Source organism: Lactuca saligna, chromosome 1, assembly GCF_052625555.1.
Source record: "Lactuca saligna cultivar CGN05327 chromosome 1, ASM5262555v1, whole genome shotgun sequence".
Lineage (NCBI taxonomy): Eukaryota > Viridiplantae > Streptophyta > Magnoliopsida > Asterales > Asteraceae > Lactuca > Lactuca saligna.
In genome coordinates, this window is record NC_136417.1 from 33,913,654 (window position 1) to 34,057,832 (window position 144,179).

Consider the following 144,179-nt stretch of genomic DNA (forward strand, 5'->3'; position numbering starts at 1 on the left):
ATTAGTTCATTTAATTCATACTTAATCATATCTAACACAACGAAAACGACAAACACGAAAAACACGACAAACACATGCTCAATCGTGTCGATTTATGAACACGAACATGACACGACACGGCATCGTGTTTTTTAAACTTGACACGAAAACGACACGAACACGAGTTCGAATTTGGATTTCATCCCGATTTCATTTCGTGTCGTGTATATTTGTCGTGTCTTGTCATAAATTAATACCCCTACCTAGATTAAAAGAGAAAATGATTATGTCCTATATGCCTAGATTATGTTGTATCATAATGTTTGAAAACTTCGAATTTATAAGTAAATAAGAAAAATAATAAATTACTGCTATAATGGAAATGTTTTTTTTCTTTTAAATCTAAAGAAATAATTTATATAAAGAAAAGAAACTAATGAGATTAATATCCATTTATTGATACATTTAAAAAATAATGAATTATTATAATGTAAAATTTTAAACAGATAAATTTAAAAAAATAATGAATTGTTTTAATGGAAATTTTTTAAAAGGTAAGTTTATTAATGAAATTTATATTCATTTATTGCTACATTTATTGTGATTATTACATTATAATATTACGTAAATTTTAATAAAATAGAAAGCCTCATAAAATGAAAAAAAAAATTCAAAATAACCATAAATGATATTTGACAAATTGAATGAGAGTGTGACAAGTGGCAAAAATACCTTCATTTTTTAAAGATGATAACCATTTAAATACATTGTTCATTTATTGTACTTTGTCCTTATAATCTTACCAAATATTTATATAATATATCATATTAATTGCAAATGTTATATTCTTATGTTTCCACTATCTCAAAGTTCTCAAACCGTTACAAATCGTATACAGTATATAATCAAATGAACATTCACAAGACATATTATAGAATCATGGCAAAACTAACATTCTCATTGTGCTCTCTTGGTTTCTTCTTCTGCTTCATCATGTGCTCCGGTTACGTACATGTAAGATATCTTGAAAAGCTCTATCATTTGTACATTTGTAGATTCCAAACATTACATCAAATTGTTGATCTTAGTGGAAGATTAATTGTTATGATAATTGGATAGGGAAAAACATGGTGTGTGGCTCAAACCCAAGCTCAAGAACCAAAGTTGCAAGAAGTTCTTGACTACCTTTGTGGACGAATCAACTGTGCGGATATCCAACCAGGGGGTTCATGCTTTGACCCTGATACTGTGCGAAATCATGCATCCTATGCTATTGATATGAACTTTCGAACTAATGGTGAATGTGATGAAAGTTATGCTGCTATCGCTGTGACAGATCCTTGTAAGTTCCTTTGTCATCATAATTTTTTTTACGTACATCAAACAATATCATAAATATTAGACTTGTGATTGAACATGTATACACATATTTGATTGAAACTAATATTGTTTTTTATTGCAGCTTACGGGACATGTGTCTATCCATGAAAGATAAAAGACAGTGAATACTTTTAGTGGTCAATAAATGAAATGTTAAAATGAAGAATATGTTTTTAATTTTGAGTGGAAAGAATGTATTAAGATAATTTAATCCATAAAAGTGAAATTTTCCTTCGGTTTCAATTTGATGTTTGACTCGTCACGTTGCCTTTAATTTGAGAACTAGGTTATAACTCGTATACTACACGGCACCAACGTATAACAACTTTAAAAGTTAATAGACGTTTTAATTAATGATACATTTGCTAATAGTTATTCTTTTAGAAACTTATATGTTTTATACATAGAATTATCAACTTTAATTAATTTTGCATTGTGTTTTGAAGATATGAGCAATGTCCTATATGCCTAGATTAAAAGAGAAAATGATTATGTTGTATAATATAATAAAAGTTAACAAAAAAATAAACAATCAATCATGGACAAATTGTTTTATGAGTCATAAACAATATAAAATATCTGTATTACAATTAAGAGATATCATGACAATTAATATATATATATATATATATATATATATATATATATATATATATATATATATATATATATATATATATATATATATTGAGTTAACAAACTACTAATTTTTAGAACTTTAGAAGCAAGTAACCATTGATAACAAACAAATCCCTTATTAACAAATATTAACTTAAAATTGCATTCTTCTGATTAAGAAAGGTTAGCATTTAATATTGGATTTCAACAAAGAATAAAAGAAAATAACCGATAGATGCAACTATTAAGTATAACCGATTAAATAGTACACACAAGATAAAAACTCAAAATTACAAAAGGGTAAAAACTCAAAATTAGAAGTATAACCGATTAAATAATAAATAGTACACACAAAAGATAAAAACTCAAAATTACCAAATGGTAAAAACTCAAAATTAAAAATATAGTAAACATTACAAACCATATTTATTAATTACTTATTAACCAAATAAACCCCAAAATAACATCTAAAATCAACTATAAAAAAATGGAAGAGAAGTTGTATAGGAAGAGATTTTGATGTAAGTCAACATAGGGGCAATATGATCTTTTTTTGGAGTAAATAAAGTGGAGGCAGGAAAAGCAGTTGGGGAACTCTATTCGAGCTTTTTGGCTGAATTGAAGTTTGTTAAGGAGTAGAAGTAGGCTTATTTTCCTAGTATATCTCTCTTTACATATAATCATTCCTTAAAAAAGGGAGCTGAATCAAATTCCTTCAATTTCTATTATTTTTGGTCCAATCTGCATCAAAATGTTTAAGCAATGGGTAAATGTCACTGTAGTGCAACCAACTTTTCGGTTTTGTTTTAAAAGGTCCCTTACATATTTTTTTGGTAGTATAGGTCCTTAAACTTAGAATTGACTTATTAAAAAATGTATTGAATTTCATTTTTCCCCGTTTTACCGGTTAAATTTGGATTAAATGTCTTTTTTTACTTTTGGAGTAATAAAAAAAGGAATTAAAACTCTCTCTCTCTCTCTCTCTCGTATCATCAATACGAAGAAGACAGATCGACAACCACATCCAAATTCCTCTTGTTTCAGTGAATCCGTATCGTGAAGCCAAAATCTAAAACATGTATTCATCGTTATCGACTCACCTAAATTGGAGGCTTCATCTGAATCTCTGAATCAGAGGTCCACCGACCCCAATTGAAACCCTTCCCTTTGTTGACCGCTCACCGCTTGCTAAGTTTCATCTTCATCGCCTTCTTTGTTTCAGTTCAGATCTATGTAAGTACAAAAGTAAAAGAAGTCGGTGGATCGTTTAGAACCAGACCATTGTTCTAAAGGCAATGTCTCTCCATCATCTCTTTCTCACTTTCTCCTTCACTACTAGCTCACATGAACCCTACCAATTTCAAATAGGATTCAAGTTCATTAGGACACATCCCTATAAATATCCTTACCTTACCAAAAGACTATGTTGCCATAGTGACCAGAAATCACTTCATCGATTTCAACCGCCCTTACCAAACTTCAACATTCGTCTCCCCATCTGCACCTTCACCACCTAATCAATCAAGAAACTTACATCCTCAGAAGACAATCTAGCCACTAACAAACATGATCTTCATTATCAAAATTTCTATACTAACCACACACCCTCAGCAGACGTTGCTGTCAATGATGAGGATCCACATGACGATACAGTGATAATGAAGGAAAGTACATCGACTAATGCATCAGGTTCCATTGGAGAAGAAACCATAGTCGTCAGAATGGTTGTAATCTCCAGAATGGAAGGACTCGTTGAGCTCGCTTGAGAGTCAGTCCCATTTCATTGATTTAATGTAAGAGGTTAAGAAGTTGATACTCGTTGAATCGATTCTCTAGTTTTATCCCCAAAGACTCTATCTTCGTAGCCACCACTGAGATTTGTTTTTTAGAAATATGATCAGACCCTGAACAATCACCGAACAATCACTTGCAATGGCAGAGTCGATGAGATGGAAAGCCGACAAAACCCAAAAAAATCAAAGCTTATAGCCATAGAGTGCACCTGTAGAGTCCCGATGAGGTTCCAATCTTAAGTTGTTTGAGGAAGATGGGTGGTTGGATTCCATGAATGGGGAGCAACAAAAAACTATGTTGAAGAAGAACAAGATGAATGATTTTAGTTTTATTTCCTTTTTTAGTGAAAAAATCATAGTCATTAAGGAAACTTGAAATTACAATGTTGATGTGGGTGACACATCAGTTTCAAACATAGAGGTGACATAAGCAACCGGTTTTTAATGGTGAAATGGACCAATTTAACCCGTCAGCACACACTTTGTGACCCTAAAAAGCAAAAAATTAAGTTTATGGATCATTTAAACCAAAATCAATAAGTTGGTTGGGCTACAGTGACATTTACCCTTGAGCAATCATAAATGGATAATTTACCATTTACAAGTAGTCTTGAAATAAAAAAAAAATATTGTATCTTAAAATCAGGTTTTCCAATAAGAAGAAAAAATTTAAATCGAAAATTCGATAAAATTAGGGATCACATAAATTAATAATATGTTGCCTAAAATAATTCAAAAAAATTAGGAATTAGTTTTGAAATTATAGTTCCTGATTTAGAGGATTGTTATTAGTATATCGTTGGTTTCAATTTGGGCGGCAAAAAGAATTGTTGATTGCTTTTGGAAATGACACCTAGCAAATTCTAGGGTTACAAGAATGACATCTGCCATTAAAGACACTCTTTTATTAGAATGAGTATATGGTATACGAATCTAGTAAAAATCAATTTACACATTTGAACCAGATTTTAAATTTTATTACAAATTTGGTCCAAAATTTGAACTTTAGGTCCAGAAAAAAAAAATTGTAACAAATTCATCCTAAATTTAGTTTTTTTATATATTTTTAAAAATTTTCTTTAAAATATGTTATTTTTGCTTTATAAAATCATATTTATATAAAGAAAACATACTTTTTTTTACATAAAACCCTTTCTTTTTTTATATAAAAATCTTTTATCACAAAACACTTTTTGTAAATATCTTGGTTTTGTATACTTAAAATGTCCATAATTTGTTTTCGAATACAATAAGAATTTTTTTTTTTTTTTTTGTATAATTTTGGTCCAAAAGGTTTTATTTGTGCACCGATATATTTCGAAAACAAATAACATGTCAAAAAACTACTTTTTTGTAAATATTTTGGTTTTTTATGTCAAAATATGTTTTTTATTTTAGTAATTATCTTGGTTTAGTATTTGAAAATATTTTTTTTAGTTTTTAAGAAAAATCTAGTAAACATAATCAACTTCAAAGTTTTTTTTTCTTATTGTTCAACCAATGATGAAAAAATTTATCTTCACATATTTTCACATCGGAAGAAAAAATTGTTTTTGTTTGTGCACCTATATAATTTGAAAACAAATAACACGTCAAAAAATATTTTTATAAATACCTTGGTTTTTTAAGTGAAAATATGTTTTTTATTTTAGTAAATATCTTGGTTTTTTATTCAAAAAAATATGTTTTTTAGTTTTTAAGCAAAATCTTGTAAGCATAACCACTTCAACCTTTTTTACTTTAATATAAGCTAACAAATTATAACACCCATTTCACTTAAAAGAGTTAGGTGTTGTTTGTTTTTTGGAAAAAAAAACTTCTTCAGACCACTTATTGTTGTGCAACGCAGCACACGCGCACCACTTTTCATCTCACAGTTGTTTGTTTTTTTAGAAGTCATCGGGGTAAAAAACCTATGCGCGTGTTCTGTTTGACGCAACACTTGTATTGCCTCTTCCAAACTCTTCTTCTTCATTTTCATTTTGCTGAAATCTTATTTAACCTTTTTTCGTTTTTTTATTTTTGTTGATTTTTTTTTCATTTTTTTATATTAAATAATGATAATTTATTGATGAAATATCATTATTTTTTGCTAAAATATCTTTATTTTTTGCTAACTTATCATTATTGTTTGCTAAAATATCATAAATTCTTACCAAAATGTCATATATTATTAAATTTTTGGTATTAAAAAATTATTTTCAGTTTATAAAATCAGTTTATTTTAATTTTTTTAATATCTGCAGCAGCATGCAAATGTTAAAAAAACACGCTTCTTATTACAGTCTGCAACTGTTTGGTTCACCTCTTTTACTGTAGAGGGCTATAGAGGTGGTCCGCAGACTTCATGAATTTTTGCTTCAGAAAAACAAACAACACCTTAATATATATATATATATATATATATATATATATATATATATATATATATATATATATATATATATATATATATATATATATATATAAACATAATGTTTATAAAAATGAAAGTGAATATTTTTTTAATTAATACAATCAACATGAAAGTATGTATGGATAGATTATGATTTTTATAAGTTTTGAGGAAAATAATAACAAATATAATGATGTTAATAAAATAATATGTGACCACTCTTTCTTTCTTATATTTTTTCTTAATGTTTTAACATATTTTATACATACATTAATTATTTTTACAAAAATCTTTTAAAAAAAGATTTATATATAGAGAAAAGAAGGTTTTTTTACTTGAATATATATATATATATATATATATATATATATATATATATATATATATATATATATATATATGATTTTATAAAGCAAAAAAAGATATTCTAAACTAAAATTTGAAAAAAAGTATATGTAAAATATAAAATTTCGTTTGAAATCTAGACCAAAAGTGTAAATTTTAGATCAAATTTATAATAAAATTTAAAATTTAGTCCAAACATGTAAATTTTGAAAGTGGATGACATGTTGAACAGGTAAAAAGGGTCAAAGTGAATAAAATTTTCGGTATTTGAAACTTAATTAAATGCAATTCTCAGTATTCAGGGCTTATATATATATATATATATATATATATATATATATATATATATATATATATATATATATATATATATATATATATATATATATATATATATATATATATAATCTTGTTTTAAGATTTAGCAGTAGCCACCATTTTCGGAAGGACCCTTAAAACATACCAAAATCTATGTGAAAACACAAAATGACGTACTTTTGTCATTTTTTGCAAAAAAAATTTATTTTATATTTTCACATGGTTTCTACACAAATTAAAAGGGAGCCCGTATCTGTTCTAGTGTTTTCTCATGTCTTTTCGAAAAATCACCATATTTTGGTAGAAAGGTGTGAAAAATATTATTTTTCACATGAAAATATGTTATTTTCTCATGAAAGTTTGAGAAAACATCAGAAAAATATAAATCTCTTCATCTTTAATGTCTCAAAAAAAATACAAAAAAAACCTTGTAAAATGGCCAAAAAAGACGTGGTTTTGTGTTTTTTTCCTTAAGGATTTTGGAATTTTTGCATGATCATGGATTTGAGATTTTTTCTTAATTTTTGGCTTGAAATAAGCTTATAAGATTTGTTTAATTATTGGAATAATTTTATTTTGTTACATGTTTTATTTTCGGTTACATCTTACTACAAACTTAAACTACTCTCCTTTACACAAAAGGTTTTGTATAGACCCCAAAAACCATTCCAGTTAAATGTGTATATCATTAATGTTTATAAAAAGAGAATGAAAATAATATATACAACATAATACACGTAATCGACTGAGAATAACTTTGGGGTATACAAATTTTAACTAAGTTAAATTATAAATGCTTACACAAATCATATAATATAATATATCAGGATTAACATGGGTCGTTTTGGATTAGTCTTTAAATAAAACCGAATCCAAACCACATAAGTTAGTTTTTTCGGTTGTCAAAGCCATATGGGTTTGGTTTTTCAATTTGAGCTTACAAGTTTTCGAATGACACCATGATTGTGTGGGTTTAGGGTTTTTTGGTTTATTAGGTTTTCGGGCTCGAACCCACAAACCTTGGATTTGTAGGTTCATGATTTTTCAGTTTAAATTCACATATTGTAGCTTACTTAAATTAGGATTGACAAACTAGTAACACACCAAATATAACAGCCCGGATTCCCAGGTATTATTCATTCTTATATTTTTGGTATTTTGTGAGGAGACCCGGCGAGTTGGAGCTCAAACTCGCCGAGTAGGATCGCGATTTTGGACGCAGGTTCGCGTCTGGACTCGGCGAGTCCAAGGAGGGGACTCAGCGAGTCCACGCTGTTTAATGAAACCCTAATTCTCCGGGTTTGGAGCCTATTTAAGGGCACTTATAGCCTCCCATTGCGGCTACCAGTTCCTTGAGAGAACCCTAAGAGAGATAATTCATTTTGGGAGAGAGGAAGTCACTTTTGGGCCTTTGTATTCCATGTTTATCAAGATGAAGGTGGCAAGAGCAAGGAGGAGGTGAGATTCCAGCATATCCATAGTCCAGAGGCTTCATTTTGAGGTAATGGTTCGAATCTCCTTCAGTTTTAGGGTTGATCTTTAGAGTTAGGGTTTTATAACCCCTTTGGAGAGTGATTATGTGAAGCAAATGGTCCCTCTTCGAGTTTGTGCCTTGGATCTGGACTCAAAAAGGTCCAGAGACCTTAACCATTGGAGCTTTTTGGGTTATTATGGAGTCATTGGACCTAGGTGGTTATTTTTGGGACCAAATCTCCTTTTGATGCCTTGTGGGGGTTATACAAGCATCAAGTTTCTAACTTTACATGACATTCATGATTGGGAAGGCCAGATCTATGGTTTGGGAAAGCAGATCTGACCTCAGAAGGTCAATACAGTTTGTGCATGGCATGAACTCGCCGAGTTGTTCTTGAGACTCGGCGAGTAGGGTTGGGGTTTCACGTAAAGTGTTCAGCGAGTAGACTCGCCAGGTTGGGGGATGACCCAATGAGTCAGGGAGAGTCAATATGGGGCTAAGTCAAGCCGGAACTCGCCGAGTTGTTCTTGAGACTCGGCGAGTTAAGTCGTGGTTGCCCCGAGATTTATGCCAGGTGGAACTCGTCGAGTTAGGGAAGTACTCGACATGCCAAGAGAGGATCCGAGGGAGTCAGTGAACGCGTATAGACTCGCCGAGTCGCTTTGGTGCACTCGCCGAGTCCGGTAAAAGTTGACCGTTGACCAGAGTTGACCCGTGTTAACTTGATAGGGTTAGTCAACCTTAGTTGTAAAAGTGTTAATTAGAGATATATTGTATTATAGGACGATTATAGCTCGGGGGATCGAGCTCGAGTGATTTCAAGGATTTGCGAGTTATCGAGATACACGAGGTAAGTCTTCTCACTATACTTTACCTTGAGTAGGTAACTAGAGTATGCGATACAGTGTTTGTATGCTATATATGTGTTATGTGTTGCACTGCATTATTTTATGTGATTTATGATGTGCATGTTTACAGAGTTAGAACCCGAGGGTTCACAGAATTTGGGTGCATGGACCCACAGAGTTATAGTCTCGAGTGGCTAATATGTGTTATATGTGGTATTTTGGGGAACTCACTAAGCTTTGTGCTTACAGTGTTTGGTGTTATTTGTTTCAGGTACTAGTGACGACCGTGGGAAGGCGCCGACTTGATCAGTACACACACACGGGATTTTATGTTATGAGATCTTGGGATTTTTGTATGACATGGATTGAATTTCAAACATGGGTGTTTTTACGAATATTAAATGAATTATGTTCTTATAAAATGCGAAAAATTGTTTTGAAATTTACGGTGTTACACCAAACATACACAAAGTTGAGACTTAACTAGGAGTAACACCAACCATGTACCACTAGTACCTGAGTTGATCATATATCACTAAGAGTGACACCAAACACATCAAACTTAATAATTAAAGAAAATGGAAGAATCAATCAATTAATGAAAAAAAAAGAATTAACCAATTATATATATATATATATATATATATATATATATATATATATATATATATATATATATATATATATATATGGGTCGGTTTTGTGGGGTTGTTTTTGTCGGTTTTTATATAAACGGTGTAGTTCGGTTTCTATTGGCTGTGTTTTCTTATAAACCTAACCAATATTTATAGTTTTTATAAAAATTCAAATGGGGTAGTTCGGTTTTTATATAAACGGGGTAGTTCTTATAAACCAAATGTCACACCCCAAAACCGGAACTGCGGAAACGTTCTGGGGTGGATGACGTCATGTCAAGTATCACAACATATGCAGTATAATAATCAAAGTACAACAACCATTGCATTAATAGTAATAGTTTTACATAAGTTACATTTTATAGAGACATCAAAGTAATGCAGAAACTAGTATAGATGCAGCTCGGTTCTAGGCTGACTTCACAAAAGCTCCCAGGATGTACCTGTCTATCGCTGACATGAGAATACAAGTTATTTTGAAAGCGAGTATCAGCATTTTATAATGCTGGTGAGTTCATGGGTATTTAGTGTCATTTGCGTATGTAAGCATTTTTATTCAAAATAACTTTATGAAAAGTAGTAGTTTAGAATCTACAGTGTATTAGCGTCCTTTCCAGAAAATCCAATTATTTCTAAATAAAAGCAGTCTTCTACCAAGACCCGACAGAGTTATGTTTTAAAGAGTAATTTTCCCCAAAATACTATCATTATCAGAAAACAATATTTACTTTAAAGGAATAATGAGAAAATCACAAGTAAAAATACCAGGGGAAAAATAACATATGCCTCAGCAGTAATAATGTTGACTAAGGCAAAAGAAATCATAGACTCCAGTAGAGTATTGAATGAATGATACACCTGGCTCAGTCTAACAAAAGGAATAACGGACTCCAGGCAGTATTGAATTAACGATAGAGCTAGCAAAGTCTAAAACAAGATAATATAGACTCCAGACAGTATCGAATGAACGACACAGCTAGCAAAGTCTAAAACAAGAGAATACAGACTCCAGGCAGTATCAAATGAACGACACAGCTAGCAAAGTCTAAAACAAGATAATACAGACCCCATACAGTATCGAATGAACGACACAGCTAGCAAAGTCTAAAACAAGAGAATACAGATTCCAGACAGTATCGAATGAACGACGCATCTAGCAAAGTCCAAAACAAGGAAATACAGTGATAAATCTTGTTACCTTAAGGCCATGAATTATAAGGTAAACATGGAGATACTCGTAACCATATTGATTGATAGTAGAGAACTTGACGCCCTGCAAGCGTCGGAATGAATGTAACATTTGTCACCCATTGGATTGGTAGGCCGGGGACTGTAGCTAGCAGCTAGGGTGTGGGAGTGTCAGTCCCATATAGATCTATACACACAATGCCCGCTCTCCCTACAGGAGACTCTAGTTACCAACTTGACAACAGGGAGATCCGTGTCTTGAAGATGCATCTCGTATTCTGAATTCTATTGTAAGTACTGGAATAATGATATAGACTCGCGAATGAACTGACTCATTTGGAATTCTCGTACTAGAAAGAGTAAATAGGGTCTCATAACTATTCCTATAATAGTTACTAGTGTCTCTGGTCTATGAACGGTGACCGGAAGGATGCCCTTGCTACCCAAGGGAAATGAATTGGTCGATAGAAACCTTTATGTCTATACATGTATACATAATATATAACTAATATTTGAATGACATTCGGACGGATAATCGATACCCACCAGACCACATCCCAACGAGGAAAAGGAAATAGGGCGAACTAGCCTTCCTAAGTCTTTCAAACATTATTTATATAACTATACAAATACATGCATGCATTTAACGAAATAAAAGTACAGAAGCAAACTCTGAAGAAAACTTTGGAAAAACTTTACACATAAGAAATTTACGACTTGTTGTCAGTTTGTAAAACAAATTTGAAAATCTTTGGAATCCTTTGAAAAACCTTTCATAACAACTTTGAAAATGATTTTTATAAAACATATTAAGTGAAGAAAACCTTTGGAAAACCTTTAGCCTGAGTTGAAAGCAGATTGGAACATCTTAAGCTGGATAAAACAGTTATCATAAGCAAAATCTATTTTGCTATACAGTTATTAATCACACGGGATTTATCTAATAATTGTACAGTTCAACTTGTATTCCCCCCATAAAAGCAGTTAAAATCATTTAAAAGGTTAATTCAGGGGTATGAACTCACCTGCTGTAAGTGGATCGGATGGAGGTGCCGGTTGGGTGCTCGGTGTCAAGTAAAGACTTGAACACACTTAGTGACCTATTAACATATGATGACATATCTTTACATAAAATTAGTAATTATAATACTAATTAAACACGTGTAAGCATCATAGTGTGCGGAAAACACTTTGGTCAAGTGCTAGGAGGCTAGTGGGTTGAAATAAAGGGGTGTATGGCCTAGTTAGGGAGTTTACTCTTCAAGAGTAAAATCTTTATGGAGTTTTCGGCCCTAAGACCATATCCCCATGAGTTTACGACCGTAAACTCATGGGTGGTGTGCTCTTGGATGCTAAAAGGTCGTATATCACTTGTAGAATTTGGCTAGGTTCACCTTTAGGAAATAAGAAGGGTTTAAGGCTCCAAATGGGCCATTTAAGGGAGTTCACGGCTGTAAACCTAGAGTTTAAGGCCGTAAACTCTCACTTGGTCATTCCCTTCATGAATTAAGGTCTTAAATGCAAGAATATAAGGTTCTATGCATTATTCCAAGCCATATGGGGAAGTTAGGGCATCATTTGGCTTCAATATGGGAGTTTACGGCCCATGGACCAATCCTTGGGGGGTTTACAGTCGTAAACTCCTAGATCCTTGGTTCCTTTGATGTTTAAAGCCCCTACTTCATTTGTGGTTGGTTCTAGACATTTACCCAAGCCTTAGGAGGTGTTTAAGGGCATATTTAACACCTTAAAAGGTGTTCACGGCTCATGAAGAGGGGTTTATGGTTCAAGAGTGTTCTTGGGCTATAAACTCATGTTTACTCTTCATATGATAAGGTTTTGGTGTTCTAAGCTCATAGATGCAAGTCCACAAGTCATATCTAAGCCCTAGGAGTGATTTAGAAGGGTTTTGGGGCTTCAAAACCCCACTTATGGGTGTTTGCGGTCCAAGAGTGTTCTTGGGTCGTAAACACATGAATTTACCCCTTTTGAGAAGTGTGTATACTCTCATAAGTTCTTCCAAGAGCATTTGGTGTTGTGTGAAGCATTTGAGGCATCACACTTGGGGTGCTAGGCTCACAAGGTTTCAAGGAACACAAACAACAACAAGGTAAGTTATTCTATCTATACTTTATGATAAAATTGTTCCCCATGTATGCTAGATAGGAATATAACCTTGGAATTCAACTTTGCATGATAATTAGACAAACATAGATCCAAGGTTATTAGGGTTGCATGTACACTTAGGAAGTGTTAGAATGCTCAAAACCCATCAATTTTCTGGTCTAGAAATGGTGAAGAAGACTAGGTGGGGAAGAAGACGGAATAGGGCCGTTTGAAGATCATATTGAGTTCAATTCATGTAGGTATAACACATCTAAAAACCGATGGTGGCGATCTCCGAACAAATCTTACATTGTAGAAGAAAATTAGGCATTGTTATTATCTTCTTTCTCATCTGTAAAGATCGTTCTTGTTGCATCCTTTTATACCCTTAAACCATTCATGGAAATGGTTTAGATCTAAAGTTGAAAGAATGGGGAATTGAATGATATAAGAAGAAAATTATGTGAAAGATTACTCAGTAAAGCTGCAACCCATGAACATAAAGTATGGTGGATGCCCACGAAGTGTTTGATCTTTTGTCTAAATGATCTTTCCTTATTGCAACTTGTAGTTCTTAGTTATGTTCATTGATTTTCAGTAATTTTGCTTCACAAATTTCTGTTTAAGCCACAATTGGGTATTTAAATTTCTTGAAGCACTTGTTAAAGTACTTAAATAAAAAACGGGTGGTGGTGCCGTGAGAATGGCTTGAGAGAGAGAGAGAGAGAGAAAGAGGGGGGGGGGGGAGAGAGAGAGAGGGTGGGTCGTACTCCGAATTTTCTTTTCTTTTGCTTTTTTTTTTTAAATTACAAAACAATGAAAACAAATAAAGAAAATGTGAAAAATAAATAATAAGGGCAAAATAGTCTTTTCAAAATTTCAAGGACCAAACCCAAATAAAATTCTTGATTTTGGACCTTCCATACAAGTTTAAAACTTTTTGGACCCCATCCAAATTTTTTTGCAAACCACAAGGACCAATTTGACAGTTTTGTCGACATTCTACTATTTTGGAAACAAGTTTTATAATAATCGTTGGTTTTGAAAATGTTTTAAAAAGATTAAATTTGACATGGTTTTATGGATATTACACTCACTAACATTTGTGTGCTTACGGTTTGTGGTTTAAATGTTTTCAGGTTTTCTTATTTTACATACTTATAAAGCTTGCATTTTTCCTTGATTGTCATACATTTGAAACCTCCACAATAATTTGCTAAAACCTCATGCATTTGAAACCTCCAAACCTTTTCACCTTCTTAATTATTAATCACACATAATCAATGGTAATTCATATGATATAATAATTTGTTAAAACCTCATGCATTCGTATGATATTAGAACATGTTTGAGTTTTTGGGTTTTAGACTTTAGTAAATGGGTAATCCGTTTGATACGTTGGATTTGAAGCTTATTCGAATTTCCCAAAACAATAGATAAATTAATAATATATGCTCATGCATGTTTTGTACAAGCCCCAATCAAAATACAGTATATCATGATCATACAATTAAGTGTCTTTTATTCCATTTCTGGCTTTATAACAAAAGTTTGTTTACGTGGCGAAGAAAGAAAACTTGAAGATGAATATTTAGGTTGGATATTTATATAAGATTTGTTTTAACTATATGATATAGATATAAATACACAAATGTGTGTCAAATACAACCCATCACAAATTTAATGTTATAAACTACAATATAGCTCAAAGTGGTTTTCCAAATATAATGTTTATACCATAATATAATATATTAGAAGAATAATATATAGTAGACGAATCCCACATAATTAGGATCATACAGTAGACGAATCCCACATATTAGAAGAATACCATATTAGTTGCATATATAATATATTATAATTATATTTCATTTAAAATATGTTACGGTCATTTGGTTATTACATTGTTGTATTAGGCACTATAGTCTCATATATTTTGAATGACTCTTACAAAAATGATGTCTGTAATTTGAATATAACGTAATATTTTATGATGTTTATTGAATGATATTATTTTCGATTGAGCACTTTTTAATTGGAATCAACTTTATTATAGTTAAAATTTTTGGCTCCGTTTTTTCTTTTCATTAGTTCTAGAATATGATTTTTTATATTAACTTAAAATATATCACTATCTTAAATTAGATTGAGAATGAGATTTTTTATAATTACTTAAAATACGACACCATTTTCTATTCAATAGTAAAACTAACAAAAGTCATTAGATATGTATTTTTATGAGGTTCAACATAAATAGACGACCACAAATGAGAATCCATATCTAATCAATCATCAACTAATTACATTAGATACTAATGTGTATATAAAAATTACATTTAAAATTTTAAACTAATAGTAAAAAAAATTCATTATTTATTATGATAAAAAATCTGTAAATCACAAAATATACATGCTATTTAATCGCATACAAGTTTTATGTATGACTTATTCACAATACATTAAACCATATATAACCATATTAAACTACATAATTATCCCACTGCGCAACGCGCGAGCATTCGCCTAGTATTAAATGAAGGGCACGGCTCGATTGCATCGCATCCAAGGGAGATTTGTGAACATGTTAAAATTTGATGATACTCTTATAAATGTTCTAAGTTAAATGGTTTATCTAAGTTCTTCGTAAATTGTGAAATTTGAATAATTACTTATTTTTTTAAAATGAAAATTTTGGGTTGAATTTAGGGTAGTTACACTTTATGTTGTTCCGAATTAGATTGTTCATGCATATTCTAGACCGCTATTTGTATTAAGAACTTGTTCTTCATATTTTAGAATATGAAAGTTCTATGTATGCAATTCTTATAATAAAAAGAACTAGTTATTTGATGTAGTGAGGGGTTACCAAGACTAAGCATCTATCTAAGCCATTGAACATGAATTAACACTAAAATTCAGATATATTCGCATTTCAAACTCTACTAATATAGTTGATAAAAATATACAAATACAACTAAAGGAACCAATAACTTACCCGTAAAACCTCAAATCTACCTAAATCGGATGATATTTTTTTTCTTAGCAAAAGTCAGCCGAAAATACAAACTATTTCAATATAGATTCCAAAATACCTTAAACAATGGTTATTCCATCCGTAACACGATGCAAGCAAAATAGATTGGGCTAAGGGATAATGACTTAGGAGGGTAATAAGATTTTCAATTTTTCCGTATTAGGTCACTAAGTTTTTTTTTTTTTTTTTTTTGCGTATTAGACCAATATGATTGTTATTACCGTTTAGAAATAGTCTTTTTATTGGTTTTAACCGGTAAAAAGATTATTTCTAAACGGTAATAACAATCATATTGGTCTAATACGCACAAAAAAAACCTTAGTGACCTAATACTGACAAACTGGAAACCTTATTACCCTCTTAAGTCATTAACCCTAATTATTTAGAAAACATGTTTACTAATCAATGTGACTGATTTGTTTGACTGAAAATAGTTGCTTCCATTTAAACTTATCTCACAACCCTTCCAGAACTTCTAAGTCCAAAAACTCATATGATTGATGATCTTCATTACATAAATATGCAACATTTTATCAATAACTTCTTTTTTGTCATTTAAATGTTTACATGAACACATCCATATGTATAAAAACAATCTCACTTTGATACCTCCCATCAATGTCTACATTTGATAACGAATGGAAATGTAAAATCAACAGGGACTTGCAGAGGATGTCTATTATCAATTATTTTATAAAAAGCAAAACCACAACAAGAACTAAGAAACTGAAGTTGCAAAATGAATAAAAAAATTAAAACATAAACAAATACATACATACTATATACAACACATAAACGGAAATTTATAAAACATGAAACTTAATGACAGGAAAAGTAAAAAACTTAAAGGAGACTTTATAGAAAGAAAGATCACCCTTACTTGCCACAAATGGTTGAAGACATCAACAAGAAGATCAATCTGACCATCGAATCCACATGTTGTCTGATCACGACTTCAGTAGGTGAACTACTGAAACGTAAGAATTGCAATTGAACTCTATTAGCATTTGAAAAGGGAATTAGGGTTTCAGAGAAGACGACGAAGGGTTAAAATAAATTTGGACCATTTCTCAATTTGTGTGTGTCATCCTTGCGCAGGGGTCATGCTAATCTTCTCTGTATCGTTCCAATTTTATTGGATGTCCCCAAAGGGACGACTATAGATGAAGAGATTCACCATATAAAGGAGTAGCAGGTTATATGGGACGACGCAAGTTCTAAACGAAGTAGTTTACTGTTTATGGTCATATATTCTCAATGTCTATAAAATTAGGGTTAATGACTTATGAGGATAATAAGGTTTCTAGTTTGTCCGTATTATGTCACTAAGGTTTTTTTTGTGCATATTAGACCAATATGGTTGTTATTACCGTTTAGAAATAGTCCTTTTTACCCGTTAAAACCGGTAAAAGGACTATATCAAAATACTAATAACAACCATATTGGTCTAATACGCACAAAAAAAAACCTTAGTAACCTAATACGGACAAACTGAAAACTTTATTACCCTCTTAAGTCATTATCTCTTGGACTAATGTACCAAGTCTAGAATATCATATTGGACCTATTGATTATTTTGCAAAAAAAAAATGGTTATCTTTTTTTTTTTTTTTTTAAAACTAGCATAAACATAAACATTTGGTTATTTTTTTATTATTTTTTTTAGAACTAGCCGAATTTGGTTTGTTTTATATTAATTTGTTAATATTAATATACGTTTTAAACGAAACTGTACCCTCAAATTCAGTTGGTAATTACGCACAATGCCCTTTCCAATAGAAACCCTATTTTCATCGTCCTCCTCTGTAACGCCGCACCAGAAAACGCAGGTGGTGAAGTGTCCTCGCAGTCTCTCGTTATCCTCTGTAGTATTCCGGCGATATCAGACATACTGAAAGACAGAAAGATTGCTGAACATACATTCTTTAGTAAGAAGGAAAAAAACAAAGAACGGAGATAATTTTCAGGTTTCTCCTTTTCTTTATCGGGGGTTTTCATTGCTATCAGATTTCGATATGTGCTGATGCATCCCACTGTAAATGGACGTGCATTGCTAGTAAATTTTCTGTTTTATTCTTTTCATCAATTTCACATATAAGTCGTCGTTGTTCGTGAATTTTTCGTTATGATATTGAGCTTGATTTCCTGAAAACTTCCCCAAATCAATGGATAATTTTGATCGCCGGTTTCTTGCATCGAATTTGCATTATGATCTATTATTTTGTACGATTCCTTTGAAATTATTAATGGAATTGCAGATTGTTTTTCTTGATCTAGATTTTGAATGATGTGCAACCTTAGGGGGTATAATGACAAATACTATGCTATAGAATCAAGAAACTGGGGTTTGCTTTGGGAGTTAGTAATGGTGACTGAAGCCAATTTTCTGTAAAGTAATGGTGGAAAACCATCTAACAAGTTGTTTCAAATGTTTGCAACGAAAAGTGCTTAATTTTTTTGTATTTTTAATATTCTCTTCCCCATCTAAACCAATACGATTCTTACTTTTAGCAGAAATTAGTGAAATGGAAGCTCAGTTCTTTCGGTTTCTAAAGATAGTGGGAGTTGGTTTCAAAGCAAGAGCTGAATCTGAAGGGCGACTTTTGTTTCTGAAATTGGGTTACAGTCATGAGGTGGAGTTGACAGTTCCTCCTGCAGTTCGAGTATTTTGTTTCAAGCCCAATATTGTGTGTTGCACTGGAATCGACAAGCAAAGGGGTGCACCAGTTTGCTGCTGCTGTTCGCAGTTGTAAGCCCCCTGAAGTTTACAAAGGGAAAGGTATTATGTATGTTGATGAAGTTATAAAGAAGAAACAGGGAAAGAAAACAAAATAGTTTTGATGATGAAAGTGAAACCCTGGAGATCGGCAGTGTTAGTTTTTGTGATTGGAACATTATACTTTGTCCTTAAATTGTTGAATAATTTATGATTTGATACATAAATTCGTAGTGCAGTGAGAGTTATAGCCTACATTTTGTTTTTGACCATTGAATCCTGCGAAATATTGATACCCATGGATATGGGTGGAACTTATTGTCACCATAATCGTTGCTTAGATAAAAAAAAATGGATTTTGGTCCATTTAAAAAAAAAGATTTTGTTTATGGCCCCTATTTGCTTCCCCTGAATCTTCGGTGACCCCTTTTTACCTAAAATCAAATCCTCCGTTTATCATATTTTTCACTCGTTTATTACATTTAACCTTACATAACATATATTACGTTATGGTTACTCTAAGTTTAATATTTCCTTTTATAAATAAAAAATAGTTCAATATAAGGTGATCATTTCGTAATGGTGGTTTGATGATACGATGTGTGATGAATATTGTGAGGGGATAACTAATCACAAAATGATCAAATTTGAGGTGTTTTGTGCTGTTTCACCACATTTTCAATATTCATTATGTGATTTGTGAATAGCGAACACGGATTTTATGATTTATGAAATGCAAAACGAACGGTCCATTGTATAATCCAACTTCTTGGTTTCTTTCTCTTTTATATGTATCGTGTACCATTAACAAAACTATACCAAAGTTCTCTCTGATTCAACCAAATGATTTGTATATCTTTTTTGTAACCAATGTCGTTACTTCGTAGGAAACTTCCCACAAATCTCGAGATAAGTACTAGTGTAATCTATAAATCCTTACTGATCTTGAAGCTTTAACAAATCATTGGTTTTAATTTTTCACATTTTCTTTTTCAAGTTGTAAGATTATTTGTGTAGAATTTCAAATATGTTTTATATAAACATTAAAATATCATATTTGTCTCGCCTAATTTCTATATAAATTTCAAAAAATCATATTGCATATATATATATATATATATATATATATATATATATATATATATATATATATATATATATATATATATATATATATATATATATATATATATATATAGAGAGAGAGAGAGAGAGAGAAAAGTGAATATAATCTTAAGAGTATATAAGTTGAGATACCCAAACGCACCATACTACGTCATTTTGTATCATATATATAAATTGTAATTGTCCAATATTCTTATAATTCAACTTTTAACTTGATTTACTTCTAAGATTTTTATAAATTTCACATTTATCTTCCTCTTACATAATTTTCATTTTCAACTACAATATATATATATATATATATATATATATATATATATATATATATATATATATATATATATATCTTTACTATCTTATAAAACAAATCTCACTATTTTTAAAAATAGATTGAATAAAATAATAATATTTTTTTAAGACGTCCAAATCATTAAGCTAATTGTACAACTAATCACTAATAAAATAATATTAAAATTTAAACAAACTCCTATAAATCTTCTCTTCCAAGGTTTTGACCATATATTTTTTCATCCAAATAAATACTCAACACCCTATAATTTGGTCATTTCATGAGTTTTCTTTATTTTTAATATGACACGTTTCCTAAAACAAACTAATGATTGAATTGAAAATAATCATTTTCCATCGAAAAGAAATTAATTGTCGAAACAAATTATTTGTCGTCCACCGCTTTGCGCGGGCAAACGACTAGTATATATATATATATATATATATATATATATATATATATATATATATATATATATATATATATATATATATATATATATATAGCCTAATATGTATTCGGTAAAAATATGTGATATAAGAAGATAATAATAATGAAAATTTGAATATCTTGAAAATAAATCTAGTTAGGGATTGAAGTTTAAGAACATTATAATAAATATATCAAACAAAACGACGTATTATGATGGGTTTAGGTACATAAGCTTATATACCCTTAAGGGTATATTCACTTTTCCAAATATATATATATATATATATATATATATATATATATATATATATATATAGTAATTTAAAATCATTATAATATATTTTTTGGAATGCCCATAATAACCCCCCTTTTATTTTCTAGGAATTCATGACGTTCAAATTCTGAAACTCTAATTAGAAAAACAAACGACACGAAAGAGCGACCGGTAATAGTGATTTCATACATTATATGACAGTTGTGGTGACTACGACGATTTAAATCATTACTATCGGTCGTTTTGTTCAAGTTGTTCTCTACTTCGTTATTTCCCGTGTCATTTGTGTTTTTGATTAGTGTTTCATAATTTTTAAATATAAAAAATATGATTTGGACAAATACGATAGTTTGAAAACTTATTTATGGTATATATAATATTTGGTACTAGATCGGATAAATATATTAATTTACTGGTTATTATGGCATGGATGAATTTCTTGTGATTATTTAATCTATGCCACCTGTATGTATGCCTACACAACTCAAGGACTATATTATTATATTTTTTACAATATATTGCATCAAGGAACCCTTAGAAAAACTATAAACTCGTTTCACAATATATTGTTCTCATGCTTTGTTTAGGTTATTCGTATATTATACAAAATGTTAGTATGTCTACATAAATGTACTTTAGATAGTTGTTCTTTTACTCATATTTTGCATCATATATTTTACACGACGCTTAATGGTATGTTAATTTTTATATATATATTTTTTCAAATTATTTGTAGTTTATTTGTGTTAGGTCTTTTTGGTAGGATCGTTTTTGGGTTTGCAAGATCGGGATCGCGATCCTGATCGTAAGATCGTACGATCCTAGGTATGACAAACGATCCGGATCGTAAACAGATCGTATTTGGGGTGAGATCGCAAGTAGGATCGAGATCCAATTCGATCCTACCTTCCCTTGATTTATTTATTTATTTATTTGCAAATGAGTTTTTTTTACCACTTTATGTCTTTTACCATTTACCAATTTACTATTTATCATTTTGTGTTGGAACTTATGACTAATATTTTGAAGTTTTTATACCTTTTGAAAGAATAATTGAATGTTTGAAATATTTTCATAATTAATTATTATAAATTAAAATTATATTTTATTTTGTGGGATCTTAGGAACTTGATCCCGATCTTGCAAACCAAAAAACTCCCGATCTTAACAATCTTGCTCCTATCGATATCGTGTCAAGAAACCCTAACAACTCCTGAAATTCTAAGCACATTCTCAAAATTTTAGGCTAAAATGGTAATGTGTTTACATTACTAATATGCTAGTTTATCACATGATTGCACTTGTAATTTCTTTTTAGTTTTTTATGTGCTATATAGTGTGTTGTGTTTTTGGCATGGTGTATATTATAAAAACTACCATGAAAAGTTGCAACTCTACACTTGTGATCATGAGCGAGTTTAAGGTTGTGTTTTTTTTTTTTTTTTTTTTTAAATAACATCTTTTAACCATTTATTGTTGTGTCGCATAGCACACGAACAACACTTGGTCTTTTGCAGCTGTTTGTTTTTCAGAAGACTTCCGACTTAAAAATTGTTGCTCGTGTGCTGCGTGACGCAACACTTGACTCTACGGAGGTTAAAAACAAACAAATTTTATATTACATGCTGCAGCCGTTTGGTCCCACTCTTTTGCTATAGAGGGTTGTAGAAATGGTCCGCAGATTTCAGACATTTTCGCTTCGAAAAAACAAACGACACCTAAGTAGATGTTAGGTCGTTCGCAAGACGAATCTCATTTTATAAACTTTTTAGGACCAATCTTATAGTGTTGTAAAAGAAAAAAAAAGTATTAACTATAGACAAAAAGACATATCATATTAAGTGGCAAAAAGAAGTTTAAGAAGGATGTTTCATTATAAATAGATGGTTCTTTCACACTTCCGAAAAAAAATAATATGACGTTTCGTTATAGATAGATGTTTTCTTTCACACTTATATACTATTAAATTTTTTTGATGTATGGTTTAAATCAACTTGCTCCAAATTTAACATTGTTTGGTAAAAAAATGATTTGAGCTCCACCTTTTCACAGTCAATTTTTTATACATGTTGAATCGATTATTTTTTCGGTTTAGTTGTTCGATTAAACTCGGTTTATGCCTTTAAGTTGTAATATATATATATATATATATATATATATATATATATATATATATATATATATATATATATATATATATATATATATATATATATAAACTTAGTCGCATTATAAATTATATTTGTCTAATATATACGAACAAATTTTATACAACACGCCTGTAATTTTCCGCAAAATAGAATATAGGAAAAATGAATACTAATTTAATTAAGAGAAGATAACATTCTCTTATTATATACAAGATGAATGTCTGCGCGTTACGCATAAACACCTATATATACTTGAAGTCCTTACAAATATATGTTTTTTTTAATATAACACTAACGTTGTTGTTAAATTTGATATAATAATACGTATACTAAATTGATATAATATATTGATTATTTTGAATTATATGATAATATATATACATCTATTATAACTGCATAATCTCAATCGTTTTAATGACTTCTACTCGTGAGTTACACATGCATAAAATTAAATATAATATATGGTCTGATGTTATTTATAGTTGTTATTGTTAATTAATTTGTTCAAATTTATTTGCTTAATGTTTTAATTTCTATCATTATAATTATTAAAAACATCAAACATTGTTTTTTTATTTTAGAGGTAACAATATAATCATTTATATAAAGTTATTTATAACTATTCTTATTGTAAGTTATTTTAAACTACTTATTTGAAAACTTTTAACGATTATAAAAATATATTTAAGAAATATTTTAGTTAAATTGATATTACAATTTAGTTTTTGCATTTATCACTACAATTTATCACTTTTAACTATTTACAAAAATAATTTTTGATTTTTTAAGTGGAACTGAAATTTGTATTTAAGTTAACACTGTAATTAGGGGTGTGCGCGGTGAGGTTTGGTGCGGTTTAGAGTCAAAACCGCAAACCGTACTGCATATGCAATTTGAGTTATTTAGAAACCGCAAACTGTACCACGAACCTGCTAAACCGCATTATGCGGTGCGGTTTTGTGCGGACAGTTTATGCGGTTTACATGCGGTTTGACTAATTATTTACTTTAAATTTAATGACAATATTATCATTGTCGTCACTAACGGCTCACTAAATGGTAATTAAATATTTTGGTGGTCATATAATTATGGTCTTTAACTACTTATCATATATATAAGTTACGAAAACATAATGTCGATTAAAATAATGGTCGTTAAATGTCAGTTGAAAATGGATTTGTGACAAATACAAAAAATGGTAACTGCATTAAATTTTAGATTAATTAAATTTAAATAAATATTATTACATTTCAAAAACTTAAGATAATGCCACTAATTTATGATGAATTGAATTAATAAATGTTATACCTGTCAAAATATTTCCGTGTATATATATATATATATATATATATATATATATATATATATATATATATATATATATATATATATATATATATATATATTAGGGGTGAGCAAACCCAAACAAAGAAACCGATGAAACCGAAACTGAAAAAACCGAAACCGAAGCAAAACCGACAGTTAGGGTTTGAATTTTTGAAAACCCGAAAAATCGGGTTCGGTTTCGGTTTTTACCCAAAAACCGACCCATCCAACCCAAGAAACTGACCTATAGTTAAAACCGACAAACGGTCCCAAGAAACCAACTCATCTAACCCGAGAAACCGTCTTATAGTTGATTATTTTTAGGTTGTAATAAACTATTTCGGACTTTGGTTGTAACTTAAAATAGACTATTTGTTGTAAGACTCATGCTTTTTGAAGTATTTAACTTAAATTTGGTGTTTTTTGAATTATTTAACTTGTTTCTTCATTTATGGAAAATTGGTTAAAACCCAAAACCCATGGGTTAAAAGCCAGAACCAATGAATGTATGGGTTGAACCCAAGAAACCGAAAACCCGCCCAAACCGACCTTAGAACCCAAGAAACCGAACCGACCAGAAACCGATCATATTGGGTTTTGAAAACAAGAAACCAACCATTTATGGGTTGGGTTGGGTTTGGGTCTAAAACCGACCCAAACCGACCCATGCACAACCCTAATATATATAACTGGTTTTATCAATGCGGTGTGGTTTAAACCGTAATTTTGTAATCGTAAACCACAAACCGCACCACATAATGCGGTTTAACAAAATACAAACCGCAAACCGCACCGCGAGTGTTTTAAACTACGTTATGTTGTGCGGTTTGGTGCGGTGCGGGCGGTTTATGCGTTTTATTACACACCCTAACTGTAATGTTATATTTAAATTAACAATTTAAGTATTTTGTTGAATATGTTCAAAAGTTGTAGCTTTAAACTGATAGTTTACATACAACAACATTTCATATCAAATAAATTAAGTATAATATGCTAAAAGTTAAAGACAAAACTTCATAAATAGAAGTAAATATATTATTTTAAAATTAAAATTTAGTTTATTTATGATTACACTGTAAATTTGGTATTTATTTAACCTTATTAACCAACTTATAATCATTATTAAAAAGACACTATAATTTATCACTTTTAACTATTTACAAAATATTATTTAGGTTGTTTAAGTTAAACTAAAATTTATATTTAAGTATTTTATATACATTGTTCCAAAATTGTATCTTTAAAATAATATGATTTACATCTAACAATATAATAAAACTAATAAATTAAGTATAATATGTTAAAAGTTAAAAAACATAACTTTATAAGTATATGTAAATATATTATTTAAAATTGAAATTTAGTTTTTTATAATTACACTTTAGGTTTGATATTTATTTAACCTTATTAACCGATGTGTATGAGCGCGAGATCATCGCTCGACATGGTGTTCCAGTCTCCATTGTATCTAATCGAGATGTTCGATTCACTTCACGATTTTTGGCAAAGGTTCTACAAGGAACTGGATACGAGATTACATTTTAGCACTACTTATCATCCGTAGATGGATGACTAGAACGAGTGGACCGTCCAAACGCTTGATGATATGTTGAGAGCCCATGTCATAGATTTCAGTGGGAGTTGGGACTCCTACCTTTACATGACCGAGTTTTCTTACAATAATAACTATCACTCTAGTATTGGTGTGCCACCTTTTGAACTTCTTTACGAGAGGAAGTTCCGTACACCAGTTTGTTAGGAGAGGTTGGTCACTGGGTTATGGGGAAGATTGAGGTAGTCATTCAGACGACCGAACTTATTCAACAGACCAGACATATGTTATAGACACGTTAGAGTCAACAAAATAGTTATATCGACAGGCGTCGATTTGAGTTGGAATTTCAGGTTGGCGATATGGTTTTACTGAAGGTATCACCATGGAAGGTTGTAATACTCTTTCGGAAGATGGGTAACCTGGTGCTCCGATTTATCGGGTCGTTTTGAGTGGTGAATGCAGGGTAGACATGGTAGCTTATCAACTGGATCTGTACTTGTGGGTTAAAAGTACCAATGCCGACCCACTAGGTTATGTATCCTAGTATATATGATGTTGATATGCCGTAGTGATCTGTGAGATATGCATGATTATTTGTCGTTGTTATATGATTTATCTGTTGCATATGTCAACATAATGCGATTTGGGTTGAGGTTTTACTGTTATGTGCGTAAGCCAACAGACCAAGGTATTCCAGTTCGATGATTGATTGGGGTGAGACAATCCAGTCCGATAATTGTGGACCTAACATGCATGATTATATATGTTCTGTTGTGTGGGGTATTTTGAGGGAACTCACTACGTATTGACTTACAGTTTGAATTTATGGTTTCAGGTACTTCAGAAGACAGAGAAAAGATGAAAGCTTGATCGTGCACATCATCCTGGATTTTATGTGTTTTTATGATTTTGGGATACCCTGATTCATGACAATGACTTTTGAGAACTTGTTTTGTAAAACTTATGGATATTTGGAATGATTTTAAAAATAAAAATTTTGCTTTGATTTTTAGGATGTTATAAGTTAATATCCTCTTATTAAGTGGGTGTTTGAGATTTAATTTAAAAACAACTTATTGATTTATTGACTTTTTGAAAAGTGAATAAGTTAAAAAAAATGTTTGGTAATATGAAAATGACTTTTAAAATAACTTTTCATCACCTTAAAAAAATTAGATTTCAATAAGTTAGAGTTTATAAATTTTCAAAACATCTTATGACTTATTAGGTTGTAAAAGACAAATACCTTTATAACATATATAAGTTAAGACAAATATTTTTTTTAAATAACAATTTATTGACTTATTGATTTTTCCAACCACAAAAACTAATCTAAACACTTTTTAAAAAACTATATTTTTTCATCACTATAAATCAATAAATCATAATAAATCATTTTACTTTTTGTGTTTCTCATATTCAAAATGAAATCCTAAACGTCCCTAAATAATGATAAATGTCAAAATGGGATGAAAAAAAAGAATTCATTACAAATGTCAATTATTAAGTATGTAGAAGGATCTTTTAGTTAACAATCAATAACTCAATAGCAACTATAATCGTGTGGAGTTTGGTAAATTCCGCTTGGGTTTGGTCTCTACAAGTACCCATTCAACCCCAAGGCTATTCTAGTAATTTCCCCACTAGAAGGAACTAGGTTCCGCTGCCTTTTAAGTCTAGGTTTTCACTCTCATCACTCTCACTCATCGTTTTGTGGTTTCCTGTGGAGAAGAGCAGCAGATACTCAACAGCTTGCAGGCTCCATTTTCTCATCGCCATCAGGTATCTGTAGGTGTCCTGAAATCTACGGTTAGGGTTTTGTTAGCACAGTAATTCATGGAAAATGTTGAAATCTCACTTGTTACCGTCGATTCAATCTTTATTTTTTAGGAAAAAACATCGGTTCACCATATCCTTATAATTGTTATGATGATTTTGATATCATCGATGAAGTTTTGTGTGTTATGTTTTCGTTGTAAGCTGGATGTTTCAGGATGCTTGATGATGTGTGCGAGAATTTCATTTTAGGGTTTAGGGTATATGTTTGCTTTCTTAAATAGCGTCTACATGTTAGCTCAGATAAAGAGTTACCTTGATGTTTATATGTTGGTTGCCACTCCGCTTCTTCATATCTGAAAACATTGCGATTAGACCCCCCTTAGGTTTGGATCTATGATTAGATGTAGATTGTGTAATTTTTCCCGTGAAAATTATTGGTAAGCTGTTGGATAAACATGTTTTTTTTTTTTTTTTTTTTGCACCATGAAAGGCTTATTTATGATGTAACCCTGGTTCCAACTTGTTTGTGGGGTTAATTTGCTACTTTCGATGTCTATATGTAAAATATCAGTTGCCCTCTTTTAGGGTTTATGTTTAGGTGTCTTATTACCCCAACAACAAGCAATGGTGATGGGACTAGATCATTAGAGCGAGGCTAGATGTTCAGTTACTATATATATATATATATATATATATATATATATATATATATAATATAATATAATGCCTTGTGTTGGTATATTGGTTTTTAATCTGTATTTTGTCTCCAACGTGTTAGCATCATACCAAGCAACATAAGAATGGCCACTTTGGCATAAAAAGATAGTGTCTTTATATACACTATATAAAATACTAAAATGAATTTGCAAAATCATATGTGAAGTTCTTTTGGGGTGCATGGGTTATTGCATGCGATGCCCTTTAATAGTTTTAATCTATCAATGGCTGTAAATTATTTGTCCATATTATGCTATAGTTGTCTTGTCTATTAAACCATTTTCTTTTTGAACATGTAATGCACAGAAAGAGTGGTTTTGTGGAATGCTGGGTTGATTGGTCCCAAATACAAAGAAGATGAGCAAGAAGAACCCATTTGTCTACTTGGATGTGTCTATAGATGGAGATCCTGTTGAAAGGATGGTTTTTGAGGTGTTTATTATAGCTTTAACTATCGAAGATCTTTCTTTTCTTTCTTTTATTCTGCCAGATGGCAGTGCCACATCACTTATTATAAAACTGAAAAACTAATTCCTTTTATATGGTTTTACAGCTATTCTCAGACACTGTTCCCAAGACTGCTGAGAACTTCCGGGCACTTTGTACTGGTAAAATGTTCATCATAATTGGCATTCTTTTTATCATAAGTTTATAAAACTGGATGCTTTTTTTTAACTTTCAGGAGAAAAAGGAAATAGTCAGAAAACCGGGAAACCCCTACACTACAAAGGATCTTTCTTTCATCGCATAATCAAAGGATCCATGGCTCAGGTATGTTTTCTATCAATTACTTCATGAATTATATTGCTTTTTTATTTTATTTTTTTATTTTCCACTTAGTTTTTTCTAGTTCTGGATGTCTTGGTGGTGGTCTGTCTTTTTAGTCGGCTATCCTTGTTTAATCTGTAGGATACAGGGTTGATGGTTCCAACTGCTTTTCTTGTGATGTAGTTTTTAAGGTTGTAATTATTTGGTTGTATTTGTAATATCCTCACATTCATTCTGAAACATATCATGCAGAATTTACAAATCCATCTTTCTGTAACGACTTCTGAATATAATTTCTATAAGTGAGTTAATTCTTGGTATTTTTTTTGCAGGGTGGAGATTTTTATAAACGTGACGGTATGTACATTTTGCCACCAGATTGTAATTTTTATTTATTTTTGAACATAAAATTCATATCTCATTGGTTTACTTTTGCAGGAAGTTATGGAGAAAGCATATATGGAGGGAAGTTTCCAGGTGAGAAAAGTCACTATGTTCATTACTTGTGTTTTCTGTTTGAATGTTGATGATCATAAATTCATAGTATGTCTTTAGGTAGTTGAGGATTTCATTTAATTTGTTTAAAAAGTGTATGCAAAAGAAATTGAAATAAACCTTTTAGCTTCTATCTCCCCAAAATTTCTATATATATTTATATTTTGAGAGAATGGGTTTCCTTTTTGAATTGCCTGTGAAGGTGGGGGCTGACATTGGTCTTATTCTCGGTGCATGGGAGCTCAACCCACAATGAAATGGGCAAATTGTAATTGTCTTGAAAAAATGGTGGGTGTATGAATATTTTGTGTGCCTTTCTTTCTAGGTTTGAAATCTTTGGTAAAATACAAATTACAAAGTATTTGGTTTGGATGATTTATGCAGCTAGTTAAGTCTAATGTATTATGTATGCTTTAAATTTAGGCCCAATACATTGTCATGAGTTTTTTATCTGGCTTTTTTTTCCATGTTAAGTTCCTGGCTACCTTATTATTATTATTATTATTATTTTGAATTGGTTATAATCAAAATTTGTTATATTTCAGATGAATCCTCCAAACTGAAACATGATGCTCCTGGCCTTCTAACAATGGCAATTGCTGATCGTGATTCACGTGGCTCTTTATTTAATGTGACATTTGGCGCTAATCGCCACCTGGATAGGTTTGCTTATCTCTTTAGTTACAATTTTATGTTGGACAAATTGATAGAAATAGCAACATGCTTTACTTTTGTTATGGTTACATTTTGCTATTATTGATAAAAAAAGTGTAAGTATGTTGCTATTATGGGTAAAAAATAAGTACACTGCATGTAGTGGTATTTCCTATACATTGTCGTTTTATATTCATCTGAAAAGTTATAGTTTTAGCAAAACATTAACTTTCTCACTTTTGATGGAAAAGGAAATTTAAGTGTTGGAAATGGAATTTCTTGAACAGGAAGTATGTTATTTTTGGAAAGCTTGTTCAAGGACTTGATGTATTGAGGAAGATGGAAAATGCGGGTGATGAAGATGGAACACCAACTGTGACAGTGAAGATCATTTATTGTGGGGAAGTAAACGAGAGTGAGAATCAAAGCTCTGGTATGGTGGATAATTATTGCATTTTTAATGACATAATTGTTTATTTATTTATTTTTTAATAAAGTCTCTGTTTTTGGTGTTTCAATAGATAAGAAGGTAGCGAGCAAGTTGAAAAGTGGGAAAGATGTTTCTTCAGAGGTTCACAGCCATGAAGTGAAGCGGAAGGGAAAGCACAAGAAATCTTCGAAAGATAAAAGGAAAAAAAGAAAAATATATTCTTCATCTGATTCAGACAGTTCATCTGACATGGAATCTGATTCATCTGATTCGGATAGTGATTCTGACTCTGATGATTCATCCTCATCATCATCTGATGTCAGCTCTTCAAGTGATGACAGGCGTAAGAGAAAAAAGAGATCCAGAAAGGATCGACACAAACGTGGCAAAAGAAAGGACAAAAAACGCGAGAAGAAGCGCAGGAGACGCGATAAGAAATCCAAACGTAAATCAAAGAGGTGGGTATGGTATTTTAATTTTAATTTAATTAAACCTTAAATAAAATAATGTTTTTTTATTTACAAAAATTCATCGTATCATTTTGTAGGGTGTCTGGTAGCGGAAGTGAGAGCTCAAGTGAAAGCGAACATGCATCTGAGGACAATAATGGTGATGTCAAAAAGCGAAACCGGAAACATAATAATAATAGTAATAATAATAATAATAATAATAAATCTCCTACAGCTGAATTTGAAGATGGTAAAACAGGAGATGCACTTGCATTTGATGGACATGTAAAGGAGGAAGAAGGTGAATACCCGAAAGAAAATGGTGGGGACCGCCCAAGCAACGGTGTTGACCTGGCAAAGGCTGATATAGTCGATGACCATCTCGGAAACTCTAGGTCCGAAGTTTAATCAAATTTAATAACACTTTATTATTATTATTAAATTCTTTCTAATCTTATTTTTTTTTTTTACTAAACAGAAGTAGAAGCAAAAGTCCTCCTCGAAGGGAATTGAGCAAGAGTATGAGTATTAGCCCAAGGAGGAGTCAAAGTGTTAGTGGGACCCCTCCTCCTAGACGGGCCCCATCACGTAGCCCGGTGAGAAGTGAAAGCAGCAGCAAGAGTCCTGTAAGAAGCATAAGCAGAAGTCCAGTGAGGGGCAAAAACGTCAGAAGCATAACTCCCTCACCATCACCTCCACGAAGGAGTGTTTCTAGAAGCCCACTGCGAACATCATCTAGAAAATCCTCACGAAAATCGGTAAGCAGAAGTCCTGTTAGATCTTCCAGAAGAAGCTACAGCAGAAGCCCAGTGAGATCTTCTAAAAGAAGCTTGAGCAGAAGCTCTGGTAGACCGCCTTTAAGAAGAAGCCCTAGCAGGAGTCCGGTCAGACCGCCTATGAGGGGTGGTCGCCGGAGCTATTCCAGGAGTCCGGTAGGTGGACGTAGGGCGGCCAGGTCACCGGAGAGAAGCTTGTCTAGAAGCGCTTCACCTGATGGCTCTCCCAAACGTATCAGAAGAGGACGCGGTTTCAGTAACCGATTTTCTTACGCGCGCCGATACCATTCTCCCGATCGCTCCCCGGTCAGATCTTATCGCCATAGCAGAAGCGACCGCGACCGTGACCGTGACCGGTAACAAACTAACAACTAACAATTTTAAATTCAATTTTTTAATATATTTAATATAAAAAACAATTAAACCAATATTTTGGTTTGTAGTTATTCAAGCTATAGAAGGCGCAGCCCACTGAGAGACAGAAGTCCACCAAGGTATTTTGGAGTAATAATGGAATCTTTTTTTTTTTTTGGTGAGAAAGTGATTATTTGATTGTTAAATTCAATTATTTACACAGGTACAGAGGGAGAAGAAGCAGGACACGGAGTCCGAGTGTGTCCCGGAGTCCTGTCCCTGTGCGGTACCGGCGGCGCTACAGTCGGAGCCGGTCGCCGGTGGAGACATCGCGGTACAGGCCATCACCGCCAGTGGAGAGGAGGAGGGCGCCACGAAGCAGGACCCCACATTCTCAAAGTAGGAGCCCGTATGAACGTAGGTCCTCACCATCACCATCTCCGAGAAGGAGCGTGAAGTCAAAGTCAAAGTCAAAATCGGCATCGAGATCAAGGTCAATGTCAAGGTCAAGATCTAGGTCGTCTTCTGGAAGCCCACCTGGGAAGAAAGGACTAGTGTCGTATGGAGATGGTTCTCCAGACAGTCAGAAGTGAGAAGAGAAGATTTACTTTTGAGAGAGGGGAGTTTGAGGTTATGTGGAGAAATGATTTATAGACTTGGTAATTGGTACACTATGTAGGGTGGGTGTGTTTTGAATAATTCGACTATTTCTCTTGTATTTCTTGTTCTGTGGAGTGACTGTTGAGGTGCTGCTAGACTAGTAACGATGATTGGATATGTGTTTGTTTTTAAGAGGTTGGTTAGACCGAGGGGAATGGGATTATCAATTATGTTTGTTTTAAAAAGCCTCTTCTGTTTTTATCTTTATTGTTATGGTTTGCTCTTTGATCAATGCGACTTGAAGGTAGTTTGTGCTTAATATATATTAACATAATCTTGTGTGCTTGAACTGATACATTATATAATCTTTTCAAACAAATTAAAAGGAGGGTCAGCAAGAAGTATTGAATTATTGAATAATTTTTTTTCTTTCATTTGAAACGGCAAACGAGAAATATATATATATATATATATATATATATATATATATATATATATATATATATATATATATATATATATAAAGAAAACAACAAAGCACACCAAACAAGGAGCTAGGAGTAAAAGTACAAAACAGGAGACAGGAGCAAAAACTAAATGAAAGTTGCAATGACTTGAACGGGAGGATATTTCAATCCGTTCAATTTAGATCTTTTTTACCACCTCTATGTTTAACCCAAAGAAATGTTGTTGATTTGACAATGTCCGCTACTTTTGTAGCACATAACCGTTTATTAGCAAATATTCGTTCGTTTCTTGTCTTCCATATACTCCATAAGGTCGCGTAATAAATGCTCATTAGCCTTTTCTTCTTCTTGGGACAGGTTCCCCAATTGGAAGCATAAACGAGAACGTTGTGCACCGTTTGGAAGCTTATTAATGGAATATTACACCAATTGAAAATCCATTCTGTGACAGTTTTAGCAAAAACACATTGCACTAGGATGTGATCAGCTGCTTCTTCCATTGAGTTACATTGACAGCAGGTGGTGGTTGGTAAGTTTATGCCCCTACTCAATAGTGCTATCGCTATGGATATATGACCCCGTTCGCCCTCCAGATAAAGCATGAGACCTTTAGAGGTATCTCTTTTATCCAAATGAAGTTGTCAGTATCTACATGTGCATTATCTTCTAGGATGTGGTGAAGAGCACTAACCTTGTATTTTCCATCCCCAGTAATTTCTCACTTCCATGAAATGCTGTTTCTTCCCTGATGCTTTTTGATAATATTATCGTGTGGAATGCCCCTCTTTTCTAGTTCACGTTTGATTCCTGCTATATTGCTCCATACCCCGGTCATTGACTTCATAGAGTAATAATCATCCCCTTTATTATGCAGTTTGTGAACCCCTGTAATGACTTTTGCCCATAATATGAATGATTCCGACCTTTGACGCCACAACCATTTCACCAGAAGTGAGATGTTTATGGATTTTAAGGAACCAACTCCTAGTCCTCCCTTATCTTTGTCCACAATAACCTTCTCCCATGATATCCAATGTATCGTCTTTTTGTCCTTTGACCTGCCCAGAGAAATCTCCTTCTGATTTTTTCCAATTTAATCCAAAACGCCATTGGGTGCAGCAAATACAGACATATAGTAGTTCGGTAAGTTACCTAGTACTGATTTGACTAGTGTCAGTCGTCCACCAAACGACGATGTCTTCGATTTCCAAGCTGAGAGTTTTTTCTTGAATCTTTCAATTATGGGAGTCCAATGTTTTGTGAGCTTCATGTTGGCTCCCACTAGGACACCAAGATATGTGAAAGGTAACATGGCGGGTTTGTGTCAAACCCCCAAACCTGAACGGCGGAAACGTTCGGGGGCGGATGACTTCATGTGGTAACGTAACAATTGAATACATAGTAAAGAAAGCTACATAACCATCATATATATAATTGAAAGTTTACATTGTTTAAAAGGTACACGTTCAAAACCAATTACAATATGATGCCAAAATATGAATTTAAACTAGCGCAGTAGCGTCCCTTCTTCAAAAGCTGTTTGTTATCTGCAATTACTGAATTCCTGGGACATACAAGTAGTTTTGAAAGAGTAGATCAGCATATAAGCTGGTGAGTTTCATAAGTATTAAATGCCAATATTTGCATGAACTAAAACGAAATGGTTTGTTTTTGTTTGTTGATTCCTAGAAAATCCCATATTCTCTATTGGTATAAATGTAGCCTTCTATCAAGACCAATGTTTGTTTCTAGAAAATTTATGTTTTTCCGTATGTGGGTAGTGGTTTAGAAGTTCCAAAATTGTATCACGATAAGGTTTTTCATGCCTTAAGTAGTTAATTAATGTACGTATAAAATTGCCAATACGTCTGAAAACCCCCGTAAATCAATGTGTTTTTGATACTCCATGTGAGTTATATAACCATGCTATTTGACTAGAAATGCCTATATACAACGTTCTTCAGGCGTTGAAATGTTATGATATTTGTCACCCCAAATGGTGTACTGTAGCTAACAGTCAGGGTGCGGGGTTGTCAATCCCGTATAGATCTATACACAAACACCATTTTCCCCCTCCAAGGGATTCTGGTATATAATACAGGACTTGAAATGTGTACTCGAGCGTACGTGAAGTTTAATGTCTCACAAAATTTAGTATAAAACAGATTTACGTGTGAAAATGTTCGTTCGTTCTTGTATATGAAAGTAACTTCTTGAAATAGTATTTCTAGTATGTAAAAGTTCGTAATGTTCTCGTAAAACTATACCTATTATAGTTTTCTAAAAGTGTATTTCGTTTGTATAGTAATCCCTAATGAAATGCTCACTTGTTATGAAAAGTATAATTTTTGTAGTGCCAAAGATGGACACATATACATATAGTATAAGCAGAGCGTTTGATTTACATATATACATAAATCATTTCTTATTTCAAAGATAAGATGTTATCGTGGTATATTTTGCATACGAAAGATTTCCCTATAATAGTTATAAATCACATATGATTCCATTGATAAAAATATGTATAATGAAACTTTATATAACACACGGTAATAATCGTGTGCTTTACTTGTATTCCCCCCCTTAAAAGCATATAAAAGCATTTATAAAACATTTAAAGTGTGGATAGGGGTATGAACTCACTTGAAAGATCGAAGAAGGCGAGATGAAAACCGAGCATAATTTTGACTCGAGAAAGTGGATTTTCTCGGGATTCTCGGGAATCTCGGGAGCACAAATGACCTTCGGGACATGAGCAAGGAAACCGGGGCTTCAGGATAGCACGTGCACAGAAAACGAGGCAAAAACGCAAGAAAGTTGAGAGAAATTGAGCCCTTTCTTCGGAACCCTCACATCCCTTTTATAGGGGGTGGGAACCGCCTCGGTACGCTGGGCGTATGCGTGCGTCATGCGTGACCGCTTCCTCGACTGCCTCAGACCTTCGGATGGGACGAGGCATAGCCTCGCATAGGGGCGACGTGGACGATCTGAGGCCTAGGCCTCGAGTACGCTGGGCGTACGAGTGTACGCTGGGCGTAACTCGGATCGGCCTGGTGACTCACCCTTCGGATAATACTGAAATTAAATATAAAATATATATTTTTATTATTTAATAACTTCAAAAATTCATATATTCTTCATACGAACTCCGTTTTCGACGTTCTTTATATCCAGGCGTAGGTGAGACTACGCTCTACAACTTTTGTTTAGATTCCGTCGGTAAATTTTGAAATTATTTTTATTATTTATTTTTAAAAGGTTGCGAAAAGAAAATTTCGTTAGAAATTCATAACTTCATTATCTGACGTCTGTTTTTGCCAGATTTTTTACCGTTGAAAAACCATTATCGAGACCTTCGATTCTCATTTAGGTCATTCCGACCAAAAGTCGCTCGATCTCCGTTTCGAGTTTTTAGTTGTCCGTTGCTAAGCCGAATTTGGAAAATTCATAACTTTCTTATACGAAATCAGATTTGAGCGTTCTTTTTACGTACGATCACAGTTTAATGACATCTAACATCGTAGGTAATTAATTAGAGACTTTTGGACAATTTACTTTCGAAGTTAATTTCATTATAACAAAAGTGGTTAGAATAGTTGACTTTTTAGGTCGTTACATAGAGTTGAAATATCGGGTTGTCACAGTTTGCACCCAAGGAGGCGGGAGCAACGGGTAACTTCTTGTATATCTGAACCAACTCCATAGACTTTGGACTTGTTAAATTTGACTTTAAGTCCCAAAGCCACTTGAAAGCAACGAAGGATTCGTGATAAATTTTTGATGTTATTTTTTTGACCATTCCCCCACAAATAAAGCGTCATCAACATATAGAAGATGTGAAATTAAAGGTTCTCCATGTGGTAATTGCAGGCCTTGAAAGACCCCCACTTCACATGCGGCCTCTATTGCAACACTAAGTCCTTCCATGACAACGATAAAAAGGAAAGGGGAGAGGGGATCCCCCTGTCGGACACCTTTCGAGGTATTGAATTTATCAGTTGGATTCCTGTTGATTAAAATTGATGCATGAGTCGATTGTAGACAACCCATCATCCATAAACACCATTTTTCACCAAAGCCCATTTGCGATAGATTGCTGTCCAAATATTCCCAATTAATGGAATCAAATGCCTTGTCAAAGTCCATCTTGAAGAGTAGAATTTTCTTTTTTCTTTTTTTTGCCCAAGAGCACAACTCATTAACAACTAATGGTCCATCCGGTATACTTCTGCCCTCCACATATGTTGATTGCACTTCATTGATACAATGCCCCATTACTTTCTTGATACGTAAAGAAAGAATTTTGGCTATAATTTTATAAATGGACCTAATGAGACTGATTGGGCGATAATTGTTTAGCTTGAGTGGATCTTTTATTTTGGGAATTAAGGAAATGAATGATGTAGAGCACGACTTATCAAGTCGTACATGCCGTTCAAAGTGTTTTACCACCGCTACAATTTTGCCTAGTAACACTACCCAGTAAATCTTAATGAACTTGAAAGTCATTCCATCTGAGCCTGACGATTTTTCATTGCCGCAAGCCCATACTGTGGCTTTTATTTCTTCTAGAGAGAATGAAACTTCTAAATTTAATCTATTAGATTCAGATAATCTTTTGAACACGGGGCTTCTGAATTTCGGTCTTTGTGGCTATTGTTCCTTGAACTTTTCTTGAAAGAAAAGTAAAGTTTCAACTTTTATTTTTTGGGGTCCGTGCACCACTCCTCATTTATCAGAAGACTATTTATGCGATTCCTTCGAGTATTACTGTTAGCGTAGCCATAAAAGAATCTCGTGTTTTCGTCTCCATCTATCACCCATTTGATTTTTGTTTAGCATCCATAACCGCTAGTTTTTCTTTTTCCGCAATTTCCTTGTATCCATTTCTTCTAGTTTCAATCTCCATTTCAGTTAACAATCTAGTTTCCGCCTCCTTATCTAGTCCGTTCACCAGCTTCTGAATTCTCAAAGTTTCATCTTCTCCTTTTTTAAGAGTCTAATGTGTATCAGCATTTCAACTCTTTTTTGGCGTGTTTGAATTTCGCAGCTAAGTATTGGTACGGGTTACCATAGTCTTTGAAGTTATTCCATGCCTTAATAAATGCATTCTCAAAGCCATCTCTTTAAGACCGGTAATAATTGCGACATATGTTGTATTGTATTTAGTTATTTACTATTTATTAACCGATAAATTTAGAATAAGTTGCCTAAAATTTAGGGAAAAATATGATTAATTACGTAAGTTCAGGGGGTATTTTGGTAATGCTTTGAAGTTGAGACTCACCGGATTACGGCAACAGCAGGCGACGTGTAGAAGAAGAATCTCGGAACCCTAGCAGAGATTTGTTTCCCAATCCTACGCCGCTACGGCCATTGCCGCTTTCTCCACGATGATAACAAAGAAACATCCGTCGCCGTTTCTCAATCCAACGGTAATATGATCTACTTGTTCGTTATTATTTGAAAATCTATTAAACACAAGATATAAGCTGAAACATTTTGATCGAAATAAGACAGTAACAAATAAATACTAAAAGCCAATCTCTTTTCTGTAGCTTGGTAACATTTGTATTACCAATAAATGAAGAATGTATTATTGATTGTACTAGGTTTTTTGATTGACAGGGTAACATTCATGATATTGATCGTAATGTTCTATGCAATGTGTTACTGTTACACATCAAACAATGCTCCAAAGCCTCCCAATATATGGCGAAGTTTACAAAGCAAAGGCATTGGAATCATCAAACAAGTATGTCTCTACCTTTTATAAGCTTCTTCATTTTCAGTAACATTATAGGAATTAGAGACACTCTTTGTCACTGCATTTGTGATGGCATTGGCAGCTGGTAAGCTTTGGGACACCATTTCTGAATGCATCTCCCAAATTCAATCTGATTATGATGATGAAGCTAAAGAGAGGGCACTTCAAACCCTAGTTTCCATCACAAAAGCAAGTCCTCCACACAGAAATTTAGTCATGCAGAATCAGGAAGCCATCCCTGCTCTCCTCACCCTGCTCAAATCTTCCTCCCGTACTCTTGAAAGACTCTCACTTTCCATCCTCTTCAACCTCTCATTAAACCCTAATCTCAAATCCACCCTTGCTGACATGGCAACCATTCAGCACCTCAATACTGTGATCCTGTCTCGTGGGTCGCTCGAGTCTAGCAAACTAGCAGCTTCTTTGATATGCAGCCTGGCAATGCTAGACAAGAATAAAGCAGTGTTTGGGGTAGCGAATACTATTCAAGCATTGTTGAAGGGAGTTTCAAGGCCTAATAGTCCTGTGACACATCACCTTCTCAGCTCACTTGCTGAATTGGTGCACTTCCATGGGAATTGCACATTGGCTGTTAGATCAGGTGCAGTTAGTGTTCTCCTGAGAATAGTTGAGAACAAAGACAGTGAAGATCTTAGTGGGACTGCTCTTAGTATTCTTGGGCTTCTTGCTAAGTTTGATGAAGGGCTAAAAGCTTTGACAAATACACCTAGTATTGTGAGTAGAATGCTCGATGTGTTGAAAGGTAGGTCCATGTTGAATAATGAAGGTGCAGCCGAGGTACTTCTTCGTGTTTTTGATGAGAGTGAAGAATGCTTGAGAGATGCTATGGGCTTGCCAGATTTCATGTATACATTAGCTGAGCTCTCGGTGAGAGGATCAACGAGAGCTCGGGAGAAAGCTTCTCTACTATTGAGAAAACTTGAGGCTAATGAATCATATGTAGATGATGATCTCGTGTTCTTGAAATGGTAAGGTAGGATGTGTGTCTTAAGAAAAGTAATATAATAAGAGCTTTTGCTTGTTTTGTAGCACATAGTACATACGTGTGCACATTATTAGGTCCTGTTTGAAGGTGTAGGCAATGAATAGGTGGGTTTGTTGTTAAAAAGGGAATGAAGTTTATAGGATTGAAGTTATGGCTTACAAAACTACCAACTACATAACAAATGAATTTAAGAATTACATGAAGCAATAAAGTTAAATATATAAAGAAAGCATAACTATCTTGCATCCAAATACAACAACAAATAAAACCAAATCCCATAATGTCTTGTGAGGTAAGGGGAGGTTAGATGTAGCTGGTCTTAGCAAATAAAAGCAATATACAATTAAATATACGAATATTAGAAATAGTACTAATTGTAAAAAATGAATTAAAATAAGACAGTAGATACTTAAATGCATAAAAGATTACACAAGTAACAAAACTTATGCTACCCCGCTACCCTAATTCTCTGTCTCCACTTCCACCTATATGAGGTCTGCTGAAAGTGCCAACTCCTTCATGTCTATCCTCACACTATCATCATGTTTCCTCCTCGGTCTACCTCTCCTCCACGCCTCATCGGCCATAACATAACAATCTCCACCCTTCTTATCGTAGATGTGACTCCCTGATCCTGCGAGTATCTTCATCTATCCTTGGTACACTTTTTTTTCAAATACATCTAGGATAATACCTTAGATTTCATCATGGTTTAACAAAATTACATAAGTGTAAGTGCATAAAATTACCGCTTATAATTCGTCCAAAATTTATGTTAAAACAATAACTACTTCATTTGGTCCCTACTTCTTTCCTGAGATACATACATGAATACATAAGCTTTAAGCTTAATGAGTATTATGGTTTTAATATTTAGTATAAACATTTAATGGAAAGATAACAATTAATATATTCTTTCATACTTGAAAATATTAATTTGAGATCTCATAGCTACATGTAAGTAGACCTAACTTCTAGGAGGTTTGCTAACCTTAGGATCCATATAAGGCTGTCTTATAAGGTCCGTTTGTAAGACAACCCTTCATACCATACCCCAGGTTACTTAGGAATTTAAATGGCCCCACTTAACATGAATCAAACTTTCATGCTAACTTCATAATATGTTGTTAAATTTCTTTGAAATATCATTTGAGCAAGTGAACATGGCAAGTAATTTAAATGCATAGAACATATACATAGCACGTATATATCCCATTAAATCACATAAATATATTCACCTCTCTTTGAGCTTTTAGACTTCTTAATCTTTTAAGTCACCGCTAAGCTTGATAGTATTTCTAACCTTAGTTACTTTGGGATGAAAAGAATGCTTAACTTCACTTGCTATGTATAGGCAAATTGTGTGCATTGTTTGCTTTTTCTTTAGGCTTAAAACATGGTACATTCATGAAAAGGTTACAACTAGTGTACTTGTACCCCAAGCCTCTAGCTCTTCCATGTCATCTTCTAACTTTGCTTAATCACTCAAAATCTAGGCAACACTTATCTCTACTTGTATAGGTTTGCTTGGTTACTACTTTTAGCCTTGATTTGTCATGCTAAGCTTTGGTTTACTTGTAGCTTGTGTTGTGGTACTTGTAAGCACTTTTGTAAGCATTTTGTAAGCATATGGTAAGCTATTTGTATGCTTGCTTGCTTACTTTCAACTTTTCTTTTTATATAAAATTTGTAACATTCTTCTGTAACAACTATTCTTAAAGTGTCTCTTTCAACAAAAAAAAGAGCTATTGTTAATGTGTCCTTTATGTCCTTTTACATTACAAGGGTGTTATGGTAGATGATTGCCGCCTCTTGATATGTCTAAACCGCCGCAATCTTTCTTCCTTCAAATTTTCGGTGGTTGACACAACTCCTAACTTATTTATGATTATAGCATTCAGTGTTTTCTCCAACATTGTTGTACAACATAACCACCGGAGGATCCTCATTTTAGAAATTTCCATCTTCCTCTCATGCTCTTTCTTTATCTGCTAGCATTTGAAGCAACTACCCCCCTGCATCCAAATGATGTCAATGGTTGTTTTAAAACAATTTTGGCTAAGGGTGCAGACTAGACAAAGCAAAGCAGGAGGAGAAATGAGATTAGGCAGGGTTTAACATGGACTAGGCTTACATAGACCACACTTTTATAATGTTAGATAGTACGTAGTTATTTATTTATGTATTATTTATTTATTTATTTATTTTTTATAATGAGTTCTTACGCATCTTTAGCGTGATAGTGCAATTATGAATATTTATAGTAGCTGAATAAATTTAGAAAACATGAAAGTGTTGTGGCAAAATCTAGAGATTTGAAAAATATGAACCTACATGTTTTAAACATGACACTTTAGTGTCTTGTTTAGGGACCTATTCCGTGTAAATGCATGTAATTATCACATGAAGTTTGCAAATTGAACTTATTTTACTAAATATTAGGTGTAGAATACCTAGGAAAGAAATTTAAAGCCCAAATTTGCTTGCTTTTTCTTTCGTTTCCTTTATCGTGACCTTTCCCTTTTATTGTGCCCTCGCCAATCGACATAGCCACATAGGACATCACCGAGTGCTGCGTCTGCTATCGTATCTTTCGATTGCACCTTAGCTACACCCAAAACAACAAGAATTTGTTTATCGCATTGATATTAAGGTATCTTTTTGGAGTACTTAACCTTTAGATCTAGGTTGATTCCACATCGATTATTCCAAAATTTTACTTGTAATGCTTTAGTTAGGTAAATTATTTTGCAATTGGAAAGATCAAAGAACCGACTAGGGTTGTTTGGATTAAATGTTTATGTGCTTCCGATTACGCTATCAAGATTTCTTTAGATTTTTGTTAATAGAATTAATGTCAATGAACTTAACTTATATATGGGAACATCATAATTATGATTTCCATTTCATGTTAAACAATGCTAGGGCCTTATTAATGGGTTAATTCTTTAATTAAGGTAGTTATAAAATTACTTAGAAGTAGTGATGATAGTTTGTTAAGCTTTAGTGTCATGGATGGTGTCACTTAGATAATGAGAGACAGAGAAAGAGAAGAGAGAGAGAAGGGGGGGGGGGTGATCTTATGTGCCATCACTTGTACCCATCTAGTAGAATGACGAGGGAATCGAGTTCCATAAGTATTGACTAGTTCTTTTGTTTCATAGTGGATGATAGTGGATATTTTCCTATGATTTCCTTCTTTGTATCTTCAAATTAGCAAAGGGTTTGAAGGCATTTAGTTAGAACTCATTGCCTTATTGTGGTCTTAAACAATATGTCCATCTTTTTGCACATGTTAGGCTTTTTCCATAATCTAGTGGGAAATTGTGCTAGATATTTTGATATCCTCGTTTATATAAGGGACACATTTGAGAATATGAGCCATAAATTTTGGATATAATGATATTAACCACGTTGAGACATCTTTTTGGTTTTAAGATGAATTGTGGTTTTAGTCCCACCGTTATCCCTTTTTCTTTGGTTTTTCCTCTCATTTTTGAACCACTAGCTATAGTCGTAGTCAAATCTCATCTTTACCATTTTATATGGATCTTGTTGTTCAAACCTCACCTTTAATATCGCTATTTGGGGGTGTTTGGGTTTGCTTTTCAAACACCTATTGACTTATTGAAAAGCCAATCCAAAAACACTTTTTTATAAACTCCATTTGCCACCACCATAAATCAATAAGCACTTTTGCCCAACAACACTTTTGGAATTCAAAAAGCAATCCCAAACACCCCTTTGTTCGAACCATGTGTTTTCTTTTCACATTGGATCTTTAGTGTGATCATCCGCTCTTGGTTGAATTTTATGCAAAGAAATATTTTATAATGCTCATTTAAAAAAAAGAAAAAAAACTAATGTAATGTAATGTTTAGAAGAAGAAGAGGAAGAATGAGCATGGTGGGTGATTGGATTTGCGGGCCATGCAGTCACTTAAACTTTTACTGGAGAGAATCATGCAGGAGATGCAAAGAGCCACGACCCCAAGACATGAATGCAGCTGTTTTTAGTGCGGGCCCGAGGGTGTTTGCCTTTAGGCCCGGTGATTGGTTCTGTGATGTTGGGATTTGTCAGGCTCACAACTTTGCAAGCCGAAGGTTCTGTTTCAAATGTGGTGTCATTAAAAGCATACCATCTTTTGGTCCTACTCTAGGACTAGGATACTACCCTCCCCCTCCTCCTCCTTTCTTGAGTTTCAGTTTCATAAATCCCAGAATCAGTCAACGAGGCTGGAAGCCTGGCGACTGGTTTTGTGGCAGGTATCTATTTTCATAATTCTTTTTAATTAAGCTCATAATCATTATTCATTAATACTAGTTGATTCTCATTCATATGATATGATATAGGCCTCACTGTAATGCACACAACTATGCTTCCCGAATGATATGTTTCAAGTGCAAGTCTTCTAGGGAATTGGTTACCAATGCTTTTAACTGATTCCTTCCTTGCATTCTGGATTCTGGTAAAGATTTTTGTTTTTTTTTCTTATGAATGTGTGTCTGTGTGTGTGTGTAATTTATGTCATGTTTTTCAGGTCTTATGGTAGTGCTATCACCTCTGGTAGGAGAGAGGGAGAGTCAGAGTAGTTGTTTTTTCGTTCAGATCTTGTTTTATCTTATGTGTTTCTTTTTATTTCTTTTGGTTGCATTGCAATGGAGTTTGAATCTCGTATGAAGTTTAGATGAATTAATGAAGGATGTAACTGTAAGTGGTTTCTTCAGTTTGAATGTGATGATTATAGATGGATGGATGGATGGAGTTATAAGATTTTTGTGGCAATTTTGTTGATCATATATGTAGTTGTAAGAAAAGTTCATTCAACTGGGTTGTTGAGTTTCATACACACATTCATTTGCAAATGGTAATTTAACAATGATTTTTTTAATATAGCTGATTTTGGAAATTTTGGTTTTCAAAATGATTTATTTATTTATTTAATTTTATTAATGATTATTATTATTATTATTATTATTATTATTATTTTGTAATGGTCCATGTTCCAAATAAAATGACTTTTTTTTTTGTTTCCTAAGTTATACCTGATTTTTGCAGTTTTATCACAAAAAATAGTCATTTTCTTCGTACGAGAACCAAAATCATTAAAAAGAGGATCAAAATTGCCAAAAAAGAAAAACAAAAAAAAACACTCACCTCAAAATTGCAAAAGAAAACTTAGACCAAAATTACAAAAAGAGGACATACTACCTAATTCATTGATGATTAAAGTGGGACATTGTTGAGTCGCATTCAATGATATATGATATATAGAAGTTGGATTGGATGATGACTCGAAAAATAGTGAGAAGTGTGATGATAAATATTGAAGGTTTGTTGGTTTAAATGGGTAGTTGAGATAAATCAAAATTAATAAATAAACAAAAACAAAAAAAAAATCATCCAATTACATTTTTGTAAATAAAATCAAGTTAAGATCACTTTCCAATTAAAAGGCAATGTCTGGGGTCATAACTATCAAAGGAAATAATAAAGTTTTGTTGCTGAAATGAACTCCACACACAAAAGGTGCGTCACCAACTCCATGGATCTTACACTTGAACACGTGTCGCCACCAGGTTTACTTGGGTTTCTTTCAGAATCTGGTATTGTGAGGTTTCTTTCAGAATCTAGTTTGGATGGGTTCTAAGGGGAAAAAACAGGTCTTGAACAAGCTGTTGTTTCTAGTTAAAATCTGAAATTTTAACCTAGTTGTTTAATTGTATGTTTAAGGTGAATAGCCATTTTTAATCTTGATTGTTATTCTTAGGAGTGTTGAAAGGTGACTGGGTGCAATTGGGTTCTGGTTCAGTTGGAGGCTTACTCTACTACTTGAGGTGAGTTTCTCACTACACTGTGTAATGTTGTGCATTCTTTGCTTTAGCTCATGTGTGTTATAGTATATTTATGCGAGTAACACTAGATTGGGTTAGTATCTAGTGGGAATATGTTATTCGTTCATGTATTGAAGAATATGTATAAGAGGGATCGACGTATCCAAGCGGTGGATCGAGCATAGCCAATGTGTCCCAAGGGGTCGATGAATTGAACAAGGGGGATCGGGCATGACCAATGTGCCCCAATGGGTTCGAGTTTGGGTGATCGGGCTTATCTAATGTGCCCCAATGGCTCGATGTACCGAGCAAGGGGGATCAAACATAACTAATGTGTACTAGTAGGTGTATGTTGTTATTGATTCGTTCTTTAACATGCATACGTGTTTGTGTGGTTGATATTGTTGTTATATGTTATTAATTTTAGTGTCACCATGTCATTTTAAGTAACTGGAACTAACATGTGAGTTAAGGGACTTCATAATTTGTACTTTAATATATGTATGAGGTTGTGCGGAGTGCACACATGTATAAAATTGAATTAGAAGCTGGTTCGATGACTAGTCGGGGGTTTGGGGGCAGCGCCCCTGGATCCGGGGTTTCCAAAGGGGCAGCGCCCCTAGCGGGGTCCAAGGGGCAGAGTGGAACATAGTGGAAAATTCAATTTCTTGAGGGTGATTATGATAAAACTAACAAAACTCGTTAGTTTTGGTAACCCTAAATCCTCATTAAATTCGGATTATCATGACTTACTTCCAAAGCAACTAATGACGGCCCAACCCTAATGAAACTCTAATTTCGTTTAATATATATAAACAGTTCTTCCTCTTCAGAAGGGGGTTACGATCTTAAGCTCTCGTTTTCATCATACTTTCACAGAATCCTCTAGCATATTGGCTTACGATTTTTGTGGCTAGAATCGTAAGTGTCCACTTGGATTATCCTAGGCTAAATTTCTTGTAACCCAGACATAGGGTAAAAATATTAGTTCGGAAAGTGATATCACGATCCAAGTTGGTATCCAGATCTCCACCACAAACCCTAAAAATCCCTCCATTATATGTGTATTAAGGGTAGAGCTTGTATGATATATAATTGTGTATGTGTGAAATCCACTAAGCTTTGTGCTATCCCCTTTTCCCTTAAAAATTACCATTTCAGGATTAGCGTGTACTTAGGATGGCAGGGTGTGATAGTACACACTGGCTCAGTACGGATTGATGAAGTTTTCATATTACCTTGGATTATGTTTCTTTGATTTAGGAATTTGTAATTAACAAATGGTTTTTGAAATTTATTGATCTTGGGATTATGGTTTTAAAACTTATTTTGAAAAAAAAGTCATGGTTTTGAATATACTTATATTGTTTTTAAAAGTTAAAATTTATTGTAAATTTTAGGATGTTACACAATTGTATTGGATTGGGTGTAAAATTTGAAAACCCAATTGGATTGGATCGGTTATTGGATTATCCTAAAAAACTAATGGATAAATGAACCAAACTGATCCAATTGGATATCCAATTTTAATCCGATACATATCCAATATTAATATCCAAATGCAATTAATATTATTAATTATTCAATAAAAATAAGTTGAATACTTGAAGGTAATGTTACTTTGTTAGTCTTATTTAGCGTAATTGTGTGCGATTTTATTTTTAGTTATCATAGTTATATTTGGTTATTCGATAGAAAGAGATTAGAATTGGTTGGATAATGAATAACTACCGAATTAAACCAATAAAAAAAAATCTAATAGATAGAACCGATCTAATCCAACATCCAATTGGATTGATTTGGTTTGATTTTTTATGATGAAATTGGATTGGACCGGTTGACAAATCCAACATCTAATGGATGATTAGATTGGATTGGTTCTATCGAAATCCATTGGATTTGAACCGATGATCATCAATAATTTGGTTATTACGTTTTTTTCAGTCAGCTGTTGGAACATGATGGTTCAAAAAACATTTTGCAATGAAGCTTAAAAGATAAGAATCAACCATAAAGTCACAATACCTTTCATTGTTGATGGTCGTGGAATGTGAACTTACTTTTTATTAGATTATGAATTATCTAAGGATGAAACTGCATTTCCTTTCTTCATATCACTATAACACATTACATTATTTTTGTATGTTTTGATAACATCAAATCTTTGTTGTGAAACAGGATTTATTATTAACATGAGTTGGTTTGAGCTTTAACAAAATTTTAAGATAATAACTATTTCATACAAATGATTGTTCCATGGATTATATCATCATTATTATCACTATAAATCTTATAATAGAAGTCACTTGTGACGTATATCCTTATTATTATCATTATCATCATTATAAATCTTATAATAAAAGTCACTTATGACGTGATTCAAGATAACTCCCTATATTGAAGTGCAAACAACAAAGATACGAATGATGGATGTTACGTAATAAGATTATAATTCGAAATAGTATGCTAGAGAGTAACATGACAAACAAAACCTGAAACCGTAAACAACAAACATAAAAAACCCAATTTGGTATCAAGAACAAGGTTGGACCGAAACCGTAAACAACAATATTAAAGTCTAATTCGATCAAAAACCCGAAACCCGATTTAGTACCCAGAACTAGACCGGACTGAACCCGAACCCGCTACACCCAAGAACGGTCCGATTTTCAGGTAAGGTAATTCATGGTTTTCGGTCTTCGGGCCGATCCGATCCGAGTTTAGCCCGTTGCTCTATATTAAACCATATTAATTTGAAACTACGAAAACTCTTCGGCTTATATTTTAAGTTTCTCATTTGGTGTGTTAGTTGAAAAAACTAGTTTTTAACTTATAAGCTAGTTTATCGATAAACTATCTCAGATAACTTAGGCACAACTGCAAAATTGGTCCTTGTGGTATCCATTTTTTCTGAGGTTTAATCCAAACCTCGACTTTTTGAATTGGTGGTCCTTTTGACCATGTTTGTTTGTGATTTTGGTCTGTCGAAAAATTAAAAAGACTAAAATGCTCTTCTGATACACTTTTTATGTTATTTTCTATTTAATTTAAAATTATATTAATTAAAAATATGGGGCCCAACCCTTTCTTTCTTTCTTTCTTTCTCTCTTTATCTTTCTCTCTCTCTCTCTCTCTCTCTCTCTATATATATATATATATATATATATATATATATATATATATATATATATATATATATATATATATATATATATATATATATATATATATATATATATATCCATTTGGGTTTGTCTTTGACAAACATCTAATAACATCTTCATAAATTCAAGAAGACTTAAGAACATCTTTGGCCACCACCACGGTTCGACCACCATCCTCCACCACCACCGTTCGACCACCATCCTCCACCACCACAGTTCGCCACCACCACCGTCTGCCACCTCTATCTCCACCTGAACTTTTTCTACCACTTTATATCCGCCTAAAATCATCCCAAAAACAAAAAGCATACACAAAATATGGGTTTGTTCTTGAGTTTCCCCCTAAAAATCATCACTAGATCTAACGCCTCATCAAGAGCTCATGAACACACATACCCATATTCAAGAACACATTCATGAACCCTATATCTGATGAACAAACAAACACAAACACACATGATATCAGATCTGATGAAGGGTTTTTGGATGAACACATTCAAGAACAAATTTATGAACCCTATATATGAGGCACACACAAACAAAATCAGATCGAGTTCATGGGTTCTCGGGTTCTTCATCCAATAAACAAAGATCTAAAACCAAACGAACATTTGACCCTTCAGTGGCTGATTTCTTCGTCCCCATCTTCCAAAAAATCATATTATATGTGTGTGTTTTGTGACATCTCCGATTTCACGGCCAAAGAAGACCGATTTGAGTATGATTATTTAAATCAGAATATTCTTTTCAAAAGAGTAATAATATGGAATTTGTTCCAAAAAATATGGCAATATCATTTTCAAAGCATTTTTGAGGAAATGTATTTCATTTATATTTAAAAACTTTGGGATGTCATGGTCAATACAACAACATAAGCATAAACGTAATATTACAGAGTTTATTATTTTATTCGCCTATTCTCCCTTGAATCTCACTCCATATTTAAACTCATCATACCTGTACTCTTACGCTGCTACCTGTGAAACAAAGAAACTAAGTGGGTCAGACTTTGTAAAACTTGGTGAGCACATAGGGTTATCAACCCACAATAATTAAATTTATTAATTTAATCAATCAATCAACCCGGTTACCCGTTCCCGTTATCCTCACTTTTTGTTCCTAAAAGCATCTAAATTAAGGGACATAACTCAAGGATTTTTCATCGGGGTGACATTGACAACACTGCGTAGGGGATTCCTCAGCAGTATATGTCAAAAGGCAACCATAGGGGAGGTGTAGTACATCTGGTGAACACTTAGTTAAAAAACACTTACATGTTGCGAGCCTGCCACCGTTCCACTAGACTGTCTAGAATAGTTCCTGGTCGTCATCTATACTCCGTTGGATGACTGGATCATCTTAAACATCGAGACCTCTCATCATTTATTTCATCATCTATATCATCTACCCATCTTTACCAATCATATTTATTGGTACAAAATACATATACAATTTAAATTGAATAAAACCTGTATATTTTGTTCATCCTGCACACATATCAAGAACACAAATAACATACACACATAACACACAATTTTTATGAAATACTTTATATCTATGTATAAGATGAAAGTAACTATGCAATCACTTAACTAGTTAGTGGTTACTAACTATTTTCTTAATAATCGTTATATCACACTTTCTTTATTTATGACTCCTTGCTTGAAAGTTCTGAACTCTAATTTCAAAATTTCTAGCCCTTCTTTATATTGTTTATATCTTTGGCTATTATTGTTTTCTATCATAAGAATTGCTCAAAGGATACCTCTATTTATATCAAAGATTTTTGAATCGCTCGTACAATGTCAAAAGATTAGTCACCCACAAAAATTACACGTATAACTACAATTAATTAGATGTGTATGGACATACTTGAAAGGTTAACACATATTCTCCTTATCTTGACTCTAAATTAGAATGTGTATTATTACTTCTTTTTTATCAACACGTATCATTTTAATTAATAAAATATGTATGACATTTATTATATTTCTTATAGGTATGTTGATTTGCAATTTACAAATCAATTATAATTACATTTATGGTCCCTCAGTTATTTTTGTATTAATACAATATATCCTTTAAGTTACACTATAATCCCTTAGCTGCATGGAACCCTCCAACAAGAATAAAAAGAACAAGTAAGAGACAATCACCCATTTGTTTGTTTGGATCAGTCCGATCCAATCAAATTAAGTAAATTCAACTTAATTCCAGTTTACAAAACATCGATTCAAATAGTTCAAACTAAATTCAAATTCGATATATGAATTAATCAAATTACAATTAGATTTTCAAGAGTCGGAATGTTTTAAAATAGTTATAATTTGAATATTAGCTGACTTTATAAAAGAAATATAATCAAATGGTTTAGTTGTAAATTAAAATTTATAAACAACTATTGAGGAAAATATATTATGATTCATTAGATAAAAATATCTTGAAAAAAATACATATTAAGGTTTTTATAGGGGAGTGCTTAACCTATTTAAAAAACAATTCAGTAAATTAATAAATAATTTAAAGTGTATATTAAAATTAAAATATGTATTTATCAAATAAAGATGAGACTTGCATGATGTAAGATAATTTCTTTTACTAATTTGTTACCCCGGCCTTTCTAACAATAATTTGTGTTATATTATATAAAAGACAATGTTTTCTAAATAAATAAAAGATATTAGTTTATTTTATACATAGACAATCACATATCATTTCCATATATAATATGATGGTTGTTCAGATCCGTGATTATTTAATTTAAACTATTAAATATGTATTTTATGAGTCGGTGATTTCTAACACTATTAAAAAAGGGACATTGTAACGAAACTAAAAGGCCGAGTTTCCTGTAAGCAGCTGACTGAAGCCAGACAGTCAAGCCAAGCTGATTCTCACCCCTCTCGACCAAAATCTATTATCTTTTTACATCATCACCGACACCCTCCCCCTCCCCCTCCCTTTTCTTAACAAATCAATACAAATGATTAATAGGCAGTAATCATCGAAAGTGAGATCAAGAATGGGCCCTTTTCTTCTCACGCCAATGCCCATCAACCTTCATTGATTATCAAGTTCCTTCAAAATTCAAATCAAGAACGAAAAAAATCAATTTCTATCATCTGGGGTTCTTCTTTAGTCCCCTGTTTCTACTTTAATTGGAATACATGGAGGCAAATGCAGGATTAGTTGCCGGATCTCATAAGAGGAACGAGTTGGTGAGAATAAGACATGATTCCGATGGAGGGGTATGTGTTCTTTCGGTTTTCTTGAATACCCTTTTGGATTTTTAGTGTTCAGAAATCAATTTTAGTGACTTTTGTGTAGATCTAAGTGATTTAACAGTAGGTTTTTTTTTTTTTTTTTTTTAATCCATATTTATTGATTTTCTTTGGATCCGAGTGATTAGTGTGACCAGTAAGCTCAGTAACGAGTGATGATACGGCTTTTGACATATTAACCCTACCTTTTTGTTAAATCTTCAAAGAGGGTTTTTGTTAAATTTGTGGATTTAGATCTGAATCATCGAGACGAAAGTTTCTGTTTTCAGCGCCCATCTTGATTAATTTGACAAAATTTTCAGCTTTAGCACATGATGATTTCTTAAATTATTTAATTTTCATTGTGACATTGAGTGTTGATGGTGCAGCCGAAGCCTTTAAAGAATATGAATGGACAGATATGTCAAATCTGCGGCGACACCGTCGGCCTGACTGAAAACGGCGACGTTTTTGTTGCTTGCAACGAGTGCGCATTCCCGGTTTGTAGACCCTGCTACGAGTACGAAAGAAGAGACGGAAATCAAGCATGCCCTCAATGCAAAACTCGATACAAAAGACACAAAGGTTAGTCTTTGGGTTTTTGTTCGCATCAAGAACACATCAAACGTATGATTTTTGTAAGAATTAAAGAGAGATACGAATGTTTTTAGGGAGTCCCCGAGTTGACGGTGATGATGACGAGGACGATGTTGATGACCTGGAAAACGAGTTTGATTATGCACAAGGGAGACGACAATGGCAAGGAGAAGATCCGGATCTTTCTTCATCTTCTAGAAGACATGAATCACAGCAACCAGTTCCCCTTCTCACTAATGGCCAACAAGTAAGAAAATTACTTATATACCCTTTTGTTCTAAGCATTACCCTTTTAACTAAATTCAGAGTGTTATTTTCAGGTATCTGGTGAAATGCCAATTGCCACACCGGACAATCTATCTGTAAGAAGTACATCGGGTCCATTAGGCCCTGGTGACAAGCCTGTCCGCTATATGGATCCAAGACAACCAGGTTTGTTTTTTTTTTAATTAAAAAAAGTATTATTATTAATCAGATAATGTTGTAGTAATTATGCTAATGATGTCGTTTTAATAAATAGTTCCTGTAAGAATTGTGGACCCATCAAAGGATTTGAATTCATATGGGCTTGGGAATGTGGACTGGAAAGAAAGGGTAGAAGGGTGGAAACTAAAACAAGACAAAAACATAATGCAAATGGCAAACAGGTACAATGGTGGCGAAGGAAGAGGAGGTGAGATTGAAGGCACAGGATCAAATGGAGAAGAATTGCAACTGTAAGTAGTAAACTAAAGGGTACTTTAGGAATATCATATTTGTCGACTTATGATTTGACTTTTTTTTTTTTTTTTTGTTAAATATATATAGGGTTGATGATCCACGACAATTAATGAGCCGTGTGGTGCCTATTTCATCTTCTCATTTGACTCCATATCGAGTTGTGATTATATTGCGATTGATTATTTTGGGATTTTTCTTGCAATATCGGTTGACTCATCCTGTTAATGATGCGTATCCTTTGTGGCTTGTATCTGTTATTTGTGAGGTGTGGTTTGCTTTTTCTTGGCTTCTTGATCAGTTTCCAAAATGGTCCCCCGTTGAACGTGAGACCTTCCTTGATCGCCTTGCATTGAGGTAAGTAAGTAATGGGATTTAGATTTTGGGCTAATTGTAACAAATAGCAACGTACTTTCATTTTGTAGTCATTATCATGGGTAATTAGGTAATTTTAGCTTAAACAATGAAAAATTGTTATTTTGTAGGTTTGATAGGGAAGGAGAGCCTTCACAATTGGCGCCTATAGATGTCTTTGTGAGTACAGTGGATCCATTAAAAGAGCCTCCTCTCATCACTGCAAACACAGTGTTGTCGATTCTTGCTGTGGAATATCCTGTTGACAAAGTCTCCTGCTATGTATCTGATGATGGTTCTGCTATGCTTACATTTGAGTCTCTTTCTGAGACAGCAGAGTTTGCAAAAAAGTGGGTCCCATTCTGCAAGAAGCATAGCATCGAGCCCAGAGCCCCTGAATTTTATTTTGCTCAAAAGATAGATTACTTGAAGGACAAGATCCAGCCTTCTTTCGTCAAAGAACGTAGAGCAATGAAGGTGAGTTTTACCACTTTTATGTTTTATGTTTTATGATTTCTTCCAGTGTTTTACCAAGTACCTAAAACACCCTTTTATGGCAGAGAGAATACGAAGAATTCAAAGTTCGGGTCAATGCACTTGTAGCAAAAGCCCAAAAGATGCCGGAAGAAGGCTGGTCTATGCAGGATGGAACTCCTTGGCCTGGAAACAACCCCCGTGATCATCCTGGAATGATTCAGGTATTTGAATGATTGTTTCGTTGCTGAAAATTTGTATATCAACAGTTGAACGTTTGACTTATGATGATTGGAATTGGATAGGTGTTCTTGGGGCACAGTGGAGGTTGCGATACAGATGGAAATGAGCTACCTCGTCTTGTTTACGTGTCTCGTGAAAAACGTCCTGGGTTTCAACATCACAAGAAAGCCGGTGCCATGAATGCTTTGGTATGAATCTCTTAAAATAAGCTTGAATTTGTTTCGTGCTTATTGGTTGCTTATGGATGCGATGCAATTTGGTGTTACAGATTAGGGTTTCGGCGGTTTTGACGAATGGCGCGTACCTTTTGAACGTCGATTGTGATCACTACTTCAACAACAGCAAAGCTCTTAAGGAAGCCATGTGTTTCATGATGGATCCTGCCTATGGAAAGAAGACTTGTTATGTTCAATTCCCACAGAGATTCGACGGGATTGATTTACACGATCGATATGCTAATCGCAATATCGTCTTCTTCGATGTGCTTTTCTGAACTTTAACTTAAGAAAAATTTCAAATTCAAATTCCGATATTGTTGGGATTTCAAAAATCAAAAATTGACATTTCTATTTTTTTTACAGATTAACTTGAAAGGGCTGGATGGGATTCAGGGGCCGGTTTACGTGGGAACTGGTTGCTGTTTCAATCGACGAGCTCTGTATGGATACGACCCTGTTTTAACAGAGGCTGATTTAGAACCAAATATCATTGTGAAAAGCTGTTGTGGTTCACGAAAGAAGTCGAGAAACGTTAACAAGAAGTACGTGGATAGAAAAGCAGTGATGAAAAGAACGGAATCCAACACTCCGATTTTAAACATGGATGATATCGATGAGGGTGTTGAAGGTTTGACTTTGAGTCTTTCACTGCAGTTTGTGGATCCATTGAATCATTGATGTTGACTAAATTCTTTTGTTTTTGAAAGGGTATGATGAAGATAGATCGTTACTAATGTCGCAAAAGAGCTTAGAGAAGCGATTTGGTCAATCTCCTGTATTTGTTGCTGCAACTTTCATGGAGATGGGAGGAATTCCCCCCACTACCAATCCAGCTACCCTTTTGAAGGAAGCAATACATGTTATTAGCTGTGGTTATGAGGATAAAACCGAGTGGGGTAAAGAGGTAATTTTACCCTTCTAGCTTCCAATTCTTGTTATACGTGGTCATCGGAAAAACAATAATGTTCATGTTATTTTGTTTGTGTACAAAATGCAAGCAGATTGGATGGATTTATGGGTCTGTGACAGAAGATATTTTAACTGGATTCAAGATGCACACAAGAGGATGGATCTCAATATATTGCATGCCACAACGTCCGGCTTTCAAGGGTTCTGCTCCGATCAATCTTTCGGATCGTCTGAACCAGGTCCTCCGGTGGGCTTTAGGTTCAATCGAGATTTTACTCAGTAGACATTGCCCCATCTGGTATGGGTATAATGGTAAATTAAAACTCCTGGAGAGGCTCGCATACATAAACACCATCGTCTATCCCCTCACCTCCATCCCTCTTCTAGCCTACTGTGTACTTCCGGCCGTCTGCCTTCTCACCGGAAAATTCATCATCCCCGAGGTACGTTAATCATGCATGCTTTATGAGTTGTAAGATATGAATGAATGTTTGTACATGTTGAAAATTGGGGGTTTTGCAACAGATAAGCAACTATGCTAGTATGTGGTTTATTCTTCTCTTTATCTCCATTGCTGCGACCGGAATCTTGGAGCTCCGGTGGAGTGGCGTGAGTATTGAAGACTGGTGGAGAAACGAACAGTTTTGGGTGATAGGAGGCACGTCTGCTCATCTCTTCGCCGTCTTCCAAGGTCTTCTCAAAGTTCTCGCTGGAATCGACACCAATTTCACCGTCACATCCAAGGCAAACGATGAAGACGGTGATTTTGCAGAACTCTATATATTCAAATGGACGGCGCTCCTCATCCCACCCACCAGTGTTCTGATCGTAAACCTAATCGGCATAGTTTCCGGCGTTTCATCTGCAATCAACAGCGGTTACCAGTCGTGGGGCCCACTTTTTGGGAAACTGTTTTTTGCGATCTGGGTTATCGTCCATTTATACCCGTTTCTCAAAGGTCTGTTGGGTCGGCAAAATCGAACCCCCACCATTGTTATCGTGTGGTCGATTCTGCTTGCTTCGATTTTCTCCCTTTTGTGGGTTCGTATCGACCCCTTTACCACAGACGATACTCTTGATGCAGTTAAAGGACAATGTGGGATCGATTGTTAGGTATATATACAAAGTTTACGAGTTGCAAATTTGTGTAAACTGTGATGTGATGTGATATCATGTGATGTGTACGAATGATATAATTATTTGATTTATTGTTGTCATCCCACGAATTCAATGAAAAATTTAAGTATAACCTTATCTTAATATGTCGGTTCATTACATTCAATTAAGTTGAGTTGTATGCAATTATGCAAATTTCTTGTTATTATATATTACAAAATTCAAACAGTATTTAATTTCATGAATTTAATCTTCAACAAGTAAATATATAATGAACAAAACATGAAATTCCGTACACACCAAGGTTCATGTCAGATCCTGAAACAAAATATTAAAGAAAATAAAGTTAGATGGTTGTAAATTGTAACCTAAAAAAATATAAGAAAAGTTGCGGTTTTACTTACTCAATATATTCAACGTTAATTTTCTCCCTTTGAGACTTGGAAATGGCAGAAAAGGCATCATTTGACAAAACAATAGTCGAAGGACACGGCCTTTTGGAACAAAAATCCACGACCTTAACATCAACGGTACCATCTCTACACGGTTTGTTATTTCCACTCAAACATCTGAGTCGGTATCGCCTACCACATGCCGCACCGTTATCCCATAGTCCTTCGCTCACTGACACAAATAAGTTCCCCAATGGGAATTGATCTGCTCTGTTGCCATTGCACCTTGTGGCTACATTAAAAATATATAAAAAAATCCTTCAATTTAACTATTTTTTTTTATTTATTCCCAATGTCAAAAACATAATAATTAAAATCATATTTAAAACTTACGTGTATAAGGAGGCTCATAGGATGAGGCAGTGCCAATTTCACTCAAACCGCACTTGATGTTATTGAAGATTAACAATAAAAATAAATTCACAATCACTCCAATTCCCATCGCTACAAATTCCCTTTTCTTTTCTCTCTCTCAAATACTGTGGTAGTAAGATGCACCCCCTTGGATTATATATAGATATTGTATGGATTTATTTAAAAGATATAGTTATAGTTTGAGATATATTGTCACGTGTTTTTTAATAGAAATGTGCAAGCATGTATATAGAATGAATGAAAAGTTTGTGATCAAATTGGATAAACTATAGATATTTAATGTGATATATATCTACCTTTGCGCATGAAACATGGATTTAATAGGTTTTGGTCAATTGTGATATAAAGTTCTTGATGCCTACCACTAATTAGTTTAAGGAAAGATGGTTTCTAACGTAAACATAAAACAACTTTTTTTATCGTCTCTTTTAAACAGAAAAAAATAGTCAATTTTGACAATGGTACAAAAAAGGCAATGGAAAATCATATGTAAGGATTAATAGATAAAACCATAGTGTTTTAATGGAGAAAAATTATATTTTCGGTGAATTTTTTTTAGTTGATAAACCCATTGTTGGTGTCGAATCTATGAAATTATTTTGGCTTATACGTCGGCTGACCGATATGATTACCAAAGAAAGGTGCATCCAGTACAATCACCACTAACTAAAACCAATGGCTCTAAACTGTTCACAATTTTTTAAGGAAGGGAAATTCATATTTGAATTCGTCACTACAAACTGTTACATGATTCGTTATTAATAAATATTTTATATTACCTTTTATCATATAAATAAACAATCCAAATTTTATTTTTAGATGCATATTTCACAAAGCTTTTGTGTTTTTTTGGGTTCAAGTTTGTGTTAAAGTAATTCAATATAGATGGAGAATGTCGTTCAATAAAAGTAGTTTGTGTTAAAGTAATTCTATACATATGAAAAATGATGTTCAATAAAAGTTTAGACTATCAGATAATCAAAATTAGTTTGTCCATAAGATTTACTATTTTAAAAGATTGGATATATAAATTAAAGTCTCAATATTTTGAATGATTCAACAAAAAAATCTTAAATTTGATTTTTTTGAGAGTAAAATCCTAACTAGCAGCACTTTTTGATATGTTTACCATTTTTTGCCGGTTAGCTAGTAATTATGGTTTTACTATCAAAAAATTAAAATTTATGACTTTCTTTTTCAAATCGTGAATTAAGACATTAATGTAAAAAAAAAAAAAATAGGATTTTTTTATCAAACCGTTAAAAATATAGGGACTTTAGTGTGTATATATATATATATATATATATATATATATATATATATATATATATATATATATATATATATATGTTTGTTAAAATTTAATGGCATGATAATCTTTAAACATAAAAATTATTAGAATCTGACCAATATGCTCTGGTCAACAAGTGATTATTAAAATCATTAACATTTGATTATTGTTAAATAGTTTTTTTTAATCTCAACAAATCGATATTGAAAAAAAATAAAGGTAATCAAGAAAGAAAGCATCAAGATTGTATTGAGTTTTTGCATAAAGATAATCAAGAAAGAAAAAAAAACATAATTGTGTTGAGTTTTTTGCAATACTAAGAATGGAGAATTAAGAAACCGGAAAACTGTCCTTACATATTCTCCAGATTCACACATTTTTTACTGGACGTGTGTTGTTTGTGTTTGTTGAATTTGCCCCTCTTTTCAGTTCAAGATTTGATGGCGAACCAAGAAAAGAGTTTTACAAGTCTTCTTACCCTCTATTGCTCTCTCTTTTGCATCAGTTTCCCTGATTGTGATTGTAGCGGAGTAAAGATGATGATGGTAAGAAAAAACAGTGGTGTTGCAATAAAAATCACAATTAAAAGTTCTTAGGATAGGAATTAGGTCTCACAAGACTGATAAAATTATTTGTTTCTAGAGAAACCAAGACTATACACTAAAGTCTCAATATTTTTAACGATTTAACAAGAAAGTTCTAAACTTTATTTTTTTTACAGTAAAACCCTAATTACCGGCTAACCGGCAAAAAAAAGTTAACTTTATTTTTTCATGCATCAGACAACTGTATTACGAAGAAATAACTGTTAAGTGTGACTACAATAAAGTATTAAAGTTATAGAACAAAATTTTCACTTTTGGTTTAATATGCTTACATTATTTATCTAAAAAACAAAATCATACTAAATATATTTTGATTAAATGTCACAGAAAAACCACGCCCATGTCAATTTTGATCGTTATAAAATGACATTTTTTTGGAAAGAGATATCATACCATATTAATAAGGTGGTGTTTGTTTTTTTTCAAAAGCTCTTTTAGACCTTTTATGTCTGTATCGTGCAGACGGCGCGCAAACTTTTAGTCCTGTAGACTGTTTGCTTTTTAGAAGATCGTAGACATACAAAGATTTATACATCATCTTCTGGGTGCAGATGTGGACCTATGTCTTCTAATCCCTTCTTAACCCTTTCACTAATCTTAAAAGACAATAAAAAAGCGCCGACCATTTATCGCTTAATTGTAAGCCAAAAGAATAAAAAATAAAATAAAAAACCTATCAAACCTCATTCGTGCACTTTTTTTTTTTAATTCATTTGCCATGTAAACACTTTGTAAATATATTATTTTAATAATTTTAGTTTTATAAACTTTTTATTTGGTCACATAATTTTTTTAATTTTTTGGTATTCATATTTTAAAAAACTTTATGCATATTTATCCAATGACTTTTTATAACAGTAACTAAAAAAGTTAAATATACTACAAAACTTATGAAAGTATTTTATGAACGTGTTTTTTTTTTCTTCATAAAATGGACAATTAATTTGTTATATATATATATATATATATATATATATATATATATATATATATATATATATATATATATATATATATATATATATATATATATTGAAAATAAGGTGATTGTATTATTAAATTACAATGTTTTTATATTAGGAATATTGAAAAGGTCTTTTAAATTATATATATATATATATATATATATATATATATATATATATATATATATATATATATATATATATATATATATATATATATATATATATGAGTAAGATCAAATGAGAACATTAAAAAGGTTGAGAACGTGAGAACAAATCTGAAATCATATAAACTATAAGATCTACGGTTTAGATCAAGTGTGCCATTTATGTCAAAATTTAAAGCTAATGGAGCCAATTTGTAACTTTTAAATGAACGTAAGGTTAGTATAGGAATTTCATTCTTTTATGATACATAAAATCAGCCTTTTAAATATGGAATACTTCTTTCTTTGAATATCTAATTCAATTAGGGTTTCTTATCAATCCTTCCAGCCATCAACCTTTTTCCGCTCGTTACTATTGACTGAAGTGTTGCGACAGAGCTATTGCCGGTGAGTTGCTATTGTATTTTATTTGTTATTGGGCGCTGGTGAAGATAACCTACAACATCTTATTTGTCTAATTTCCATTGTTGATGCACGTAAGATTTCTTTGTTTTTCTTCTCGTTTTGGCCTTCACGTCAATATCCATAGCACTAGAATTCACGTCTTGAATTCCTTTATTTTTATGCATACTGAATTTTGATTTTTATGTTGATGAACTTTTCTTTATTTAAAATCCATTTTCACATTTAAGTTTTGCTAAAAATCAAAGAATGAATGATAATGCTAAACTCATTATTAATGGTGTGCGTAATTTCCAAAATATTAAAGATTTGATAAAAAAAAAGTTAACTATGATTGATTGCTAGCCATCTTAAATTAGTTTTTGTAGTTTATTTTTGTTGATTAAATTTGGAGAGTTCGAAACAAAATCAAATCTAATATAGTTTTGATAGTTTGTGATTACAATGGACTGGACTTTAGATATTTTTTATACTATTCATTTGATGAAATGTAATAGAGCTAGCCTTCTTACATTTTTTTTTGGATATACAATTTTGTTTATGGTATTTTATTCATTAATGACTATGTAATATAGCTTGTTTATGGTATTTTATTCACTGATGATTATATGAATAGTTCCGGATCATGTTACCTAGTTTTTTCAAAATTTTAATTAATATTATTGATATTTATTTTGTTTTAATGAACAGAAAAATAAATAAAGATTTCAAGGTCCTTCGGAAATGGAGTATTGAAGCGATAATATGCAACGAAAATTTATGAAGATCATGAGATATTTATTTGTGATTATAGAATAATTGTAGTAAAAAAATTTTGTTGTATCTATTTATGATTTTTAAAAAAAATACTTAATTATGATACAGCAAATTCGTTTATTTGTTGTTTTCTTCATTTATGAATAAATGTATAATTAGTTATTTATGTAATTTATTTTACTATTTTATGTCTATAATTGTATTATTGAATATATATATTTGATTTATATATGATTAAAGTATGTTGCATTCTTATATGATTAAAAACAATATTTATTTATGATTAAAATTATGTTGCAACTATATATGATTACAAATATTCCGACAAAAGATAAAATAGAAAAAAAAAAGTTGGTTTTTTTTTAATAATACGAGAAAACTGATAAAAAAGATTTTTACATTTATTTAAGAAATAAAAAAATAAGTTCCTTATTTTAGGTAACCCTTCATTATGGCTAGATTTTAGGGATTTTTCATTTAAATTTGATAATGTTACAGTTTAATTTAAATATAAAATTACTAGTTTACCCTTATAAAATGATTGGTATAAAATTGTTCTCGCGTTCTCAACCTTTTTAGTGTTCTCATTTAATCTTTTCCATATATATATATATATATATATATATATATATATATATATATATATATATATATATATATATATATATATATATATATATATATATATATATATATATATATATATATAGGTTTTAATTTATTTTTGAAGTTTGCATATTTTAAAAAACAAACAGTCTTATTGCAGACTGCAGACGTTTGGTACATATCTTTTACTGCAGATGCCTACAAATATGATTCGCAGACTGCAAACATTTTGGCTCTGAAAAACAAACACCATCTAAGTTTCAAATGCATAAACATTTATTAAAAAAAGACATGTAAACGTGGATTATGAACTAATGACATATATATATATACGATAAGTACTATAAAGAGGAAAAAGCATAGTTAAGATTGACCCAAATTGTAATGATTATAATCTTGCTAATGTAAATATTTAATTAGTTTTTCTTGATAATCATGATAAATGATACTTTTTGACTCATGAGTGATGAATAAACAATAGTATATATAGATTTACTAAGACGAAAAAAGACATGATAGAATATTATTGAAAAAATAATAAAGAATATGATCAACTTAAAATTAGTGCCCGGATAAAATCGAAGTTTTAGAAAGTGCTAATGAGTGGCGATCCTTCATGTTTAATGAGTGGCGATCCTTAATGTGTTATAACTTTTAGGGTTTTAGGGGTGAGCATGGTGCGGTTCGGTGCGGTTTTTGATCAAAATCAAACCGAAAACCGCAACTTCGGTTTTTTGAAATTTAGAAACAGCACCGTTCGATTTTATGCGGTTTTTTTATTGCGGCTTTTTGCAGTTCGGTTTTTTTTGAGGTTTTTTGTTAGTTTTTTTTTTTTTTTTTTTTTTTTTTTTTTTTTTTTTTTTTTTTTTCGTTTTGCATTTTTACTAAAACTCAAGTAACTCAACGAGTTACTTTGACTTAGATGAGGAGTGTTAATCATTTATTGGAGATAAACTGATACCACCACCTCTTGTTTTGAAATCAAATTATATAACCACTCATCCAACATGTTTCTAATGCTTGAATATAATACGAATTTAATATAATATTTGTTTCACAAATACATACGATAATATCAATTAATGTATTCATAAAAATGATATTATATCACTAGTACTCTTCATATTTAAATGTTAAAAAATATCACAAACATTATTTGTTATTGTAAATACCATTGAATGTATGTTTAAAAATATACGATCATCCTTCAATAGATAAGATAAATATTTATATTTATAGAAATTTAATTGTCATAAGTTCTTGTTTCTTACGAATATCATCCTTCAATAGATAAGATAAAATATACGATCATCCTTAAATATATATATATATATATATATATATATATATATATATATATATATATATGGTGCGATTCAGTTTTTTGCGGTTTTTGCGAGACTAGAAACCGCACCGCACCGAGTATTTTCGGTTTTTGCAAAACTAAAAACCGCACCATCGGTTTTCATTTCGGTTTCGGTTTTTCGGTTTCGATTTATGCGGTTTTTTCGGTTTTTTTTTGTTTGCGGTTCGGTTTTTGCTCACCCCTAATAACTTTATTTCAAATAAATGATAATCATGTATAATAATTAATAAACTTACAATACGTTAATATACATTACAATCATTTTCATCCTATATGAATAATTTTTGACATGTTATTCGTTTTCGAATTATATTGATGCATAAGCAAAAATATGTCTTTTATGTGAAATAATGTGTTTTTTTTGTGAAAACATGTTTTTTATATATAAAAATATATTTTCACATAAAAAAACCTGTTATGCAAAAAACCTTTTGGACCAAATTTATATAGAAACATATTTTTCACATATAAAAACCTTTTTATAACAAAAATGTTTTGTAAAAAAGGGTTTTAGTATAAATATGATTTTATAAAGCAAAAATAACATATTTCGAAACAAAATTTTGGAAAAATATATGTAAAAAAACAAAATTTAAGATGAAATTGTAACAAAATTTTATAATAGGGACAAAAATATAAAAATTGGACCAAATTTATAATAAAATTTAAAATTTGAGAAAAAAATGTAAATTTTATAATTGGGATGACCTTATAGCCGGGAAAAATGATGAAAATAAATATATTTACCTGTATTCGTATCTTAATTAGAAAAAATAATAATTTAAGGATTTAATTGAATATGAGGTTATAAAAATTGTGAAATTTGGTATTTAGTAACTTTGGTTCTCACTTTTGTTAAATTTCTATTTTCTATCATTTTACTTTTTGAAAATTACTTTTTACCTCTCGATTTTTCTACATATTAACTTTGGTCCATCACTTTTGTTAAGTTCTTAAATTTTCATCCTTTTTACTTTTGAAATTGTTGCTTTTACCCCTTTTAACTTTCAACTTTCTAGATACTCAACTCACTCAGCATGAAGCATAAGAGAGAGAGAGAGAGAGAGAGAGAGAGAGAGAGAGAGAGAGAGAGAGAGAGAGAGAGAGAGAGAGAGAGAGAGAGAGAGAGAGAGAGAAAGGAAGCAGCGGGCTGAAGAACCTGCATGTCTTCCGATGGTAACCACCGAGGCGTGGATCTGTTACCCTAGCCGTCGCACGACTCCGTGCACCCTTGGAGAGTAATCAGTGTTAAAACACTTTGTTGCTTGAAATAAGGAATTTGAAGTTAAATTGAAAATTTGAATGTAGATACGAAAACACATCATCTTGCTAACTTGACAACTTAACGCCATCTTAACTGGATACCATAGAATTACCCACCAGTGACGAATCTAGATAAAAAAATCACGTGGTTCCTAATTAAGTGAAGCTGATAAAAAAAATCAACAATATTTTTGGAGTCGAGTCGGATCAGGTCGGCTCATGTACCTTAAAAGAACTGAACAAGTTCAATCGGCTCATGTACCTTGTGCCACCGATTAAAATTTTTTAAAAAACCGATTGAAATATAACTGAAAAAAGGCGTATAGTTTAACGAAAAACTAGTTGATTATTAGTCCATTGATAAAGCGGCGAACACAGAGTGAGAGTCTTTGGCATGTGGGCTTTCATTTTATTAGAACAACTTGTTTATTTATTAATATTTTGAGAGTGCCGATTAAGAGTGGTTAACTTTTTGTTATCAATCTCATAATTTAAAATAACAAATTGTCCCTAATAGTTTATATTTTTCTCTTTTTAAAATGGTTTTTAAAAAAAAAAAATTAAAAATAAACTCAATGTAAGTTCTCTATTTTTTCTAAGATAGTTCTTAATTTTTCTATTATATACATTATAAATGAAATTGAGAAATTAGATAGATCCTAGGACCTACCTAAGAACATGGTGGATACGCCCGTGTTACCTTACCCACACTAACCTAATACACTTACAATACAAATGAACTTGAATGGTCTAAGACCAAACCAAGATATAATATGAGATGTGTAAGTATAGTTTAATAGATGAAAGTGAGGTGTTGTTTGATCTTGAAAAGTAGGGGTGAGCATGTTGCGAATTTTTGACAAAACCGAACCGCAAACTGCAAGATGCGGTTTCTATAGGGTAAAACCGATAGGTGTGGTTTTTGTTTCGATGTGGTTTTACATGTAATTTCGGTGCCATTCGATGCGGTTTCGGTTTTTAATTGAAAATATGTGTTGGTGTGATTTTTCATACAAGTGTTGAGCTACCAAAGAAATAATAACCCCTAAAAAAGCTAGAGCAAGGCCTAATTGAAAATGAAGCGAATTATTAATTGTGTCATAAAGACCCTCATGCTCACGTCCCAATCGTCCTCGTGGAGGGATATGTGGATCTAAAAGATCTTTCATACTGTGCCCAATCCCAAAATTAGTTCTATACATACGTCCAACAATAAGAAAAAGAAATGCAATAGCTAAATAACAATGAGTCATATCAGCATGTCCAAACCCGACTTTTTAATTAAGTTTCCTTTATTTCTGGTAGAGATTCTCATTTAAATGTATTTAACATGCTTGTGAAATAGTTATATGTTATTTGGTATATTCTTATCAAAATATAGACTTCTTTATGATATTACGGTTTTGAGATTTGAATTATATGTAGATGCAACAAGGATTTGGTATATTCTCTAATCTCTACTTTTTTGATGTTCTCATTTGAACTCAACCCAAAAATCTCACCAGTAATCACCACACGAGCATATCCCGTTCTTGAAATGATGAAACCGGTTTGTATCCCGAAGAATAATTTCCCGCTCAACAATCTTGGAAATAAGCTTAGCAGCAATATGACAATCCTCACAAACACGTAGATTTTTAGTAATCCGTATAGGCGTAAAAGCTTTAGTATTTATAATCACAAACACAATAGCAAGCTTCTCACTATGAACAACAAGATGATTTCCTTTATCTTCATCTTCTATATCATGAAGTGCAGAATCCACCTCAGGAACATACCCAAAATCCCTCATCTTCCCCACAAGTACTTCCAACTCTTGATAAATCTGTTTAGATTGTGGATGAGATTGATCTCCAGCAAGAAAGGAATGAACTTGATTATTAAGCTCAACATTACTAACACCTGGCTCTTTTTTCACTCCTTTTGATTTCATTATTGAACGAATATTTGTCACATCTTTAAATCTACCTGCTTTTGCGTATATATTTGATAATAAAACATAATACCCTGCTTGTTCAGGGACCAATTCAAAGAGATGATCTGCTGCTACAAGACCAATTTCCATGTTGGAATGAACTTTACAAGCACTTAACAAAGCACCCCAGATTCTATCATTTGGTTTTGTTTTCATTTTCTTTATGAAATCATAAGCTTCATTGATTCTTCCTGATCTTCCTAGCAAATCAACCATGCACGCCAAGTGTTCGAGTCTTGGAATGATGTTATACTCTTCAGTCATCAATTTGAAGAAATGTTTTCCTTGGTTTAGTAATCCGGCATGGCTGCAGGCTGATAGAACTGGAACGAAGGAAATGGAATCAGGGGCGATTCCGGAATTTTGCATATTTGAAAAGACTGTGATAGCAGTTTCACCATCTCCAGTCATGCCATAAGCAGAGACCATGGAAGTCCAGGAGACGACATCTCTTGTTGGCATTTCATCAAACACCTTGCGTGCTTCGTTTAAAGATCCACATTTAGCATACATGTCAATCATGGCGTTCTCTACTGTTAGATTAGGAAGAAGCCTTTTTGTTTTTACATATGAATGAATCTTTCTTCCTAGCAATAAAGCTGAAAGGTCTCCACAAGCGGGTAGGATGCTAGCAACTGTGATTGAATCTGGGTCGATTCCGTAATTCTCCATCTGTTGATAAAGATTAACTGCATCTTTAGGCATCGAGTTGTTCACATACACAGCTATCATGACATTCCAAGAAATTAAACTCTCTCGAGCGTGATTCATGAACATTTCTTTCATAAACATCACGTTGGTAGATGAAGTAGAAGTTGTTAAAGCAGGGGAAAGGCTGGCCATGGTGCCTGCGTTAGGTTTTGAGGTAGAACATTGCATCATTGTTTTACAAATCTCCAATGCATCTTCAAACATCCGGTTTTGGGCGTAGGCAGCAACCATAGCATTCCAGGAGACGATATCTCTACTAGGCATTTCATCAAACACCTGGCGTCCTTCCAGTAACCGGTTACATTTTCCATACATTGTAATCAATCCATTCCCTACATAAAGATTTGAATGCAGACCCTTCTTGAGAACAGCAACATGGGTTTGTAATCCGACCCATAAATTCTCAGACACGGAACATGCTTTTAGAACTTGAGGAACTGTAAAATGATCAGGGTTAATGTTGAACTTGAACATGTTTCTGTACATACGAAGTGCTTTTTCGTAGAATTCATTGTTTACGTAGCTTCTAATCATCACATTGAAGAAGACTACATCTTTTTGAGGAAATTCATCAAACAGTTGGCGGGTAACTGCGATTTGGCGACATTCAGAATAAGCTTTCATTAATTTCAGAGCAATATGCGATGCTGAGACGAGGTTTCCATCAATAATTAACCTACAATGTATCTTTTTCAATTGTTTGATATCTGGGCACTTGTCCAAGATTTTGATACACAAGTCTTCTGTGATGAACATGATTGTTAAGGCGAGATTTGAATGAATTTGAACTTATATTCCTTTCGCCATGTTGTACCTGAGGGGCAATCAAATAGAATGGGCGAAAATAATGAAGGTTTACTTGGTGGTGTTCACTTAAAAACAAGAATATGAAGTTCCAAACGCTATTTCTTGTTAAACAGAAAACATTTTGTACAATCTAAAAATCCAATTTTTGAGTAATTCAAATGGAGAATAATTTCATGGAAACTAAGTCTAAAATTCAAATTACATTCCTTTAACACATACTTCTTGTATTAAATTTTCTAATCTTACACAGATTTAATGAATAATTTCCACTATGAAACATTTTCATATTCCCATTCTAACTATCACTTCTGAATAAGAGTTGTTTCCTTTCAGAATATGTCAATATGGTTATTTCCAAAATTTTACACCATACTCTAAACTTTCCATGAGCAACCAATATTTGGTGAATCTCAGATTGTCCTCAACAATTGTTTCATCATTTTAGTCATATCCAATTCCAGACCTTTTCCCCTCTTAATGCCCTACACATTTGAAAATTTTAGAAATGATAAATATTAGAACACATGTAATCGATCCTATATCCGAAGCATATGGGACACGATTCATGATGTCTCACATAAAGACATGATACTTGACCAGTCTTTTGCTATAATGTTTCTATTTGTCATGTTCTCATAATTCAGACTATGAACAGAGATGTCGTAATTATAATCGAATTTTGGGAACGGAATAAACATTTCCATATATAGAGTTTCCTTATGTTGAACCATTCCAACATAACATTCATATATATATTTGACTAAATTTGATTAAAAAGCTCAATCTGAGCTTTTAGAATTAGAATGAAGTATAATTTACTCTCCCTTTATTATAGCAAAACAATTTTTCCCAATTGAAACTTTTGTTTTCTATAATTAACATTGTTAACTTGCAACACTTATCATAATTTATTATGCTCCCACTAGCATAACAATTATACTCCCACTAGCTTTGACATGTATCCTGAAATCAGCTGGACTTCTAGAAATCAATATTTTATTGACCTTCTTACCAAAGTTTAGATTTTTGATACGGTATGCTTTGATAAGAATTTATCAAAATCATACACCTTTCCTTAGATGGCTCATATGTGTGTCTAAACAATTTTTTAGAACTATGAAAAGGGATTTCGTAATCATAGTCTCAATTGTTTAGACCTTTTCCAATTCTCACAAGTTCATGTTAGTGTGTTGGTTAACCGCATACGCTCCACTAACGACTTTGAGAATGCAAATATCACAATTGCTATCTACTTAAAATCTATTCAGCGAAAGCGTTTCCTCACCATCATTTTCATAAATCGAAGAGAAACCTTATGACACTTAGATTTTATGGTGTATGTGTTCTTATCCATATGAATTTGTCATAACCATAATTACAAGACAAGATTAGTGACAAATCCAAACTTATATGGACTGAACTTGCTCAACATTAACTTATTGCCACCCGGTTGCACAAAGGCCTACCATTGCTTCCAAGTAGTTATGTAAACAATTGAGAACTCATAGAACTCACATGCATAGTCAACTTTAACTGGAATAGGCACAGAAACAAGAATATGTCAACACGATAGGCTATAAACCTCAAGTCGTGTGCTAGTGATTAACAACATGTTTTATTCTTGATTAGTTCTTGAAACTTTTCAAGATCTTTAAGACTCCCACTGACCTCTTGATATATAAGATTCTCTTGTCGAGAATCATTCCTTGACAAAGAAAATATGCAAGAGTTAGTGTGGATTCTTATCAAGACAAACACTTCACATAGTAGGCATTAGTTGGTCTTTGTTTTATCCAAAACATCACAACTTACTAATTTCAAATATACAAGAGTAAGAAAACATTTTACTCTACATTTGACAAGTGTTATAAACCTTCTAAAGATTATGTCACTCAAGTTACAATCTTGGAGTATGACTCTAAGACTTGTTTTTGGAACGAAGTATGATTTATCTTTTGATTCAACCATTTCAACAATCCACGATTCCTCTTTTTAGTCAAACAAATGCATTAAGATGTCCTTAGATGATCAATTGTGATATGGTATCTTAATCATTAAGATAATCATAAAACATGATACTAAAGTACTCTCCCATCTTTTTAGATTTGAGAAACTTTTATCTTTCTGCCTAATTTGATTCTTCTCATTCTTCCTGCCACACATTGAAACTTTTCCAATGTTTTAGAATTATACTTAAACTTGTAAGTATAACCATATTTACTAAACTTTAGTAAATCATGATGAATAGTCTTATCTATCTTTGTGGTAGACCTGATCAGCGCACAACCAAGTGTACCCGATCTCCTAGTCCTTCACTTGACTCACATATACATGTGAACAAGGAATTAGTCTTAATTTCCCAAAGATGAAAATCCACATTCAACATACAATACAAGTTGCATGATTCCAAGTTTCTATCCAACTGAAACTTGGATGATGAGAATCTTTCATTATTTGGTAAATTATCACACTACCACAAACGAAAGAATTAAATCCATTTTCCAATATTGTTATCAATGGAATCATATAAACAATAATTTTTTTTACAGTTTTGTCGCGAGTCCCGAGTTCTTCAGTTTTGTCAGTGTCGAGTGGACGAGGTGAGTTAGAGAGTGGACTCAGCGAGTTGAGGGTGAACTCAGTGATGGAGGGACTCGGCGAGTTGTTCATCAACTCGGCGAGTCCAAGGCAATCTTCTTGGGATCAAGAACAACTCGTCGAGTCTGTTCATACGACTCGGCGAGTCGGATGAAGATTGTCTGAGTTCTTGGATCAAGAGGGTACTCGTCGAGTCGATGCCAGACTCGACGAGTAGCAGTGAGTAAAAGTGAAAAGTGAGAGTAGGACTCGGCGAGTTGGGTGGCCCAACTCGGCGAGTCAGCCCAAAGGAGAGTTGACTTTGACCAAGGGTAAAAGAGTCATTTTACCCCAAGCGCAGTGTTTAGTATTTGATTGAGTGTGTTTATGGACTTGTAGCCGAGGAGATTCAGGAGCAGCCGCCGTTAGCTTTCCGAGCCACACACTCAGCAGCCAGCTTACGAGGTGAGTTTCCTTCCAGTAGGAACGGGTCTAAGGCCACAATGCCGGCCCGTTCAATTAGCAGTAGTTTCCGGATTTAGGTCCGATGCAGTAGTTAGTATGTTCGATGCCTTCGTGGCTCGAACAGGATTTGTGTGCTATGTTTTATGTGTTAAGTATTATGTGTTCCGGGCCACGGCCCGATGTAGCATGTCGTATATGTGTTATGCTAATTGATGTGTATTGTTATGCCATGTTCAGTCAGTCAGTTCCGGACTTCGGTCCGATGCAGTTAGTTCCGGACTTCGGTCCGATGCAGGGGACAAGGTCCCAGTCAGTTCCGGACTTCGGTCCGATGCAGTTAGTTCCGGACTTCGGGCCGATGCAGGGGACAAGGTCCCAGTCAGTTCCGGACTTCGGTCCGATGCAGTTTCCGGGCTTCGGCCCGATGCAGTGGGCAAGGCACAATATGTGTTTATATGTTATTGTATGGTATGTGGTGGTTTGGGGGAGCTCACTAAGCTTCGTGCTTACAGTTTCAATTTGGTTTCAGGTACTTCCGCAAGCAAAGGGAAGAGCTCGGGGTGACAGCATCGCACACACCACAGCATAGCTTTTATCCTGGGAATGTCTTTTGATGTTTTGGATTGATGTTGTATGATACAGTTTTCCGCACAATATTTTATTATGTTTTGGGGATACATCGCGTGTGTTTTATGTTATGATACTTATATTATGGGTTTGATTATATTGAAAAACGAAAATTTTTGGGTCATGTTTTTGGGTCGTTTCATTTTGATTTTAGAGAGATGATTTTTTAGTGGAAGGAGATGACATATCTTGTGTTGAGGTGTTCTCATGCTTCTTTTGTGGTAGATGTAGAGGCAATGATAGGTTGAATTGCATCTGAGCATGAACCAAGAATTGCACCAAATACCACCTGATCTTGGCGATACCAAGTTGTGTACTCAGGATTAGGTTTGGATTTGTCTTTGTTGATAATGAATTTTTCGAGAGGATCAGTTGCCCATGTGATGTAATCTTCCAAACCTAGTCCAATAAATATGGACTGGACTTGTCGCCTCCATACATGGAAGTTGTTGGTGAGTAATTTGATAGGAAAGTGATTTGAGGCGGTGATTTGTATTAGGGATGACGGTGTCATGGTGATGTCGATGAAAAGGATTAGAGGAGAAAGGCAAGAGGATCGATTGACTCTTCAGAGCGTGTGTGCTCTGATACGATATGAGATTTGAGAATCAGTGGGCTCCAATGAATAATTTCATTACAAAGATTGATACATACATAGATGGTAGCGAGAGTTAAGGAGCAATACATGGAATTTACTAAGAATAGATTACAGCTATCTAGATTGCAATTACATACAAATAAGAAGAGATTATTGCAGATTAGTCTTGAAGATGTGTATGATGTTATAGTTAGATTGCTTATTCACAATCCGTGTTAGCTAAGTATGTCATGTTGAATACAAATTGTACTAAAACATTAAAGTTCCAACCATTATATCTTGAAGAAGAAGCAAATACGCCTTAGTCACACCCATTCGAAATGATATGGATGATATGGTTGTCGTTTCTATACAACCAAATTGTGATTCCAAGTTGCATTTGTCTCACCAATATATCATGTTAGGAAAAGATGACATGGCATGAAATATTGTATGTTACAACAAAAAGATATATCTTATAGATATCTTGCACATGGATTATTCTTTTTTAAGCACTTATATAAAGATAATATCTAGTATGTATGATATCTATTTTGAGAGATTTTTAGCAAGCAACTATTTGTCTATTATTGTTATTGGATAGAAAAAGTATCATCTTCTTTGGGAAGATTTTACTAGGATTAGATTCATAATAGTTTGTCAAAGATTTTACTATTATTTATTTATAAACCCATGAAGTTTTCTATTAAATAAAAAAAAACATATTCACCATTTATTTATTTTTGGAATAGAGTTTGTTAAATTCTAATATAAATAAAAAGAGTATTTATTTAGATTCAGACATTACAAACTCCAAGCATAAATCTGAAACTTATTTTTAAACTTCTTCATTTATATTACAAGTTACTATGTTATAACCCGTGGAAACCACGGTTAGTATGATTAAAATTTTTATATATACAAAAAAAAATCAATAACTTTAAAAAAAATGCCTTGTATTGTAGATTGTAAGTTATCACGAATTAATTTGAAAAGTAATAAAAATAATATTTTAACATAGATTTTGAGATACTTCTTTGTACACAACATTGAAAGTTTTATTGGTCAAATTACGAATCCTTATCCAAAATCAATAACTTCAATCATTCTCTGCTTTTTACTCTGAATAATACAAGATATAATTGACAATACATGAAAATTGGTTCTCTAAATTTTGAGATAAAAGTAGGTAAAATTTCCTTCCTGTGACAAACAAATTCCAAACATTTTGTTGACAACCTAAAATAACATAAATAATACAATATAACATTTGGAAAACTTAATAACTCTCAAACACTATTTTTTTTTTAAACCACATCAAGCCACACATACCGACAAACATGAAGAATTTCAAAGTACATTTCAAAAACAATAAGAATCTTGAAGTACAATACTAAAATATGACTCTTTTCAAAATACAATGCTAAAATAAAGCTGATATTGTACAAAAAATACAATTAATACAAATTAGTTAAAAATTATAATAACTGACACGTCTATATTAAAATTATAATGAGGGACATGTGTGATATATAAAAACAATAATACAAATTAGTTAAACTATTTATATACTATCAAATAATAAGATAGGATTAGTTGGTTACTCTCTTACTTTCGTTGATTACCGTTTAGCTTATAAGAGTATTGAGTCAAACTAAATAGATGACCATGTGTTAAATCCTCTTGATACCATCTCCTTGAAGAAAAAGTATATAAAAGGGCTCATGGTAGATTAATCATCATCCTGATAATAAGGACTAAAACTAAAACTAAAAAAGTTTTTTGGAACAAAATTTGAAATAATCAAATATACTCAATGTCAAAATATGTAATCAACTCTAGAAAGAATGATTATACACAAAATCTTCTTCACTCAAGACTTATATTACCTCTAATAGATCGAAAGCACATCAACATTTTTTCTTATAAGAATGACTTCATCAGCTGCTAAGATTGAACTTTCAGGATCATATTAACAATAAGAAACTCACATATTACTCCTACCCACTTTTAAATATACAAAATAAAGAAATGGTCATTAAGGGTCTTCATGGATGGTTAATCGATAATATCGGTTCATTAATATATTTGAACCTAAACCGAATAATCTCGTTAACCGGTTCTTGGTTTCTTTGGTGGTTTATTGGTGCAGTAAACTATTTAACCATTCTCTAATTGATAAATTTATTTCAAAATTAACAAACTTGTAAGATGGTTTCACAAAAACCAACACCTATTTCAAAGGAATGTTAGCAATATTCAAATCTGATAAAATATTAAAATTTAATGATTTTTAGGAAAACAAACTTGGAAGTCAAATGAGAGATGAGACTCATATTTATAAATATAAGGAATGTCCATCAATCCTTTTGGTCAGGTTCAAATTACCACCTATAAATCAATAATGAACCACTTGTCATATGTACACATTTTCCTGTTGTAGATTCTTATATTTAAACCTTTGTATTCAGAATAATTAAAGAAATGATTTTTTTGAATTATTAACATAAATAAATCATTACTTATAATAACTATGATAATGTAGAAGCCATAACATGATTCCTAATAAATACAGAAATCATCTTAATTTAAGAAATAATATAAATCCCAAGATATTATCTAATTATTAAAATAAAAAAAGGAAAAAGTGAAAAAAGGAAAAAGTGGGAGTCCATTAGAAGGAGCCAAGCTGATTATTTGAGCCAAGAGAGCAGCGATTTGTTATCCTTCCACTGTTCGAAGAGAGAAGTTATCGCAGCTCTGTGAAGCCAGCCTAACGCATTGCCCTCTGGCTCTAGGAACCAAGAAGCCCAAGCCTTCGCTCAAGCCACTCGATCCAACTCCGAACTTGGAGCGGGCAAACCACATTTTGCAACAGCTTAACCCAACCAAACAAGGCTCGATCTCAGTCCATCCCACTTTAAAGCCCTCACTTAAGTCACAAGCTCACGTTACCAAGCTCGGCGATAATTGAAGTCCATTTCATGTATAAATAATTGGAAACACTTTCTATTCCAACCGATGTGGGATGTGAAACGAAATATTTTCATCCTCATTCTCTCTTTATCTCTGTCAAATACTGTGATTACTGATTACTAATTACTTAAACACTCAGTACTGAAAAAAGAGATTGTGGAATAGTTTTAACAACTGGAATTTGTTTACAAGGTGTAATTGGAATCATTCTCTCGAAGATTCAAGTATGAAACTTAGACAATATAATATACCTGTTTTCGTCTCTTTTTTCTGTCTATGAACCGAATCCAACATGATTTCTCTACAAAATCTGTGTCTTAATCCTAATTAACACTCACTAATCGGTTACCCCTCCAGATGTTGAAGAAATTTTCTTGAATTCCCTCTTTTTTCACAATTCAACCACCGCCAAAGACTTGAGAAAGTGGAGGAGTTTATCAATTAAATGAGTTTATATGCTTTCCAACTTTTCGTAAATTGCAAGTTACTCCCCATATCTTTCGAAAATCTCTCCCTTTCACAATTGTGGAAAGATGTTGAAATTTGAAAATAAAATAAAATTTATAGTCAATTTGAGAGATCGTTTTACAGGTTTCGAAGGGATACTTTTGGTGATATGTTTTTGAATAAAAAGTTAATTATGTAGTAGATGTTTAACAAATAATGTGAATAGCTAAATATGTGATTATGGTTTAAAAAAGAAATCTAATAAATAAAGATTAAATAATGAAGTTATGTTTTAGTATAACTAACTTAATTAATGATGGTATTGTGTTTGTTGAAAGGATTAAAGCTGAACAAAGTAAAAATAGTAAAAATATTGTGCTTCACAGTTATTTGATCCAAATCCTTTTTATAAATTTCAAATTTTGATTCAAACCCGTTTTGTAACATATATAATTTTGAATAATCCATAAGATTAATAGATATCCGACTCATTTATAATATTATAAATTACAAGATTGTTATACATGTCACAACGTTATCCATAATATATAACGTGATATTTTACTTCATACTAAAATTACGACAATTGAAAATTCATATTTTACAAAATACTTACGATAACATTTTTTTTAAATGGATGTCTATTATAACAAATATGCATCAGACAACGTAGTCATCAGGTTAAATCATAAATAAAATATATGTCTACCGTAGAAAACATATGTTTAACATTGCACTCATAAAACATTTACGCTCTCATAGTATGTGTTCGATTGGGAGAAAGCATCATCATCAATTGGTGATTTTTTTTGGTTGACATGGTTATATGTTTAATTAGAGGAGAAAGCAAACTGTATGATGTCGATTGAGAATTTCTTGAGTTATAAATGTCAACTTGACTACGAGATTGCAAAGACTCCTCAGTCCTCCATTTGGATTTCGGAAATTATAATTACAAAGAAACAAAGAGGTGTAGGGAAATCAAAGAATTTTATACATAAATGGAACAGTTTATAAATGGAATATATTAGTAATAATCTATACGCAACACATTTTAATAAAAGATCAATTAAAATTTATTTTATAATAGTTCTAAAAAGGTTCTATTATCAAATTAACAAACAGTTAATTAAGTTGATTTTATAAGTATTTATTATTTACTTTTATATAACTAAATTAAAACTCGTTTACCATACATTAAGATAATATAAAATTTTGGATAGGCTACTAATAACAATCACAAACATATTTTAAAATTGTGATCTTGGTTGTAAGACACGTACAATATTATGATCCTACCATCCAAAAAAGATTTTGATCTAACAAGATCGAGTTAGAGGATAACATTTGTGTATGATTGTAAGATGGTAAGATCATGGGTAAGATCATAAGATTGTACATATGATGCTTAATATTAATACATATGGTATTCTTGTACAATAAATATTTATTACTTAATATTAAAAATTTGGTCTTATGATTCTCTAAAATTTGAAGTTCAAGTTCAGCTCCTTTTATGAATTTGAGTGTTAATATTTGATATAAGTTACAACTCATATAAAAGAAATTAGTTTGTGTGTTAGGATCTTTCGATCGTGATCCGATCTTATGATCACAATCTTGTAAAATACGAAAACAATCTTATGTAAGAAATCTAATCTTGACAATCTTTACTCTAAAGAATATTAAAATCATAAATTATGTTAATGTGTAACTTGGAATTTGTTGACCCAACCCGAAACAAAGTGAAGAAACTCAACATCAAATACCGATGTGAGAAATGTTTGGAGTAGGCTTAGGGTCGATAGGCCCTAAGCCGTACGTGATAATCATTTTTAAAATAGTTTGGTGATAGAAGATTTTTTGGTTTCCGACTTCCTGCATGTATATAGAGTAGGTCACATCGACCGAACCACATTAAATGCATGTGTTGTTTTATTGTTGCTTTCTTGCATAACAAATTGAATACTTAATCCCACAAAATCAAAAACCTAACTTGAATATGACCATTGTGATTATCGGATTATGTGTTTGAAATATTCAATTAGCTAACCAAAGATGAAAGAAAACTAATCACTTTTGGAAAAATCAAATTTAAAAAATGTGTCAATCATAAATTAGGAATTTACAAAACCAAAAGTGAATTGCAATCAATTTCTAAGTTGCATGACAAAAAATAATGACCTTATCTCACATTCATTAATCATTGGGACATAATCATTTAATTTTTTATTTGTAGCATCTTACATTAATTAAACATTTGAACATAATTATTTAATTTTTATTTGTAGCAGAGATACGTATACATGATCAATAAATTAATAAAATAAAATGATAGACTTTTGATTTGGCCACAAAATAGTGCTAACTCCAAATCTAGGTTGAGCCACAAGATAACGAACAAAATCGTCAACTTTTAGCCTTTCAACTTACTTTGTCAATTTTTAGGTAATGAGTATGTTGCATATTTTGGAGAAAGCAAATAAGAGTAAAGTATGTTGCTAAATCTGGTCCCAATAAACGAATATTTACTCAAAAAGATCTCACACATAAGAATTATGTTATCATTAAAAGATGAATACGAATGTTTTGTACTTAGCCTTTGCCAAGGTATATAACTTAATTAATTCATAAGTCCAGACTTTACAAAGAAAAATCAAGTGAAGTTAATAAACACAAACTTAAGCATCATCATTGGTTTGATTAGTAATGATTGGATCTCATTCAATATTCACATGTCATCTTGAAACAAAGCTTTGTAAACAGAATTAGAACCACCACCCCGTTCATCTTTCTTGTCTCCTCCGCCGCCTATCATCGGAGTCTCACAAACCACGCTATAACCAGCCCTCCGTTGTTTCTTCCTTTTGGATTCTTTATTAGATACGGGTCTAACCTTGGTTGTTTGTAATGGCTTCGGAGCCCAAACCCTCTGCAAATCGGGCATTCGGCCTGTGAATACGAACCTTTTAGCCCTCTCTCTCCTCTCACGAGCCTCAATTAACTTTTGTTCGTCATCCTTTTCTGTCTCTCCTAAATCGAAGTCGTCAAGCGGAGGATGCGATGGTTCGTCTTCTAAAAATAACGAATCGTGAATCATCATCTTGTTAGCAGCAGCCATCTCGTGACTGCTATCCTCGCTGTTCAACATCATACCCTGATCTTCGTTTTCTTCACCAAATGGTAACAGGTCCATTTCATCGTAGATCTTCTTCACCACGTCTTCCAGATTCTGTGAATACCTGAAAATTGAATTTATCATAAGCAAATTATCAAACACTTGGTGAGCAACTGAGAAATCGCTAGAATTTGGATACAAAAACTGTGGTAACTATCAAAATAATCAAACAAACAAACGAAGTACCTTGTTTTTATGGTTTTCTCGACGTACGCATAAAGACTGATATCACCATGAAAGCCTCCTTCCACAAGGTATTGGAAGATCTCCAATAGGGAACAAATCTGTTTCACAAGCTTCGTCTTCAAACTCCCCTTCATACTCCCTGCATATTCGGACTGAAGTATCTCCATCCGGAGCAAAATTTGTAATTCGTATCTTTAAGTTTATTAAGGAAAAGATTAGACCAAATAACGATATATTACCAATTTACCAAGAATATGTAAGAGAAATAAAAAGAATAAAAGGATACTCTTTGACTAGGTATTTTGAGGTAGAACTTGGATCATTATCTTTATGTTCCTTCAAATCTTTGGGCTCTGTTAGTAGTAACTGTATGATTTCAGCAACTTGAGTAGAACAAGATTCATCAGGATTTTCCATCTTTTTGTGCTTTTGAGATAACCAATAAATGGACGAGTTTACAAAACTCTCTGCCATTATCTTCAAGTCCACACCATCAGATTCAAGCCCCTGTTGAATTCTCATAGGCAAACTACTGAAAAAAGCATCTGGAGTTTCTGAACAAGATTCAAAATCAGCATCCCCCTGGATTCTTGACTGTTGAGAACTAATAGCCAGTGTAAGAGGCCCATCGCTTTCTTGATGGCTTGCAGAAATATCTTCATTTACATCTGTTTCTTTTTGCTGAATTGAATCTGGACCCATTTTGCATGATCTATCTGGTATGTTATTGGAAGATAAGCTCTTGTTTTTCACTTCTGTCATCCAGCATTTCAGAAACTTCAACTTCTTTGACTTTTTCAAGCCATTGGCAAAATAAACCTCTGTTAAGTCCACATCTAAAAACTCATATGCAGCCTTGCAGAATGCACTCCATGTAAGGTCCCGATGTGTGTGTTTTTTAATCTTTCTCCTCTTTCCACCAGCTAAATGAACATATTTTCCAGATGAGGAAGTACCCTTTTGAGAATCAAAGTCACCTTGAGGAGTACCTTTTTGAGAAGCAATGTCACCTTGAGAAAGTTTATTCTCTATCAACAGGTTTGATCCACCATCTTTTTGAACAGGAGCATTGTTATGATCTAAGAACAAGAGGACAGCGGAATGAGCTGTGAAGGGTTTGAGAATCCCTGTGTGAGAATCCCCATTGTTATTTGATATGGATAACAAAGCCCAATAACCCTTCATATAAAGAAAACTAAGTAAAATCTGCCATGTTGGAACCGAATGCTTCTCAAAAAACTCAGATTTTTCACTGGCTAATTGTCCAAGAACCTTATCAGCCAAAAAAATGTCTAAACCATCTTTCTCCTTTTTGGCAGATTTTGCGGATTGAACTAAGAAATGATCTGATGAAAATTCTTCAATTTTTTCACACATGGTGTACTTGTGAACAGCTGTGACGTGCAACTTCATAATTCCATTCTTTAAATTACCCAAGAATGTGCTCACAGAGTTGACAACTTCGTCTTTTGAGCTAGGCTTTGATGGTGCCTTTAGATGCAGCAAATTAAGATCACAGCATTTCCACTCTATGGGCTTACCATGGACATCCAAAATCTCGAGACTTAACTGTCCACGGATCCTTTTATCTAATTTAGGAGAATCTAGCAACTTAGATGAGATCCCAATAACTGGATATATCAACCCGAATGAAACAAGGGCAGAACCTAGAACAATGGAATCAGCTGAGCAAAATCCCCAACCAAATTTCCTAATTTCATTTCCAATAATAGCAGATTGCTGCTCGGATTTATTGTTTCCGGCTTCTTCTTCTTCGTGGCTATGAATGTCAACCCAACAGAAATGTATGTCCTTATTATTAAATGCATCATTAACAGCACCAAAACAATCACGAAACTTAGCACCATAAACATCTAAATTCATCAAGCAATCATTATCGACATCAACAGACACAAACTCAGCTAAGGATTTCAACGATCTACAAACTGGCGACAACAAAATAACCAAATTTGAGCGGACATCGATGGGATCAGAGTGAATTTTACCTGGAATATTCTCAATATCGAACTCCCAGCCATAGTCGCGAGCGAGCTGAAGCAAAGAGCTGGCTATATGTGAAGCATTTGAAAGGGAATACGTCAATTTGGTAGAAGAGATGGAATTAAGGGTGTGGGAGAGAGAATCTAGGGTTTGCGAAGGAGAATTGAAGGATACAGAAGCAGAAGAATAACTGGGAAGTAGATGGCGGAGCGTAGAGACGGAATCGAGAGAGGAGAGAGAAGAGAAGAAGAGCTTGAAGGAGAAAAGAGAAGATGAAAGAGGGGGGAAAGATAAAAGAATATTGGAGGTAGCAATAATGGAGGTGATGTAATTAGGGTTAGGAAATTGGAATAGAAATGGGTTGAGGTCTACGAGAAGAACTATACGCTGTGTTTTTGAGAAATCAATGGCGTCCGCCATTCAAGCTTGATATTTTAAGACTTTCGGGAGAGCACAGAGATACGGGGTTCTCGCTGTAGAACTAGAAGAGCAGATATGCTTATTGAAGATCCAGGATGCTAACTTGCGCCGCATCAACGTGGAGAGAGAGAGAGAGAGAGAGAGAACGGGACAAAAATGGGCGGCAATGTAGCAATGGCGGGAGAATTATATGAGTTTAAAAGTCATGACCGGTTTATACAAATATAATTAAAAAAACGACGTATCATAATTGTTAAGGTAAATGAATAACTAAATAAATCATTGTTGAAGAAAATATACATTTTAAGTGTACTGAATTTTTGCAAAATTTTGTTATTAAGTTTGAATTTTGTTGTGTTTTTGTTCCTGGATCACACGACATTCTTATCTTTTATAACTAGTTGTGAGACCCATGTACTATACGGGTTTATTAAAAATATAAATTTAACATAAATATTTAAACATTAAATATTTTATAAAATAACATTTTTACATAATATAATGTAATCTTTTGAAACATTTGTAAAAGAAATCAAATATTCTTTTGAGCATTTATGAAACTTTATTAGCTAGTTAATAAAAGTGTTATCTTTCCTTATAAAACTTAGGATTTTGTGGAGTTTTATTTTAAAAAATGAAAATTCTTAAAAAATAACAAGTGGAAAATAATAATTCTAAAATTCCCACAAAATTACATGTGACAAAACTTTTGAGAATTTGACAAGTAGCAAAAAAATAAATTATTGAGTAAATTACACGAATGGTCCCTATGGTTTAGGGTAAATTATGTGTTTGGTCCCTAACTTATTTTTTTAATTTGAAAGGTCCCTACTGTTTGTTTTTGTTACTCGTTTGGTCCCTGTCTTACTTAAAAAGATTATTTTGCCCTTGATTTTTTAATTTATTTAAATAAACACACCCTCAACCTCATCTATCTCACCTTACCTTACATACCTCATCATTTTTTTTCTATTTAAATAATAGTCTTTTTAGGTAAGACATGGACCAAACGCGTAACAAAACCAAATAGTAGCGACCAAGCACATGACAAAAACAAACATTAGGGACCTTCCGAGTTAAAAAAATAAGTTAGGGACCAAACATGTAAATTACCCCAAACCATAGGGACCATTCGTGTAATTTACTCTAAATTATTTATTAGAGAAGATTTCGTCTATGCTCTTTTTATAATTTAGTTTAAAAAAAAGTCAGGCAAAAATTCATTTAAAGAAATTGCAAAAGTAATATGTAATCGGTGTGGTTTTTTATTTTTTGTGATTATAATGAAGAGATTAATGTTGAGCATGCAGTGTGCTTGAAAGAATTCCCCAAAGCCTTATGTGAAGAAGAATGACTCCTAATACAAAAAGCGAAACTTAATTGGCTTAAAGGAGACAGTAATACTAAATATTATCATAAAGTCATTAAAGAAATACAAAGCATAAATCAAATTAACTCCATCATTGATGCGGACGGTGTGGTGCATGGGGTTGATAAGGTTGTTGATATTGTCGTTGCTCATTTCTCTGACTTCCTTGGGAAGGTTAGAGATGTTGGTCCTTTAGTCTCTCCAAACAACCTTTTCAGCGATACCTTAACGAACGAGGAGGCAGACTAGATGGTTAGACCAATTGAAGATGAAGAAATCAAACAGGCCATGTTTGATATTAGGAATGATAAAGCACCAGGACCTGATGGGTTTACTTCTACTTTATTTTAAAAAGGCATAGCACTTAGTACGGAAAGAAGTGTGCAAAGCAGTCAAAGATTTTTTTCCTACTGGAAAACTTTTACAAGCTGCCAATCATACGATCTCGGTCCCTCCTCCGAAAGGTGGAAGTCCCTAATACTATGAAGGACTTTCACCCTATATCTTGTTTCAATGTCATCTATAAATGCATTACAAAGATCATCGTGACCAGGATGGCCCCTTCTCTTGTAACATCCCAAAAATTTCAAAATTTTAAACTTTCCAAAACAACCCTTTTTAAATAGAAGTATTTACAAAAACCTTTGTTCCCAGAACATTATTTAAAAATCATAATCTCTTTCAACATAATTTCTAAAACATTCACATTATCAGAGTTATTAGAAAATCATAAGTTCAAAATGCGAGGATGTGTATGGCCACGTCTTCACCTTGCCACGATCTACTAAAGTACCTGAAACCATAAACCAAAACTATAAGCACGAAGTTTAGTGAGTTCCCCCAAAGCAACAACACCCAAACTGTAACACCCCGTTTATTAAATAAATAAATAAATAAATAAAATTAATGGATGAATAGTAGCCCTAAAATCCAAAATAATTATCGAGGTGTTGGTTTCGGGGAGTCGAATAACAAGATTTAGAGTTTCGAGGGTTAAAAGTGTAAGTTTCGGATTGGCTTTGTAAATATTTATGAAGGCATGGACTACTTGGTAAAATTATTGGGACTTAATTTGAAGATATTTTGGAGGCATAGGGGTTGAATGGTAACATATGGACTTCATTTGAAAACAATTTGTAAAGGAGGGGTTGTTTGGTTACTGTAGGACCTAATATGAGAAGAATTATAGAAGTCGGGGTTTAAAGGGTAAATATTGGAGTGAATTTGAAATTATTTTTGGAGGGAGGGTCATTTATGCCATTATGGAATGAACTTTATAAGGGTGTCGGGTATAAATGTCCCATAACCCTAACCATAGGAGTTGGAATGCAGCCACCACTCTCTTTCTTCGTCTTTGGCGCCGCTACCACCATTCACCTCGTTCATCTTTCCGACCGCCTAGCACCAATGGGTAGTCCTCATAAACAGAAGCATTGAAGATCGGCAGGAGATGGGGGCAATTGTTATATCATCTGACGATGAAGTCGAGAGACACCAACAACCACCAAGTAACCTTTATGTTGCTCTGATCGTCACCCATCACTGCTTGTCGTTGCGAGGAAGTTGTGGACGTGTTTGTGTGTGTGTTACATTTCGTGTTCGTGTTGGTGACTGAGAAGAACCACCATAGCGGCTGAGCATGGTGGTTGTCGTTGTCAACACTGTTGTTGCCACCATTTCGTGAGTATGTTGTCGTCGTCGTATGCCACCAGGAGGGTGGTTGGATGCTTGCAAACAGAAGTGTGGATGGATGTGTTTCTATTTTTGGTGTGTTTGTGTGTATAGTGTAGCTTAACCGGAAAACCAAGAACAACCTGTTGGAATAGTGTCTAAGGCTATAACTATATTCGGTGGTGCATGGTCCTTTTGGGTTGCCTTCACCATAGCAACTTGAAGGATGATTTGTTAAGAGAGAGTAAATATTATAAGGAATAATATTTAGCTATTTGATTAATATAAATCATAAATTAATTGGTATTAATTTGGTGACTTAAAGAGATTAATTAAATAAGAGGGTATAAACTGTCAATTGTTTGATAGTTAGACTTTGGACCATAAATCCATTAGGATGGACTTTGGACGGTTTCTAAGAGCTTTAGGATAGCTCAAAATAGTCCATAAGGATATCTATGGAATGGATTTGGATAGCCTTAAGTGAAGATTATCCAATTAGGGTTTAGGGTGAAACCCTTAAGGAGTCTAAAGGTATAAATAGGCCCTTGGGGTGTGGAATTCGTGTACAAGCTTTCAGAACCTAAAGAAAGGAACCTCTGGCCGAATTCCATCCCCTCTCCTCTCTCCTAAATCATCTTGCTTGCTATTGGTGTTTGTGAACCATCAGAGGAGTGACAATTGTGACTCTAGAAGCTCCAAGACAAGAAGATCAACAAGGAACTCAAAGGTATGATTCTAGATCTGTATTAATGTTATTGTTTAACCTAATTAGCCATTAGAAGTCTTGGATTCAAAAGCATGTTTGATAGAAAGCCTAGATCCAAGCAATAGGGTTTTGCATGCGCACATAGGAAAGTTCTTATGGCTAAAACCCAACAGTGGTATCAGAGCCTAGATTGGTTTTCTACAAATTGTTGCTTGTATAACTGAAACAAACCTGCAAAATTCGATTTTTTGGTTTTTGAGTCACTGACTCGTCGAGTTCCAAAGTGGACTCGGCGAGTAGGCCTGACTCGGCGAGTCCATTTGTGTACTCGGCGAGTCCAAGCGTCAGGAAAGGCCAGATTCGGGATTTCTTTGTGTTTATCTTATCCAAACTTACCATAAACTAATTAGATCAATATGAATCCGTTTTTTGATAAATATAAGTGTTGTATTGATCTAGTTAAAGGTAATTATCAACTAATTAAATATTTAGTTTCTTTATATGATAATTAATTAATTGTTTTAATTATTTTTTGGTAATTATCTTCAAAGAAATCAAAGATAAATCAAATAAAGATAATTAAGATATTAATTGTTAATTGAAATTATTTGTTATTTGATCCTCCATGTTTTTTAAATGTTTAAAACCTACCCTATAGTTTTGAAATTTAAATTTGTGATTAAAAGCTTTAATTTAGACAACTTAAATTTCAAACCCTAGATTTTGAAAAAGTTTAAATACAACCCTATACTTATATGACATTATTAGAATAATATATATATGTATAACTAAATGCTAGTCTTACCGCTAGTAGGCCTCATTCACGAAGCCGATCTATAAGGTGGGTATAAGGTTGCGGCCTATAAAATGGCGCTTAATGGGTGTACACTCACACCCACCGCTTGCTTGATTGGTGGAGGGTCGTTAGCCGAACGGGTAGGATAGGGCAACCTCATCCTCTCATTAAAAGTATAATAAGAAATACGAAGTAACTAAATTTTTTTTAAATTTCCCAATCTTAGTTACTTTAGGAAAAGTGAATTGATGCAATTCCATGAAATTACACTTTGCACCTTGCTAAGATGTTAGTGGAGCGTGTGTGGTTTACCGGCACACTAATTGGTTCTAAGCGAAGGTGGCGGAGGGTGATTCATTGTTTATCATAGTTCGGTGGAGCGTGTGTGGTTTACCGGCACATCGAATAGGTGATCGTAACAATGAAGGCACCATGTAAATTTGCATGGTAATTCACACCCGCTTTGTGATCCTTGGCATCCCAGTCACAAACAAGAGGGGCATATCGAGATTTAAACATGCCATTGAATAGTTCAATGAATCTCATCCGAACCTAGGAATTCTCAAAAACACTTAGGACTAAAAGTTTAAGTTTTGTGATGGAGAATTAGTGAATCGTCATTCACTTACCTTCAATTTATTTGCATGTTGGATTACGGCATCCCTTTTCTAGTATGTAAATGTTATTGTTGGATCCTAGCCCTAATTTTTCTTATTGGGTGATAATTAGGGATTCTTGTTCTAATCTATCTTTGTCCTTTCTATAGATGTCAAACGCAAACAACGCTGCTGCTAGTTCTTTCACGTTGATGAGCCTTTGCCAAAAGGTCACCTTCGATGGAACGAACTTTGGCGAATGGATAAGATACATTCGCACCATTGCTCGCTATGAGGATAAAGAGTATGTCCTCGACGAGAAGCTCGAGAAAATCAACCCCGAAATTGCTACTCCCGCTGAAATCACCGCCTTTGAAACCCATGAGCGAGATGCAACGAAAGTACATTGCATCATGATCGCCACCATGAACTCAGAATTCCAAAAGTCCTACGAGGACATGTATCCATACGAGATGCATCAAGACTTGCTGGAGAGGTACCACCAAAACGCGAGACAAGAGCGTTACGAGATCTTCACCAACATGATTTCCGCCAAGATGGGTCATGGAGAATCTCTTACCGTGCACTTGCAAAAGATGCAAAGGTATGTCGACCGCCTTCGCAAGTTAAACGTTGACTTCGGCGAAGACTTGGCAATCGACATGGTGCTTCACTCTTTGCCTCCGATGTACAATCAATTTAGGATGACCTACCACATGAACAAAGAGGAGGTCACTCTAAGTAAGCTCCAAGGTCTCTTGAGGGTTGCTGAGAGCAATTTCAAGGACAAGTCTGTTGCACCAACTCCCAATCCGTCTGCTGCTCCTGTCTTGGCAATTGGTCAAGGGAAGGGAAAGAAGAGGAAAGCTTCTTCAAATAACTATCGAAAGGTGAAAGCCCGAGATGGTTCCTCTTCTAGTGGGACAAAAGTTGATCCCTCTAAGCCCTGCTCTAACCCGAAGGAGGCAGAGTGCCACCACTGCCACAAGATAGGACATTGGAAGCGAAGCTGCCCGGACTACCTGCAAGCCATCAAGGAAGGAAAGATCAAGCCATCTTTCGCAGGTATATATGCAATAAAATCTAACGATTCTAATCATGCTATTTCTTGGGTTCTTGACACCGGTTGTGGTTATCACATTTGTTCTAATGTGCAGGGACTAAAAGGAAGTAGGGATGTGGAGCAAGGAAGGATCAATCTAATCATGGGGAACAGAAGATCGTCGCCTGTGACCAAGATTGGAGTGTATTCTTTGGTGCTTAAGAATAGTTTAGTTTTAAATTTGAACAATTGTTGCTATTCGCCAGAAATGGCTAGAAACATCATTTCATTTCATGGTTTGTATAGACAAGGTTTTAGATTTTCTTTTAATAATGAGAATGGTTCTATTTTGGCTTATCTAAATGGTGTCTTTTACTTTGAAGCTATACCATGTAATGGAATATATGAAACTGTTATGATTGTTGATAACTTAGGAAATGATGTTTTGAATATTGATTCTTCCACTAGTATGGATAAAGCATCCTTGTGGCATTGTCGTCTTGGACATGTCAACAAGAAACGCATAGCCCAACTCCAAAAGGATGGAGTGTTGGAGTCATTCGACCTTAGGGAAGATGACACTTGCGAGTCTTGTTTACTTGGAAAGATGACTAAGTCACCCTTCACGAGCACTTGTGAAAGGGGTGAGGGACTATTAGACCTAATACATACCGATGTATGTGGACCTTTTAGATCAACCACGAAGGATGGGAACCGCTTCTATGTGACCTTTACCGATGATTATAGTAGATATGGGTATATCTACTTAATCAAGCAAAAGTCAGAAACCTTTGAAAAGTTCAAAGAGTTCAAAAATGAAGTGGAGAATCAATTGGGCAGGAAAATCAAGATGCTTCGATCCGATCGAGGAGGAGAGTACCTAAGTCTTGAATTCCACGATTATCTCAAGGAGTGTGGAATAGTTTCGCAATTGACGCCTCCTAGGACACCGCAATTGAATGGTGTGGCAGAAAGGCGTAATCGAACCTTATTGGATATGGTTCGCTCTATGATGAGTCGTGCTTCACTACCTATCTTCTTTTGGGGGTATGCCTTAGAGACTGCCGCCCATATCCTTAACCGAGTCCCTACCAAGAAGGTTGCCAAAACACCTCACGAGATGTGGACGGGGAAAGCTCCCTCGTTGGCACATATCAAGGTTTGGGGTTGCGAGGCTTTCGTAAGACGAGATACTCACGACAAGCTTGAACCTCGAAGTGAGCGATGTATTTTCATCGGCTACCCGCAAACTTCCTTTGGATATCTCTTCTATAGACCGAAAGATAATGTTATCTTTGTTGCGAGGAGAGGAGTTTTCCGAGAGCGAGAACTCATAAGCCAAGGAGACAGTGGGAGGCAAATCGAACTTGAAGAGATTCAAGAATCGATAGATGAAGGAACCTCTACCGCTGGCGTTCAACCCGAGGAGGAAACTCCGGTTGAACCGATTGACGAATCCTTACCTCTTAGACGTTCCGATAGATTTAGAGTTCAACCCCAGTTTTATGGTTTTCATATTACTACCGAAGGGGACACGTATATTAGTGATGGTACACTAGTAAATCTTGATGAACCTAATAGCTATAAGGAAGCCATGGCAGGCCCGGAGTCTGCAAAATGGAAAGAGGCGATGGATAGCGAAATCCAATCCATGTACGATAACCAAGTTTGGAATTTGGTTGATTACGTGCCCGAACGTAAGACCGTAGGGTGCAAGTGGATCTTCAAGAAGAAGACCGACGTGGATGGGAACGTACACACATACAAAGCGCGATTGGTTGCGAAGGGCTTTACTCAAACTCCCGGAGTTGACTATGATGAGACCTTCTCACCAGTTGCGAAGATTAAATCTATTAGAGTGATGCTAGCAATTGCCGCATTTCATGATTATGAGATTTGGCAAATGGATGTCAAGACCGCTTTCCTTAACGGAAAGTTGGCTGAGGATGTTTACATGGCTCAGCCAGAGGGGTTTGTGGATCCGAAGCATCCGAATAGAGTGTGTAAGCTTGAGAAGTCCATTTATGGACTTAAGCAAGCGTCTCGCAGATGGAATCTTTGCTTCGATGAGAAAGTCAAAGAGTTTGGATTTGTACGAAGCGAAGACGAATCTTGTGTATATGTCAAAGCCAGTGGGAGTGTAGTAAGCTTCCTCGTTCTATATGTCGATGACATATTACTCATAGGAAACGACATCCCGACTCTGCAGGAGGTTAAGTCCTGGCTCGGGAAGTGCTTCGCTATGAAGGACCTCGGAGAGGCTTCTTACATTTTGGGAATAAGGATAGTAAGAGAAAGAAGTAAGAGACTAATTGGACTTAGTCAGAATACTTACTTGGAGAAGGTACTAAAACGTTTTAGTATGGAAAACTCAAAGAAGGGAGAACTACCGATACAAGGAAATGCCAAGTTGAGTAAGACTCAAAGTCCGAGTACCGAAGCCGAGATAGCAGAAATGAGCCGAGTACCATACGCTTCCGCAGTTGGCTCAATCATGTACGCTATGACTTGTACTCGCCCTGATGTAGCCTTCGCTTTGAGCATGGTTAGCAGATATCAAGGGAACCCTGGCAAAGCACATTGGATTGCGGTGAAGAACATCCTTAAGTACCTTCGGAGAACGAAAGAATGGTTCTTAGTCCTTGGAGGGAGTGATGACTTGAAGGTGCGAGGGTATAGTGACGCCAGCTTTCAAACCGACAGGGACAACTATCGTTCGCAGTCGGGCTGGGTATTTACCCTAAATGGAGGAGCAGTGACATGGAAAAGTTCCAAGCAAGAAACCGCAGCTGATTCAACGTGCGAATTAGAGTACATCGCAGCGAGCGAAGCGTCGAAGGAGGCAATATGGCTGAAGAACTTCATAGGTGATCTTGGAGTTGTACCGGCCATAAAGGAGCCCATGGAGATTTTCTGTGATAACGAAGGTGCGGTTGCCTTGACCAAGGAACCGAGGGATCATGGTAGATCTCGACATATCGACAGAAAATATCACTTCATTAGACATCGTGTAGAAGAAGGACAACTCGTAGTGAAGAGGATATCATCAGAAGATAACCCAGCAGATCCGCTTACGAAGGGACTGAGTAGGGTTAAGCACTTACAGCATGCTAGGAGTATTGGGCTGAAGGATGATATTAGCATATATTAAATTGTATTAGAAACGTATAATAGATAAATGTAATTAACATTTGATGATTAAATAAAGAAGTTTTATTTATGAGTAAAGTTACTATCACATGTTAGTTGTTTAACTATTGTTTCACTTTGCATGTTTTGACTTCCAGAATAATTGAGTTTATTAGGAATAATCGAATTATTCAAATGGTCCACAATCGTTCATATGTTGGGAGTAGATATGAATGAAGATTGTCGTGAATTGGTGTGTAGAGTGTCTAAATAGTGTTAGACATAGCAAGAGTTGCTGCAACGTTCATGAGTGCTTACGAACTGGTTTTGAGCATTGGAATAAACCCGCGCTTGCTGGAATCACTTTATGGAATACGATATAAAAGGTGATCGCAAGACGATAATATCATATGGTCTTAAAACCTAGATATATGGTTTATTATTTGTTATTTGATTGTGCATTGATAATGCGAAAACGCATCAGTAACTTGATGTTATAAAACGCATTGTTGTGTATAGTTGGTTAATGAATAAGTAAATGCATATAAGTCGAAGTTTATCTGTAAATTTTATCCTAAGAGGGTAGAAGAGATATCTTGGCCACTCGATGATTTGATTTGACTTATGTGCCGGGCCCGGTCAGAACTGAATTGATGTGTTCGATTAAGTTCTATGTCAAATAAATCGAAGATCGAGAAATCTAAATGCTAGACTAACCATTCCATAGGATTGTCAGCATGATATCTAACAGAGGACTGTACGATCCCTTATCTAAAGGACAAGATTGATTAGATCAGATTTGACAGCGTCTTTGAGAGCTACGATTGCAAACCGTATTATACTTGTATAGTTACTAGACTTATCCAAGTGGGAGACTGTTGGAATAGTGTCTAAGGCTATAAATATATTCGGTGGTGCATGGTCCTTTTGGGTTGCCTTCACCATAGCAACTTGAAGGATGATTTGTTAAGAGAGAGTAAATATTATAAGGAATAATATTTAGCTATTTGATTAATATAAGTCATAAATTAATTGGTATTAATTTGGTGACTTAAAGAGATTAATTAAATAAAAGGGTATAAACTGTCAATTGTTTGATAGTTAGACTTTGGACCATAAATCCATTAGGATGGACTTTGGACGGTTTCTAAGAGCTTTAGGATAGCTCAAAATATTCCATAAGGATATCTATGGAATGGATTTGGATAGCCTTAAGTGAAGATTATCCAATTAGGGTTTAGGGTGAAACCCTTAAGGAGTCTAAAGGTATAAATAGGCCCTTGGGGTGTGGAATTCGTGTACAAGCTTTCAGAACCTAAAGAAAGGAACCTCTGGCCGAATTCCATCCCCTCTCCTCTCTCCTAAATCATCTTGCTTGCTATTGGTGTTTGTGAACCATCAGAGGAGTGACAATTGTGACTCTAGAAGCTCCAAGACAAGAAGATCAACAAGGAACTCAAAGGTATGATTCTAGATCTGTATTAATGTTATTGTTTAACCTAATTAGCCATTAGAAGTCTTGGATTCAAAAGCATGTTTGATAGAAAGCCTAGATCCAAGCAATAGGGTTTTGCATGCGCACATAGGAAAGTTCTTATGGCTAAAACCCAACACAACCACCACCACGACCGTGAGGTAGTGGCTATCGCCATGTAACACCGCCCGCCATTACTAGAATGGTTGTGTGTGTGTTTATGTTAGTGAGTGTGTGTGTTATTGGGATTTGTGTCGTAAAATGTAATAGTGTCGGAATAATGAAAAGAAAACTCAAAACCACCACCATAGGGTGGTGGCTACCGCCACCGGCCACCATGTTGGGTGGCGGTGAGCTTTGCATGTGTTTGAATTACTTTTGGGATGCTTGGACTCGATTGGACTAGAACCCCAACTACCACTGCGAGGTGGTGGCCGCTGCCATGAGCCGCTATGAGCCACCGTTGACCACCACTACCCGAGGTGGTAGTGAGTGGTGTCCGTTTTATGAAACCCTAATGGGCCTTATGTGACCCTAGTGGGCCTAATGAAGCCCTAATTGATCTAAGAACTTTGTGTTTGGTCTTATTGGGCTATGATTGGATTGAAAACCCTAATTAGCGTTTAAAAAACCCTGATTTTTGATATATAGGCATTGGACTTATCGGGACCCACATTTGAGTCATTGGAATGGAATTGTGAATTACACGCAATCACACCATATAATTTATCTACTAGAGTGATGGACTTAATGGATTAAGTCCTTAATGGGTTAAGTGATAAACACTAATTGTCATTTTATATGAAACCCTAATCTTACTTGGGCCATTGAGTTGGGCCTCTCTATTGGGTTTTGGTGATTGGGGTATTAATGGGCCATCCAAAAATAAGCATATGGACCAGAATAATTTAATGGGCGTAGGCCCATGTAAGAGGTTTGGGCCCAATTTGGAAAATTAGGCCATAGATGAGCCATAATTGGGCCTTTATGATTATGAGATATTGGGTCATTCGAAGTGTCAAATGTTTGGATTGGACTAAATGGTTGGGCATTAGAATAAGACCATGTAAAGGTTTGGGACCAATTTTGAAATTTAGGCCATAGTTGGGCATGGTTCATTATTAAACTTTTGGGCCCTTGGATTGGGACTTAGGCTTAAGTCAACCTAAGTTAGGGGTAAAGTAGTCTTTTACCCCAAGCACGAACTTTATGGATATGTGTTGGAACCCAATTATTAATTGGGTGTTATTTTGATGTTGATAGATTCGGGAATCCGTCATCCAACAACTAGGGTTTTGTCAGCGGGACTTCAACAGTGTGAGGTGAGTTTTCCTCCAGTAAGAACAGGTCGAAGGAACCAATGTCGGCCCGTTTATGTATGTTAGTATATTCCGGGATTATGCCGGATGCTGGGGTTAGCCCGATGTTGCTTATATGTTCCAGACTTCGATCCGATGTCAGGGCAAGCCCGAGGAATGTTTGTATGCTTGATGTCTTTGTGATTCTTTCATGTACTTGTTTATGTGTTCCGGACTTCAGTCCGATGCGGAGGCAAGCCCGAGGAAGGTTTAGCTTATGTGTTATGTGTTATGTGTTCGGGACTTCGGTCCGATGTCGGGGCAAGCTTGAGGAAGGTTTAGTTTATAGGTTGTCTGTTATGTGTTTCGAACTTCGGTCCGATGATGGGGCAAGCCCGATGAAGGTTTATATGTTTATGTTTATGTTTATGTGTTATATGCTTGTTATTATGTTATATGTATATCGAACTTCGGTTTGATGTCGGGCGGGGCCCAATATCGGGCTTCGGTCCGATGGCGAGCGGTTCCTGATGCAGTGGGTGAGGCCCAATATATGCTATTATGTGTTATTTGTATGGTATGTGGTAGTTTGAGGAGACTCATTAAGCTTCGTGCTTACAATTTTCAGTTTTTATTGAGGTACTTTCGGTAGCAAAAAAGAAGAACTCGGGATGATTGTAGTGCACACAACATTTGTCTACCCTGAGATGTTTATACTCTGATATATTTCGACAGATGTTATGGTATTTCGAGTTACACTATTTATGATTTCTATATGATGTTTATACCACCACACGCTACTACTAGGGTGGATGTGTGTGTATGTTTATGTTAGTGAGTGTGTATGTTATTGGGATTTGTGTTGTAAATTGTTATCGGGATGAAATAATGAAAGAAAAACTCATAACCACCACTGTAAGGTGGTGGCTGCCGCCACCAGTCGCCATATTGGGTGGCGGTGTGCTTTGTTTGTGTTTAGACTTCGTCTAGGATGCTTGGACAAAAATGGACTATACCATAACCACCACCGTGAGGTGGTGGCCGCCACCATGAGTCGTTGTGTGCCGCTGTCAACCAGCACTACCCAAGGTAGTAGTGGGTGGTGCCCGACTTAGGAAAACCCTAATTGACCTAATAAAACCCTAATGTGCCTAAGGAATTAACTTTTGGGCCTAATTGGTTTGTAATGGGTTGGAAACCCTAATTAGGGTTTAGAAAACTCTAATTTTGGGATTATTGGTTTGGACTTATCGGGACCCACATTTTGGACCATTGGAGTTAAGTTATGACTCGAGCCCGATTTCATTGTATGTTTGGACTTAAAGGATTAAGTCCTTAATGGATTAAGTCCTAAATGGGTTAAGAAGAAACACTTAACCCTAATAATCATTTTATGTGAAAAAACCCTAATTGGATTTGGGTTCTTATTGGGCTATTTATTGGACTAAGCTGTTGTGGGCCTTTGTGGGCCAATTGGGAACATATTTATGGACTAAGGAAATTATTGGGCTTTAGGATAAGACCTATTAGAGAGGCTTGGGCCCAATTTGGAAAATTAGGGCATAAGTGGGCATAATTGGGCCTTGAGGATTAGTAGTTATTAGGCCATCAGAATGCCAATTGTTTGGACTAGAATAAACAGTTGGGCCTTATGACAAGCCCATGTGGAGGTTTGGGCCCAATTTGGTAAATTAGGCCATATGTTGGGTCTTGGGTGATTATTGGGCTTTTGGGCCTTTAGAGTGTGAGTTTGGGCCTTGATTTTGAACCAAGCTAGGTTAGGGGTAAAATGCTCCATTTACCCTAAGTGTAGATTTATTATTATGCATTGGAACTGTGACATCCCCAATTTCACGGTCATAAAAGACCGATTTGTTTATGCTTTGTTTTAAAAATCAGAGTACTTTTTGTATTAAAAGTGTTGCGGAATTTGTTCCCAAAATATGATAAAGATTTATCAAATCATTTCCATAGAAATGTATTTCACTAAAAAGATTCAGGATGTCATGTTCGATACAGACCAAAAGCATAAACAGAACAAAATAGACCTTACAACAATTATTTATAACTACTGGCCGATAATCTAAAATCTCTCGTTATGTCAGCCAACTTATGCTCTCGTGTCATAACCTGTAATACAAAGAAAACTGAGTGGGTCAGGCTTAGGAGCCTGGCGAGCATATAGTTTTTTCAACCCACAATGTTATATCATATATGTATATATATTAGAACTTACAAACTTATACAATTTCACCATACTAAACAACTCTGATCCCACCCCGTCGATCCTCACAATGACACGATCTAAACTCTTGTATCAAAATTTTCCTCTTTACCTGATCCCTACCCACAAATTTAAAACTAACCTTTTGATTTGATCCATACTCCCAGATCTAAAACTAATCTACTGATCTGATCCATACTCCTGCATCTAAAACCGTGCCCAATGCATACTCCCGGACTATGGATAATTATCTATGTCTTAATCCATACTCCCGGATTAATAACAAGTTTATCTCGTTTATTGACAGTATCGTTTTCGAGATCCCTCTCGCAATACGTGTCAAATGGGTTTTTAGAGTACACCGGTGAACATCAAGTTCACAACACCTACAAGTTGCGAGTCTGCTAGTGTTCCACTTGACTGTCTAGAATAGTCAGTGGTTGTCATCCATACTCTGCGGAATGATGGGTCCATCGCTTGGGTAAAGGTTTCACTCGCTTTCTCACCTGTCACCCTCATGTCAAGATCTATATCACATTTTATCTCATTATCCAACTCATCTTTTATCACACATCAACTATCTCATCTACCCATGTTCTACCTAACATATTTGTAGATATAAAATACATATACAGTTTAACTCATTTAAAAACTATATAAAACATCAATTCCACACTCGTCTCAAATAAACAACAATATATATAGCACGTTTTTCATAGCAAATACTTCATATTTGTGTGTTAGAAGAAACTAACTACACACTCTCACATAACATAAATGTAATACATTCAACCAATACGTGTATTAAAATTGTGTTTATGAAAGGGACTATACACTCACTTGATAATATGATTATCGGACAGCTTCGGTGGAACCGGGATGCTTCGTTGAAAACCGGGTTTCTTGCGGGCAGATTTTCGGATCGGGAAATTTGTTTCTCGGGATCTTTCGGGCTTCGGGTCTCAGGATGATACTGGGGCTTCAGAGGTATAACTTACACGTAAAACGAGTCAATATGGAGTAAGAGGAAAGAAATTGAGCAACCAAATCGGTTGGACTCAGCTTCTAGTTATAGGAGGGGTCTGTCCCTCGAACGCAGGGTGTTCCCCAGAAGAACACAGGGTGTTCCCTTCGAACGCAGTGCATAGGAGCGGTGTTCCAGTCTTATCTCTTATCCGGTTGAGTCAACATCGACGTGGCCAATCCGGGGCCAAGCCATGAACGCGGGGTGTTCCCAAATTGAACGCGAGGCATTCCCCCTTTGGGATGTGTGCCTTGAACTTCAAAAAACCATAACTCTCACATACGATCTTCGTTTTCAACGTTTTTTATATCCACGCGTAGGTGAGATTATGCTCTATATCTCTCATTTAGACTCCGTCGGCAAATTTTGACTTTATTTTTATTATATTATTTTTAGTAGGCCGGGACAGAAAAGCTCCGTTAGAAATTCATAACTTCTTCATCTGACGTTCGTTTTTGTCTGTCTTTTTACCGTTGGACTACTATCGACAAGATCTCCGATTATCGTTTAGATTGTTTCAGCTAGAAACCACTCGATCTCATATTCGAACTTTGGGTTGCATACCGCTAGCTGAAACTTCGGAAATTCATAACTTCCTCATACGAAGTCAGATTTAGACGTTCTTTTTATGTACGCTCTCGTTTTAATGTATTCCACGACTTTTGTTTAGATCGCTAAGGCGAAATATCGCTCTAACTTCAATTCACTATTTACGCCGCGTTGTGTCGTGTCGGTTCTGTCGCAAAACTTCGATAGGTCATAACTTCTTCGTTATAACTCGCACGAAAACCTTGTGACATATACTACAACTTGCTTATGATTATTTATTCTAAACACTCTTCTATCAAAAATTCATTTTTGACGCTTATCGTCTATAAATTGACTAGCCTGGATCTACGGGCGTTACAGGAACCCAATTATTAATTGGGTGTCATTTTGATGTTGATAGTTCGAGAATCTATCAACCAGCAATAAGAGTTTTATTCGCGGGACTACAGCAGTGCCAGGTGTGTCTCCTCACCATACCAATAGGTCTAAGGCACCAAGGTCGGCCCATTTTATGATATGTGATATGCTAGTTGATTATGTTGAAGACCTCAGGGGTTCCCGAGGCATTAGACTAATACCATGTAGGGGTTCCCATGGAAATTAATTATATGTGTTATGTGGCATGCTAGTTATTTTGTGATATGTGGTATTTTAAATATTTATGTTATATGCGGTGTGCTAGTTGACTATGTGTTGCTTGCATGGAAGACCTCAGTGGGTTCCTGAGGCAGTTGGATATAAGACCGTGTGGGGGTTCCCATGGCATTCCAGGCTAAGAACATGTGGGGTTCCCAAGACAGTGATCTAAGACCATGTGGGGGTTCCCATGGCATCCGGTGTAAGACCATGGAGGATTTCCATGGCAACTTTATATGTTGTATGTATGGTTTATAGGGTTTGTATATGTGTACTGTTAATTGATTATGTGTTATGTTGATATGATATTGATATGTAAGACCCCCCCCCCCCAGAGGGGCAGTTGGATATAAGACCGTGTGGGGGCTCTCATGGCTTTCCTGGTTAAGACCATACGGAGGTTCCCATGGCTGTGGGGTAAGACCACGTGGGGGTTCCAGTGGCACCCGATGTAAGACCTTGGAGGGTTTCCATGGCTTCCCTATATGTTTATATGCATGGCTTGTGTAGTTGATATGATTTATGTGATCATGCGTGTAAGAACTTGGAGGGTTTTCATGGCGTCTCTATATGTGTATATGCATGGTTATGCGAATGATATGGTTTATATGATTATGTGGGGTATGCTCTGGGGAACTCACTAAGCTTCGTGCTTACAATTTTGTTTATGGTTTCATGTATCATTGTTTCGGAAAGGAAGTGCTCAACTTGATCGCAATGCACACACCCGTGTTTCCACAATATATGATATTGGGACGAACTCTGATGAATGTTTTTAATTAATCATGTTTTTGGAATGTTTGAATTTAAAGATATATACGTTTTGACTGTATTGAAAAATAAATTTTTTACCATTGATTTTTGGGTCGTTACAGTTCTTGAACATGCGAATTAAAAAACGTTGTTAATATAAAGAAAACACACACACACAAACACACAACAACAACTAGAAGTTGATCGATTCCTTGCAAATCCATGTTGATTCGGGTGGTTTCTAAATATCCCGCACAGAGCATGTCCTTATGATCATATGTGCATAATACACATGAATACATAATATATCCAAATTAGTAAGTGTGAAACTCTAATTTAATTTTGAAATGGAGTCAAACATAAGTATGTTACTCGAAAAGAAACAGATAAATAGTAAAAACATCCAACATTCAATACTATACTCAATCCTACCACTAGATCATCCAATTCAAACTTCATGAACTTTTCAGCAAAATCAACAAATAATTTCATCAAATGTGGAGGATAATTTCAAAATTTTTGCATTAAAACATAATCTGACCCAGGTTAACATCATAACATACTCTATCAAATAATTTCAACAATTCAACAAAACTAGCACAAAATACTAACCCGATTTTAACCAGAAATTTGCGATTCAGTGTATTTGGGGGAGAAAAAAAGTAAAACTGAAGAACGGTACATACCTGAAGCGACCTATGCTCCCCTTCGACCTCCTTCTCTATTTGTGTTTTTGTTTCGACCGTACACCAAAAATCAATTAGGAGTCGGTTTTCTCCCATGTTCAATCAATGGTGGCTGGATTTGTGTGACGGGCGTCGGTGTTATGTGACATCAGAGATACATGAAGAAGATTGATGGAGACTGGTGTTCGGTGGATGAAAGAAGAAGAGATAGGAACAACAAGGGTAGGGCAAAAAGGGCAACACATTTTTTTTTTCCAGATATGGTTACATGTCTTACTGAATAAATGATGATTTTAAGATTCAAATGTCAAAATAAGTTTATATACAAACACCCTGAAGTGAATAAATTCAGACCTCTCTTACTAAGAAGTAATATGAGGTAAACAAACATGGTCTTAGAATTATATCATTTCACTCCTATGCTTAGACTTTAGTTATGAAAAGTGTGAAAGAGTTATAGGATTGTTATGCCTTAGTTAGATAAAATCTTAACATGTCACGTTAAGGAATCATCATGCTAGATGTTTTATGAAGCTTTAGATAAGTTAGATGAACCTGTAGAATGCTATATTGAATGCTTTTAAAGTCTTTAAAGGGTGAAGTCGATGTCGGTTATATATATATATATATATATATATATATATATATATATATATATATATATATATATATATATATATATATATATATATAGGGCCGGTCTATTAAAATAAATAAAAGATACCCGAATTGAATATAGCGATACTCATACTTTTTATGAGATAAAGTGATAAATAGGAAAACAACAACCGTTTTATGAAAAACTGAAAAGTACAGGTGGTATTCCTATTTCCAATCAATATCAAAATATGTTGATGGTTATACAATATGAAAACGGAGACTATAGCAAATTTCTGATTAAATGAGCACCTTAAACAGACACATAATAATATGCTTATAATTCAAATACAAATAGTATTCCCCCATGCTTATAATATGCTCCATTCTTCTCCAACCCTACCCCATTTTCACCTCCATTTTTGGAGATATGAATAGTATTCCCCCATATACGGGGATACTATTTATATCTCCAAAAATGGAGGTGAAGTTTGGTTGTTAATTTTAATCTCTTTCATTTTTATTTTATACATTTCTAGTTTATTTTATCTACTAATAATAATTTAAATACAGTATTTAATATTTATAATATAATGTTATATATACTAATTTATATTAATTAATCATAAATATAGAGTTTAATTAGTAGAGGGGTGTATTTGACAATATATATAAGTTATAAAAATAAAATATTCCAAGAATATACTTTTTGGGATAAAAATTGGGGTAGAAAATGGAATAGAATTGGAGATGAAACACTGTTTACTCCATTTACGGAGGAAAAAATAGAGATGGATTGGAGGTCTCAGTTAGGGGTGTAAGTGAGTCGAGCTACTCGCGAGCTACTCGGGATCGACTCGCTAAAAGCTCGACTCGAGATCGAATTAAACGAGCCCGAGCCGAGCTCGAGCCCAAATATGAGGCTCGTTTATTAAACAAGCTCGAGCCGAGCTTCAGCTAGTGGGCTCGCGAGCCTAAACGAGCCTATATATATATATATATATATATATATATATATATATATATATATATATATATATATGTGTGTGTGTGTGTGTGTGTGTGTGTGTGTGTGTGTGTGTGTGTGTGTGTGTGTGGGGGGGGGGGGGAGAGAGAGAGTGTGTGTGTGTGTGTGTATATATATATATATATATATATATATATATATATATATATATATATAGAGAGAGAGGCTCGTATAAGCTCGTTTAGTCTCGCAAGCTCACTAAATTGTTTTCATTTTAAGATTCGAATCAAGCTCAAGCTTCTTCAAAATTAAACGAGCCGAACTCGAGTTTGGTTAGGCTCGGGCTCAGCTTGGCTCGTTTACCCCCCTCTAGTCTAGTCTGAGTGATTTCGAAATGCCTTAAGATAATTTAAGAGTTTATAATAGTAGAGACTAGCACAAAACCGACTTTTCATCCTTTAGGTAGTTTGTCTTTACACTAAATGCACTTCTCAGCATCCAAAATCATCGTCAACAAAAGAGCAGCAGAACAACAATGTTTATCCATCCTCCAAACCTGCACTACACTCCTTAATCTCAACCAAATTCATGCACAGATTCTCAAATTGGGTCTCCAAAACAACCCACTTGTCCTCACCAAATTCACTTCAACATCATCCGATCTCAATGCCATTGACTACGCTGCATCCATCCTATTCTCTCCAGATGCTAAAACACATCTCTACGATACTTTCCTTTACAACACCGTCATTAGAGCTTACGCGCAAACCCATCAATCCAAGATCACAGCTGTTGATATATACAAAACCATGGTTTGGAATTATGTTACTCCTAATAAGTTCACATACCCATTTGTCCTCAAGGCCTGCGCGGGTGTCGGGAGGTTACGTTTAGGCGAATCAGTTCATGGTAAGGTTGTGAAGTTTGGGTTTGATGAGGACACACATGTCTTGAATACTATGGTTCACATGTATTGTTCTTGTGGTGAGGTTGATAATGCACGAGTCGTGTTCGACGAAATGCCTAAGTCGGATTCTGTATCCTGGAGTGCAATGATCGGTGGTTACGCACGCATGGGAAGGTCAACTAGTGCTGTCGAGTTATTTAGAGAGATGCAGATTGCAAGGGTTAAACCCGATGAGATCACCATGGTTTCTGTTCTCTCCGCCTGTAGTGATTTAGGCGCTTTAGAGCTTGGAAAGTGGGTTGAAAACTATATAGAAAGAGAAAAGATTCCAAAAAGCATCGAGCTTTCTAATGCCCTTATTGATATGTTCACTAAATGTGGCGACATGGATAAAGCTTTAAGGCTATTCAAAACCTTGGATCACAAAACCATCGTTTCTTGGACTTCTGTGATTGTGGGCATGGCAATGCATGGACGTGGGTTAGAAGCTGCTTCGTTATTTGAAAAAATGAATCTTTCTGGGGTCCCACCAGATGATGTCACCTTTATAGGGTTGCTTTCAGCTTGTAGTCATTCAGGTTTAGTCAACGAAGGCCAAAAGTACTTTGACTCCATGACTTCAAACTTCCATATAAAACCCAAAATCGAGCATTACGGATGCATGGTTGACCTTTTCAGTAGAGCAGGATTAGTCAAAGAGGCACTAGAATTTGTTACCAAAATGCCCCTTGACCCAAACCCGATAATCTGGAGGACTTTGACCGCTGCATGTCGTCTCCACGGTCAACTCAATCTCGGTGAAACCATCACAAAAAAGTTGATCGAATACGAGCCGTTGGATCAATCCAATTATGTCTTGCTTTCGAATATATACGGGAAAATGTCCGATTGGGAAAAGAAAAAGAAAATCAGAGACGTGATGGGCGAAAAGGGAATAAAAAAGATTCCCGGGAGTACAATGATTGAACTAGACAACAAGATGTATGAATTTGTTTCGGGTGATAGAACACATGATTTAGATAAAGAGATTCATGAGATGATTGATGAAATGGGGTGGAAGATGAAGATAGCTGGATATGTTGCTACTACTTCAGAGGTGTTACTTGATATCAATGAAGAGGATAAAGAAGATGCTTTGAATAGACATAGTGAAAAATTAGCTATTGCATTCGCGCTTTTGAAAACGCCACCTGGCACTCGTATACGCATTGTGAAAAACTTGCGTGTTTGTAGCGATTGTCATTCTGCAACAAAGTTTGTTTCCAAGATTTATAATCGGGAGATTATTGTTAGAGATAGAAATAGATTTCATCACTTTAGAGATGGGATTTGTTCATGTAAAGACTTTTGGTGAAACTTGATGTCATTTGCATAACATACTAAACTTGCATTTTTACATGATTACATAACAACTATCAAGATCTTTAACTCGACATAAACATTAATTCTATAATTAATCAACTTGATCCTAACCTTAAACCACGGACAATGTCGGGTTAAAACAATGTATAATTCGTGCAAACATTTAATGTAACAAACAAGTTGCACTAGGTTCCGTTGAAGAACTTGCCCCATAAGCATTGTTGCAACGTGCAATTGTATTTTTTCCAGTCACGGTTGATGTTATGTTAATCTGATCCAAAGAAATACCAGAACATGCTACTTTGTTACTGCAGTCAAAATTTATTGCAGTTCGAGATGATGATGTTCCTTGAAATAATCTGTAACTTATGTCACTAATCTTCACTGCTGAACCCTGCAAATCATAAATTATAAGCTCATAATTCAATTCTTTGAGTGATTAATCTTTGAGAAAAGGTTTTACCTCTGTAGGGCAATTATTTCCACTAGGACAATAGTATTGATCCACAAGTATCGGGTTATTCACATTATGAAGTGTAATTTGCTCAAATGTGATATCTCTAGCATATCCAGATCCTCCCTATATGATTGTAGATAACAATGTTTAACATTGACTATTTATGATGATGAGAGAAAAAAATTGTAATTTTTGTCTTACTGACACTGGTACCAATTTAAGCTGACAAACACAGTATACCCTATTACCTGCCATGTTTTGATTCTTGCTCCGTTTTGTGTTCCGCTGAAGTTGCAATTTCGTACGTAAATACCTTCCACAGTATCATATTCCCCATTTATGCCTAAACTTCCGATGCTACAAGATTAAAGAAAAAAAATAACAATAAGCGAAAACACATATTTGACCCATAACATTGATCTGACATGACTTTGAGTTTTACCTTATACCATGACCCGGACCGCAACTTATGCCCGTAATATTGATTTGAGAGGATCCGTTGATTAGAGCAATACAATCATCACCTAACATTTTATAGCACAATATGTTGTCATGTAATATGACAAAATGTAAAGGTAAACCAAAGACAATGAATATTATATGAAGTATGTACCGGTTTTAATAACGGAATCATGTATTTGTATGTAAGTTGAGAGTGATACGTCGATGCCATCAGTGTTTGGGCTATTTGCAGGTGCAATTATGTCTAAATTTGAAATAGTTGAATTACTGCATTTGGATAGACCGATATGATTTCTAGGGCTATCAAGATGCTTAAGTTGTCTTAATCGAAGCCCGTAGCATTTTTCAAAATGTAACGCCTACATACACATTGCAAAATAACTTATTATGGTGTCAACATTCACAATATAGTAAGTACAACATTGTTATGTAGCAACACGTTTTTAGTTTATGTTTAATTATCAACGTTTATTAAGCAAGATACTTACCGTTGGTGGTATTGAACACGTAGATTCTTCTGTTATCTACAAAAAAATAAAAATAAATAAATAAATCAGGATAATTATAAATTTGAAAATCAATGATTGTGAATATTATCTAAAAAAGAAGCTAAAATGCATGTACATCAGACAGAGATTTGATCCACCAAGCATTGCCACGACCATCGATAGTACCACCACCATCGATAATTAGATTGTTAACGTCAGAAAATAATAGCCATGCCCCGGTTTCACAACTACCCCATGAACTAGGGTTTTCAGGAGCAATGATTGTACCCAATATCTGCTCAAAATAGTAAATGTGAGTTTAATGATGTTTGCAAGTTTGTGTGTTTTTTGTTCTTTTATAACAATTTGATGTATTTGAAATATAACAAAAAGAATTTGAATGAATTTGTATGTGAAATATAAGTTTGTATTTTGGGAGGGAGAATAGGATTACCAGAAAATGGATATTTGGAGATTTACACGGGCCTTGAAAGCTGATTGGGCCCACTAAGAAGGTTTGGGCCGATGGTATGATCAACCTTGACTTTGGTCCAACATCATTACATAACTCTTGCCAAGCTTCTTCAAAAGCCTTGTTCCAAAAATTAAATTCAACAACAAAAAGGTAAACTCATTGTATTTTATTGATTACAAGTCGAATAATCAAAATATAGGTTATAGGTAAATAGTTGGAAGTTGTTAAAAGCTTATTCAAACAATTACTATTTTTAATGCTTTATCTTAAAAAATAGATTATTCTTTTGAATAATTTATTTTTTAAGACATGAAATTTATGGAAAATAAGTGTAAATGATCGTATATACCTTTGTATCATCAGTCATTCCATCGCCCTTGGCGCCATAATTCATAACATTATAAGCACCACCATGGCTATGATGTAACAAGCAAAGCAATAACATGATAAAAAGTAGCATTTTCATTCCACTTATTATACACATATAATATTAAGAATGACTTGTGTATGAAATTCAATTCTCTGGTATTGTTAGTTTCTTTTCTTGATCAATAGTTGGTGAATATTTATACATATATGATATATGTATGTATTGAATGAAGTGAGGGAAGAGTCCATGATTTTGACCTGAAATTTAATGTTTTAAAACTTCCAAAAGAGAAAACAAGATGTTGAAACTAGAATCTAAACTTTACATATTAAAGAATATCAAGTATCAACGGATATTCTCCATTTCACCATTTTTTGTTTTATTACTCTATTTGTTTGAAATATCAAATGTCTTTAATTTCAAAATCGTGAAATAAGTAATTTTATATGTAGTTCCAAAAACGGCCTTTGTCTAATGAAACTTTAACACATATTTTATTTGTCTTAGCGGAATAATACCATTTGGGTAAACTGTAAGATTATTTGTAACACATCTAAAACATCATTCAGGTGTTGTTTGTTTTTTCGAAGAGAAATTGCTTGAAGTCTGCGGACCACCTCTTCAATCCTCTGTAGCAGAAGAGGTGTAACAAACGGCTGCAGCATGTAATAAAAAATATGTTTGTTTTTTAACGTCTGCAGACTGCTGCAGTAAGTTAAACTAATGCGTGAAGAGGTTTGAAGCAGTTGGTTTAGTGTTGCGCCACGCAGCACACGCGCAACAGTTTTTAAGTAAGAAGTCTTTTGAAAAATAAACAGCTGCGAATGGCCAAGTACTGCGCGTGTGCTGCGCGGCGTAGAAATAAGTGGTTTGAAGTGGTTTTTTAAAAAAAACAAACAACAAGGTACCAAAAGTGTCGTCTTTTACCTTTTATGAAATGCCAAAATTGTGAAGTATTTTGATTTTTTTTCAACAAAAGTCGAATATTTTTTTTGTCATATATGATAAATCAGAAATAATGACCCTTACCTTGATTTCTTTTACTGTTTTTTGGAATATATGTTTCTTATTGCAACCGATAAAATTATGCGTTAAATTCATAAAGATTTTGTTTAGGTATCTTGTGATAATACTTAATTTTGTATTTTTCAGGATTAATAAGTTTAACATAATTAGCTATTTATAATATCTATTTTAGTCCATACCAAATTTGCTTTGCTCTTAAAGTCCTTTTAATTTAGTTATTCATTTCAATTTATGTAAAAACAAGATTTGAACCGATCACACGATGATTTAGCATTAGCATGATTGTTATAGACACAACTTGAGTATCTTTTGACATGATATCATCATGATTGTTAAAGTCCTTTTGTTTTACTGTTTGTTACCGTTATTAAACAAAACACCACATCTGTATCTGTATATCATCATGTTAAACCATCTTCTCTTCTATCTTAATAAAACAATCCATTGATGACGTGTCACACCCACATTTCATTTTCCATTCATTGTGAAATTACTTTGATACCCTTCGTTCATTTTAATTCCTCGAATGTCATCAAAATCAGTAAACTAATATTGGGAATGTAATCAAAATCAAATGTCCCACCTACATTTTCCTCCTCTCTACCCTCAAATCAAAATCAAAATTCAAACGCAAATCGCCTAATTCTCGTTACACCCATCTTCAAATCCACGCTATTGCCTCCTCCATCGTCGCATCGATCTATCGATATTTACCATTGTATCTCCATATATGTAAGGTTTTTATTATCCCAAAAGGTGTTAAAGTGATAAGTATGATGTCGAACAATTTTATATTTTCTTGAATTATTGTTTCTTTATTAGTATAAATCTGCTTTATTTTGATTTTGACATTTCAAGTTGGTATTGTGAGGTGTTAATAACTTTAGACATGTTAATTTGGACCGTCATTCATGTTATGTTTTTCAAAGTAGTTTGTTAGGGTTTGTTTTCAATTCAATCTGTAAAAAATGGAAGAGGTGTTCCTTACATTTTATTGTACTGCAATAATGCAATTTTATATGAATACATGTATGATTAAAGTTGATTGTTGATGTTTATGTGGATTTTAAACTCTATAGGCCAATTGAGCATGAGATGGAGACTATGGTCAAAGTACTCCAAGTGGGACCTTTAGGAATTATACAACACAAGTTTTCTGCTGAGAAGATTGCAAAGTCATTTCTATTGTTAAGAAAGTTGTAGAGAATTGGAAGAAGAATGCAATCATAGAACGAAATAAAGACCGTTTTGAAAGATCATCTTGATTAATAATATATCATTGGTTCATACTTTCTTTGAAATATTTTGATGCAATGAATAATTATGAAGAGTAGTAAATTATTTTGGTTGTAGATGATTCTTGCTAGCAATTATCAGTTGTATCATATATATATATATATATATATATATATATATATATATATATATATATATATATATATATATATATATATATATATATATATATATATATATATATATATATATATATATATATATGGGCTTAGGAAATATGTGGCTGTCATGTGCCTAAACTTATATATAGAACCCTCCAAATAATGTAGTTTTGATCAATTTATATCAAAACAAATTATGATATCTCTTTTACTATTCTTTTTAATCATGTGACTTACTAAATCGATCAAATTTATGTTATTTTTCTTCATTGTATCTAAAAACTTAAAACATTAAAATTTGTGACCATTTAATCAACCCTACTAAATTCTAAATGAAAACTAATAAAATAAAAGATAAAAGAACATGTCATAACTCAATCAAGCTTTTTACAAAATCATTGGATATAATTTTTCAATTGAAAGACAAAACGCTTGAGTTATATTCGTTAAAAAATATTGGTTTTTTATTTTCCCTATAAACTTCAATAATTATTTGCAGTAAATATATATATATATATATATATATATATATATATATATATATATATATATATATATATAATTGATCTTTTTCATTCCATAATTAAACTTAATTCAATGGTATTCTATTAAAACAAAGCTAGGAAAAAATGAAATTGGATTTATTTTGTTTAAAACTACATCGTTTAAAAGGTTCTATACCTAAGTTTAGGTACATAACAACCACATATTCACTTTTCCATATATATATATATATATATATATATATATATATATATATATATATATATATATATATATATATACTATCTTATAAAAGAAATCTAACTATTTCTAAAAATAGATTGATTATAATAATAATATTTTTTTAAGATGTCCAAATGATGAAGCTGATAGTACAAGTAACCATTAATAAAATAATATTAAATTTTAATCACATTTTGAATTCAAAAATTTATCATCAAATCTCCTTATATTTCTCAGCAATTTGATATGGTTCCCTCAAATCCCGGATTCATTCAAATTTTGAACCCTTTTAGATATCCTTAAATTTAGAATGTTGATTCAAATATCCCTCCAATCGTATATACCTCTTTGTTCCCTCCTCTGCTATAAAACTCACCGTCCAGGAACAAAAAATGACTTCATCTCCCAAATAACACCATAGTTTGATTATTTTATCTTCGACATGTACTTTCTTTTGTAACATAACATTTTTGTAGAGGAAACATATCACCGAAAGAATTTACACGCCCCGCTGCTTTGCGCGGGTACACTGCTAGTATATATATATATATATATATATATATATATATATATATATATATATATATATATATATATTATTTTTAAATCTTTTTAGTTTTTATGTCAATATACTTGATTAACTTTGTTGCTTGTGGTAATCTTTTGAAATTGTCAATAAGTATTATTGTTTTTTATATATAAACTATTTTATTATTGTAACTTAGATTACAGATAACTTCATCTTTATTTTTTTTCATCTCAAGGCTAGGCGAGGCAAGTTTGTTCAACTTGGAGTGTGCCAATTTATTATATACCATTTTCTTTAAGCTCATCAGTAGGTTCAACATCTAACTATGGTATAACTTCTTGATTAAAAATGGATTGAATCTAATTCTGTTAAAATTTCAGGTCGCATATTATACTACATTTCATCATTCAAGGGATGGGCTGAAGGAATCAAAATTTAATTCCTTTTCTTTTACAAGACCAAAATACCACCGTTTCATTTTTCATATTTGATGCATTTTATTGAGAGTCTGTTTTTGCTTATAAACAATGGGAGTCTTTATCACAAAGTGTTTTTTTATTAAATTTCCAGATTAAAAACAATACTTACAAAGTGTTTTTTGTATTAAATTTCCAGATTAAAAACAATGCGTATTGTTACATAGAAGTCAATTAAATTTGTGAAATAAAAAAATTCATTTAACACAAATTTATTTTTCATAACTTACGGTAGGAATTAGTAATACCGAACAGGGCTGGCCCCGAGATATCAACGGCCCTGTGCAATTTAGTAAAATAGCCCCTAAAGCTTATAAATAAATAAAAAACGTAGAATTCTTGTTTTTCATTGTCGTAATATACATACAGTTCTTACATTTTTCATGTCAAACACATATTTTAATTCCATAAGGCATATTACAGAAAAAGAAATACACATCTAATTTATAAATTCCTTTTTTCCTTTGTGCTTTGTAGATTTCCTCTCTTGATCATCCAAGCTAAAATCTGATAAACTGAAATGTAAAACAAAGAAATATAAAAAGAAGAAATCAGTAAAATTTAAAACATAATCTGAATTGTATAAATCACAAATATAAAAATCTAAAAGTTAGAAAAGATTTATTGCTTTACCATTCAAAAAATCACTTGAACAAAAACTAAGAACAAGGAGAATCGGATAGCCAACATAAATGAATCTTTTGAGCAACATTGTTATGTAACAAGAATAGTAAAACACAAACTCAAAAATATAAAATCTCTCACAGTGTGCAACAAAATCAGAAAAAGAAGAGTAAAAGTAGAAGATTTGAAAAAAAAAAAAAACTAATATGCGATTCCAGAAATCAGAAAATTACTTTCTGATTTTTCAACACTTCAAAAAATCTGAAAATCAGAAATTTATAAACCTCAATGTTGGATTGATAGTCACACACCGAGTCATAAAGAATGAAAGAAAAAAACATTGATTTACTTCTTACAAATCATAAATGAAAAAAACAAAACTTTATTTACTTGTACCTACAAAATTCATAAAATGATTTCCTCACTTCCTTGTTTTTATGTATTTCGAAATTGGTTTCCTTATTCCTCTAATTTTGGAAACTGATTAGAATGTCTACTTCAAAATTTTTTTAAAAAATAACAGAAATTAGAAATAAAAAATCTAATTTTCGAAAAGAAAGAAGAAGTGAAGAACGAAGCTTCTATGAAATTTGATTAGAGTGCTACCTTCACTGGTGATTTCCTAATTCCTCAAACTTGCGTGAAATTTGAAGCTTCTAAAACTTGAATCTGATTTTCGAGGAGAAAGAATAAGAGAAGAATGATTGTAATACCTCTAAGAACTCAAATCGAATGATATTTCTTATTGCCTCAACGCATCTAATAGATTGTAAAATAAAATCTAAAGCTGTTACTTTAACCTGCAAAATTTCAAGAAAAAGAAGAAAGAAGTTGCTAGTAAGATTGTTGATTGCCCCTTAATTCCACTGATATAAATCAATAATAATATCGTTGTTGTGTTTGTCAAGGATCGGGGAGTGATTTAATTTTTTCCCCATCCATGCGTTATCAGCGAAGAAGAAGGAATCAAAGCGTTTTTTCTTTTCCCGAAAATTTTGATTTTCCCGCTCCCTTTTTGTGGTTCCTGCTGTGTCGTCTGTTAATAACCTAATTTGTTTTTGGTCCCTTAAGTGAACATAATATACTATAATAATTTAATTGCTAAGAAATTGGGCCTACAATTTTATGGGCCCTGTTCATGGGAACCTTTTGAACTCCCCATGGGCGGCCTTGATACCTAACATACTTAAAATTATGATTTCTTATATTGTATGACAAATAACCAAATAATTTCTTAGTTGTAATCTTATAACCAAATAACTGACATGAGTCTGAGTCTCTGTATGTCTTGCAGTTTGTGTATAAAAGAAAACTTCCAATATTGCCTTATCTAGAGTTCAGTCAACATAAAATGATTATAATTGTTAATTTAAACTTAAGATGGTAGACTTACAAATAAAACATACACTGTTGTATATAATGAAGTTTTTAGAAGTTTATAAACAATTTATAGTTTTTAATTTCTAAATTCTGATTTATTGTGTTTTGTTTATTTATTTTTATTACAATTCTGTTATATTTCATTTTTTGTATATCAATATCATTTCCATTATTGATTGTGTTTTTGTTTACATTTTATTCAAATTTACATTTTTTTTTATAAATCATTGTTATACTAAATGTTATTCACATACATAATGAATATCAGATATTCAATATATATATATATATATATATATATATATATATATATATATATATATATATATATATATATATATATAGGGTTAGGTTATTTTGTTTTTATAACTATTGTGTGCCAGAATGCACAAATCTGGACCACCGGATGGAATAGAATCAAAGATCATGATCTGATGGTCTATGATATCACAATAGGGTAACATGTACCATATAATCACACAAATTCCAGCATAAGGGCATTTTAGTCAATCAACCTATATTAAAAAAGGAAATTTTCGGATTTTTAGGGATAATGAATTCCTTTATAATTTAAAATCTGAATATTTTAAAGTAATTCAAATTTATATCTGATTTTATTCTGTCAGAATGTCAAACATTAATTAGTAAAGATATTTTCGATTTTATTCTTGTGGAATATATTTCCAATGCATATATTTTTGATAATTAACCTGATTTAATAATTCAACATATATTCTTCATATACATTCAAACGTGAATACAAAATCATACATATTCTTACAAACTAATAGTCTTATACAATTTAATATAGTTATACATATTCTAACAGAATATCATCAAAAATGAATAAAAATATTAAGAAATAGCATTCTTAAATATACAATTATTAAGCAAATACACATGCTCTTCATCAAAGGTCCAAATAATGCACTTGATTCAAACTATGATGAAAATGTGATATATTATCGTAAGAATGTAATTCTTCGCAAAATATATTTGTTGTTGACCTCGATTCCAAATCTTTCTCTTGTATGATCAATATTGAATTCCTTCTTCAAAGCCGTTCTGGAAGAATAAAATGCATTATTCATTAGTATTACCAATGAAGCTAATGTACTTGTTGTTAACAAACATTCTCAAAAGACATTCTAACAGAATGTATTTCTACAAATAATTTCTGACAGAGTACAAGCATTACTTATTTTATAAAAACTATATATTATAGAATGATAGCATTTTCTAATAGAATGTATTTCATTTTTCCTATCTTGCAATTGTTTTTACTTCTCCTATCTTGACAAATAAGGAGATTGGAATCGAATTCTGCCAGAATAATAGACATTCTAAGAGTTTTGACAGAATACATACCACATGACCAGATTCTAATAGAATGTATTTCATTTTTCCTATCTTGCAATGTTTTTTTACTTTTCCTATCTTGACAAATAAGGAGAGATTGAAATAGAATTCTGTCGAATTCAGTCGCTTCAAACCCTAAATCCACAAACAAATAAATAAATAAATAAATAAAAAGACAATCAACTTTCAAATATTAACAAATTTGGAGCATTCTAAAAGAATAACAACTGTAAATTTTGATAGAATGTAGTAGACATCAAACAATTGTAATTTATTCTAATCGACATTTCATCGAACACCTTTTAGGCACACAGTGTATCATCACAGATTCTATCAGTTGTTACTCATTAGTCAAAGATTTCATATAATATAAACACACATTTATACAGATAAATGCTTGCAGCAATTTTGTATCCTACAAATTCATCTTCCAAAATCAATAACAAAACATATTTCTAGAAAATCACAGCGTACCGTGGTGGGCTGGTCTTTGCCTCTCTCCTAATCGATCTATCATCCACAAACGGTGATGTGGTGACCAATAACAAATCGTCTAGTATTGCAGGAATCGGAGAGAGGATAGAAACAACCGTTGACTGAGTGGACACCCTCTAATTACCTGCTGCTTGAAGGAGGCATCTTCGTTGTTGCTGCTTCTCTTTTTCGTCTCCGGTCGAAATCAGCGACGTGGGGCGAGAGGGATAGAGAAAGGTGAAGATCGACACGTAAATCAAAGGCAAATCGAACCTGCCCAAAAGGAACAATCGTGAAAAAATGAGAGATGATAGGGGCAAAACCACAAAAATCGATGGAAAAATGTGTGTGAACTGCAGCAATGGGATGACCGGCAATTTGGTTAGGGTTATGAAGATGCAAAGGTAGGATTAGAGAAAGAGAGGGAGAAGAGATAATAAAGGGAAAAAATTGATGTACACGTTTGTAAAAGAAATATATTAGGTATTTGTTTTGCTCCCTTAATTGTAGGGATTTATTTAAATGATTTCATTAATTGCTAATGCAAAAAAACCAAAAATACCCTTTTCTATTTAATTAATTATTTAATTATTTGTAATTTTCTGATTGGTGCATTTAGGCACACAATAACTGCTAAAAACATTTGAACCTAGCTCTCTCTCTCTCTCTCTCTCTATATATATATATATATATATATATATATATATATATATATATATATATATGTTAAACAATACAAAAGTTATAAAAAAAACTTTATTCTTATTAACTTAATAAAATTTTAAAAATATTTTACATGTGGTTCTCACGTATTCACCTAGTTGTAATAACACAAGTAAAAAAGCATGCTAAAGATCTACATTTCCAACTACATAATACATTATACACCGGCTATGATCACAATGTCAATCTGAAAAGGGAAAAAAAAGTTTGCAAATGGTTCACAAAAGTTGCTACAAAATAAAACATACGAAAAGGTGAGCATATGCAAATTGATGCAACATCATAAACCATTAATTGTCAACTATTCCTAAGAAGCACTGCAAGGACACAACTAAACATCAGTCACAATTTCCGTAAAAAAACTGTAAAACAAGTGCATTTGGAGGGATAGAAAAAGTGATTTGATGGGTAAATAATACGTAGTATATGTGTAGTATTTATCTAATCAGGAAGTTCTTTAATATCCACTTCAACTTTTCTTGAATCTAATCATCTATAATCATTTAGAAGTTGTTTGGCCACCTCTGAATGATTCAAAGGTTTGAATCCGACTCAAAATGAAAACATGTTGTTTGGTAAGGCCGCTTAACGGATATGTTGAATGTGAATAATTATCATTTTAACTTATTGTTTAAAAATATTAATAAAGACCAACAAACCATCCAAAAATTAAAATATTCATACCATCTTAAAATTAACAAAAAGCCATCACATGAAATAACAAAAGGATTCTTTCAATTCACCATTCATGACGTGTATGCTACTATTCCACACCGAATTATCACAAGAAATAGCAAAATGATTATCAATTCAACATTTATGAAATAACATTCATACCACAAAAAAAAAAACTCTCTTTAAATAAGTTTTCATGAAATAGCAAAAGGTTGCGCAAATGGAAAGTATAACAATCACCACTATGAGTGATATTGTGATATCGTTGAAACAAATGGACATTTGACGAAGTCATGCTTACTTAGACACGAAAGTTCAAACACATGTGAATACAATAATGTTGTATCACATGATCAAAAAAATTTGTAGGATGAAGACGGAGATAAGCTTCAAGATGTCGAACATACACCCAACCTTTCCGCTTGGAGAATACATGATACTTTCAAGAGTAGAGATATCTACGATGTCTATCGACGACAATTATAGGGAATAACACACTCTATTGAAGTCGGAGTAACCGTAGACACAACGATGGCTAAGTGATCACCAACCATTATCAAAGAATCTGAAGAAGAGCATCCCAGAAAATCTAGTAAATAGTAAATAAAATAACTAAACTAAAAGTTTATTTATCTATTTATTTAAAGAGAGGGTGATTTGGGCGGGACTATGATATCACACCCATTACCATTGATGCGATGGGACGACCGTTCCATAACCGAAACAACGGTTTGGTGACCCATGTGCACATGCATTGATACACCTTATAAAGTGGGTACAACTATAAAAGAAACAAATAAAAATGGGCACACTCTAGTTTCAAATAACATAACACAATTAACACTCACTTAGTTATGCTATGGGACTTGATAGGGCCCTACCTTTCGGACATTGAAAATCTTGTTATTCCCATATTTAACCCCAACATGTGGACATATTATGAGAAATAATAACAGGAGTAACATGAGTTGGCATACAATAAGTGTTGAAATAATTAATATTTCATTATTAATCTACAAACTAAACAAGGTAAATCAAATATTATTAGGTACTGATTTATTTTGGGTAAGTGTAGGAAAAGAGGGACAAAAGATGTTCAAATAGGATGTTGTTTAAGTTGAAGATTGTTGACAGGGGATGAAGGTGAGTAGAAGATGGAATTCATGACATGCATTATTGGGGAGCAGTAACTAGGGTGATGGTGGCGAACCATATTCCTTATGAATCACGTAAGTTCACTTTCCAAACTAATATTTTCACTTTATGTCTGGGTTACAGGAAATCCAGTCTAAGATAATCCAAAAAGATACTTGTATATCTTGGCACAGAAACACAATCCAAACCGCCAGAGAGTTATGAGTTTGTTCAAGAAGAAGAAGATCTAAGAAGGGTTCTATACGACTCAAAAGATGAGTCCTATACATGCATGGCAAATTAGGGTTTCTATCTTCTAACTTAGTTATGAGAGTCACAAATTTAACAACTTGATCAATGGTTTCCAAATCTGAAAATACTTTTCAATCTTACCATAATTACCCTACTAGACTTTGGTTTTTCCATAATGAAACTGTAACACCCGCAGATCTGGGCTAGTCAATTTAGAGACAACAAGCATCAAAAATGAGCTTTTTATGGAAGATTATTTAGAATGATTAATCTTAAAAAAGTTGTAGTATACATTACAAGGGTTCAATACATATAAAGAACGCCGAAATCTGAGTTATAACGAAGAAGTTATGACCCGTCGAAGTTTTTCGACAAAACCGACATGACACCGGGAGACGTAAATACTGAATTTATGATAGAAGACTTTTTAGTCTTAGTAATATAAAAAAGGCCATGGAATATGTTAAACTGAGAGCGTCCATAAAAAGAACACCCAAATCTGACTTCGTATGAGGAAGTTATGAATTTTCTAACATTTGGCATAGTAGTGCACAATCCGAAACTCGAATTTTAGTTCGAGCGGTTTTTGGCCTACGTGAACTAAATGAGAGTTGAAGATCTCATTGATAGGAACTCAACGGTAAAAGACAGACGAAAACGGAGTCTGTATGTAGAAGTTATGAATTTTACGCGGACATTTAACAGTATAATCTCCTCCTATTGTTAAATTTAAGATCGGTCGAGAATTAGCCAAGGGAGTCTAAATGAAAGTTTTAGATATTGTTTTAACCTATGCGTGGATATAAACTGAGAGCGTCCATAAAAAGAACGCCCAAATCTGACTTCGTATGAGGAAGTTATGAATTTTCTAACATTTGGCATAGTAGTGCACAATTCGAAACTCAAATTTTAGTTCGAGCGGTTTTTGGCCTACGCGAACTAAATGAGAGTTGAAGATCTCATTGATAGGAACTCAACGGTAAAAGATAGACGAAAACGGAGTCTGTATGTAGAAGTTATGAATTTTACGCGGACATTTAACAGTATAATCTCCTCCTATTGTTAAATTTAAGATCGGTCGAGAATTAGCCGAGGGAGTCTAAATGAAAGTTTTAGATATTGTTTTAACCTATGCGTAGATATAAATAATGTCAAGAGTAGAGCTGGTATGTTAAAGATATGGACGAAACTTGTCCCCTACTCTTCGTGCGCGATAAAATCGATACAATTTTGTAAATATGAGATAGAATGAGAATTAGTTGACGGCGTCTAAATGAAAGTTGTAGTACTCGTAAATTCCAACACGTGGATATAAACAACGTCAAATATGGAGTTCGTATGAACGAGTTACAAATTATAATACCATATTTATGTATTAAAATAAAGTATAAATCATATACACGTACACACACACACACACACACACACACATATATATATATATATATATATACATACATACATACAAATGTATATATCATTAGAAAGGTATTGATGATACGATTATTATAAGACTAGTGTTGAGTACTTTCGATATTAGTTTAGTACAAATATCGTTAAATCTATTTAAAATAGTATTATGAAGGGGTGTTTAGTCGTTTATATAACTATAAGGTCATTAAGTAATTATGGAGGGTAGTTTTTGTAAATTTAATTACTATAAATAAGAGGCTTGGATTCTCATATTTTAGCACCATTCTCTTGATTGAAGAGTCTTTCTATTCTTATCCCACGAGCATTTCTGTCCCTCGTGATTCGACTTCTCTTTCTGTAGTTTTAGTATAGTAAGGTGAGCGCCGAAGTGCTGCACGAATCTTTCTTAGAAAGATTCAGTGACGAATATCTGCCCCTCCTAACTAAAACCCCCTTGTAAGTAAGTTATGCTTACCATATTTTAATATAGCTGATATTTAAAATTAGTATTGTTATTATGAACTTATAATAAATATTTGAGCTATTACTATATAAGTGTCGTTATAATATCTTTTTAACTACTAATGGTACGGGGAATCTGGTTTAAATGGTCACATATGGTTGTTGGATTTCAAAAGTGTTATAGGCCAAAATGGTCCTGCCCTCTGGTGTTTTATGTCTGGCTCCTGTTTGTACATAGTGGTTGTAAAGTATTGTTTAAACGCCTATATAATAACAACAAGACTAATAATTAGTCACAGTAAATTTTAGACTAAAATCTAGTGGTAATAATACAATGTTTCGTCGAAGGAAATTATTTTAAAGTAAACAAAGCGTTGTCCGAGTACCGAGTCACCACCTTATCAAGTGAGTTCATAGTTACTTTTATCTTACACAGATATGAAATATTTTATATAAATTACATATCATGTGTGCATATTATCTGGATACTTGCTGTCTATGTTGGATGAATGATTTTATACATGTTTTAAATGATTTAAACTATATATTTATTTTATATCTACCAATATGTTGCAATAAAAATGAGTAGATGAAATAGTTGATGTGTGATGAAATAAAATGATGAGAGATAGATGATGAGAGATAGGTGAAGATAAATAGGTGATGATGAATCAGTGATGTAGGATGAAAGATACTATAATCTTGTCCGGCAATTTGGAGATGTAGTTATCTATCAAAGTATAGATGGCGACCACAGACTATTATAGACAACCCCGTGGAAACACCAGCATGCTCATAACATGTAGGTGATGAATTATGAGTTGAGGCGATGTTGTAACTGATGGGTTTCGAGCAATACATCATTGTTATGGTGTACATGCAAACCCTAGTAGCTTTTGGATATAGTTTATCTAATGAACATGAAATTGAATATCCAAAGCTATAAACCCTAGATCTAGCATACAACTAATCATATTAACATAAAATAGGGTTTAGATCTAACCTTTGATTGCTATATAGCAATAACAATCTAATCCTTGGCTTCATAAAGCTTAGTGCCTCAAGTGTTGCACCTCTAATGGAGTCACAAACACCACTAAGCAACTGGATGAAGAAGAGAAGAGGAAGGAGGCTCCAAAATGTCCAGGAAACCCTAAAGATTCAGTCACCACGTTTTTGTGGCTTAGGGGCTCCTTAAATAGGTAGGTAATTAGGGTTATCTAATAAGGAAATCCTGATTTGACCGCTTAAGCCCTATGCAGCCCATGGACCCCTTCTGGAACATGCCTTGGATGAAAATCAGATGGGCTTCCCATAGATTTCGTCCAACCTATATTCCAAGGTGATCCATAGCCCAATTGCAATTATATTATAATTACAATTCTAGTCCCCTAAGTTTAATTAATCTCTTTTAGCCACAAAATTAATTCTTAATTAATTATTGGCTAATATTAATTAAACGTTATGATTTATTCTTTAATATATTATTCTTATAATATATTAATAGATCATAATTAAAACTTTCTCCTTAATTTATCCTATATATTGTTATGGTGAAGGCAACCCAAAAGGACAATGCTCATAATCGGGTCAAGTACATACCAAAATAGTTATGGACTTAGACACCAATCCAACGGTCTCCCACTTGGATAAGTCTAATAACTATTTTGTATAACTTCATAACCTGATCAACAATCGTAGCTTTCAAAAGCCGTTGTCAACTCTGATCTTATCAGATACGCGTTTCCTTTAAATAAGGGATCATATATTCCTCCATTCTAGATATCGTATAGACTGAGACATGGATTTTAATCGTTCTCTCTATATTGTTTCCCGACATCCGATTTATCACGACTGATAATATAGTACAATTGAACACATCAACTTAGTCCCGGATTGGCCAAGCGCTTAGGTGTGATCACTAAATCATCGAGGGGCCCACATATATCGCTTTTATCCCACTTTGGGTAAAAGGAATTGATAAACCTTGACTCAAATGTTCGTTTGCACGTACTCATCAAATCACACACAATAATAAGTTTTATAACACCAATTTACTGATGCGTTTACTTATCATCAATGTGACAACCCCATTTTTACGGCCTGAAAAGATCGATTTTGTTTATGCTTTATAAAAATTAGAGTACATTTTTTAATAAAAATGTTACGGAATTTGTTTCCAGTAAAACATGATAAATACGTTATCAAAGCATTTCCGAATAAAAGTATTTTTATTCATTTTAAAACATTTAGGATGTCATCGTCAATACATAAACATAAGCATAAATAGAACTTACATTCATTATCACTGGTGATTTATATCTCCTTAATCTCTAAGTGTAATGTGACTTCATATCAACACTTGTGATATAAATAAACTGATTAGGTCAGATTGGAAAACCTGGTGAGTACATAGGGTTTTCAACCCACAATAAATAAGTTTATTAACTTTATCAAACCAAACAAACCTGATTACCCATTCCCATTATCCTCACTTTACATCCCTAAAACATCTAACACAAGGGAGCTAGTCTAAAGGACTTTCATCGGGGTGACAACACATGCTTTGGGGGTTCCTAAAAAATTCATTTCAAATAAGGCAACCATGTGGGGGATGGAGTACTGCTGGTGAGCACACAGTTCAAACAAACACCTACAGGTTGCGAGCCTGCTAGCGTTCCGCTGGACTGTCTAGAATAGTCTATGGTCGTCATCTATACTCCGCTAGATGACTGGATCATCAATAAAATCTATATTGAGGCCTCTCATTATTTTATTTGGTCACACAACAACTATTACATCTACCCATGTTTTACCCAACACGTTTTGTAGATATGAAATACATATACAGTTTAAATCATTTAAAACGTGTACAAAAATATTTCACCCAGCATAGACAACTAGTACTCAGACAATATGCACACATATCATGTAATATATATTAAATACTTCATATCTATGTGTAAGATGAAAGGGACCATGCACTGACTTGAAAAGGTGGTGATTCTGAACTCAGACAGCGCTTCGCTTCTTAAAAATAATTTCCTTTGATGAAACCTAGTTTATTACCACTAGAGTTTAGTATATTATTCGCCGAGACTAATTAATACTATAACTATTATTACTATTATATAAGCGTTAAACAATACTTATATAACCCATAATAATAACCCAAATACTTATTATAAGTTCCTAATAACGTTACTATAATTAAATAAACGATATATTAAAAATAGCGTAGGCGTAGCTCACTTACAGCGGGTTTTATAGAAAATCGAACTTTGCTTGGAGCAGCATTCCTGAGCCGAAAAGCTCTTCTTCTCGGATCCGTCGAGCACTCCAGGGCTTTCGCCTCGTGCTAGGGGAGGTTCCCTAGGCTTTTCGGGGGGGGGGGGGGGGGGGGGTTTCGGGGCTAGAGAGAGGTTCTAGAGAGAGTAAAGAGAAGAAAGAATGGGAAAGGTGTGAAAAAAATGAGGGTGAGAGAGGTTCTATTTATAGGGTGAAAAATGGCTGAACTTGGTGCCACATGTCACCATCTAGTGGCAAGACTTAGGGAGAAAGCAATGGCCAAGATTGTGCCACATCACCCATTTTCGCACATCACACTTTCGAATTCTAAAATTCGTAAATTTCACATACGACCTCTATTTTTGACGTTCTTTATATCCACGCGTAGGTAAAAATAAGATCTACAACTTTCATTTAGACTCCGTTGACTAATTCTTGACCAATCTTAAATTTAACAGTACGAGGAGATTGTACTGTTAAATGTCCGCATAAAACTCATAACTACTACATACATACTCTGTTTTCGTCTGTCTTTTTACGGTTGAGTTCCTATTAATGAGATATTCAATTCTCATTTAGGTCGCGTAGGCCAAAAACCGCTCGATCTAAAATTCGAGTTTCGGGCTGTGCACTGCTAAGCTAAATCTTAGAAAATTCATAACTTCCTTATACGAAGTCAGATTTGGGTGTTCTATTTTCGTATGTTCTCGGTTTAACGTATACTACAACTTTTGTTTAGATTTATAAGGCTAAAAATCCCTCCATCGTAAATTCACTATTTACGTCTCCCGGTGTCGTGTCGGTTTTGCCGTAAAACTTCGACGGACTATAACTTCTTCGTTATAACTCGGAGTTCAACATTCTTTATGTACGAAACCCTTGAGACGTATTCTAAAACTTGGTTAAGATTATTTATTCTAAATAATCTTTTGTCAAAATTCGTTTTCGACCGCTATTATCTCTAAATTGACTAGCCCGGATCTACGGGCGTTACAATCAATGTGCAACTGACCATTAAATAACAACTCACATGTCTCGGTTTATAGAATATGCAATATTAGCGTCTCACAATCACTCATGATAAAATCTATCAAGTGATTCACGTGAGCGTATGTTTAATCCAATACTCTAATCTTATTAAAGCACTCATGAACTCTGTAGCAAACTTGTGCTATGTCTAAACACTTTATACAATCTACAAACAGATTCATGACAGTCTTCCTTCATACCTACTTCCAACATATGACCGACATTGGAGGTTTGAATAACCCAGGTATTCTGGAAGTCAAAACATGCAAAATTTAAACACAATAATAATACTTAATCCCATATGGCCCCAAAACTTTTGACTGTAAATAAAACACTTTTATTTAACCACCATATTGATTACTTATTATTTATTGTTTACTGTTTCAGAAAATCGACTTATTACTTGAATTACAACAATAGTTGTCCCATGCACCAGGCATGCACACTATGTTTTCTATGATGCATGCTTTGTTAAATAGATCAATTGAAAACTTTTCCAATCATGCTAATTTCACAATTCCTAATCCTCAATGATAGTGTAGGAATACAAGGTTCTTGCCACTACTAGAATATGTTAGATTCTAACATTTTATGCAACGACCATTTCGTAAAGTCATAGCACAAAAGTCACCAAGACTTGACCAATGAAAATACAAGGTTCTCTATCAGAAATTGTTACAAAACAATTCGATAGACGTGATGTCTCCCACTCAAAGTACATTCCTTTCAACCTTTGCGACTTTGCAAAGTATAACTCTTGTTTTCTATAATTAATATTTTTAACTTGCAATACTTACCATAATAATCATGTTCCCACTAACATGATGATTATTTCCTTATTGGCATAACACTTATGCTTCCACTAGCTTTGACATGTATTCAGAAAACAATGGAACTTCTAGAAGACAATGCTTATTGAATTCCTTAAGTTCATATTTCTAATACCTGATGCTTTGATAAGCCTTTATCTAAGCTTCTTAACTCCGTACACCTTTGCCTTAGAAAGCTTACATGTGTGTCTAAGCAAATTCAGAACTTATGTTACTAAGTCCTAAATGTTCAAACTAATTGTCAAATCTCACATTTCGAACTATGAAGAGAGATGCCGTAATCATAATCGAACTTGAGAATACAATTTACACAATTGCTATCTCCTTAAAATCTATCTTAGTGAAAGCATTTCCTTACAATCATTTTCATGAAGGAGGAAAAACTTATGTTACTTAGATTTTATAGTGTATGTGTTCCTATCCATATGAATTTTGCCAAAACCAAGGTTTGCGTCAAATTCAAGCTCATATGGACTGAACTTGTTCAATTTTGATTCCTTGCCTCATGGTAGCATGAATGCCCACCATGTCTTCCAAGCAACTCACCCCTACATATCAATGTACTTTCCATTGATCAAGGTGCATTGTCGTTATGCCTTCAAATGAGAACTCATAGAACTCACATGCATAATTAACTCAACTGGAATGGCACATAAATAAGAGTATGACAGGTTATAAACCTCTAGTCACGTGCTAGTGATGATCAACTAGGTTTACTCTTGATTTGTTCTGGAACCTTTTCAAGACCATTAAGACTCCCACCGACTCATTGATATATAAGATTCTCTTGCCAAGAAACATTCCTTGACAAAGCAAATATTCAAGAGTTAGTGTAGCTTCTTATCAAGTTTAACACTTCACTCAATTGGTCTTATTTGGTCTTTGTCTTATCCAAGACATCACAACTTACCAATTTCAAATGTACAAGAATAAGAAACTTTCTTATTCTACATTTGATAAGTGTTACAAACCTACTTAAGACTTGTCACTCAAGTCACAATCTTGGAGTATAACTCTAAGACTCAATATTGGAACGAAGTATGATTGACTTCTTGATTTTAACCATTTCCACAATTCTCGATTCCTCTTCTTAGCCATACAAATGCACGAAGATCCACTTAGAGGATTAATCGTGATATGGTTCTCAATCATTAAAGACGATCATAAAACACAATAAAAGGTACTCTCCCTTCTTCTTAGAATAGAGAAACTTTTATCTTTCTGCTTACTTGATTCTTCTTATTCTTTATGCTATTCATTCAAACTCTTCCAATCAACTCAGAATTACACTTATTCTTATAAGTATAATCATATTTACTAAACTTTAGTATATCATGACAAATATCTTTATCACTCTTGTGGTGAACTTGATCAACGCACAACCTAGTGTACTTGATCTCCTAGTCCTTCACTTGACACTATGTCAAAGAATTAGTCTAATTTCCAAATAAGAAAGTTTTTTATTCATCATACTATACAGGTTGCATGATTCCAACTTTTTGTCCAATTGAAACTTGGGCGATGAGAATCTTTCCTTATTTGGTAAATTCTCGACATTTCCACAAATAGCAAAACAAGAATCATATCCAACTCAACATTGCAAAAATACAAACATCCATTTTCACACATGCCACTACAAGGATAAGTAAACAAGATAAAACTCAAAATTTATTTTATTGCGAAAAAACTTGTCCTTACAGTGCAATTCAACTGAAAACTATGCTATTACACATTCTTAAGTAATTTATTCTAACTCTAAAGTAGCAGCTCAAAAATCTGATCTTTGAATCTATGTGATTGTAATCAATTTCTTCATGATCAGATTCAACACACATTTTTCTTAATCTTCCTTTCTTTTCTTCGATCCTGCAAAATATCAAAATGTAATCTTATCACATCATGTATTAGGAATCTAGAATAGGAACTTAAAAGGAGCTAGATAGTGGATTTTACCTGAAGTAGAGCCATATGCCATGACTCTCCCATCTCTTAGATCTCTCAGGTAGTTTGGGCAGCTTCGTCTCCAATGCCCCTTCTCTTGGCAATAAAAACAAATGGACTCCTTTGGAACATTACATGGGACAATCTCATACTTAGTCCTTCCCGGACTTCCAATGCTTCCAGTGTCCATTGAATCTTGGGAGTTTGATTCACCAGACAAGTTTGCTTGACCAGCACGCCAAATCATTGCTGATTCAGTAGCTATAAGCAAATAGGTGAGATCAATTAGGGTTACGTCGTGTTCCATCATATAGTACTCTTTTACGAACTCACTATATGATTCAGGAAGTGACTGAAGAACCCATTCAACAGCCAACTCACTTGAAATCTCGACACCCAACATCCTTAACCTATCAATGTGTGACTTCATCTCTAAGATGTGTGCACACACAGGTTTCCAATCTTCGTGTTTACTTGCCAAAAGGGTTTAAGTGAGCTCGAACTTTTCAAGCCTTCGAACTTGTAGGTTAGGGAGAATAATTGGAGGAGGTGGAGGAAGTGAAGCAAGATCTCTTGTTCCTTGATCATATCGTGGAATATCATCTTCAAAGAATTCAGGAAGAGTATGATTTTCAGAACTAGACATCTACAAAACGGGAGAAAATTCAAGTTAAATTGATTGAGTCCTTAATAAAATACCCAAATGTGATATTAAGGCTAGGATCCAACACAATACTCTATAACCTAGAAAAAGGATGCTGTAATCTAGTTGTAGAATATTTGAAGGTAGGTAAATGATGATTTACTAATTTCCACCATGAAAAACGAAAAAGAAGTTTAAGTTTTAAATGAATCGAAACTCCTAGATCTTTTGAGATTCAATGAACTTCTCAATGGCATGTTTAATCTCGATTATGCCCTTCAAATTTGCGACTGGGATGCCAAGGAACACAAACAAGGTGTGAATAACCATATGAATCTATGTGGTGCAATCAATGCTACTATCACCTAATCAATGTGCCGGTTAGCCACACACGCTCCGTTTATCTACGATAAACATCGAGTCACCCTTCGCCACCAATGTCAATCCCAAATTAGTGTGGTGGTTAACCACACACGCTCCACTAACGTTTGACAAGGGATGAAGTGTAATTCCATGGATCAACATAAAATTTCACATTTTGCCTAAAGTAACTAGAATTTGGGAATTTGTAAAAGCATGCAGTTACTTTGTACTTCATTATACTTATAATGGAAGGTTTCGTCCTATCCTACCCGTTCGACTAACGACCCTCCACTAGTCAAGAGTGAGGTGGGTAAGAATGGATACCCATTCAATCACCATTTTATAGGAAATTTCCTTAAAAACCCCTTATAGACCAGCTTCGTGAATGAGGCCTACTAACGATAAGACTGACTATTTTTCTCATATATATATAATATTAGACTTTTAATGTTATATATAGTATAAGATGTATTTTACACTTTTAAAATACTAAGTGATCTAATTAATAAATTATACTTTTAATTTAATTAAATGTAAACCAAAACTATATGATTTTATTAAATCTATTTTAATTATACACTTTAATTAATTAATTAATAAAACCATAAGGGAGTAATTTGAACTTTTCAAAGTACTAGAGTTTTAGAATTTAAATATTACATAATTAAACTATTAATCAAAACTTAAATTTCAAAACTTGAGGACAAGTTTTGAACTTTTCAAAACATTAGGGTTTAACTTATTTAAATTTCAAAAACAAAACTTTTAAGTTCAAATTTAAACAATAAAACCTAAAGGGGAAAATTGAAACTTTTTCAAAAGATAATTTAAATCTAAATTACAAATAATCAATCTTTATCTAATAAAACAAAAGATTATCTAAATTTTGACAACTATCTTCTATTTTAGCAAGGATAATATCCAAATATTGATAAAATTCGGATTTTATTAATAAAAAACGTTTTAGGTAATTATCCACAGCCAAAACAGGTCAAAATCCCACGAAATCAGGTATCTGCGACTTTGACTCGTCGAGTTAGCACTGGACTCATCAAGTTCCCAGTGGACTCGGCGAATTCAGCTATGGACTCGGAGATTCCAACCCCCAAAAACCAAAAAAAATCGATTTTAAGCATGAATAATCAACTATAGCATCAAATACATCAAACAAACAACCCTAGGCTCTGATACCACTGATGGTTTCGAGCAATACATCATTCCTATGGTGTACATGCAAACCCTAATAGCTTTTGGATCTAGTTTATCTAATGAACATGCAATTGAATATCCAAAGCTATAAACCCTAGATCTAGCATATAATTAATCATATTAACATAAAATAGGGTTTAGATATAACCTTTGATTGTTATATAGCAATAACGATCTAATCCTTGGCTTCAGAAAGCTTAGTGCCTCAAGTGTTGCACATCTAATGGAGTCACAAACACCACTAAGCAACTGGATGAAGAAGAGAAGAGGATGGAGGCTCCAAAACATCCAGAAAACCCTATGGATTCGGTCACCACATTTTTGGGGCTTAGGGGCTCCTTAAATTGGTAGGCATCTAGGGTTATCTAACAAGGAAACCCTAATTTGACTGCTTAAGCCCTAAGCAGCCCATGGACCCCTTCTGGAACATGCCTTGGACGAATATTAGATGGGCTTCCCATAGATTTCGTCCAACCTATATTCCAAGGTGATCCATAGCCCAATTGAAATTATCTTATAATTACAATTCTAGTCCCTTAAGTTTAATTAATCTCTTTTAGCCACAAAATTAATTCTTAATTAATTATTAACTAATATTAATTAAGCATTATGATTTCCTTTAATATATTATTCTTATAATATATTAATAAATCATAATTAAACCTTTCTCCTTAATTCATCCTACATATTTCTATGGTGAAGGCAACCCAAAAGGACCATGCTCATAATCGGGTCAAGTACATACCAAAATAGTTATGGACTTAGACACCAATCCAACAGTAACTACGTATTAATGCGATGATACTCTAACCCCTTACTATGAATTACGAGTTCCGGCGATGTTGTAACTACGTATTCATGCGATGATACTTTAACCCCTTACTATGAATTACGAGTTCATGCGATGTTGTAACTACGTATTCATGCGATGATGCCCTAACCCTTTCTGGGCATGTATTGAGGGAGTAATCCCTGAATCAATACTGTCTATGCGATGTAGGCGATGATCCTTAGGGAGAGTCCTTAGGAACAAACATATAAGGAAATGCGATGTAAGGAGATGAGAGGTAAATATGATGTAGGGGACGACCCTTAAGATAAATCCTTAGGGAATGTACTTAGGAATAAATAAGATAATGGGGATGGGTAATTAGGTTAATTGTCTGATGATTAAACATAATAATTATATTATTGTGGGTTGAAAACCCTATGTACTCACCAGGTTTCCCAACCTGACCCACTTAGTTTACTTGTATCATAGGTGACGAGGTGAAGTTTCATTACACTGAGAGATTAAGGAGATATAGATCCCTAGTGTAAATGAATATAAGTTCTGTTTATGCTTATGTTTCTGTATTGACGATGACATCCCAAATGTTTTAAAATGAATAAAAATACATCTTTGGAAATGCTTTGATAATGAAATTATCATGTTTTTCTGGGAACAAATTCTGCAACGTTTTTACTAAAATGTCATATACCACAATAGATATAGATATATATATATATATATATATATATATATATATATATATATATATATATATATATATCGAGTATCTAGGTTCATAATCACTTAAGTTGCTATTGCCATCACCTCGACTTTTGAGCTAGTCTCACAATCGCTTAAGTTGTTATTGCCATTAACTCACCCCTTTGCCTTCAACATAAATCTGGTTCGCTACCTTAACTATCCACATAACATATGGATACATATATAGCAAGCAGATAAATAGTCCACAAACAGGAGACTAACTAAACTAATCTAATTGCCTAATAACATACTTCAACCACGTCCAACTAACTTAAGCATAACATTAGGCCCAAAGATACAATACTACCAACCTATCCTACTGGTTCTTATATCCTAGCATACATGGGTATATATATATATATATATATATATATATATATATATATATATATATATATATATATTTTTCCGTACACCATATAGTGAGGTAACTCACCTGGACAATTACTTGGAAGATTGACAACTATCTATGGACATATATTGTAGTATACAATATTGTGAGGTAACTCACATGGACAATTACTTGGATGATTGACAACTATCTAGGCGATTCTACTGACGATTCAATTGGAAGATAGTGCGCCAAACTAGTATTAACCTATATTACTTTATCCTATTAATTTGTATGATGATCTAGTAATGAAAACTAGATTCTTCATTAATCCTAATGAATATCGAATGTTCTATCAAATAAGGATCATGCAAGTCAGACAATCGGGTGGCATGATCATTTCGGCGTATAGTCTTTCTGAAATCTAACAACCAAGCCAACGTGATCATTCTAGACACCTCTCCCGTAAGTAGATAAATTAGTATTATAACTGGAATTAATGATAAATCTTATTTATATATCCATAACAACGACTATGAATATAAATATAAGTTACACTAAAAGTGTAGCTTAACTTATAGAATCCTAGTGAAAACCGGGAATTATGCGGGCTAAACCCTGATCCGAAAGCTCTATATCGCAGCCGCTCCAGGACCTCGCTAAAGTAGCCGGAAACTAGAAAGTAAAAGGTCTAAGAGTACGAGAGAGTTCCATAGAGGTTATGGAGGAAAAGATATGTGAGAAATGAATGAAAATTGTTGCCTATTTATAGCTAATTTTGGGGTGTACGTTGCGCACATGGTTGGGGGCGCGCCGTATAATTGGTCGGGGTGCTGATGTGGCTCCATGCAGAAAGTGACACATGACGAATTCTGGGTGGTGTGTCAGTGCACGCCGTGCATCTAGTCTGTGCGTGCGGCTGTGCACAGCGATTTCTTATTTCTTAAAAATTCCATATATTCTTCGTACAAGCTTCGTTTTCGATGGGTGTTATATATATATATATATATATATATATATATATATATATATATATATATATATATATATATATATATACATCGACGAGATCTACAACTTTCATTTAGACTCTTCGGATAATTTTGACATTATTTTTAAAGTTGTATTTTTATCAGACATAAACTGTTAACGGCCGTATAAAAAGCATAATCATCTCATATGAATTTCGTTATTGACTGCCTTTATATTGACAAAATCATATGGACAAGATCTTCAATTCTTGTTTAGATTGTTTTTCCTAACAATCGACCGATCTCTATTTCAGTTTCAATGTAGTACACTATTGCACTGAAGCTTTTAAAAATTATAATTTCCTCTTATGGAGTCAGATTCAGATGTTCTCTCTACACATACTCTTGATTTTGCGATCACTATGACTTTTGTTAAACTTCTGTTAAAGACAGTCTATTTATGTGACTGCACCCTTTATACTATAATATGAAAATAGATTGTTACATATTGCGGACCATTCCAAAATTTTGTCTCCAAACACATTTTCATGCATAAGTGAATTACTATTTACATCGCAAGTCCAAAATGACTATGTTCTAATTTTTAACGGTCTTAAGCCCAACAATAAACCTACTACCATAACATGAGTCCAATACAATAAAATAAGCCCATCATTTTTTTGGGGCTAATGCACATCTTCTGTTAAAAAAGCACATATTTTCAAACGTTAGACCAAAGAGCCATTACTAGATCCAACACTGAGTAATCTCTGTCCATAATGCTTACCAACCTATATGAATAAGCAGTTCCAGTAATTAGGACCAAAATATGTAATGGCCAAAAAACCCAAAATGGGTCCAACACAGGAAGTAGGCTCAAACTGCATTAGTCCAATACATAAGTTAAATCGAACTTAAAATATCATTTTGGATAAAAAAGTATACTACTTATCAATCATAGTTATTCTTTTAAAAATGTTGGCTTTAAAGAATGTTAATCATCTAGATTATCCAAAATACTCATTTTCAAACCATCAAACCTAAATGTCGTCATATAGTAATATGTTCTTCAAATCACATTTATTCGTAATTTTATTTTAGACATTTTTTTCTTTCTAATTTCTCATAAAAATGCATTTTTAACATCATATTGATACAGTTGAAAGTCTCATTAAAATTCCTTCAACTATTCACATCCAAATATCAAATTTCTAGTCCAAATACTATTATAATAATAATAATAATAATAATAATAATAATAATAATAATGCCAAATCATAAAAAATGACATATAATGTGCTAGCTTATAAAAAATGAGAGTTTTTTGTGTTGTCCTAAAAACCCAATGACTTTTATAGGAGGTCAAAATGGTTGAGTTAAAAAATAAAGCCAAAATTTGTTGATTTCTTTTTAAATTGAAAAAACTCAAATATTCTTTTATCTTTTGTTTATATTACTTACTAGATTAAGATAAGAAAAAAAAATCAAAGAATAATAATAATAAATTGGATATAAGCAAGAAGATAAATATAAATAAAAAGTAAAAAATATTTAAACCAACGTAATTCATTAATTTAATTATCATCGTATAACGAGTGAAATGTTAAACGGACAACAAGTTGCGCCGTTAAACCTTTTTGTATAGTAAAACAAATTCCTTTAAAGACTACCTCTATAAATCTAGGGGATATAACATTGTTACGCATGATTAGTTGTACTCTATTAAGAAGCTCTAACGCATCCGACGCGAAGAAACCAAACGTATCAAATGCGAATGGTATGAACTCGTGTTGATTTTCCATGCATGATTTCTTATGTTTGGTGACTTTGCTTGTAGCAGCTTGTTTCGCCGTGAAACCCCTAGCCCTCAAACCCACAAGAAGGGATACCCCTGTAAGGTCCACACATGCGTGTTTCCCTCCGACCTATCTAAAAATCAAAATGTCAGCCGGTATGAGGGTTGACATTCATTCTACCGAGTCAGTCAAGAAATTCACGGTGCCTCTTTCTTAGCGGAAACCCAATGACCTTTTATAGGAGGTCATAAAAAATGGCATATAATGTGCTAGCTCATAAAAAATGATAGTTTGTTGTGTTGTCCTAAAAACCCAATGACCTTTTATAGGAGGTCAAAATGGTTGAGTTAAAAAATAAAGCCAAAATTTGTTGATTTATTTTTAAATTGAAAAAACTCAAATATTTATATTACTTACTAGATTAAGATAAGAAAAAAAAATCAAAGAATAATAATAATAAATTGGATATAAGCAAGAAGATAAATATAAATAAAAAGTAAAAAATATTTAAACCAACGTAATTCATTAATTTAATTATCATCGTATAACAAGTGAAATGTCAAACGGACAACAAGTTGCGCCGTTAAACCTTTTTGTATAGTAAAACAAATTCCTTTAAAGACTACCTCTATAAATCTAGGGGATATAACATTGTTACGCATGATTAGTTGTACTCTATTAAGAAGCTCTAACGCATCCGACGCGAAGAAACCAAACGTATCAAATGCGAATGGTATGAACTCGTGTTGATTTTCCATGCATGATTTCTTATGTTTGGTGACTTTGCTTGTAGCAGCTTGTTTCGCCGTGAAACCCCTAGCCCTCAAACCCACAAGAAGGGATACCCCTGTAAGGTCCACACATGCGTGTTTCCCTCCGACCTATCTAAAAATCAAAATGTCAGCCGGTATGAGGGTTGACATTCATTCTACCGAGTCAGTCAAGAAATTCACGGTGCCTCTTTCTTAGCGGAAACCCAATGACCTTTTATAGGAGGTCATAAAAAATGGCATATAATGTGCTAGCTCATAAAAAATGATAGTTTGTTGTGTTGTCCTAAAAACCCAATGACCTTTTATAGGAGGTCAAAATGGTTGAGTTAAAAAATAAAGCCAAAATTTGTTGATTTATTTTTAAATTGAAAAAACTCAAATATTCTTTTATCTTTTGTTTATATTACTTACTAGATTAAGATAAGAAAAAAAAATCAAAGAATAATAATAATAAATTGGATATAAGCAAGAAGATAAATATAAATAAAAAGTAAAAAATATTTAAACCAATGTAATTCATTAATTTAATTATCATCGTATAACAAGTGAAATGTCAAACGGACAACAAGTTGCGCCGTTAAACCTTTTTGTATAGTAAAACAAATTCCTTTAAAGACTACCTCTATAAATCTAGGGGATATAACATTGTTACGCATGATTAGTTGTACTCTATTAAGAAGCTCTAACGCATCCGACGCGAAGAAACCAAACGTATCAAATGCGAATGGTATGAACTCGTGTTGATTTTCCATGCATGATTTCTTATGTTTGGTGACTTTGCTTGTAGCAGCTTGTTTCGCCGTGAAACCCCTAGCCCTCAAACCCACAAGAAGGGATACCCCTGTAAGGTCCACACATGCGTGTTTCCCTCCGACCTATCTAAAAATCAAAATGTCAGCCGGTATGAGGGTTGACATTCATTCTACCGAGTCAGTCAAGAAATTCACGGTGCCTCTTTCTTAGCGGAAACCCAATGACCTTTTATAGGAGGTCATAAAAAATGGCATATAATGTGCTAGCTCATAAAAAATGATAGTTTGTTGTGTTGTCCTAAAAACCCAATGACCTTTTATAGGAGGTCAAAATGGTTGAGTTAAAAAATAAAGCCAAAATTTGTTGATTTATTTTTAAATTGAAAAAACTCAAATATTCTTTTATCTTTTGTTTATATTACTTACTAGATTAAGATAAGAAAAAAAAAATCAAAGAATAATAATAATAAATTGGATATAAGCAAGAAGATAAATATAAATAAAAAGTAAAAAATATTTAAACCAATGTAATTCATTAATTTAATTATCATCGTATAACAAGTGAAATGTCAAACGGACAATAAGTTGCGCCGTTAAACCTTTTTGTATAGTAAAACAAATTCCTTTAAAGACTACCTCTATAAATCTAGGGGATATAACATTGTTATGCATGATTCGTTGTACTCTATTAAGAAGCTCTAACACATCTGACGCGAAGAAACCAAACGTATCAAATGCAAATGGTATGAACTCGTGTTGATTTTCCATGCATGATTTCTTATGTTTGGTGACTTTGCTTGTAGCAGCTTGTTTCGCCGTGAAACCCCTAGCCCTCAAACCCACAAGAGGGGATACCCCTGTAAGGTCCACACATGCGTGTTTCCCTCCGACCTATCTAAAAATCAAAATGTCAGCCGGTATGAGGGTTGACATTCATTCTACCGAGTCAGTCAAGAAATTCACAGTGCCTCTTTCTTAGCGGAAACCCTGACATGCTTAAATATGCCAAACAAAACATCTCTAACTATATCGTGCCTGTATTTGAACCCCGAAAGTTCTTTACATCGAACTACATGCTCTCCTAAAGAGTCCAAACATGCCTTGCGATACATCAGGCATATCTCGTCAGCTGGGAATATTGGGATCATGAGTCGATATTTGAGGATAGTACGATACTCCACAGGAGATATATGTTGGTCAAACCCATTTATAAGGATAACTAGAAGAAAATCTTGAGAATGTGGTGCATATAAGCATTGGAAAACCACTTTCTGTCGAGCCTTCATATCGGGATGCACTTCCATATCTTGAACAATTTTACAAAAAAGGGCACTCGCTAGTGTATTTTGGGATTTAGGGGGCGGTGTCTTTAATAGTAAAATTGCTAAAGTCAAAATCCGGAAGCTTGTTGCGAAGAGAGGTTAATGCACAATCATAATCAGAATCCATACCATATATGTTGTTATCTCGTAAGATGTGGTCTTAAAAAATATTTAGTTTTTTTTTTTCTTAGGCCATTGGGTATGGTAACGGGTGAACATCTCTCCACATCATCATCATCAAGACTTGTTCACAATGCATTCAATATATGTTGGAAATGGTACTAGTGAACAAGAGAGAAACGGAAGAGAGATATAGAGGTAAATGATTTTGATCGGATGTGAGAACCTATGAAAGGTTTCAATCCACACAATCATTACACCCGGATGGTGTTAACCGGTGAACATCTCTTTCAAATAGGATCCACATCCTAGGCAACAATGAAGTCCATACCTCATTGGCTCATTGCCTTGTTATTAAAATTTTGTGATTACCACCTAAAACAAACCATCATAGATCATAAATCATAAGAGAAATTAAACCTCCTACCCTTCTATCTTTAACAAAGGCAAAAAAGAGAAAATGACAAATGAGTTCTCTTTGTTTTTAGTGAAGCTGGCCGGTTTAAACCTCGGAAGCACGGAGAATATTCGTCACGAATGAGATCCATCTCCGAATATCCTCCTTGATTGTTACAATCCAATATTTTATCCATCCAAGACATTGTCAAACCTCTATTTCTCTCTGTATATATACGTACACCTGGGATAGACGTGTGATTTATACCAAGTCATTCATATTCCCAAATTTCGACTTGTTTTCTAGGGTAAGAGGTGGAATCATCGAACAAGATGCAATTCCGTAAGCTTCTGAATAAATTGATCGACGAGATGATGCCGGATTGGAGAGATAAGTTTCTGTCTTATAAAGATCTGAAGAAGCAATTGAAGCGGGTTTACTCCAGAGACGGTCGCTGTAACAAGAGGATGAAATTGAGCACCGGTGACGACATTGAGCCGGCGGTGGACGAGAAGGCGGTTGCTGATTTCGTGAAATTGTGCCAGGAGCAAACCGACAAGCTTAACGATTTCGTTCTTGAAAAACAAGAGTGGTATATCATCAAACTGGAGGTAATTTTGAGTTCTAAATTTCGAATTGAATCGTCAATACCTGCATCTCGATTGTGCTATTATCAAATCCTATATTAGTTATAGATCTACGCGATTGTTCCTGTTTACGTCTGAATTGCTAAATGTTACGTTATGTCTTCCATAAACAGATGGAAATTCGATATTCATCTGAAATTTCGAAACTTCACGGATGATCATTTCTGTTATTGAATTCGTTTCAGTTGCTGGCTCTAACCAATTAGTGTTATAATGTTGGATTATCACTTTATTGTGTAAAAATTCTGCATACTGTCACGTATCTGATCCAAATCATTTTGAAGGTGCTAGAAGGTAACTTGATCGCAGCCAAGGATTCAAGTGAAGAGTTGAAGAAAGTTGCTAGAGACCTCGCAGATTTACATGGGGAGATAGTTCTCTTGTTAAATTACAGTGCACTCAATTACACAGGTATTCACCTCTTCTGTCTTCACTTCTCCAAACAATTTAGCGTCCCCTTCTTTACAGTTTCAAATCATGTTGCAGGATTAGTGAAGATACTGAAGAAACATGACAAACTAAGTGGAGCTCTTCTTCGTGTGCCTTTCATCCAAAAGGTTATGAATGAGCCATTTTACAAAACTGATGTTCTAAACAATCTTGTTAAAAAGTGTGAGATGATGCTGGACCAATTTTTATCCACGAAGCAACAAAGTTCATCTCCGTCTGAATCAGGAAATAGGAAAGAAGAAGGAAGGGCTTCTGAATCATTGACTGAAGAACCAAATGAGTCGTTGTCTTCTGTTAGGGTTCCTGAAGAACTGGTTGACATCGAGAACAGGGAGAACACCTACATGAGGCAAACTCTTTCAGCACTTAGAGTTTTGTCAGAGATTCGAAATGGAAGCTCGACTGTAAACTCGTTTTCACTACCCCCGATGCAACAGAACAAGGAGAGGGAGGAGGTATGGAAGAAAACTTATGTAGTTGAAGAAGTTGCTAAGTGAATTAACAACACCCAAAACTTTGTAACAAACAGCCTTTGACTTTTGAACAAAGGAGAACAGTTTGGTTTTTTCTTGGGACGATGACCTGTAATTGATAATTAGGAATCGATAATGTAATATATTTTCTTTTATAATCACAAAATTTGTGACATCTAATTAAGTTTATTTATACCAGTTTGGTCTCGGTTTTTTTATGGGGACTAGCTGAAACAGGTCATTTAGTTCACAATAAAATGAAACAAAGAGTATTATCCCTACAAGAAAACTCAAAATTGGACTGGATATGTCATTTTCACAAAGAAATAAAGTTTGGTGAATACCAAACAAAAGATAAATTATGACTAAAATTTGTGACGTAAAACAAAATAGTCATGGAATTTAATAGAATGTATATGAATTTGTGCGACCATTGAAAAAACCGTCAAAGTGATAGGACACATGTTGACTAGGCACTTCAGATATACGGTTAAAAATAATAAAAATAATGAGAAACCTTTCAAATTTATTGAGTTTTGGAAAGATATTGTAAAAAGCCCAAAATGGAATTTGGTGGAAACAGTGGATCAAAATGATAGTGTTTCAGAACATTTAAAGACTTTTGACTCCAACTACACAGCTTTTTCGGAAGCTCGTGTTAGGGTTAACCTCGACTTCGATGATGACGAGCTTGAAAATGAAGTAATTATAAAGCCAAGAAGAAATGTTCTTCCTCTACTTTACCGGAAGATAAGTTGGACTTCCAAAAAATGGCTAATTTGTTCGACCATTTTAATTCCAACTTTAATGTGTATATGGAATTTGAAAAAGAGAAATTACATCTAAAAGACAACACGGGAAGAAAAGCAACAGGTCGAAGATATAAAATTGTTGTTGGTGAGGGACAGGGTGAAAGAAAATAACATGACGTTGATGTGACAGACAAAAGAATATAAAAAATGTGATACCACACCTCATAGCTTAACCCCTATAAAACCAAGAAAAAGAAACATTAGATATCAAAACTAGGATTTGCTTTGTGAATTTGTCTTTTCTAACCGACAGATCCACCACAAAAACAAGAGAATTGAGAAGTGGCGAGATCTAAAAGCAAAAAGGGAATTGTAGAGAGGATCACCACCAGCTTGTGTAAAATCAAGGTTGTAAAAATCGTTAGACGGTGGTCAGACGGTCGATTAAGGTTAAAAGACTAATTGGTTTAGACGGAGATTAATTGACGCCTATTTGAAGACCCTTAATTGTAATAGATTTTTTGAAATTAAATATTTACATATATCCTAACAAAATAAAATGCCATAAAACATAGGCATATTCAACCATCTAAATATTTAATCATTGTATATAATAATTTTTAGACTAATTGATGATGTTTTTAATGGTTTTAATCATCAATCGTCATAATTTAGTCACCCGATAACATAAATTTGACTAATCAGAGATTTTTTTTTTGAAAATTTTTACATGTCTGATTTTTTTATCGGCTTAGATCGTCTAGACTGCCTAAAGCCGCCCAATACCGACTCCACCTAACTCGATCGACTAACATTAATCGTAAACAGTAAGAGGCTGTCTGGACTGATTTTTACAAGACGGTGTAAAATATATAAATACAAGAAAAAACCTATTTGTATAACACATATTCAAGTACAAAACCAAATGAAAAAATGAAGATGCAAGGATAAAACCATTTGTAAATAGGAAATCTCCTAGTGATACTTGAATCTAGTAAAAGCCCTACTAATGCTTCTTTAGGGTACTAATTGGTGAATTAAGGAGGGTTGCGGTTGAAGACAATAAAGGAGGGTTAAGGTTGCAAAGATGAAAAAGGGAAAAGTTTATATATAGTGGGTATGGTGTCAAAGAGAGAACAAAAACACCAAAAGAGGACGTAACAATAACATGTAAATGGTGACAGGATAATAAATAGGTGGTGTGATATTTTCATTCTATTTACTAATATACATGCATATTTTCCTTTTTTGTTATTTTATATTTGTATCATATATTTTCTAGTCTTTTGAGTTTAATTGCAGATTTATTAAAGATTATTCAGTACAGAGGGATGGTAGAGTGCAAGATCCTGCTATTTAAAGCTTGTGATGTATTTCCAGATTAGTGGATGATAGCAATTGGGCTTGATGTAAATAAGAAGAACAATATAGAATCATATGTGCTACTGATCTAAGAGGATGTGATGATTTGGACTATAAAAAATCAAGTAAGATATGGGATAATTTGGAAGTGTTATGTTGACAATCAACTGGGCCTAGAAGACATTCAAGTGGGTCGAACCAAATACAAGAAGTGATGGAGGGAGATAACCTTTAAAAAGAAACAATCCTTTAATTCAAAACGACTCACGCTGTCCGAATGAGTGTGTAAAGTTCGTGTGAGCTCGTTGGGGTAGAATTGGAATTTCAGTTGTGGTTGCTCTATGGGGAAAGTTGGTGAGCTTATTTTGCTTATTTTTGGAAAAAAAAATCAATGTTTTTCTCTGCATCTTGGGGGATCTTGGAGGGGGAGAAGAACTTGAAAAACACATCATTTTGATCTTGTTGTTACTTGGATTATGTTTGGTAACTCTAAACTAATTTACTTTTCTTTAATCTTAGTCATGTTGGGCTAAGTTTATCTTTGGTTGATGTTGGTTTAATCCATGGATGACTAATTATTTTGAAGATAACTTATGGACTTGTGGTTGAAGTATGCAAGTAATTTCTGGTTAAACATCTTTTCTATGTTTGTTTGCCTCTAATCATGAGTTTATGAATGAATATTTGATTTGTTTTCATTTCACTCAGGCTACAAAAATGTTTCCTCCATAATGGTAATGTAAACATCTGATTACTTCTTGGACTTGGTGACTCTTAAAACTTAATGCTAATTGTTTTTCACAAAATTACATACTTCAATGACTTTGTGACTTTAATTAAGGAAATGTGCTGCAAACTTCTCTAGCCATTTTAATAACAAAGAAGAGTTGATTTATGCTTATAAATTGCTATAACCAATTTAAATGAAATCACAAATATTGCACCATAACATCTAATGACACGTTAACTAATTGTGTATGTGGTGAATACCAATATCAACCATCTTTCTATTCTTGATTCAAATGAAATCTTTACTTGTTTACTTGCAATTTTTATATCTTAGTGTAACTTTAGTTTCTTTAAAAAAATCAAAAGATTAAAACCCCATTTTTTACTTTTATTTTTGTTTTGCAAGTATTTGAACAAAGAGAATCTTTTAGCATCATAAATCGAACCAATCTCCGTGAATACGATCCCTTTGCCACTATACACTAGTTTAGTGTGCAAGATTTATAATATTTATTTTGTTGGTTTCGATAACCGTTATGGTGATACCTACATTCTTTATTAAAAGTTTTAAATTTAAGTTAATAATAAAAAAGATTAAAAACTTAATAGGGTAATTTAGTTATTTTAAATCATTTAGAGACCAAAACCGCAGCAAAAAAACATATTCGAAGGATGATCCGAATGAAAACTTATATTTAAGGACAAAAATTGCATATTAGACCGAACCACAAGGACGAGTCATGTAACTTACTCAAAACTATTAAAATATATACCAAAATCTTTATCAATGAGTATGAATAGGGATATCAAAAACTCCATGGGACCTTGATTCCACAGGATAAATTTAAAAAAAAATGGGGACGAAATCGGGATTAAACTGAACTTTATATATACAAAAAAGCTTATCAACCACCAAACGAGCTTCCATTAGCAACCATTGCAAATTAACACCTTGAAGATTAACTAGTAAGGGACTGTGAGTCAAATAGAGTTAAAAAAAAGGGTAAAACCAAAGAAGATTATTAATCCTTAAAACATCAACTCCATCCTCTAAGCCTCTTCACGTTGGTTTTAGAAATTCTTCAAACTTGTTCTTAGATAACATTTTTTTTGAACAAAAAATCTAATCTACTCGTGATACCATCATCAGGCTAGAAACATTTGGTTTAGATCACATCAAACCTGGAAATACATCATGTGGCCTAGGGCACATCAGTAGGTCTAACCCTCAGATACATTTTGGCTTTGAACCGAATTGGGGACAAGATCAAAACCTCTTGCATGGGTTGAGATCCGTCCAAGATGTCTTGGTTACAATTAGGCCTCCCGAACAAATCACCATTTTGTTGATCATATTTTCTAGGAAGAGGTCCAACTATGTGCAAAAAGAAAAGACAATAATGATTTAAAATTGAAGGTTTATGTTACATTAAAATCCTAAGTGAATATGGTTAGACTAAACGGTAAAAAACAAATAAAGTTGGTCTTAAGGAAGCAAATGCACAAGTCTTTGGAATCACACGAGCATCCACATACAAAATAGGACCGAACATGCGACTATTTTTCAAAACAAAGGGACCATTTGTATAAATTAGTAAAAATTAGGTGATTATTTTCGGTATTTTTCTCTCGTCTGTATTCCCATTTTTGGTGAAAGAGAGAAGCCATTCCAGCGTGAGTATCACAAAAAAGAACCAGTTGTCCTCCCTCTATTATTCTAATAAGTACAATCACCAGTCTGTTTGCTTTTCTTCATCAATCCATTGCCTTTTGATCGCATTCAGTTTAATTGTTTCTCAGTGTATCATTCGCTTTCTGAAATGGGTTTCATCATTTCTCACAAATGAACTAAAGGTTAGTGGGAAATCCATGATTTTAGGGTTCGATCATGAGAATTTTCCAGTATTCTACTTCTTGATTGTTGATTGTTTTTACTGCGATTGAGAATTGGGCCCTGATCATAAAACTTCGAATCAGAAAGTTGTTTCTTTTGTGGGTTTTCAATTTGTGTGCAGTGATGGTGAGGCGCAATGAAAGAAGGGTTTAATTAATAATCTTATTTCATTACTCTCGCCGTTCCAATTTTTATGCGATTTGGCCTCTGAATGTCAAATACTACATTTCAAACTGCTAGTTTCATGAATTATGCTTAATCCATGTTTTCTTGAATGCTTTAATGCTGATACCTTTTCTTTTTTATAAGTAAAGAAGTAAAAAAATCAACTAACCTAGTATGAACCCTTGTTTGATGATTCTTTTTATGTTAATGATAAACACCAACTGTTAGTTGATCTCTTTTACTACAACTTCGACCTCTTTGATGATTTATACATCTTTGACATCCTTTGTATTTATGAACACAAGGCGTTCGATGAAATTCCCCAATGAGAGTATCAATCTTTACACACATTATATTCGTTCATTTTGCTTTTTAGTATTTGGGGCTTATATGCTACATGTATTTTCAAATATGCTTAACCTTTTACCTTTCCACGAAATTTCCCTGCTTTTCATCCAAGAAGAAAACTATATTACATACATAATGAAAATGAATTAACACTTGTGAGTTTGGTGTAAATCATTTTCAGGTTTGTCTTTTTATCAACACTTGCATGATCCAAGAAAGAAGCCCTTTCTTATAAAGTTCAAACTTTACACTCAAACATCTTTAAAGACAAAATGGAGTCTGAGAGAGGTGATAAGGAACTAGTGGTTACACAAGTCAGTATAGGAGGGTTTGATAATAATATCACAGCAAAGAGGCTTTTGGACTACATTGAAGCAAAAGCAGGACAAGTTTGGAGGTGTAGGCTAAAAAAATCTTCAACACCTCCCGACACTTATCCTGAATTTGATGCTGACCTGGAAAACATTCAAAAACTGAATGATTATGAGAAAGTAGAGCCCCATGCTTTTGTCCATTTTGTTGACCCTGATTCAGTCAACACTATAAAAGAAGCTGAAGGCAAATGTGAACTTGTTCTGGACAACAACTATTTAAAGGTTAACTTAGGGCCCGAAAATCCTTACCGAATGAACCAACGTAGAAGGACGAAAACGCCCTTCAAGTTGTCAAATGTGGTTCTGGAAATCGGGCTGTTAGCTAGCCGGGATGAGTTTTTAGTAGGCTGGAGAGGGCCTTCTTCTGGGCTTGACTTTCTGATTGACCCGTTTGACTGTAGTTGTAAGTTTCTCTTTACCAAAGACACAGCTTTCTCTTTCAAGGGGACAAAAGATCATGCTGTGATTAAATGCAACTACAAAGTGGAATTTTTAGCAAGAGATGTGAATGATATCAAAGAGTACATGGATTATTCACAGGCATCTCTGGTGTTAGTTTTCCAGTTAGCTTCAGCTCCTCTGATCTCCTACAGAACAGCAGATGATGACATTGCTATTACACACCCATCTGAAATGTTGGATGATGATGATCCGTGGATCCGGACCACTGAT

The 144,179-nt window shown here is 33.5% G+C and overlaps 10 protein-coding genes, 1 non-coding gene and 2 pseudogenes across 16 annotated transcripts in view; 8 read left to right on the top strand and 5 right to left on the bottom strand.

Moving 5' to 3' along the window:
- Nucleotides 1–925: 925 nt before the first annotated feature.
- On the top strand, nt 926–1,546 carry LOC144997103 (PLASMODESMATA CALLOSE-BINDING PROTEIN 2-like). The gene is made up of 3 exons (XM_078956935.1): nt 926–993; nt 1,099–1,321; nt 1,442–1,546. The coding sequence occupies exons 1-3, from the start codon at nt 973–975 to the stop codon at nt 1,465–1,467; spliced, it is 270 nt and encodes an 89-aa protein (XP_078813061.1). The 5' UTR covers nt 926–972; the 3' UTR covers nt 1,468–1,546.
- A 15,619-nt stretch (nt 1,547–17,165) lies between these two features.
- Nucleotides 17,166–17,268, bottom strand: LOC145027881 (U6 spliceosomal RNA). Its single transcript, XR_013675644.1, has one exon. It is a non-coding gene; the product is annotated as a U6 spliceosomal RNA (small nuclear RNA).
- A 1,126-nt stretch (nt 17,269–18,394) lies between these two features.
- Nucleotides 18,395–19,084, top strand: LOC145032140 (large ribosomal subunit protein uL6m pseudogene; annotated as a pseudogene).
- An 8,523-nt stretch (nt 19,085–27,607) lies between these two features.
- LOC145032147 (Cyclophilin-like peptidyl-prolyl cis-trans isomerase family protein) lies at nt 27,608–33,247 on the top strand. 5 transcript variants are annotated; one of them, XM_078980874.1, is made up of 14 exons: nt 27,608–27,762; nt 28,783–28,908; nt 29,030–29,084; nt 29,159–29,247; nt 29,577–29,601; nt 29,683–29,721; nt 30,285–30,402; nt 30,681–30,826; nt 30,915–31,281; nt 31,371–31,432; nt 31,532–31,667; nt 31,751–32,404; nt 32,492–32,542; nt 32,626–33,247. In XM_078980874.1, exons 2-14 carry the CDS (start codon nt 28,834–28,836, stop codon nt 32,993–32,995), a joined length of 2,187 nt encoding a protein of 728 aa, XP_078837000.1. In that variant the 5' UTR covers nt 27,608–27,762; nt 28,783–28,833; the 3' UTR covers nt 32,996–33,247. The 5 variants fall into 5 exon arrangements, with proteins under 5 accessions (XP_078837000.1, XP_078836983.1, XP_078836991.1 ...); XM_078980857.1 differs by having other exon boundaries at nt 31,371–31,667; XM_078980865.1 differs by having other exon boundaries at nt 27,646–27,768; nt 31,371–31,667.
- A 5,496-nt stretch (nt 33,248–38,743) lies between these two features.
- Nucleotides 38,744–45,069, top strand: LOC145032180 (U-box domain-containing protein 8-like). 2 transcript variants are annotated; one of them, XM_078980900.1, is made up of 6 exons: nt 38,744–38,904; nt 39,098–39,224; nt 39,319–40,225; nt 44,124–44,507; nt 44,595–44,710; nt 44,783–45,069. In XM_078980900.1, coding segments are annotated over exons 1-4 (1,077 nt in total). In that variant the 5' UTR covers nt 38,744–38,862; the 3' UTR covers nt 44,125–44,507; nt 44,595–44,710; nt 44,783–45,069. The 2 variants fall into 2 exon arrangements, 1 of the variants encoding a protein (XP_078837026.1); XR_013677079.1 differs by lacking the exons at nt 38,744–38,904; nt 39,319–40,225 and having other exon boundaries at nt 39,097–39,224.
- Nucleotides 45,070–52,075: 7,006 nt separating this feature from the next.
- LOC145032188 (cellulose synthase A catalytic subunit 1 [UDP-forming]-like) lies at nt 52,076–57,272 on the top strand. Its single transcript, XM_078980918.1, has 14 exons — nt 52,076–52,488; nt 52,890–53,085; nt 53,172–53,344; nt 53,418–53,529; nt 53,618–53,813; nt 53,905–54,171; nt 54,300–54,645; nt 54,729–54,866; nt 54,948–55,073; nt 55,154–55,366; nt 55,467–55,731; nt 55,811–56,007; nt 56,105–56,455; nt 56,538–57,272. The coding sequence occupies exons 1-14, from the start codon at nt 52,408–52,410 to the stop codon at nt 57,123–57,125; spliced, it is 3,249 nt and encodes a 1,082-aa protein (XP_078837044.1). The 5' UTR covers nt 52,076–52,407; the 3' UTR covers nt 57,126–57,272.
- Nucleotides 57,273–57,340: 68 nt separating this feature from the next.
- LOC145032197 (EG45-like domain containing protein 2) lies at nt 57,341–58,087 on the bottom strand. Its single transcript, XM_078980930.1, has 3 exons — nt 57,914–58,087; nt 57,533–57,812; nt 57,341–57,446 (listed from the first exon to the last, which is right to left on the bottom strand). The coding sequence occupies exons 1-3, from the start codon at nt 58,020–58,022 to the stop codon at nt 57,440–57,442; spliced, it is 396 nt and encodes a 131-aa protein (XP_078837056.1). The 5' UTR covers nt 58,023–58,087; the 3' UTR covers nt 57,341–57,439.
- An 8,585-nt stretch (nt 58,088–66,672) lies between these two features.
- On the bottom strand, nt 66,673–68,921 carry LOC145032204 (Tetratricopeptide repeat (TPR)-like superfamily protein). The gene has a single exon (XM_078980939.1). It carries the CDS (start codon nt 68,816–68,818, stop codon nt 66,875–66,877), a length of 1,944 nt encoding a protein of 647 aa, XP_078837065.1. The 5' UTR covers nt 68,819–68,921; the 3' UTR covers nt 66,673–66,874.
- A 10,160-nt stretch (nt 68,922–79,081) lies between these two features.
- LOC145032212 (LIM domain protein) lies at nt 79,082–82,470 on the bottom strand. The gene is made up of 3 exons (XM_078980951.1): nt 80,189–82,470; nt 79,903–80,094; nt 79,082–79,780 (listed from the first exon to the last, which is right to left on the bottom strand). The coding sequence occupies exons 1-3, from the start codon at nt 82,321–82,323 to the stop codon at nt 79,270–79,272; spliced, it is 2,838 nt and encodes a 945-aa protein (XP_078837077.1). The 5' UTR covers nt 82,324–82,470; the 3' UTR covers nt 79,082–79,269.
- A 19,834-nt stretch (nt 82,471–102,304) lies between these two features.
- Nucleotides 102,305–104,129, top strand: LOC144997113 (pentatricopeptide repeat-containing protein At4g21065 pseudogene; annotated as a pseudogene).
- A 146-nt stretch (nt 104,130–104,275) lies between these two features.
- On the bottom strand, nt 104,276–106,439 carry LOC145004647 (putative polygalacturonase At3g15720). Its single transcript, XM_078963612.1, has 9 exons — nt 106,344–106,439; nt 105,974–106,111; nt 105,656–105,814; nt 105,520–105,555; nt 105,183–105,390; nt 105,012–105,093; nt 104,818–104,926; nt 104,576–104,692; nt 104,276–104,506 (listed from the first exon to the last, which is right to left on the bottom strand). The coding sequence occupies exons 1-9, from the start codon at nt 106,437–106,439 to the stop codon at nt 104,276–104,278; spliced, it is 1,176 nt and encodes a 391-aa protein (XP_078819738.1).
- Nucleotides 106,440–136,440: 30,001 nt separating this feature from the next.
- On the top strand, nt 136,441–138,058 carry LOC145032226 (SPX domain-containing protein 2-like). The gene is made up of 3 exons (XM_078980976.1): nt 136,441–136,924; nt 137,245–137,371; nt 137,447–138,058. Exons 1-3 carry the CDS (start codon nt 136,646–136,648, stop codon nt 137,905–137,907), a joined length of 867 nt encoding a protein of 288 aa, XP_078837102.1. The 5' UTR covers nt 136,441–136,645; the 3' UTR covers nt 137,908–138,058.
- Nucleotides 138,059–142,344: 4,286 nt separating this feature from the next.
- The window catches only part of RDR6 (RNA-dependent RNA polymerase 6), a 5,113-nt gene continuing 3,278 nt past the window's right edge, over nt 142,345–144,179 (top strand). The window contains exons 1-2 of the mRNA XM_078980964.1: nt 142,345–142,580; nt 143,315–144,179. The exon at nt 143,315–144,179 is cut by the window's right edge and continues 1,950 nt beyond it. Coding sequence (XP_078837090.1) covers nt 143,406–144,179 — 774 coding nt within the window. The 5' untranslated portion in view covers nt 142,345–142,580; nt 143,315–143,405. The remainder of the gene's footprint in view (nt 142,581–143,314) is intronic.

Coding starts and splice junctions, on each gene's coding strand:
- LOC145032204 (XM_078980939.1), bottom strand. CDS start 68,818: ATGTTCATCACAGAAGACTTGTGTATCAAAATCTTGGACAAGTGCCCA.
- LOC145032180 (XM_078980900.1), top strand. CDS start 38,863: ATGATAACAAAGAAACATCCGTCGCCGTTTCTCAATCCAACG. Junction 38,905..39,097: donor CGCCGTTTCTCAATCCAACG/GTAATATGATCT, acceptor TTTGATTGACAG/GGTAACATTCATGATATTGA. Junction 39,225..39,318: donor GCATTGGAATCATCAAACAA/GTATGTCTCTAC, acceptor TGGCATTGGCAG/CTGGTAAGCTTTGGGACACC.
- LOC145032226 (XM_078980976.1), top strand. CDS start 136,646: ATGCAATTCCGTAAGCTTCTGAATAAATTGATCGACGAGATGATGCCG. Junction 136,925..137,244: donor GGTATATCATCAAACTGGAG/GTAATTTTGAGT, acceptor ATCATTTTGAAG/GTGCTAGAAGGTAACTTGAT. Junction 137,372..137,446: donor CAGTGCACTCAATTACACAG/GTATTCACCTCT, acceptor ATCATGTTGCAG/GATTAGTGAAGATACTGAAG.
- LOC145004647 (XM_078963612.1), bottom strand. CDS start 106,439: ATGTTATTGCTTTGCTTGTTACATCATAGCCATGGTGGTGCTTATAAT. Junction 106,112..106,343: donor GAATGACTGATGATACAAAG/GTATATACGATC, acceptor TTTTGGAACAAG/GCTTTTGAAGAAGCTTGGCA. Junction 105,815..105,973: donor CTCCAAATATCCATTTTCTG/GTAATCCTATTC, acceptor TATTTTGAGCAG/ATATTGGGTACAATCATTGC.
- LOC145032188 (XM_078980918.1), top strand. CDS start 52,408: ATGGAGGCAAATGCAGGATTAGTTGCCGGATCTCATAAGAGGAACGAG. Junction 53,086..53,171: donor TCGATACAAAAGACACAAAG/GTTAGTCTTTGG, acceptor GAATGTTTTTAG/GGAGTCCCCGAGTTGACGGT. Junction 54,646..54,728: donor AAGAACGTAGAGCAATGAAG/GTGAGTTTTACC, acceptor CTTTTATGGCAG/AGAGAATACGAAGAATTCAA.
- LOC145032147 (XM_078980857.1), top strand. CDS start 28,834: ATGAGCAAGAAGAACCCATTTGTCTACTTGGATGTGTCTATAGATGGA. Junction 31,282..31,370: donor TCCAAACGTAAATCAAAGAG/GTGGGTATGGTA, acceptor ATCATTTTGTAG/GGTGTCTGGTAGCGGAAGTG. Junction 32,543..32,625: donor AGAGACAGAAGTCCACCAAG/GTATTTTGGAGT, acceptor TTATTTACACAG/GTACAGAGGGAGAAGAAGCA.
- LOC145032212 (XM_078980951.1), bottom strand. CDS start 82,323: ATGGCGGACGCCATTGATTTCTCAAAAACACAGCGTATAGTTCTTCTC. Junction 80,095..80,188: donor TCAAAATACCTAGTCAAAGA/GTATCCTTTTAT, acceptor ATAAACTTAAAG/ATACGAATTACAAATTTTGC. Junction 79,781..79,902: donor GAGAAAACCATAAAAACAAG/GTACTTCGTTTG, acceptor TTCAATTTTCAG/GTATTCACAGAATCTGGAAG.
- LOC144997103 (XM_078956935.1), top strand. CDS start 973: ATGTGCTCCGGTTACGTACAT. Junction 994..1,098: donor TGTGCTCCGGTTACGTACAT/GTAAGATATCTT, acceptor ATAATTGGATAG/GGAAAAACATGGTGTGTGGC. Junction 1,322..1,441: donor TATCGCTGTGACAGATCCTT/GTAAGTTCCTTT, acceptor TTTTTATTGCAG/CTTACGGGACATGTGTCTAT.
- LOC145032197 (XM_078980930.1), bottom strand. CDS start 58,022: ATGGGAATTGGAGTGATTGTGAATTTATTTTTATTGTTAATCTTCAAT. Junction 57,813..57,913: donor CTATGAGCCTCCTTATACAC/GTAAGTTTTAAA, acceptor TTTTTAATGTAG/CCACAAGGTGCAATGGCAAC.